Source organism: Acanthochromis polyacanthus, chromosome 17 (genome assembly GCF_021347895.1).
Source record: "Acanthochromis polyacanthus isolate Apoly-LR-REF ecotype Palm Island chromosome 17, KAUST_Apoly_ChrSc, whole genome shotgun sequence".
Classification (NCBI taxonomy): domain Eukaryota; kingdom Metazoa; phylum Chordata; class Actinopteri; family Pomacentridae; genus Acanthochromis; species Acanthochromis polyacanthus.
In genome coordinates this window covers 11,354,664-11,478,240 of record NC_067129.1, presented here as the reverse complement: position 1 = coordinate 11,478,240, position 123,577 = coordinate 11,354,664, and the positions used below count along the sequence as shown (strand labels likewise).

At 40.9% G+C, this 123,577-nt stretch overlaps 5 protein-coding genes and 1 pseudogene across 5 annotated transcripts in view; 3 read left to right on the top strand and 3 right to left on the bottom strand.

Moving 5' to 3' along the window:
* Positions 1 to 6,045: 6,045 nt before the first annotated feature.
* Positions 6,046 to 71,947, bottom strand: LOC110962196 (protocadherin Fat 3). Its single transcript, XM_051937325.1, is given in 52 exon segments — positions 6,046 to 9,434; positions 12,338 to 12,376; positions 12,669 to 12,728; positions 13,422 to 13,520; positions 17,373 to 17,628; positions 19,250 to 19,666; positions 20,800 to 20,956; positions 22,402 to 22,555; positions 22,895 to 23,426; positions 23,600 to 23,757; positions 23,892 to 24,023; positions 24,398 to 24,960; positions 25,063 to 25,340; positions 25,974 to 26,171; positions 26,254 to 26,397; positions 26,599 to 26,736; positions 26,843 to 27,057; positions 27,202 to 27,415; positions 28,555 to 28,733; positions 28,952 to 29,185; positions 29,288 to 29,441; positions 31,173 to 31,369; positions 32,232 to 32,625; positions 32,752 to 32,886; positions 33,435 to 33,887; positions 34,511 to 34,731; positions 35,091 to 35,274; positions 35,357 to 35,464; positions 36,058 to 36,211; positions 36,572 to 36,936; positions 38,564 to 39,094; positions 39,219 to 39,392; positions 41,049 to 41,399; positions 42,492 to 42,758; positions 42,881 to 42,995; positions 43,089 to 43,271; positions 43,379 to 43,500; positions 44,228 to 44,386; positions 44,509 to 44,723; positions 44,893 to 45,103; positions 45,327 to 45,602; positions 46,185 to 46,321; positions 48,659 to 48,730; positions 49,786 to 49,996; positions 51,964 to 52,278; positions 53,467 to 53,528; positions 60,000 to 60,198; positions 61,756 to 61,874; positions 68,202 to 68,403; positions 68,745 to 68,879; positions 68,982 to 71,926; positions 71,929 to 71,947. Coding segments are annotated over 52 exon segments (14,298 nt in total). The 3' UTR covers positions 6,046 to 8,688.
* An 8,455-nt stretch (positions 71,948 to 80,402) lies between these two features.
* On the top strand, positions 80,403 to 83,123 carry chordc1b (cysteine and histidine-rich domain (CHORD) containing 1b). Its single transcript, XM_051937906.1, is given in 7 exon segments — positions 80,403 to 80,432; positions 80,489 to 80,559; positions 80,772 to 80,877; positions 81,012 to 81,131; positions 81,226 to 81,288; positions 81,770 to 81,842; positions 81,845 to 83,123. Coding segments are annotated over 7 exon segments (558 nt in total). The 3' UTR covers positions 81,940 to 83,123.
* A 792-nt stretch (positions 83,124 to 83,915) lies between these two features.
* Positions 83,916 to 84,950, bottom strand: LOC110961803 (tyrosinase-like; annotated as a pseudogene).
* Positions 84,951 to 85,637: 687 nt separating this feature from the next.
* LOC127530495 (tyrosinase-like) lies at positions 85,638 to 89,243 on the bottom strand. Its single transcript, XM_051937324.1, is given in 4 exon segments — positions 85,638 to 85,768; positions 85,771 to 85,842; positions 85,844 to 85,951; positions 88,346 to 89,243. Coding segments are annotated over 4 exon segments (1,062 nt in total). The 5' UTR covers positions 89,168 to 89,243; the 3' UTR covers positions 85,638 to 85,708.
* A 3,272-nt stretch (positions 89,244 to 92,515) lies between these two features.
* grm5a (glutamate receptor, metabotropic 5a) lies at positions 92,516 to 115,867 on the top strand. Its single transcript, XM_022209577.2, has 18 exons — positions 92,516 to 92,733; positions 93,018 to 93,310; positions 93,406 to 93,539; positions 94,598 to 94,859; positions 95,289 to 95,403; positions 98,148 to 98,397; positions 103,723 to 103,958; positions 104,076 to 104,197; positions 104,280 to 104,404; positions 104,497 to 104,665; positions 107,992 to 108,118; positions 108,805 to 108,922; positions 109,074 to 109,260; positions 110,423 to 110,581; positions 110,679 to 110,804; positions 110,969 to 111,151; positions 111,246 to 111,415; positions 112,796 to 115,867. Exons 2-18 carry the CDS (start codon positions 93,110 to 93,112, stop codon positions 113,748 to 113,750), a joined length of 3,639 nt encoding a protein of 1,212 aa, XP_022065269.2. The 5' UTR covers positions 92,516 to 92,733; positions 93,018 to 93,109; the 3' UTR covers positions 113,751 to 115,867.
* Positions 115,868 to 120,854: 4,987 nt separating this feature from the next.
* Positions 120,855 to 123,577, top strand: part of rab38b (RAB38b, member of RAS oncogene family) — a 5,578-nt gene continuing 2,855 nt past the window's right edge. The window contains exon 1 of the mRNA XM_022209588.2: positions 120,855 to 122,354. Within this exon, the coding sequence (XP_022065280.1) occupies positions 122,126 to 122,354 (229 nt within the window). The 5' untranslated portion in view covers positions 120,855 to 122,125. The remainder of the gene's footprint in view (positions 122,355 to 123,577) is intronic.

Sequence of the window (123,577 nt, the reverse complement as noted above, 5' to 3'; positions counted from 1 at the left end):
TGTGATGACCAAGAGACAAGACAGTTCTCGCTGTGAGGTCAGCCAGATAGGCACACTCACACATGTAGAGCACACACTTTGAATGTGGAAGCAAACCCAACAAGCAGGGGCCTGGATGAATGCATAACAATATCACACATCAGGAAAAATCAATGGCCTCGGTGGTACAGAACGCAAAAACATGAATCTGCTAATTGAAAACTGCAAATCCCTGATAATACTTTGCTGACTGTGGTGGACGTGCTTCACGGGCCTCTGAATCTATAGCCAATGTGATTACAGTTTTGCCTGGTTCTGAGGGAACTTTCAATAATCTTAAGCACTTACTTATGGCAGTGAAGCATAATGCTGCGGGAATATAAAAGACGAAATTGGGAAGTGGATGAATAATGTTCTGACACACTGGCCACAGCAGCTGGGTATCAACACCGTCCTCTGCAAGAACCAGTAAAATAACTACTCCATATGGACATGCTGTTTGTGCTGTACTCCACGGGACAACATGGCTTATTAATATTAATAACGCAGTCGTTGTTTGCCAACTTGAGCCATTGTTCCGCAGAGAGTTTTGTTGAAATCACCAGATGGTACCACCAAAACAAATGTCTGGAGAACAGGGTGTAAAGAATACCAAGGGAAAACGAGCCAGACAACACTACTGGCACACACTGTATATCTCTTTGCGAGATGTAACAAGTGTAGCCGTATTTGTATTGCAGGCATGGACACAAACGAAGACATCTAATCTTTTAGAAGCGCCACTGACAAGGAAGATGCTACGATCATTAATTATACCGTTGAAACACAATTATTAGTCAGATATGTTTCTTAGCGGTTGTGTAATGGATGTGTGAGGGGATTCTGGTGAACTAGTGGGCCAATCTTTGCCATCAGCAATTGTATTACATGTGGGGACCACAGACTAGATATGAAAGATACAAGTAGGTGTAGCCTCTGGGTCTGAAAAATGACGCCAACACAGAAGTGATGTAAACTTGCAAATGTATAGAAGAAAAACGAGCCCACTTCCCGTTGGATTTATTACCTCCATAAACATTTTGCCTAATGAATGGTCTCAGTTGTAGTTTTAAAGCTCCTTCAGTGCAGCATTATGTTAATTTAGTAAATGTTGGTGCCATTTAGAGTAAAATAAACAACGAAGCAGGGCATGTTTTCTGTTGGTGCTACCTCTCAGTTAGAGCCATCCTTTGCTCATTATATCTGGTTTCTAAAGAGCAAGATGGCCAAATTCCAAAGTCGAGGCTTCAGAACAAGGTCATTTTATATACAATCTACAGAGGACAGCTAATGTTTATATGCAGAGGGTTATGGTCCCCAAAGGATGAATCTTACTTACTTTGGCGATCCCCTGATACTTTCTGTAGCACCTCCATGAGACTGATGTTTTTGTCTTTTAATAAAACATTTTGACAACTACTGAATAAATGCATTCATTTTATCCCTGTGACCAGCTGTTCCATGGTATTATGTGAGATATTTTGACACGCACATGATGGATGGGTGCAGAATTTTGATGATCCTCAAAAGTTGAATCCTCACTGACTATCACTTAGCTCAAAGAAAAAAAAACTCTGCCAAACTATGTCTTCACATAGCTTCTAGGATGACTGTGGACTCCTTTTGTGTTGCATTGAAGTAACAAGTAATATGTAATGGAGGGTTCAGTATTAGTGCAGCGGCTGTTAGTTTTTTTTTTTTGTTTTTTTTTAAAACAATCTTAATGGTCAGTTATAAGCAGCTTTCAGGTTGCCTGTTTGTTATTCTCCTTCAGACTGATGCTCCTAATGCTTCTTCTTTTTAGCTGACCATTAGAGCACTTTTTGTTTTTTAAAAAGAAGTTACACAATGCATATACCAAAACCTCTTTATTACTAAGTGATCACCATTTATAACTTCTAATTTCCTATTTTTTTTAAATAACATGTATCTTTGCAGATGACATGAAAACCTCCCATCAGCTATAATTACTGAACAAGTACCTGCATATAATAGGTTTTGTTAGAATGTTTGTAGTGCATAAAAACCTTTTTATAAATGGTCTCTGGTTAGAAAGTGGCACCATAATTTGTTATATTGCTTGTGTTGAATGATTGGTGTGAATAATTATTTCATTCACTGTGCAACCTGTGTCTCGGTTCATAATATTTGGTGCAACAGCTCAAAAATACTGTATGACATTTTGTGTTAGTGGGTTCCAAGCCAAGGGACACATGAATAGATTTTGGTGTAATCTGGATTTTGAATTTGTGTCAATAGATTGTCATTTTACAGCCACAACATGGAGACTGGCACTGAGACAAAGACTTAGAGGGAAGAGGTAGATGCTGCTTCTCCCTTCATGGTAGCGATCGTGCTACTGATAGGAATAATGTCCTCAGGTGTAGCAGCAATAGCACTGTTCTTACATAGGAATCATCGGATGAATGTAAAGGTTATTACCATAGGCGTTTTACGCTCGCACCGTTCAACAAGGACCTAATAAAAATCTTACAACTGTAGCAGCTTCAGCAAATCTAGATGCTTATTCTGCCGGTGAGCGTGAAAAAAACCTCTGATGATCAAAGCACAACACAGAGCAGACCTCCTTCTTAACAAAATCAGACCTCAGCAATCTCGAGGGTGACAGCGTACCAATTCCTTAGAGCCAAAGCAGATAACAAGCTGAGCTCTGAGGCCCATGATGCAGCCAAATTTCTCAGCAGCATGTTGATCCATCATTCTGTCTCACCTCTGTTTAAGGCAGCACTTCTTTACAAGATCAGAACAAACCGGGGAGCGTTGTAATAAACTCCAACAGCGTTAACACTGAAGGCCCCCTGTCAAATCAGCATATCGGGGCTCGAGCCAAGACTTATGGAGGGTAAAATAAACACATCCCGGAAAATGGGATTCAACTTCTTTTTTTTCTAGCGCTCTTTGTATAGTTTGCAGAAAGTGGCCATGAGAGAAAAAAAATAACATCCCACCCAAAGAAATGTCCCAAAGTTTGAGGCAATTACTGTATTTTAATGTAGTGTAAATATGACATAATCCGACGGCATTTATGCACTTTCATCACATAAGAAAATCCAATAAAGGACATGAAGTGCACGGTTAACTTCCCTGTCTCACACATAGCAGTTTTGCAGGCATATGCCAGAGGATTGCCTTAGTAATAATCTCTTAAAACAGCAGGGGGAGGGGTGTGATGGGATAGGGCTGGCACACAGCTTCCTCCACACATGGCTGAGGGCAGCTCTCTGATGTGAATTCATATTCTCATGCATGTATACGGACGTCACCTCCTCCCATTCAATTTTCTCCATCCCCTGTTGCCCTAGCAGTGCAGGGCATATTGTGTGATCATACTCATGAGATTAAAGCAGTCATAAATAATACATGTGCCGAGATTGCTTCAGACAACGGCTGCATTTGTAACCATTACGGTCACATGATAGTTTGTGTGCATGCGTGGCGATGTGTGTTTGCGTGCGTGCATGCGTCTGTGTCATCAGAGGCAGATGTTGGGCACATAGATTAGGTCTGGCTGGGTGTGTAATCCTGGTGTTACTGAGAACAGCATGGATTTATAATCACCCACACAGCTACCCCTCAATGAGCAAGAACTGGGGAATGGTAATCTCTCATACTTTTCCCACTTCTCCACTCATCTCTCGCCTTTCTTACATGATCTATCCTTCAATCCCCTCCTCCTTTATGTAACATCCTTTCATCCTTCTGTCCATCCCTTCTTCTTCCCGCTGCATCCGGCCAGATCTGGAGGAAAGTCATTGTAGAAAAATGGAACAGAGAAGACGAAGAAGAAGAAGAAGGAGGAGTAGGAGGGGAAAAAATGGCGGGGGGGTAGAAAGGGGTTTTAAGTGGCTTAGCTGACTCTGTGTTGTAAATGCCAGATGGTCCAATGAAAAGCCAGCAGAGCTAAAGGGACTGGCAGGTCTTCATCAGTTTCCTCTGATGCATGATGAATAAACACAACAGTCACTTTGTTTATTGCTCTGTCTCTCTTTTCCCTCACACACCCTCATATTTGCCTTTGGTTTGACCCAGTGCCTGTCACTAGGACAGCCAGCATGCTTGGAATACGTTAAACAAACAGGACGGTCATCAAAAGAGTTTGCCAGAGAGACTATGTAACTTATTAGGACATGTTGCATAATCCTTGTCAGAATAATTTAATAAGCTCTAAATCTGGATGAATAAATTCCATGGAGTGTTTCCCCTCCCTCTGACCGAACAGCAGGGCCATTTCTACCTGTGGTGTGTTGCTTACATTTTCGTTGTTGATTCTGTGCGAGCCACAGATAGCAGCTGGAGTCAGACGTAATGCAATGCAAAATTTTGCCCAGAAGGGTAATGACTCTTTTTTTTTTTTTTGTAGCGCCCTGTGAAGGCCTTAATGAAGACTGGATCAGCACAAAACAACGCATAAATGAATGCGTGAAATTGAAAGAAAGCTGAAACGCCACCTGCACCCTTTAAAGACCCCTGGCTGCTATCACTTGAGAAATACATAGCATATTATGCTAATTGATTGAATCTAATTTCCTGTGTTGCCTTGTTGTGACAGGCAGGGGTAATAAAAGAAACATAAATTCAGGTGTTGTGATCACATTAGGGAGCAATATAGGGCCGATTATTTTGAGGCAGTTAAAGTTGGTAATAGAAGTTTTAGAGTGTTTCCCGCAGTGACAAGTTTCATCAAGTTTTATGAACATTTTTCACGGTAATGCATAATTTTTTTTTTTTCCTGGGCTGAGAAAAATAGAGATTCATCTCCCTCGAGTTCTGCCTTGTACCTGTTTGAGTCTTTTGTGGTTCACGGTTCCTGCAGGGAGAGAGAACAGAACTGGAACAAGCCAGCCAACATTTAACTATGAGCTATTTCCATCTATTGCACTGACACAAACTGGCATGCACTAAAAGATATATGAAGTGTTTCACTCAAAAATGATATCCGCTGTTCAAAAACTGTAACACTTACTCTGGCAAAATGATTGCTGTCATGGAAATATAGCTTAAGCAGAAGTTGTTGGCTATCTTAAAATGCACATTTTGCAAATAGGCACTTAAACAAAGGACAGATTCTTGAAATGTTTTTAAAGAAAACAATTTTAAGGTAGCTTTTTCTCCATAACCTAAAACCCTGCCATGCATGCTAGCACTAAATCCTGACTTATCTCAATGGATTCACATACTACTCTTACATATTACACGGTTAGGAGTGGGCGAGTGCAAATCCTTATATAGCACTGCATCTTGGAAACATGAACTATTCTGAAGACAGGTGTGTTCTGTCAAGCAGCGCACAGGGAACAATATCATGTAAATATATACGATAAATGCTCACATGTAAAGTACGCACGCAGACGCATACATACTTCCTCGCCTCTTAATTGGCCAAAATGTGTTGTATGTGACAGAGAAAAATAAAACACCAACACAATCAGGGGAATGTCTGGTTGCCATGGGAATGTTTTCTGGCATATAGTCAGTCTGGTGGTGTTTATAGGAGGAGGGTTGGATGATAACAAGGACAAAGTTTGTGTGTCAACTCCACAGGGGGGGAAAGAGGAAATAATCAGAAACCACAAAGGTTCCTCAGTGCATCTCTTTGTTAGTTACAGAATGGGTACAGAGCAGAGCAGAGGCATGGAAGCACGCTGACCACCGTCTGCCTTCAACCTTTTGTCACCAGTCAAGAATTAATGACTGGTCACCTTTTGAGGACGTAGATAAAGCGATTAAGAAATGTCACCTTACCCGCCAGCAGCACATCTCGTAACATGAAGCTTGCTTTATTAATCTGGATCCTGTGCAGATGTGCATGTCCTAATAATTAAATACCGACCGAGGCTCATCGTGCTTCCATGCACGGCTGATGTACAGGATTCCACAAATTTGCGTGCAGACAGCAACGGTATTATCTAATCACAGATGCATGCCTTTAGAGATGCACAGTTGGCATAATTTCACCATGGCGCTGGGTCAGTGTGGAAGTAAACTCAAACTCACAGGGACAAAGAGTAGCACACAATAAGCCGGATACATTTATTCAAGTCAGCAAAGAAATCAGTTCCTGAGGTAAACAAAAAGGGATAATGTGAAGATTATGCTGCAATCTGCTCAACTGTTGACAGTGTAGACAGCCAAAGCAATCTAAGCCATGATCATAACAGCCTTTTCATAAAACCTCAAATGATTTCAAAATAAAAATGCATTGTTTGACTGATCGCACAGTTTATGCAGTCAACATTCCAGAAGGCATTCTTACGCCTTCACGTTTTCCCAGGACATTGATGACTTTAAGCTCTGCTAAATGGATCTGCCAGATTCCACTGGGGAGGGAAAGAAAAACACATAAGAGGCGTGACAAGACTGACTTGATAGGATTAAATATTTTATGGGGATTATTTATCTCACGTAGTCTGGGTTGAGATATAGCTAACCTGCTAGAGCACACCAGGTACATATTCACCCTCAGGACAATTCCCGCTTTCTTTCCAATAAAGCATGAATCTGCTTGATTGGAGCAAATTCTTCAAGTCCTTGTAATGTGCAGCCACTCAAACATCCCCGCGAGTGCAAAATTGTGCTTCAGCACACCATCAACCTGAAATACCGTAAAACCCAGCGGACTTGGAAGGTAGTTTACAAGATGATCCTACAGCAATGCGCGGCAATCAAGTATTAAAACATGACAGCAAAGGTGTCTCGCTTGTTAGCAGAGTTGATTTGGAGCACAACGGTTCTGGGTGTAAAATTTTTGCCTTGGGAAGCTGCTGGTCTGTGTTGAGTTTGCATGGTCTCACAGTATTCCTGTGGGTTTCCTTCGGGTGCCAAGGTTTCCCTGTACGGAGCACAAACATGAAGGCCAGGTGAAGTGGAAACTGTAAAGTGCCCACAGGTGTGAATGTGTTTGTCCACGTGTTAGTCTGACCTGTCTAGGATGTTTCTCTGCTTGTTGCCCGATGCAAGCTGGGACACACTTCAGCAAACCTACTCACAGAGTAGACCTGAATAGGAATGGGCCGAGAGGATGGATGGATGGATGGATGGATGGATGGATGGATGGATGGACACCATATTGTGAAACATGAATGTATTAGCTGACACTAAACCAGGTCATGACCATGTTATGACATTCACTGCAGCTGAAAAACATTCTTGCAACAATAAATTGATCATGGCACAACGGTGCTGTGTGCGCTTGAATTTTCATTACATATTGTTGCATGTGGATCTATTGTATTTACAGTTCATACATCAACTCCAGGAATCCAAAACAGTTTGTTTAGTGTATTTGGTGTGATTTGCTGCATTTCAATGCTTGCATGTGGAGCAGAAAGATGCATATGGTAGGTTTGAGACGAAGGCTGGTTAGTGCAGTTGTTTCCATTTCAAACAGTAGTTCTGATAGCAGACATCTGGCTGGTTCACAATCCCCAATTGTCTTCAGTTGCCATTATGAATACAGTATGTTTATCCCAAAATACTCCTAGTTATCTACCACCTGTTTATTCTGAATGTGTTCCATCGTTGTTTAACATGGAATTTACTTTCATTTGCATTCCCTCTGCTGTGTGTGAACTGTGAGCACAGCAGCATTTACACTGTGTTATCAGTGAGCCAACCATGTGCACATGTCCTGGGTGAGTGATTCTGCATTTCGCGGTCGCATTTCCACACAAATCTCTAAGCCTTTTGGCACATAATGACTGAGAATTTATTTCACATGTTAATACCAGGTGTAAGGTGGGTTTAACTCTGTCCGAAAGCACTGCTAAAAGTTCAGCTTTGGAAATATATACAAAATACATAATGTACATTTGTAGTAATACTACAGTAGATAAGTCCACGTTGTGTTTCATAACTGCAGAGCAAAATCAGATGTCCAAACTCTTGAGTAGAACAAAAAAAATGTATTACCTAAAGTGCCGCATTTAATCATCGTTGCACAAGCCAGATAGCCATAACGTGTGTGTTTTTGAAGAGACTCATATGCAGCCCACACAAATGAATAATGCAATTATTAAATAAATAAATATTGAGTAATTAAATGATTAAGTAAAGATCCCCTGGTATCAGCTTCTGGTAATCTATGTAGCGTGTCTCAGGCTACATCTAGGATGTGGGCGAACAGTTTTCTTCAAAACAACCCTGAGCATGTGTCAGTAAAAATAACAAGTGCTTTAACTATTAAATGGTTCAGTTAACAAAACTGCTGTGTGTGTGCGCCTCCTGTGATCCAAAAGAGCGATGTATATGGAATATATGATAACATATGTACATACATTGGTGTCAGACTTGCTCCTGAATACTGTGCTTCATTAACTCCCAATAACAATCGTAAAAACATTGATTCACAGCCAATCGCGGCTCCCTCTCATGCAAACACAGGTGAAGTTTTCTGGAGAACACATATGCTTCCTCTTATTCCTCCAGCTTTTAAATGAGCCGGGGGATTGGTGCTGGATTAGTGCTTGTTTACTCCAGAATAATAATGTGGGATCATAAAAGTATATATGGTAATATTCTTGTTCAATTATTTTTAGGTGGGGGACCAATGGTGCCATATCATAAATGTCAAGTATAATCACAGGGGATCACTCCCTCTCTGTAATTTATAAAGGATTATTAAATCTATTTGTTATAAACAGTGCTGTGTGCTCATTTAAATCCCTCCCAGCCTGTTGTGGGTTCGGATCCAGTCGAGGCTCTGTTTATTCGTGTGGCTCTCCTGGCTCGGAGCGACACCAAGTTCAGTAGTCTTTCTAGCTCATCCCCGGAGCCTGCCAGGCTGCTGGAGCCAAGCCCACCGCCATCCTCCTGAGATCCCCTCCATTCCCCTGTCTGTAGGTCCCAGGCCCTGAGAGGGGGCAGAAGTTGAGCCGGGTGCAGGTTGAGACCAGGGGGGCTCGATGGGTATCCTTCATAGGCTCGCCGGGTTGGGGGTAGAGTGTCATAAAGGGAGTCTTCGTTTTGCTCTGGATCGCGGCCGGACTCTTGGTACTCCTCATAAACAGGTGAGGAGCTGTCTTCGCAGTTGTCATTGTCGTGGTGTCTGTGCTCCTGGTGGGCCCCCATGTCTCTGCTCCTGACGCCACCTGTGTTCTTCCCTTCTGCTCCCTGCCTTCTCGTTTCTTCAGTGTCTGCGGTTTGCTTTTTCTCCCACTCGCCAGACTGATTCCTCTCCCACTGGAAGGTTCTCCTCCTGGTTTCCTGCCCCAGCTCGCGGCCTCTGTCACCACAGTAGCCCATCACTCTGTAGTCCAGCTGGAGAGAGCGTGTGCTGCCTCCGCGTCTGATGTTCTGCTGGGTGTCACTAAGGTCGTAATGGGATCCTACCTCTGGCAGACGGAGACGGGACGGTGACAACCAGCTCGAAGTCTGACAGGAAGACTCCCAGTGGTATGCTGAAAAGAGAAGACATTTAGAAAGAATGAAAAAAAATATAGATCTTTTTAAACAGTTTGGAAAAGGTTCAGTGGCAAACAGTGTGATTTAATGGAGAGTTAAGAAAGTGATCTGAGTTAACATACAGCGTTAGGAGCCTGAGGGTTTATTCCCTGGACAAACAATTGCTGCTAAATCACTGGAAGTACGTAGTTCTCACTTGAGAGTGTGTTATGTTACAAGCAGCCTCTCTGCATTTCACAGGAAAGCGAGGAAGAAAGAGATTATCTTTCTAATAGGATCAGTCGGCGAAAGGTGTCACATCAATAAATCAACTTCAGTTCTAAAACAACAGTATCATTGCAATCTTATCTGCAGCAGGTAAAGTGAGGTGACACTAGTAAGCATGCTTCTGTGCCTCAGTTACTGCAGGACAGATCTGAAGATTTTCACAATTACTCAAATCCCTCCAGATTCCATCTCTGCCCTTGTAAAGCCACAACAGCTATCTTGAAGCGTAAAACCGCAAACACACGGTGCCAGGATCTGGAATTTACTGCCTCCTATTAAACAAACTCCCTTACCTTAAAATTAAATATGCCGGCCAATTTTCATTCATGAATGGCATGTTTCTAACATGCCAGGTTGTGTTTGTTTTTATGTTTTCTTCTCTTTAGTATTTCCTTTGCTTATTATTTCATCCTTGGATCTGGTTAATTTTTGCAGAAAAGTGCTGCTTGCTTGTAGCGTGCTTGTCTGTGCGTGTGTGTGCTGCTATTTAAGATTTTGTGTCGGATGCAGCAGGAAGCTTGTGAATGGCTTTGTTTCTCACTGTGTCACTACAGGGCTTACTATGTGTTCTGTGAAATTTCTTCCATTTGTTTACGTTGTGTAATTGCTCTATTTCTCATTTATTATTGTGCAAATAAAATCAGTCACCAAGATTTCTATCTATTTTTTTAATAGATATTCCAGTTCATGCTGCTGCTAAATGGACTGACACAGAACTCCCCACTAATCCACAACTACTTCCTACAAACTACCGCATGCAGGTTGTATAATTCATGGTTAGGTTAATGAGCTGTGAGTGAAAAAATATCATATTGATGAAGTGAGAGGAGCCAGAGGGGTCACCCTCTGTGTAGGATGGAGAGTAGACTTCATTAGTGTGCTGGGGAGTGCCAGCTCATAATGTGTGACACATGTGTGGACAGACATATCTAACGTGCCAACAAACCACAAAGCATTTGGGAGTTCTTACAGCCATGTCATGCTGCTGAAACCTCTAATTGAAATATTTCCCACATTAAAGGTTAAGGAGGGGGTGAAATAAATTCATGTTCTTACAATCCACAATGTACTCTTTGATGAACTCTACACAAATCTCATCTTTGCTCTGCAGGTGGAGACTCGCTGTCAATGGAGTGGGAAACAAAACAAATATCTCATGGGACAAGAAACCTTTGGCGATGAAAGTCTGATAAAAAAACAAAAAACAGCTGACAGACACTGCAAGAATGTAGTGAATTATGACAGGGAAGAAAAACATGCCACATAATGGGAGGCTGGCTGAGAGCCATTTAGCACATCACTGAAACATGTAAACAGACAAAAACACCCACAAACAAAATGGATACACATAATGTGCATGTGCACTTGCACATTGTAATTGTGCACACAAAGACAAAATGGAATCTCATGCAACCCCCATTAGTAATATATCAAAATGTCTGGTCCCATTTCAACATAGCAGATACTGTTCAACCCATTATAAATCAGATTTTTTTTGCATTTGTCATGTCATATTTCTTAAGTTATGAATAAACATATGACACTGTCTATAAAAAGTTAAAAAAAAAATTTGGTTGACATTATATCAAAACAAAATGATGAATCCGGTGAGTTATTTGGAACAACCTGCTGGACAACAATTTCAATCATCGTGTAATTCTCTGTCTGAAATAAAGCTTCCCCTGCTCCAGTAAGCTGGCAGTGACAGAAGCGTAAACACAGCCTTGCTCTGGGTAAGTAATGAAGTGCTTTGTAGACCTAGTAAATTACATGCAACTGAGAACAAACAGACTTGGTAACTAGGAGCCAATTAATATTGATTGTAAGAGTGTAGCACAAGCAACACCCGGGGACATGCAGATCTTATAGGATATGTGCAACTGGATCATGATTACCCTGATTTTGTTAAGGAAAACCAAGCATTTGTGGCGATAATGGAAAGTCAGCGGTTGGACTGTAAATGATTCCACATTTAGTGTTTAAAAGAAAGCATTTGAAGCTGCTTTCTCCTCCACTGTTGTGTGCAGATGGGAGTCTTGGCTCAAAGTGGCCCTAAAATCCACCGAGACTCTCTAAAAGGCCGCAGTGAAAGCTTTGCTTTGCTTGGCACGAGGACTGCTGAACCCAATTTAACTGCCACCATAACTCAAATTATTTTATTTACAGTATGGAATAGCTAAGGGATATTTTTGACCGAATGTTGGTACTTTATTGTAGCAAACTGTGGCTTTGACTGGAAATGTGTTGCAAGTAGGTAATCCTTTATTTTAACTGAGCAAAAAACAATATTGAGATGTTTGCTCCCTGAATGTTTTGTGCTTATTGCAAGATTCACAATAGTTCTACCTATCACAGCAGCTCTCAGTTTCGAGTTATTTCCTGTGACCTCCAAGGTCGAAAAACACAATAATATAATAATATATAAACTAAGTCTCCATTTGAGTCTGGATACAAAAAAAAAAAAAAAATAATGGCATAAACAATCCATACGGTATGGGGTCCGATAAAAGTATTCCGAGGAAATACTATAATGCATATAAAAGATTGGGTTTTGGGATCACTGCTTGAGAAACTGAGTCAAAAGGATGGCAAGTTCATACAGTGTTTTTCAGCTGCTTTGCATCTCACTCACCAGGGCTGTTCCGCCGCTGTTCTTTGTCCATGTTTGACACTACAAAGGGAGCGAGAAAGCGAAAGTCAGAGAAAGCCTGAGACAAACAACACAGAAACCAAAGGGGAAAAATTGAAACACGGACAGATCCAGTGTCAGAAACTGACAAAAATATTAGAAATCTAAGCAGAATGCTTTTCTTCTCAATAAGAACGGGGACTGAACAGCAGAGGGATGGCTGCATTCAGTACACTATATTGCATCTTTGTGCTGCAGCACTGAACAAACATGTTGGCGTCAGAAGACAGACACAAAAGAGATGGAGGAGTTTACAAAAGATATTCTTTCATACCTTCACTTTCAATATTATCAACGGCATCATTGACGAGACGTATGACTGTCACTATGGAGGCTGTGCAGAACACACAAAGAGAGAAGAACAAGAGCAGAGACGATGTCAGTGTGTTTATGAATGAGCTAAGGTTTCATGTGCTCGCTGTGACTGAGATGATATGAAGAATGTGTGTGAGCATGTGTGTGCACACGTGCTGAGAACACAAAGGAGACATGTTTAGTCTCACCAGCACATTTCTGTACATGTGGTGTGTGTTTGTGTCTTATAAGGGTGTGAGAGACACATGGGGACTCTTTTTATTTTTTTCCGCTACACTAATTAGACAGGGAAGAATGCATCGACATGGATCCTCTATCTCAGGAACACAACCCTACACACATGCACGAACACATGATCATTAGGGTGTTTGACTTCCTTATACTTAGCTGAGGAAAGATCAATGGTATCGAGTTATCTGGGAAAAGGGCACCCTACAGAATTCTAGAGAAGTCTTTCAAAAAAAAGAGAGACAATTTTCTTCTTTCACACAGGGCCTGTGCATTTGCCCTTGATGTATGGATTTGAATGCATGAAGGTTCCTTCCATGAAACATTTCCGCTGGTCTGTTGTGTACTTGCTTACAGTTAATGCAATATAGTGCCACCATTCAGGGAATTGTATTTACAGCAGCGGTTTCCAGCATTTTGTGCTTGTGAGAGATTAAGGAGTGCAAAATATTGTGGGTTGTTTTTAGTGTTTTGGCAGCCTTACCGTTGTCATCGAAGGACTCAGAAGCGTAGGAACTGAGGGAGTGGTCCTCCGAGGTAGAGTCCGAAAGACAGGCCACATCATCCACCAGCTCTGACACGTCTATAATGCACATACAGAAATATTCACATCAACATACAGCACTCAGAAGGAGAATTGCTAAGCCAATATAAGATTGCCGAGTCTATCTTCATGCTATAATGATACCTATATGTAGATTTCAAGAGGTACCGAATGCTTCACTTCACCTAATTTTTTGAATTTGTGGTCCGAGTTACCAAAATTTTGTGGGGATATTAAAAGCTGCAGTCTTTTTAATACCCTCTTGATTGAAATAGGCACTTGGTTTGGTTAACTCGCACTGCTAAAGCTTCAGGCAAGCTTGTTCAGAATGAAGATATCGTAAAAAAAAGGGGTCACTTCACAACCGGGATAATATGATTACAGTGATCAGATATCCGTCTGTGACTCCATCCATCACTCACTCCCTTCTGACTCACATATATCGCAAACTATTCAAACCTAAAGGCAATTTAAGCTGCAGTATACTTTGAATGAAATTATGTTAAAGGCTGCCTCACTGCTCTGGAAACTGGAGTACAGCACTTTCAACAAATCCCAGTACAGCCACTGCAGCTTCAGGTCGGTTCATTGAATGCCATCTGCACCAGCTGGAGGTATTATGGAGGGTGAAGTCCACAGAGTTGCTTGTGGAACTTCTCAAAACAACAAGTAGATTGGAAAAATGCATCCCAGAGCACATCGAATCGCATTACAAAGTTCATCAGCAGCAGGCGAGGCTGCTGATGAAAGTGGGGCTGTGTGAAGATCCTGACGAGTTAGTTTGGCCCGGCTGTTCACACTGCAGTAATCAAAGCTCCTGTTCTATGCTACAAAAATGATATTCTGTCTGTGCAAACAAATCAGGAAAAAAAATTATATTAGGAAAATTCAACCAGCCCTAACATCTCCAGTTTGACTTGTTCTGCATGTCTGTTGAAGCAGAATTAAAAATAAACAGATTCTTACAAGTCGGTGTGATCCGTGGCACTGTTGTGCTATTTGGAGCAAAGTATTCCTTCAAATCACTTGGAATTGCGTCTTAGTGATTGGTTGTCAAACATCTGCCAGACGGCCAGCGCAGGGTGTCACAATGACTTGAAGACCGTCTGCAACACGATCTGTTAAGCCGACAGACAGGTATACAGCTCTGCCAGGTGCTCTAATCTAGCAGCAATAAAACGCCTGGTTTCACATTATTGTTCAAATTGGGAGAAAGATACAGAGGACCAGCAGAGCAGAAATCATGGCCTCTAAAAAACAATTCTATTTGCAAAATAAAACTGCTTGGAAATAGAAAGTGGCAGCTTTGCTGATGTGATTAAAAGTAACTTGTGAGAAACTTCTGGCAAAAATGAAAAGGCTTTAAGTCGATATGTGGAACAAATAAGAAAAAGAAATGAAAGTGAAAACAGTTTGCTGGTTTTTTTTTCTGCTGAATACACTTTATACCAGTCTTAATGTGTGCAAGTGTGTATCACTGATAGGCATAGAAGGCTTAGGATTCTTTGTCTTGATGAGATATGTCCTCATCTAAATTGTAACTTTGTGAATTTGAGACTATATAAATTCTTGTACAGCAGTTTATATTGAGACACAGTTAATATTAATCTTTTCTTGTCTCTTTTATTTAACAAAGGCATTGAAAAGGATATTAATTTCACTATCAGTGCAAAAACTAGGGTACTGTATTAGCACAGCATCTAAAGCTTTAAAACTACACTCAGCACTATTTTACCGTTTTTTTGAAAATACTCTAAAGCTGTGCTTTTTGTTGTATATTTGGCAAGCAAGCATTCAGGGCCTGGCCCATCTTATAACCAAAACCGCACTCCACAACCATGTCCGTGAGGGCCAGGTTGTCTGGACATCAACTTTAGCTTTCTGAGCCCAAGCTACGTGGTCATGGTCCAAAGCGTATGGAACAAGTGAAATGCTCCTGTGGGAACGTGAGCAGTAAGGCAGCACCATCAATCAAACTAAATAAGAAAGACAGTGCAGCAGCCACCGGTCTAATTCGGGATGCAGGCGAGGGGACACTCAACATAATCAAGTTTTTTTGGAAATAGGAAACATTTTTTACTCTCTCTTTTTCATTTCTTTTCTCCCCTCACACACTCTTGTTCATTATTATGCCAGTGATTACGCTGCCATGTGCCAGTGTTGGCAGCCATGTCTGAAGCTGCAGACCCAGCCTCTCCTGTTATCCATCCGCCAACGCTCAGCCAATCCATATTCTCATTTTGGCCCCAAACTTTTTAAACCCCCCTTCAATTTCCCTATTGTAAGAGACATGAAAAAAAATCCTCATTTTCATTTTCTTTTATCTCTCATTGTGTAATATCTAATACCATCTTACTTGAAAAGTTAAATATTCACATTATAAATTCTGGAATAAGCCTAATTAAACTGAATTAAGTTTTAATGTAACCAATTAACTAGAAGTAGGTTTAGTTTGGCTCCTCTCACTTTTTTCATTAATTTTCTAATTTTCCATTCAGAGCAGTTTACAAGATTTTAATTAAGGAAACTTATTATCCAAAACAACAAACCAAACATGGGCGTGCTGCTAAGCTACAACAGTTTAAACACCATTTTCTTTTTAGCAACCAAAACATCAAATTGCTTTCTGTAATCCTTCCTGTAATTGGTACAGTAAACGTTCACTCAGAGGGCTTACTCCATAAGACATCCTGCCTTTGAAAGTACCGTTGCCAAAAACTGAGCATTATGGCGGCCTGATTCATTCATAGACTATTTTCCAAGTGTTTAATTATTCATCGCATGTTATTTATTCATGACGGAGCAGGTAGTACCAGAAAATGACCAATATGCTCCATTGTTATTTAGTATTTCACGTACTGACTTGTGCCCATGTATTGAAATATTCATCATTTGTGGTTGCTGTGTAAATAAGTAACTATACTGTTTCCAATTGATTAGTTCAACTAGCCATTAATACTGGAGTAATTACCACAATAATCTGTATATTAGTTCGCTATAAGCTTCATCACGTTTTAATTAATGGGTTGTGCTGTAAGTGTGAGTCTCGGGGGCACGTGTGTTTCTTTTTTTCTGCATACACTCAGCAGGGGACCAAAACAATGAAACAGCCCATTTCCCATTCCCACAGGAAAAAATCAATAATTAACAGTCAGGAAGTTCCCACTGGAAGCTGTATTATTAAAACAACAGGTTGAACAGAGAATCGAAGTATCTGACATCTACCATAGCGTTAAAAATGCAGAAATGTGAACTGTCGTCCTGGTGTTGACAGTGTTGGCAACTAAATAATAGACTGAAGTATAATTATCTGAAAATGACATCTTGCTGCTCTCCTTTCGTTTGTTGCCCTCTCAGTTCTCAAAGGGTACATATGAGACAAACTTGGATGGAAAAATGGGAGAAAACTTGGCAGAAAAGTTGACTGTCTTTGTGTGAAAGTGCTCCAGCAACTTTGATTTTCCTTAACTTTTTCAAGCAAAAGTAGGACAAGAACATAGGACATCACTTCCGGCTGATTACCCTGACCATTCAAACAGAAGTGCACAGGAGATGCAAGAGAGTTATCTTGATACAGGAAGACATAATTGCCATTTCAGCAGTGAAACATAAAGTTACATTATCAATTAGTTTCCCCGGGAAGTAAATAGCAAAACTAAAATGAAATGATAGCAAAATAAAAATATTACTTTTTGAGCACTCTTGCTTACTCTGGGCCATTTTCTTTGATGTGCGTGATCAAAAGGCATAGATCACTGTGAAATAAGCTCTCTCAGTGAAGATGGCAGTATGGGTATAACACAATGAGTTCATGGCCTCTTTACTCTGCGGCTTTTTGATCAGGTTAGAAGCTGTGTGTGCATCTGTGCATGCACGCTGTCGCTGTCTTACCCTGTGGACTGTTACCCCTCTGTGTTCTCTCCAGCTCAAAAGCTCTCTGCCCCCACTCCTCCTCTCTCTCATCTCTAACCCTCTCCAGCGCCTTTTCCCTCATTTCTTCGCCTTCCCAGGACACTTTGTGGGCCGGACTGTGCTCTGAGCGACGGGCCGATGCCGAGGGGAGATTGGGTGCTACGCTGCAGACGGCGATGCCCCTCCTGTTGGCCACACCTCGGACGCTGGACAGGTCTGAGATGAAGCTGCTTAACTGGAGAGACAGAAGAAAATATGCAGAAAGTACCTGTAATAGTGTATATTTTAACCAACAATGAAATAATCCTACTAGAGCCTGAGTGATACTTGATTTGTGGGGCCAATGCCATTTATAGGGATCAAAACATTATGAAATTCTTCTACATATATATATATTTATATATGTTGTTCGCTAAATTGAGTCAATGTTTATTAACTTTGCAAACACTGTAGCACCTCATCACTTGACTCCGCACTGCTGTCTGCTCTGTTGCATGTGCTGCAACAGCACAGAGGCTATTGGAAATAATGGAGTCAGGGCTGCTCTGCATAACAAACTATGTGATGACACCATTTCTAAATCACCCAAAGAATCAAGGATCAAAAGTGTTCATATTGTCAATATACCAATACGTCTGAGATCAACCAATATCGGCCGACCAATACATCAATAGGACTCTAAATCCTACAAAATCTATTTTTGTAGTGCTGATGTAACACATTCCTCAGAATTCCACTGTTGCTCAAAAATAATTACTAACCTTTTCAGAGAGCAATACTATTGGTCCTGGTACCATGTTTTTGTATTATAATGAACAATGGCACTGTTTATTTTGAGCTAACCCTACATACATCAATCTGCTGCCATGAATTCTCATTAGCGTACCAAATCGGCCCCTGCAAATGCCTTTTTTGGTTCTGTTTGAGTAATGTTTGTGTAAACCTCCAGTGCCCTGCTGTTGAATTATTTGGCCAGCTTTAAAAATAAAAAATACCACCAAACTCATACTAACATTTGAATTATCTTAGCTGCAGTTACAGCCACAGGTTTTTACAACTGTTCTAAGGGGATACCTTCCTGTTTGTAGAAAAGTCAAACAATCCTCATGAATACTTGGGTAGATTATTGCTTTCGGCTCATTTAACTCGGTGTCCCTCACTTGGACAAGTCGTTTTAATGCGACCACTTGGTGGCGCCAATTTTTCTAATTTTACACATGGGGGATTTAAATGAGAAAATAAATGAGAAAATACTTTATCCTGTAAGCTTTCTGTCCATATAATACCTTGGCTGTTCGACAGTAAATGCTGGAAAATTAATCATCCCACCTTTTCTATTATATCAAAATCCAGTTCACTCTTAGTTCTCGCACGAGAAGTACTTTTTTTTGTATTTGGCTGTGCAGCCCGTGTACCTTTTCTCAGGTACACCATGGTTGTTTGTCCCGTTGCCTATTAGTAAGAATAGGAGTAATAGAGAGAATAAGGTTCTGAATCTTTTTCAGACAATAAAAGGGGTTCAACCAAATTATAAAGGAGATGGAAGAGATACGCTGTTGCAACATAAATATTGACATTATGATATAAATTGATATTATGTGGGATTTTCATTATTGTAGTTTCATAATAAAACTTTCATGTTCATATATTAAAGGCTGCAGGACAGTTTAATAACATGGCAATCATACTATATTCACAGCAATATGGAAATATTGATCTAATTTTTGATTTTTCAGTGTGTCCTAGTTCATGAAATTACTCCCCATCACTAAACCTGCCGGTCCAGTAAGTTGAAGGTCACATTATGACACAGAAGATAGAGTCATTAACATCTGCCCATGAGCACTTCTGCACACCTGACTTCCTTCGCTGGATGTGGTCCTTTCTCCGTCTCCACCCCTCATGCCCTGGTTGCCGAGTCCACCTGGTAGAGGGGAGTGAGCGGTCGGACGCACCATGACCTGGGGAGGGCCTCCAGTCCCGCCTCCCACCTCACCATAGGTGCTTGTGGCTCCTGGTGACCCTGACAGACGCATGGCTTTAAACTCAATCCCTTCGGTGCCCATGCCAGTCTTGTGCAGCATGTAGCTAGCTTCTGTGGAAATTGCTGAGATGCCCATCACGGCCTGAGTGCTGGGGCCAGGGTCAGAGTCCTTCCTGAATTTGATTTTTTTCCTGAAGGCTACGAAGAGTATGAGGAGGAAAACGATGACAAAGGCGAGGACCCCGATGCCAATTATCTCTCCTGGTCCGACGTAAGAAAGAGGCTCAGCCTGGGCAGCATGAAAAGAAAAATCTCAAAAATTATAACAATATTGGACACAACATCTTGTAGTGAAAATACAAGAATTCTATGCATCATCAAGCATAGAAAGTCCAGCTTTAGGGACTTCCTTCCATTCGGATAATGAATGATGGCATATTTCTAACTTGCTGAGAAACTCTACACCTGTTGTTATGGCTAACCTTTTCTAAAAAAAAGTAGTTTATGTCTAAAAAGAATGGATGTCGAGGTACAAATCAATGTTTTCCCCTCGATCTGAAAAGGTTAGGAGAGATTCCTTACAACTGAATCAGACAGACATGTGAGAGTAATAGTAAATATGAGTGTTTGTTGAGGTGCACGGATACTGTGCAGCTGTCTTTTACTTTTAGGAGGATAAGCAGTGCAAATGGACACATTACATGTTGACAAGACAAACAGTGTTAAAAAGTGTTAGAAAAGAAAGCATGGATACATTCGGATGCATTACAGTACAGTACATTTCCACTTTTTATCGACTCACTACTGCAGGATTACAATTATCCCATTTCTGGTCTTGCAGTTCCAATGAAAATGATTAATACCACAGAATATATAATGAATACGCTCCAGTAAGAAAACTTTTACTTTTCTTCAGCACTGTTTCAAGTAATAGATGACTTCAAATGTTTCTAACAACAAACAAACTTAACACATACATTGGTTGTAAAAGCAACCCAATAAATTTTGTCAACCAAGGTTACTTATCTGCGGATTACAGTCTTCTGGGGAATAATGAAAGCACCTTCCTTCTTGCAAAGTGCAACATTAATTGGCTGCACAGTTTCAATATAAGGTATGTAGCGCACAATAAAAGTCAAGAGCGTGACAACTTCAAATGGAAACTGTGATTTACCCATTACCACACTCGCATTCATCTACTGCGGAGACAAAGATACCAAGCTGGTGAATAAGCCTTCCAGGAGGCCGCTGCACACTCAAAATTCTCAACAGCTTCACTGTGTATGCCAAGTCCAATTAGGTGCAGGCTGAATGCAGAAACGACAGTGTGAAAAGCTAGACATTTTTTGATTATACTTGAGTATGTGCTGCAATATATTTACTCCTTCATAATTACATTTTTAAGCTCAGTTCATACTTTACCTGCGTGTCATCATCTGGATCACCAGGAATCTGATCATCACAAAACTGACCCTCGTATCCTTCTGAACAGTTACAGTAGAATGACCCAAAAGTGTTGACACACTCCCCTCCATCTCCACACTCGTCCTGGTCACACTCATTTACATCCTCATCACATCTGTAGAGGCACGGATAAGTAAATTACTATGCATGGGTGCAGTTACGATGATTTATATCAAAACAGAAAAGAATAAAAGATGAAAGCGTGACAGAAAGTTAGAAAGAGAGAAAGAACGTAAATAGTTTGTAGATAATCTTTTCAGAAAGCCTTTCCTTTGCTTAAACCAAATGGGTTATCGTTACAGATGTCCATTTATGTGGCTCTGATTTACAGATGTATGCTCATAATGAGAAAACAGAGGCTCATGCTCTTAGAGACGCAAATTCCAAGCGAAAATCACAAACATAATTTCACTCGACACAGATACTGTACGTGCTCAACTCGGCTTGTCATTTCAAACATGGCGTCCTGCTGTGAGGGGGATCGAAAATACATGCATTTCTCTTTTCAATTATTTTTCTCCTTGATGGGATTTTCGAAACACTTTGCAAGAGTTGGACTGATGGAAGAAGAAAAAGAGTTTCTGCAGGAAGCTTCATTGTGCAGCTGTTCAAAGTTTTGCTTTAAATGATAAAAATGCAGAGAGTCATTAAGTATACGCAGTTTACTCATCAAGGCCTGGATGTGCTGGCCAGTGATATCCTCTCATGAATATTTTACTTAATGAATACTTTATATCCTACTTTAAAAAAGCTGAAATCTGCAAATTGCTTCATATTTGTTATGTTTTTCTGAGTGTATAGCAGAATTTTCTGGAAATTTTCTGACAGAATATGCTTTATTGTTAATTAAATGAAAATATTTCTGTGCGATGTTATTATTTAGCAGCCTGTATGAAAAGAACCGTTTCATAGCCAATTACATTCAACAGCTGTTTCCTTCTAGCAGAACATTGCATTTACTGTGCCTGTGGTTTCAATCTGTGTTTAACACGAACAGACAAAAAAAACCCGTTCATTTTTATCTCATTTTCATTCAGCTAAATGTGATTTCATTCAACTACCCCCAAAACATTTTTTTCCACTCTTTGTCAAAAATATGAAAGGACAGAACAAATTTCTACTTTGAGGTGAAACTGCTCTCTAGTGGCGGCTTCACTGAACAACAACATGTGCAGAGAGGTTATTTTAAAGGCAATTACTGAGCTGTAATTAAGACAGCAGCTAGAGAATGATTATAGGTTTTCAACCAAAATTATGCTGAATTAAATTAGAACCACTAATTTGTCCCTTACAATAACAACTAAAACACCACAGTGGGTACAGCTGTGTTAATGTGAGCTAACGTGTGTGATTAGTCGGAAGCAGATTCTTTCACGTTCCAGTGAAAGAGGAGATGCACGTGTTGGAGTGTCTAAATGATTCGTACCCTCGGTGCCATTGTGCTGATACTGACTAGATAGGACAAACAATTCATCAAAACACAATTCATCCGTTGTTACAGTCAGTAATTAAGGCTTGAAAGTGGGTGTGTATGTGCAATGGTGGGTTGTTTTATCTTACATAAGTCCCACGAGTCCTCGAGGACAGCCACAGAGAAATGCGCTCCCTACAGGCTTGCAGTCTCCACCGTTCTGGCACGGGTTCGGCATGCAGGACGTCAGTTCGATTTCACAGCGAACCCCAGTGAATCCAACACTGCAGCTGCACATGAAGCCTGTCGGACAGAGATTTGAAAAGTTTCACATAATACTCATCATCACGAATATTAATACAAGACAGGAATATTAAATAATGCTAAGAACATGTGATTTCTTTGGTGAGAGACTGAATATTTAAATAAATACAGGGACAGTTTCATGGTTGGTTCTGCACTAACAAGTCAGTAAATTAGAATTAAACAGAAATGCTAATACTTACTCAAGCTACAACAATTAGTTTCATATCACAACAATTGTTTATGCAATTCATTCATACAACTGCACGACTAACACCCACACTCATTCACACAGTCCTCTGCACACACACACACACACACACACACACACACACACACCTCCAGAGGGCAGGCTGCTACAGATGGCTCCATTGAGGCAGGGCTGACTGACGCATGGATCTGGATAAAGCACGCAGCCCAGCTTGACCTCGCTGAGCCCGGCTATCTCAGCGTAACGGCTCCTCTTATTCTGAAGTGGCAGCTCGTTGCCATTCAGCATCAACGAGCCCAAGCAGCCTTGGAAGCCATCCTGGGCTCTTGGAGGGCCCCTCGCTCCACGCTCCCCAAATCCTGCTCCTCCCTGGCTTCTCCCCGGTCCTGGGCTCGGCCTCTCGCCTTGTGTGTTCAGCGGCCTCACTTGGGCCCCGAAGAAAAATGAAGAATCTGAGGCCAGAGGCCAAAGACGAACAGGAGCCCGGGCTGCCCGACGGCGTTCCACATAGCTGTCGTCCAATGACAGGAGAGTATAGTTTCGAGTCAGCTCCAAGGCGACCGCGTGCCAGAGGCCATCATTTATTGGTCTGCCAGAGATGCCCATAATGCCAAGGGTGTTGTCACAGTCCAGCTGGAACCAGAGCCGACCACCTTCAATCTGGTGAAGGAAGGGGAAAACTAATTACATCTTTTAATTTATTGTTTTCAATTTCAATTGACAAACGCTTCACCGTTTTCCTTCCCTGTGCACCTTGCAGGAGTCAAAACTGAACAGCAACTTGCCTATTAATGCATAAACGTGCTATTAATCGCAGTTCATTTCCAATTTACCTTAAGCATGGTACAGGGGTTAACACGTGTGAACATAATGACTCCTCTTCTCTGGAGAGTCCTGATCCTCAGGCCGAGCCTCATCTCGCCACTCTGGCCGCTTTCTGTCACTCTGTACTTGATGTAGCTGTTTCCAGAGAAACTGAGAGAGGTTTGGCCTGCGCGTTCACAGCACACAGAAACAAAGAGCGGGAAGCTTTCATGTGACACCAAAAAAAAAAAAAAAATCTACCAAATATCTGTTGTTATCCACTTCTTTTACATGCACACAAGTGTTCCAATCAAATCCTACCTGCACACTCGTCTAGTCTCTCAGGCTGACACTGGCAGACAGATGGTGCTGTAGGACCAGAACGCACACACTGCATATCTGCTGGACAGGACTGACCTTCACAGAGCTCCACAGGGGTGGGGCATGTCCCTCCTGTTTGGAAAGGGGCAGATACATATATATTAGAAAATTATACCGCCACAATGTCAGAATGTAATCTGTCATCAAATCAAAAAAAGAGAGAATAAAAATACAGAACACAATAGATTTCTTTTATTCTTTAATGTATTTATGAATCCCTGTAATATATGCCTGTCTCGGTTATCTGGTTGTATATAGGTGATATTACACTGCCAACTTTTTCACAGCAAAGTTAGAGATATATTCAAGTACATGAAAACGCAATATCAAAGTCGGAAAGCATCTACATTCAGACACTTCTATTGGCCTATACTGGTAACGTGCGGTAACAAGTCAGTGGAGATGATACCAATGTGAGCTGCTGCGAATATTAGTGCAGTGCTCACCGGGGCAGGTGCAGGTTTCCGTACGGCTGAACTTCAGTGACACCAAGCTGACCCTCTCTGTGCTGTAGGTGACAGGTGAGCCGCCGTCCATCACCAGTAGGATTTCACACACCCGGTCGCCGCAATCCAGCTCCCCAGAGCAAGCGCTGCTCACCACCACCGCCCCAGACAGGACACCTCGAATCTGACCCCGCCCCGCCGCCTCCTCCAGCTTTGCAGACAGCTCCTGTGGGGAGTAGAACCCGCCCACCCGTCCACTGCCCGATGTCTCTGGTCTCTCCACGGCCAGAAGCAAGTCAACGTCTGATGTCCCCGTCACTGGCTGTACGCTGAGGATGTGGAGAGGATCCTGTTGTCCCGGTGACCATTTCCAGCCAGCTATTCCTCGTAAAGTCAGTTTGATCTGATTCAGATAGCGACCAAGTAAATCCTCCGGGGACAGGGAGCTGAAACGTAGCGTGAGGGCGCTACGTAGGAGTAAATCCGTCACCTGTTCGACCTGGACTGATACATCCGCTATCACGGCAAAACGTCCGTCGCTCACTGTAGCATTCATCTGGTATCTGAGAGAGGATGAGAAAATGTGTTGTATGTTTATACCCAAAAGTTTTTTTCCATTTTATTATCATTGTGTGGTTTTTTTTTCCTGTGTTTGTGCTTCGTACCTGCCAGGTTCCAGGCCTGGCAGCGCTACAATGCTGCCATCCTGTCTGTTGATCTTAAACATGCTCTTGGGCTGAGGTTTCTGTGTAAAAGACAGAACGTCATTGGGGTCGCGGTCAGTGGCGTAGATCCGACTGATCGGGCCTCCCTGGAAGGTATCCGTTGCCATGACGATGAAGATTTCCAGCGGGGAGACGGTGGGCTTGTACTGACTGTTCCCGATGACTCTCAGAAATACCCAGGAGGAGGTGGTAAGCCTGGGCTTACCAGAGTCACTTGCCTAAGACACCAAAACAGATTCATAGTGAGAGGTTGAAAAATTGAAAGAAACAGAAAGTTAGTGTTGAAACAGCTCTCCAGAAGACAAATGCATTTACAGTGGTGGGAAAAAGTTTTCGGACACCCTTAAAATTGCACACACTCTCAAATAATATCATGAAATATCTGTGGAAAAATCTTTTTTTGTGTTTCCAAAGGTGTGGCTGCATTAGACAGACAAATATATTTTCTTATTTATTGTTTACTAGAAAAACTTCACAAACTAAATTCTAATAAAATGACCCACTGCTCAAAATTTTTTGTTTTTATGGAACCGATCGATTTTAAGTTTTGAATGGCTTTTTAAGGATTCGTTTAGTATTGTTGCTGTGATTGTACTAAAAGAAACTGCACTTGAAGAGTGCACCTAAGAGTGATTGTTAATGTAATATACATGCAAATGTATATGGTGTCTGAAAACTTTTTTCCATCACTGTATATTAACAAGGCTGCCTTTCTAAACCAAGGAGCAGTGGCAGACTGTGTGAAAAGAGGCCAGACCCCAGTGCTGACTGTGTGTGTACCCATGCTGACAAAGTGGATTTGTCAATCAACCTTTCCTTATTGTACTAGTTAAAAAATACCAATCCCTAACCTGGATTTCAAGAGTGAATTCTCTGGGAGCTTCAGGGCCAAACACACGGCTCGTCCCCAGAGTTCCAGTCTGGTCTAAGGCGAAAAAACTTCCCTCATTTCCTGACACGATGCGGAACTCAAAAGGAGGGCCGTTTCTAGGGGAGTCTTTATCGCTAACCGACAGCTTCAGCAGGGTGGTGCTGGCAGCTTGGTTGAGCTAGAAATATTGAGAGAGAGAAGAGTTGAGGCAGCAAACAAATAAACACATAAATGCAGCGAGCAAACACACACAAACTCACCTGTATTATAGCTGTGGAGTTGGGAGGAGTGAAAACGGGAGGGTTGTCGTTGACGTCGGAGATGTCGATGTTGATAGTGACGGTGGACGACATAGCGGGAGAGCCGCTGTCAAACGCCTGCACCGACAGAGCGTACCTGGATACCTAGATAGAAGAGGATATGAGTGCCATATTTGTATGCATCAGACAATATGACAGGCTCTGTTATGCTTGCATAAAATATGACTTCATTGGGTGCTGACCTTGATGGGACTTGGTATTGTTTTTGTCCTGACTGTGTTCATGAACCAGAAAATTGCAATTGATGGTTTATGAGATTTTGCACTGTAAAAAAATAATCCTTACTAGTTCTCTGTCAAGCCTCTTATTGACTTTGAGCAGTCCTGCAACAGGGTCTATCCAGAACTGGTTGCTGCGGTCACCTTTCAAGATAGAGTAAGTGATTCGCCCATTCACCTGGCTGTCCAGATCTTCTGCTAACACCTAGAAGAAACAGACAGAGTCAAGATGAAATGACAAAAATGAAACCGTATTTTTAGTATAGATAGACCAATATAAAGGTGGTGAAAAAATGTATTCCAAATGTTACCCTTGTAATTGTCTGTCCAACAGAAGCATCCTCGCTGACCAGGACACTGTAGATGTCCTGACTGAAGGTTGGAGCATTGTCGTTGACATCCATGAGTTCAATGGTTACCATGGTAGCAGTGCTAAGAGGAGGGTTCCCGCTATCCCAGGCCTCAACGGTGAGGTAGTAGTCCTTGCAAACCTCAAAGTCCAAATCATCAGCCACTGAAATAGAGCCTTAGCAGAACATATTTGATTTAATTAAATCAGTTTTGTTTAATTTTTGTTTTTTGTAGTGTCTTTTGATTAATGTTTATTACTGATTACTGGTCAGATTTCACAATACCAAGCACTTAATCCTGAAAGTAACATTTTGCTCACCTAGTTTTGTGTCTATGATGAACTTTCCCAACTCGTTGCCCGACCGGATGTTGTAGGTGATCTCCGCGTTGGGTCCGATGTCAGCGCTCGTCGCCAACACACGTATGACCTCGGTTCCCACGGCAACATCCTCGGGGACAGTAACGCCGTAGTCTCTCCTCTGGAAGACTGGGGCATTGTCATTCACATCCAGCACCAAAATGGTCAAATCAACCTGAGGAAGACACGGGAGACTGAAGTGACAAAATACCAATTCATTTGTCTGTGCTGCTCCCAGCCCTGAGAGTTCAGCTGCAGCAACCTAGACAATGGGCTCACAAACATTGACGGGAGATAAGGTAGTAGAGGTTTTACTAATGAGATTGAGGGCTGAGGCAAAAAGCAACCGAAGCTCAAGAGGGAATATCCTGACTGCTAGATAAATGTTGCAAAGTTTTGTGGCATTATAGAATCAGATAAATGATGTTTTCACTCTGTGGAATTTGAGTCTGGTATTAGAATGATCCCAGTTCTACTTTCTGCAAGTGAGAAGACAATAATGCTGCTAGTTTTGCCATATGCACAGCTATTATATTACTACTACAAATACTACAACACCTCCTGAAACAACTACTACAGCATCTTTTGCTGCTATGACAGCTACAACTGCACAATAGCAGACAGTTCCAGCAGCAATGGTCAGTGAACCTCTAAATAAAATAAAAATAACACCTGACCTCACTTTTAGCCGGGGTTTACTTTCAGCCTGCGCTCGTGGCTCATTTTAGCAGCCTCCAAAAAACGTCAGACACAGAAACCCAGTGGGTGTGAGAAAGTCAACACAGTTTCAGCTTTCGTTTTATGATCTGCTCCCCTTCTTCCCTGCACTGCCTCGGTCTCTGTTACTGTCACCTTCCCCATCTTTCCTGTCCCACCCACTGCACAATTTGATGACGATCTATCTTAATTAAAATCTACCCAGTTCTTTATCTCATCTCTTCAGTAAACAACATGTTTTTATTCACTCGCTTTTTTTTTTTTTATTCCTGCCTATGGTCTAAAATACAGATTACCCTTCACCAGATGGCCAGATTCCATGCCCGACTAAACTGCAATTTAATATGACCAACATAAATTCAAATTATTCTGTTTAATTAGTCATTGTGCTAATTGCTTTTTACCGGAAAATCTTGATTATACCCCCAGAAATATACATGTTGTGTAGCCTGCTGTGAATTTCAATATTGTTCACCGGTGTGCAAGTATCTCACATCCCTTCCAAACTGTTAGATTTAGTAGTATACTGAAAGGTATGGCAAAAAAAAAAAAAAAGCACTAAAAATTGAATGTGTGTCACTTGGTTCTCCTACTAACCTGTGAGGACAGCGCTCCCTGCTGCCCAGCTCGGTCAGTAGCCTGGACACGAACACGATAGGAGTCGCGGCTCTCTCTGTCCAGAGATTTCTCTAGAATCACTATCCCAGTTACCGGGTCGATGGAAAAGAAGTCATTGACTGAATTCACCAGAGAGTAGACCACTGTTCGGTTAAGACCTGGACAGAGCAGATTGTACAAACTGTTTGTGATACAAACTATAGCCAATATATTATCAATCTTGGCCCATTCTTTTGCTTGGAGAAGTCAGACGTTTTATTATTTAGTGACACGGTGGCTCGAATCTGCATTTCACAGTATGAGGGGGAACTTTCGGTGCTCATTATCCTTGCTTGACATATTACACAGCCAACGCACGATGACAATAACATCATACCTTCATCGGGGTCGCTGGCTTGCAGTCGGGTAAGCAAAGCCTTGGGGGCGGCATTCTCATACACACTAGCCAGGTAATGAGGGGACGAGAACAAGGGGGCATTGTCATTCACATCCAACACTTTGAGAGAAATGTCAGATCGGCAGAACAGCCCTCCCCCGTCGGTTGCCTGGGCGATGAGTTTGTAGGTAGGTGTCACTTCTCGGTCCATCACGGTAGCTGTGCGCAGCTCACCTTAAGAAATAAATGGAAAGGTGAAGAAAAGCACTTTTAATATGCATGTACTGTTTTCATCAGACAAAAGCTTTACAAAAAATAAATAAAAAATGAATGTACCGGTGTTTGCATCCATATAGAAATCTTCAACCCCAATGCCAAACAGGGAATATTGGATCTCGGCGCTGGAGCCTGAGTCAGCATCTGTAGCACCCACTGTCAGAATGCCCTTGTTAGTGGGGATGTCCTCAGGAAAAGAGGCGCTATACACCGCCTGGCACATCACACAGACAACACATAGTGAATCCACACTTGGAATGAAAAAAATGAACCAAAAAAAAAGCACATCAAAAAAACACATTCAACTGTTAGGCGCTGCATCCATTATCGCTGCTGATAGAACAAAGTCAACACAGCTAAGTGCCCTTTCCAAACCAGCGTGCTCTCCTGCCAATGACTGCCTCTAGAAACGACCCCTGTGACCTCCAAATTTCATCAAGCGCCGACCGACACGATAGGAGAGTCAGTGTACTATGTCTAAGCAAAATGCAGCATATTGCACCCTGCTGCTCTGTTAGATCGGTGCTGCTGATTTTAAATTATTTAGAGCTGGAAAAAATTGCCGATTAAGGGATTCACTGATTAGATTTTGATAACAGATTAACTGACTGGGAAAAAAAAGTTGGTTTAATCCCTAAAACTATTAAGTAAAGCTCATCAAAAAATCACTGACAGTAGTTTTCTAGCTCAAGTTGAAATGCTGCAGCTGCTTTTACAATCAGACGAACTTCTACCACTGTTTATAGCATTATAAAGAAACATGAGAACAATGTGAGAATATTATGCGAACAATAGTTGTAGTACATTGTCCGACTCTCTTTGCCTTTTGATGCATTTGATGTTGCTACAATGCAATGCAAGACAGATCAAGCACTTTGTAGCTGCAGATGTTTGGCTTGCCTGAGAACAGAAAGACTATCAGAGGAGAAAAGGGAGACAAGGAGGTTTTCAAAGAAAATTATTAAGAGTTTTGAAAGAAAATGAAAGTTTTCCAACTAATTATGCGTAACTGAACTGAACCGCAGAATACTACAAAATGGAAGGAGATACTCCCAGAAGGCTTTACAGCCCAATTATGTTTCCATTTCCCAATGATTTTCCTCCCGTAGATCAGATTCTGTATTGGTATTAACTCCAGTTCTTAGGGTGAGTCGTAAAGTTGCACGGTAGGAATTAGCGTAATGATCTAAACTTAATTTGCTTTATAATTGATATCTGTAATTTGTTTGAGTAAATTCAGTAATTTCTCCAATTTAAAGAGCACCTTTCATCAGCTTTTAACTCCGGTTATTTTCAGATTACATCACACTCTCTATAAAAGTGCGATCTAAAAGCCAGTTCATGCATAAGTTACAGCACATCCCCTGAAACATAGTACAAAGACAATGTGTTCAAATTAATTCACACTGAGATTGTAGTCCGATGCACTGTGGAACAAAGAATCAATATTTTAACTGAACAAATCCTCTTCTACCACTGCAGCCTCAGACTTTGCTTTTGCTACCGAGTCATAAATATGCAAATTTTAACATTATTCAATCCAGTAATTCTCGGAGCTGAGTTGCTGCTGAAATTACCCAAAAAGGAAGTTCATCATTGTGGGAAGCGAGGCATCCACTTTGACACTTTGTCAGTCAGAAAATCAACACGTGACTGACTTGTCAGCCATACTGAACAAAAGGAGCAATTAGTCTACAGCCACAAGACTGGAACTTTTGACTATTAATTATTGTGTATGACTGTATTATGACATGATCAAAAGGAATGTATTCTCTAGACTAAAAACTAACTGGAATGCGTTTAACCGGGAGACCCGCAGAGGATGGAGATAATTGAAAAACAAGATGGCACACTAATTCATCTTGTTACATCCCATGGTCTCCTCCGCATGTGTTTGCTTTGCACATTTTCATTTTGCACCTTTCCATTTGTCTTTATCACTGACCTGGTTGCAGATGGGACTGTTGTCATTGGCATCCATTACGGTAACCTCCACGGCGGTGCGAGCCACATACAGCCCATCGCTGGCAGTGATGTTGAGCAGATACCAGTCCTGCTGCTCGCGGTCCAGCAGGCCGCTCACGTAAACCTTCCACTCCCCCTGCACAAGGGCCAGGCCGAACACGCCCCGCGGGTTTCCCCCTGCAGATTACACAGGTGAGAATTTAACACACTAAAAAAAAGCGAAGAAAGGAGTGAAAATGCGTCGCAGCGGAAGTGAGCAAGTTTTTATTTATTCACAAGATGAATAAGCTCATCCGTGCCCCCGATAGACACAAATGATGAAGGTACCCTTTGGAGCGATCAATAACCATCCATCATCGCCGTGTAAAACAGGCCAGTGGAGCAGCAGCCGTGGCCCTCCGAAGCTAAAAAGTTTGACCTTTTATGAGCAACGCTTCCATTAGGCCAATCTGTATTTTTAAATGCCAGAACACGAGGCCAAAACAAATCATCCACAGCCATTATCAGACAGCTCAGTGTGAATCGGAAACATTAAGCTCATCATCAAGGTGAGAGCTGCTGGAGAGGCCACACTTAGTCTCACACTGAAAGAGTGGCCAGACAAAGTCACGGGCAAGTCCATAAAAGACTGCAACTTGTTTTGGATTTTCAAGCTCATATGCATATTGTAATTGCACGGTTTTGTATAATCCCTTTTAAAGCACAATTTCGCCCGCTGTGTTAGATTACAAACAATATAAACTCACCTATTTTTTGCATCATATGTGAGGAATATTTTTTTGTAAAAGTTTTTCTCTTCTTTGCTTGACATGTTTTGAAGCATTATGCACATCATGTAATATTAAAACGAAATAAAAGGTTAATTGTGTTTGACATTTGAGGTAAAATTAATTTAAAAATTGACCTTTAATGTTAGCTACCCCATAAGGCCAATTAATACTTCTCCATGCAACACAACCTCGTCTTGCTGCACGAGGGGCATTTATTGCAGCACAGAATTTGTTGAGCTACACGACGGTAGCGAGCTCGAGGTCCTCACCAGTGATGTAGAAGCTGACAAGGCGGTTTTGATCTGTGCCGTCCAGATCTTTGGTTTTCAGAACAGCCACCACCTCGCCGAGGGGGTCGCTCTCCTTTACGGCTCCTCGGTAGAGCTCCCTCTCGAACCACGGCGGGTTGTCGTTAACGTCTGACACGGTGATGGTTACCACTGTGGTGGAGGAGAGGGACTGCGTCTCGGACAGATCAGAGGCCACGACTTCAAAGCTGTAGCTGGAGCAGGCCTCGTGGTCCATCTGACTCACAGTGGTGATCCAGCCTGTTTTGCTGTCGATGGCGAAGACTGAACTTGTCGTGATGGAGCCGAAGAAGGAGAAAGGTTCTTTGGTTAGATCCAGATTATAGGTGAGCAGAGGCCCGAGGCTGTAGGTTACCTGGATTTTTTAAAAAGGACACATAGAGTAGCTTTGTAAAGAATCTACAATGTCCTGCAATTGAGAAACATACAATAGTTTCAGTAAAATACAAAACATGCTCAGTCAAACTGGGCTGCAACACACTTGTCCATTGGAGCCCCAGTCTGGATCGAGAGCTCGCACTTGGACCACTCTTGTCCCGACCGGCATCCCTTCCATCACTGTTGCCACATAAGTGTTCGTCTCAAACACTGGCTTGTTGTCATTCACATCGAGGATCTACAAGACGACAGATCTTCAGCGATTCAGCTCAATAAAGCAAATCAAACACGAAAAGATAATGTAATAATGAGTACGATTCCCTCGTTGTCTGCGTTTTAATTACTTGGGCGCATAAATTAATGACATTGTTATTCTTTTTGAAATTGTTCTACACATTAAGAAAATCTGCATTAGTGTTTCATAAATCACCACTAAAAAGCAAAATGTGGGAATTAATTACATGTGCATATTCACTGGAGATCGTCCTTGCTCTTGTGTTTTGATTTGATATGCAACATAAAAAGCCGGTTTCAGCCTGTTTTTCCAGTCACACCGCTATACTGAAATGTGTTGCTCTGGAGCTGCGGGCTCCTTCATCATCATTACTACATTCAACACTTGTGATTTATTTTTTCTGACGCTTAAACACACCTCTGTTTTCTCTGTGTTGTTTTTTCCCATTATTTTTCTTTTATTGAACTCAGCAGCTGAAATAAAGATTAAAGCTGACTCACTTGGATTCAACTGAAAACAAGTCAACAAAAAGACTTCACTAAGGCACCCACCTTAACCTCCAGGTCCACAGTGGAGACGGACTCGATCAGGTCTCTTCTTGCTGTCGCCGCCACCTTAAAGCGGAAGTTGCTGACCGCTTCGTAGTCCAGCGGCTTGACCAGACGGATGAGACCTGACTCCCTCTCCACCAGGAAAGTTCCCCCTTTGTTGCTGTCAATTGTTTCTCCGACAACAACAGTGAAGAACCCCGTCTGGCCCGGGCCCATGTACACAGACCCCAGAGCTGTTCCAACCGTCGTGTCCTCGGGGATGGTGAAAGAGTACTGAGGCTGGCTGAACGAGGGAACAAACGCATCAGGAGGGACGACGTGGATGAAAGCGGACACCAGGGAGTGCTTGGCCGGAGAACCGCAGTCTGTGGCTTTGACAAAGAAAGACAGTACAGTGCCCTGGAGGTGGTCGACTGTGCTTTTAGTCATCATCCAACCACTGTCTGCCTCCACCTGAGCAACAGAAAAGCCACAGCATTAAATCAGCTTTAAGGACAAAAGCTTTTAATGTTTTCAGCTTCTGTAAATGAATTTACATCTTTGATTCCGAGCCAACAAGTTCTTGCTGTTTTGAATTCTTAATTTTTTATCAATATGGGGAGAATAAAAGTAGGACTTTATCAGCTTTCTATTCACATACTGAACCGTGGTCAACAATACAATTTGAGCTTCAGCTTCATGTATTTGTATGCTACAACCGTAAGCTTTTAATCCCACAGTGTTTGGTTCCATTGTAAGCAGACAGGTCTTGATTTATTCTTTATTTAATTTTAATTGTATTTCAAAAATCGACCAAAGCATCAAACTTAATGCCAAATCATTTAGATTTGATGAGGAGAAATCTATAATCTACAGTTAACAGATGGCTGTTAATCCTCTAAAATGTGGAGGGGGTGTTGGCTGTTAATATCCCTTAATTGAAAATCAGGGCAGCAGCATAAATATTCTGCTTATGTGAGGTGCAAATCCATTTGTGGAGGTTTACATCTGGTTACAGTTTTATGTCTTTTCATGTATTATGTAGTGATTTTATAACAACATCACATGTTTTATGAGGGGAGAGTTAAAGTACTGACCTCCAGAACATCAACCAGGGACAGGCGTGCCTCGCTGTAAAGGGAGTAGGTGATCCTCCCGTTAGACCCAGCATCGGGGTCAGTGGCCTGGATCTGTGTGACAAGTGAACCTTTGGCAACGTTTGCTTTAATGCTCATCCGGTACTCCACTGCTCTGAATCGAGGGGCGTTGTCGTTCTCATCGGCAAGGACCACTCGCACTGTGCAAAATGATGCCCGCCCTGAAAAATAACGACATAAATGGACACACTGATCAAAGCACACGAGACAAAATTGTCGTTATTTCACAGCTGCATTCGAGGCCAGTCTTTTTGTTTCATAAAACGCAGTGAAGCTGTGATGTGAATAAGCTTAAATATTCATGAGTCTTCACAAGTGTGGGCTCTTATTGTACAAAAACAATCATCTTCTAGGTGACATCTATAGTGCACTTAACCGAAACAGTGCATTATTATTATCTAAGCATTTGCCCTTCTCGGTTTAGAGGTAAAACTTTTTCTTTCTTTTTTTTATATTAGCGGATTTAAACGTCTTTTTTGAATTTCTCGTCAGATTCTCAAGTCAATGTCAAAGATAATACCTCCACCATCCAGCGCCATAACAGTCAGCACCATGTCCTTGTTGAGAGGATTTTCTCTGTCTAATTTCTCCACAGTGGATATGACTCCATCTGCATCAATGGTGAACTGAGATTTCCCCAAGTCATTGATGAAGGAGTAGGTGATCTGGCCATAAAGTCCAGAGTCCTCATCTGTCGCACGAACCTGGAGGTCCACACAGAAATCCAGTTAAAAGAAAAAGTGTTTATTATAAAGCTCTACAATTCCCAACTGAAAGTGAAATTACCTGGATGACCTTTGACCCAGGAGGGGCATTTTCCTGCACCTCAGCCAGGTAGAATCTCTGGCTGAATACTGGGCTGTACAAGTTAGCTCCCAGGACACGCACAATCACCTGTGAATCACAACCTCATAGTCATTCTTTCATCGTCACCCTCATCGTCTGCTGACATTTGGTTGATGGCATCCCAATAAACATCACTGCCTTTGTCAAGCACGGTCAAATCACTGCGGCATGCAGATCAGTAGAACAAGCATCAGGCTTGTTCACAGAAGACGGGAATTAAAGGCCAGCTGCAGACACCAGTGCACCGTGAAAAACTACTGTGGACGTATGCTGCATTTATATCACGTCAGATAAAGAAGCAAAGAAATGTGTTACCATATGTTATTGCTACAAAAATATGGGATATCACATCCAAATAATCTCTAAATGTCCCACTAGTAATTACCCCCAAGAGAAAGATGTGAACATTTTTTCCAGGTGGCAGATCATGGTGATAGTAAATCTGATATGACAAGACATTAACCTAGAACTGAGGAGCGGCAGTTATGGCAGACAGCTGGGAGTGTCTGTAATAAATTTGAAGTGAGGGGTTGCTAAAGAAGGTCACTCGGCTTTCTGTACATAAACACCGCAGAGGGTTTAAAAAAAAGAGCAAATCAGTTGACAGAACTTAAATTGTAACTGCCAAGACACTGTCTCACCTGAGCAGTGTTGGTGAAGACTCCATCTGACACAGACACATTGAGTTGATACGAGAGTTTCATGCCTTGTCTCCTCTTGTTAGACAGACGGAGCACCCCTGTATCTGGCTCCATCATAAAAGTCATTTTCTCATTCCCTGAGAGAATACTGTACCTGAAGGCAAAAAAAGAGTACAATGTTGCTTATGAAGTTTGTTTTTTTTTTTTTTTTGCTCAGATGATGCTGGAAATATAAGTATCTTTGTATCCTGAAAAGTGCTGAGCCTTAACTACTTGAGAGAAAGACAAATAATAAAATGAAATTAAAAGAAAATGATTTTATAACCAAAAACAGGAACAAGATTACCTGGCAGGCACTGTGTTTTTCTGCATGTAATGAACTGAAAAGTTTAGATCAAGATTCAGCTGGGTTCAACAGTGAATCATGTACATAGATTCTAATCTTTACTGTTCCAAAACTTGGCAGAGGGAACACCAGATCCAAAACTTTTTAAAGTCTCTTTTTTTCCCCTACCTCAGTCTTTGAGCATCACAGATGTCAGCATCAGATGCCTGAACACAAGTCACAAAGTGTCCTCGGGGAGCCAATTCGCTGACAAAGGCCTCGTACAGCGCTTGGCTGAAATTAGGTGGATTGTCGTTTGTGTCAGTGACAATAACGGTGACACTAACATCACTGCTAAGGGCAGGGTCTCCACTGTCCGTCGCCCTGACAATGAAGTTGTAGCGCTGGATGAGCTCATAGTCGAGCAGACGTGCGGTGAATATCAGTCCGCTGCTACTATCAATGTGGAAGTAGTCGGTGCTGTTGTAGATGTCAGATAGGATCTGGTAGCTCACCGCAGCGTTCTTTTCTGAGTCCTGGTCCTGAGCAAACACCTACAAGGAGAACAACATTAAAATTTGCACCGCCTCATGCCTTATTCAAGATAAAGTCTGTTTGCTCTACTCTTTACATACTCTAAAGTTACAGCACCAATGCTAAGGTCAAATGAAGAATGTAAAAGTTCGAGGTTTCACTGAGACTCCGTTAGGGTAGAATCACATCTAAAATCACATCAAACAACGTGCCCAACATTCAACATGACCATTTTGTGAAGGTGCTATATTCTTTAAAAAGCTGAGAATTAGATATTAGTTATTGATTAATGAAACATGAAAAAACTAGGTATTGAAAGTGGATGTAGAGGAGGCATGGCTGTTTTTGCTTTTGGTTTGATCAACTGTTATGAGCTGCAATAACAAGAAAACAATTATTAGGATGTAACAGTGAACCAGAAGCCCACATTATGCATATTCATTGTATGACCTACATGGTAGACAATACTGCAATACCCCGAAGCAAAGTATGTCTCTGAACCCTCTGAACCCAAAGCACACTGCTGGGTATGAATGCCATGCTATCTTTTGCTATTTTTTTTTTAAGTAACCGCCTTTATTAGAGTCACAAACTGGAAAACCAGAAACAGTCCTTGGATTTTCACCTTTCTGTTGATCCTACAACCACAACTACCATTCATGAGTAACTACTGGTTCTGTCAGGGAAATTTTTCAAATCTGTGTCTTTGTATCTTCTCAGTCATCCAAGTAATGATAATTCTTAAGAAGATCCAAATCTTAGCTTAAAATTCAGATCTCTCATCATTCTACACGTCTTGCTCAAAAATTCACCAAAAGGAAACTCTTCGCTTTAACCAGATCATGTTAAAAACAGAGAAAATTCTGTGCTATTTGGTGCAGTTGTGAAGCCACTAATGACCAATTATTCATGTGACAAACAGTCATGTGACAAAAATTCTGGGACTTTTTGGCTGGACACAAGTATAAGACCAAATTAAAAAATGTCACTTATGACACTTCAATCATATATAGAATCACTGGAACATCAGTGGGCATTTTTGTCAAAAACAAATTCTCTTGTGTCTCTTTTTAAGGATTTATTTCCTTATAACTGTATAATACTCCCCAGAAGACATTTTTGAATTCTCTCTACTTGTAGTCATGGTTGTACTGTTTCCATAGACGTGCATGAGTTTATCTTGCAGTGAAATATTTGACAAGATGTGACAGAATCAAAACTCCTAGAAACTGCTTGGTGTTCAGAGGGTCAAGGCACAGTGACATGAAAGTAATCCAACGTTCTTAGACTGTTCTTTCATGTTTCTTGGAATATTTATAAATAATATCCAGATAAGGTCATTATCCTAATTTGATTACTGGCTAAAGAAATTGCAATTTAGTCTTGTGATGTTTTGTCCAGAGAGAAATATGTTGCAAATGTGTTCCTCAGTGAAAGGCACTGGTTCATTGTTCTTCAAAGGTCAAGAGCATCCACTGGGAAATTTCTAGGGAAATATCACACTATCCTCTCATACATAAATGATCTGACAATGAATACCCATCCACAATCCCGCTGAAGTGAGTTTTAAGTGTAAACAGTCATTCAGTTAGAGTACACACTGGACTGACTCAGTAAACAAAGACACACACACACACACACACACACCTGTAACACTGTTGTTCCAATCATGGAGTTTTCAGCCAGCACTGCAGAGTATGAAGTGTTGAGGAACAGCGGTGGGTTATCGTTCACATCCAGCATAACAATGTCCACGTCGACCTCTGACTTTGCACCAGTCAGTGTATCTGTAGCCTTCACAGTTAAGCGGTAGTACTGGGTGGTCTCGTAGTCTAACGGGTAAACCACGCTGATGATCCCGGTGTCAAAGCCGATATCAAACTGGAGGAAAGGGTCTCCGTCCGTGATGGTGAAGATGATGCTCTGGCCCTCAGGAGTGCTGGCGTTTATACACAGGACAGACGTGGAGACAGCCACGTCCTCTCTGACAGTTACACCGTAGAAGGGCTTGTCAAACACCGGCATGGCTTTATTTACTACAGTCACAGGCAGCTCCACCTCGCTGGACAGAGTGGGGTAGCCACCGTCAGAGGCCACAATGACCACCTTGTACTCTGCGTTGGATAAATCTGCCTCGAAGGCTCGTTTTAAGGTCAGCTCTCCTGTCACAGGGTTCACCTGCATAGTATAAATAAATTCTGTTTTGAGCAATGGAATGTACAAACCCATGCCTTGTCAAAATTGCTACAATATGTAGCCTCCCACATGAAATTAAGAAAACACAAATCAAAGCAGCTCTCACTTGAAAGTTCCTGTGCTCCTCCTTAAGGCTGTAAGTCACATCTCCATTCATACCAAAGTCTTGGTCAGTGGCTGACACCCTGAAAATAGCTGATCCTGGCTCTGCTTCCACCTGGACTACAGCATAGTAGGGCAGGTTTACAAACTCTGGAGTGTTGTCATTCACATCCTCCACCTAAAGGAAGGCAAGGATATGAAAATATATACAGGGGTTTTAGTAAGGTGACAGTGAAAAAAGTGACGATTGTGGGACGAAGGGTTTAATGTTGTCATGGTCTGGTTATAATTTGAAAAGATCCCTGTAGTTTTCCTTCCTCCCTTTGTGTGTTTCCCTCCTTTTCTGACTGCCCTGATTAGTTTAACCCGGTTCTTGTGAATCACTTGTGTCTTGTCTCCTCATTAGTTCCCTGTGTATATATAGTCCTGTGTCTTCCTTTGTTCTTTGTTCTTCCTATTTAGTCTCCTGCTGCAACCCTGCTTTTTCCTGCTTCGACACCTGCCTGTTTGCTACCCTCCTGTTCACCCACCTTGTGTTTGCCTGCCTAGATTTGCACCTTGTGTGCCTCATGCTGGTTTGTATATTGGAAATTTAGTATTTTGTTTTTTGAGTTTTATTTGCTTGGAATTAGTGTGTTTAGATTTCACTTGGACTGTTAGTTTGGCTCTATCCTTGAATCACCAGCCACATTTGTTTGATTCATCACCTGCCCCTTAAGTTACTTTTTTCTGTGACTACAACCTGTCTGCCTTGTGCCTGCACTCGAGTTCTGTTCCTGATATTCCAGTGACAAATGTAAAGTAGGAGGATTAGTACACTAAACAATGTTGTGCGGGCAACTGTATAAGTCATACCACATGATTATGGCAAACAGTAATACAGTAACTGCCCTAAGACTCAAGGTAAAGCATCGGCCTTCACTACTCAGACTCAAGTGATGCTAAACTGGGGCATAAACCTGCCATTTCTGCCGTGCATTTCCCACAGCTTTCTCCTAACCTTTCCCTATCTGCATACTTCACTATGTACCTTCACTATATGTCCAAGCAGCCACCTACATACTGAAAATGACAAGATTTGCCAAAAATCTGTATATGGTAATAAGTCTGCCCTGCTTGTTCTTTTGTTTTTGTTTGTTTGTTTGTTTTTGTGAATACCAATTAGAGGGCTCGCCTCCCTGGATGCGAATATCCCACTAAAATTATATGAAGGGTCACGGTTGCTAGCTCCTGAGCTACGGATGCAATTGTGATTAGTTTAAAAAAAAACAACAAAGAAGCGAAGGATGGATAACAAAGTGCAGTCAGACCATTCTCCAATCCTGACACAGCATTGAGGAGAAGGGTCTGGCAATGCGAGACTAGATCCTCACTAACCTCTAAACCATTCAATTTTCCAACACTAATTTGTCTTTGGGAAGTTTATTACATAAAAAGCATATTCTTTATCCAACATTTCACTGAACCCACAGCACATCATACATTTGAAACATTCAAAACCAGCTGACCAGGTTTCTTAGAGCTGCTACTCTATATAAACTCAACCATCAAACTAAAAAGAAAAGACAAGGCCTAACTGAGGTCTGGACAACTTAAGCTCTTAAAAGTCTAAAATGTCAAATCCAAAGACACCCAATTTGAGTCTGATTGTATAAAGGTGTAAGGGAGTGAATAAGCAGAGTCACTGAGAAAAATAAACCTTATATGTAATTCAAAGCTCTCTTGACAGACTAAATAGAAAATACGTGAGCGGCAAGGAGACCTGAGTAGAGGAAGGAAAGCACAAGCAACAAAAAAACAAAGTCTTGCACACACACATGACTTCCACACCCACCTGTACTTGCACAGTCGCCCTGGCCACTCTCAGTATCTCGTCTTCTCTGCTGACCTCCACCACCAGCTCGTAACTCTTCCTCTCCTCTCGGTCAAAAGGCACACCGGTGGTGAGCACCACTCCACAGGTGGGCCGAATGGTGAAGCGCCCTCCGGGGTTCAAGAGGGTGTACTTGAGTGGCTCGTTGAGGCGGTGGCCAACTGTGTTCACTACAGTCACTACAGTGATGTTGGGGATGTTTTCTGGGATGGAGGCGGAGTAGATCGGGTAGGTGAAGAGAAGGCCACTGTCTATAGCCTCTCGGACAAGCACAGTGACTGATGCCATGCTGGAAAAACGTCCATCCCATACCTTAAACAAATACATATTATGCTTGTATTATAATATTCATGATGGAGGACTCAGAAATTACCAATATAGAGAATGTAATACTTGATTTTGAATGTGTATACTGTCAAACCTCAAAAGAATGTCGTCAAATCAATATGGGTTTTGCTCATTCCTAGTTAATTGAACTTATATATAATTGTCTTTTTTAATTATCTTCTGACCACTTTAGAAACTAAAAACATGAGCTCTTCTATTTTGCCATTTTGACCTAAAATGATGAACTGAAAGCACAAAGAGCTGAGAGTTCGCTCGACTGATGAAATAAAGATTAAAAGAAACAAAATAAACACATAAGCAAACTTCCCAGGAGGTTTAAAGACTTCTGTTGTTTGTGATTTAAGAAAACAGGCATGGTAGAAATTTGCTGTGTGTCTTTAATACATGCTAAATTAGGTTATGGTTGTTTCTTTTCATAAAACCGTTCCAACCATGAAAAGGTTAGTAGTGAATTCAGTCCCTACTCTCACTGACTTATCATTTATCTCACTATAACCAGGAGCAACCTCACAGGTTCTCTTTGTACTTACTCCTACTAAAAAAAGGCTTCAACTGCTGAGGCTGCAAGGTCTGCATGTTAAACGAGTAAGAGCATCTTTAAACTCGGAAAATGTAAAAAGCAAGCAAGTCAGCCTGTAATTGTTTTCTGAAGTTCAGTCAGCTTAACTCAGCCAGTTCTACACTTTCAAAGCTCGTAAGATGACTTTGAACTAATTAATCAACCTCAGTGCCGTTAACGCGCATTTTACGGCAGCAGGGGAGGTTATGTTTCAAAGCTGAATGACCTTAAAATGATTTACAGTGTATTTAACAAGACTATGCAGGAACTGGCCTCTTTGTTGCTTAATCAAAAACAGTAAAACAACTCCAAAGCGTGGAGACCTGGGACAGAAAATTCTGCATCATTAAATAACAAGTGACCCAGTGCTTGGACCTCTCTGTGAAAGTCATTGTCTTGTAAGTCAGACTAAGTCAGCAGCATGCTGATTATCTAAGATAGCAGCAGGTCACATACAAGTGCTAATGATATGTCCACTGATAAAACTGATCACTTACCTTCACATTAAAGCGATAACGATCTTTATTGAGGTTCTGATTTAGGACAGTCACAACTCCGGTGTAGCGCTCCACAGCAAAATACTCCACATTGCTGTCCACCAGAGAGTAAACTAGCTGGGGTGTGACAGACTTGAGGTCAGAGGTCATGTCAGGGTCAAAAGCCTCAACCTTAAGGACCTCAACTCCTAAGTATGTAGGCAGGAGGAGGACCGTCTCATAAGTGTCCTGGAAGAACTTTGGGGGTGAATCATTGATGTTCATTACCTACAACAGGGTTTACACAAAGTGAAAATCATGTCAGCAATTGCTATAGTAACATATGAATCAAACTGAGTCAAGAATGATTTATGAGGCAGTGAAAGCTGATTCATATGTCATTTCCTTACCTTTATGATCACTTCCGCTGGGCTTTCAGCGCTCCGAGAAGGCTGACCGCTATCTCTGACATGAACCCGAAAGAGGAACTCAGAGAAAGTTTCATAGTCCAGGCTGGCAATCGTTCTAAAATTCCCAAACCATTCAAACAAAGTTATTATAAGGCGCTCTGTAATGTTTCATAAGCAGGTGAATCAGATCAACAGTGACGCCACCTACCGAATTGATCCAGTCCCAGAGTCCACGCTGAAAAACATGCGAGCGGTCTCGTCTATGATCTGGAACACTAACAGGGCGTTGTGATTGCGGTCTTTATCGGTCGCCTGGATGACTAAAGGGTTACCATCCTCTCCCAGGACCACACTGTTGACCGGAGCAGCCTCACTGACTGCACCCACATACCTGACAGAAAAAGAGACCGCTGTAAAACTTTCCTAAAGATAGGGTGGAAGCTGCATGTCAACGGCAAAGCTCTCCTCTTTTGTACGTCAAATGACGACCACTGATACCTGAGTTGTTGGAATACAGGTGGGCTATCATTGACATCCCCAACTTGGATGATGACAGTGGTGCTGGCTTCCATTCCAGCCATGCTCAGGGCACGCACCATCACAAAATAGATTGTTGTCTTCTGTCAAAACATAGCAATCCAATGAGTGCAAGTGTTGTTTCAAATATCCACCAGGTCAAACAATTTAGGGAAAACATCTGATTGTAATGTTTCTGACAGACATTCACTGTGTAATAGGTTTAAAACATGTGATGGAGTCTTACAACATGAGATCATTGTTTAAACCCTGGGACATATCAATTAATTGTTCAGCGCCACACTACTCTGCACATTTTAAGCATGAATAGTTATGTGAAGACGCTTTCAAGAATTATAAAAAATAAAATGCATGAACAAACTTAATTTTAACGTAAGAACAGGAAGATAAAATCTAATCAACATTTAGTGTGACCACCCTTTGACTTTAAAGCAGCATCAAAATTCCAAGACACACTTGCACAAAGTTTTTCAAGGTACTTGGCAGGTTGGTGGTTCCAAGAATCTTGGAGAAGTTGCCCCAGTTCCTCTGTGGATTCAGGCTGTCTCAGTTACCAAACATAATCACTAACTCTGTGCTGTTCAGATCAGGGCTCTGGGGGGAGCATACCATCTGTTGCAGGACTGCTTGTTCCTCTTGTCACTAAATAGATGACTCTGATTGTATGTTTGGATGTTGTCAAAGTACAGAATGTGTCAGGGACAGAACAAAGGCTTCCCTGATGGTAACGTCTGGTGGGAAAAAACTTAACATCTAAAGTCCCTGATTTTTTTTGAAGGAAAATAATGAAGCAAAAGATTTACAACAAACCTCAAAGTCAAGCATTCTGCGTGTAGTGATAACACCAGTATGATGGTTGATAACGAAGCACTGCTCCTCGTTGCCCCTGGTGATGTCATAAATGAGCGCAGAGCGGCTGAGGGCGCTAACGGTGGTCACATATGTTCCAATTTTGCTGTTCTCCATTATCTGTAAAAACGGACAAACAAGATTTTAGTCACTATAGTGATGTATATGCTCAGTTTTCCAGCCATCTCCCCAGCTCTCTCTCCCATGCATCCCTTCTTCAAGTCAGGCATGTCTCTCTTTACCTCAGTCTGATACTCCTTCTGAGTGAATTTGGGTTTGGAGAAGTCGGACAGCATCAAAGAAATGCGAACTGTAGCTGTGGCCATTAATGGAGGAAATCCGCTATCGGTGACGCGTACAGTGAGGGTGTAAAAGCCCACAGAGGTGAGGTCCAAGTCCTTGGCAATGAATATAAGGCCTGTGGCATTATCAATGCCAAACACACCATTAGAGTTACCTGAAAGTAGCAGAAAGGTTATAGACACCATTACTGTTAAATGCAGAAAAACTGAATTTCAATTCCAATTTCTTATTCACGAAAAGGGCACAGTTTACTCACATCATTTAAATAAAGCCAGAAAAGAAACATAAAAATGGTAATAATTTTCTTTTAGATGGCACCACACCTGCTTCCGTACTATAGGTGAGTTGCCCATTAATCCCATTGTCTTTGTCTAGGGCCGTCACCTGCAGTACAGAAGTGCCTGCAGGAGAATTCTCATAGGCTACTGCATCGTACACGGTGCTGGTGAAGTAGGGGATGTTATCATTGGAGTCCTCCACCGCCACCAGGATACGAGCCAGGTCACGGTTAAATGGAAACTCCTGATCCTTGACCTGCAGCAGTATCGGGTGACGTGAGAGATGAATATGGATAGAGTTGTAGGAGGTGATAAATTAATGAAATCAGCTAAAATTAAGTAAGGCAGGTACAGTTGCCAAGAGGAGCATCATTTAGCAGAAAGCGCGGGGACACGCATATGCAGGCTCACACTACCAGCCAAGCGCGCACACACACACACACAGTGGAAACTCATGCCCTCCATGTCTCCTTTCTCACCATAACAGTGAGGATGTGCTGCGTTCTGGCCTCGTAGTCCAGCCTGTCTGCAGTGTAGACCATTCCAGTACCGGGGTTGACCCTGAACAGCCTCATGCTGGCTGGATCTACACTGCCGTAGATGGAGAAGCTCAAACGTGCACGCTCGTCCACGTCCGACGCTCTGACCCGCAGCAGCTCCATGTCGGCTGGTACATCCTCGGAGACACTGACATCATAGGCTGACTGGGAGAAAACTGGAGGGTTGTCATTGCTGTCTTGTATTCGGATGAACACCTGAGCGACAAAGAGACAGACGAGGAAATTTGCAAAGTCAGCAAATTAAGTACAGACGAGAATTGTGCTCAATATATTATCCACAGAGAGAGGAGCATGGTGTAGAATTAGCCTCGGCGACAGATAATACTTGATGTAGGGCAATGCTCCCTGCTGAATTTTTCATTTGCACGATATCATCGAAAAACAATTTCCAAACAACATTTTATTATTTCTCTAAGCTAGACTGTGTGTTGTCCAAAGGGGTTGTGGGCACTTTTTTTTGTCTTATACAAACACTTGACCTTTATTTCCCAGAGTAATCCCATTAATCCACTGATATCAAGGATTTCCCTTGCAAAAGAAGACCTAGCAGGCCAGCCAAGACAACAGCAGCACAGGGGAATGTCAAAGACGGAGCGACAAAAAGCACATTTCACAGTCAGCAAGAGATAATTTCAGAAAAAGGGGAGTGCAAGCGCAGGAAGGGAAGCTGAGAGTAAACAGCTCCCCTAGGAAAGAGGTAACAATAATTTAATTCGATGTGGGTCTGCAGTGTGTAAGAGGCAGTGCCAGTGCATAACAAATCAAAACTCTGTGTACCTGCGCTGTGGCAAAGTTGGTCCCATCTGTCACCTGTATCGTCATGTTGAACACAGACTGCACCTCTGCATCCAGGGGCTTGGCCACGACTAGAGTCCCCACTCCCACTTGAAGGTCAAACTGCATGTCAAAGCTCCCTGGAATCACACACATACAATTACACACCAAGTGTCTGTCATTTAGTATTCACTTTGCGTGCTAAACTCAGGTGCTCTAAGTTATTACTGTGTAATTGTTTTGGCCAGGTGCCTTCGTCTGGAGCTGGAGGGTCTGTGAAATAAAATGAACTGAAATGCAATGCGATGTAGCAGTGAACCCACTTGGCAGCCTGAGAGCTGTTAACAGCCACACAAACATCTGTCTTATCACTCCAAAACACAACCCATCTCAGAGATCAAAAACCTGCAGCCGGGTGTTTTCCACGGGCGGTGAGTGTACAGTTTAGAGGCTTAATGTTTGATTAAAGTGAGGGAGAGGATTGATACGTGTTAGGTATTCAGTACCACCCTTCGTCTCATTCCAGCTTCTCTCTCGAGATATCTGGGAGCTTGAGCTCCCCTCAGCATATGAATACTGATTGGGCATTTTTCACAGAACCACTGATGCGTGTTGAGTGGGAGCAAACCACGGGGACTCACACTTTTTTTTTTTCGTTGTTTTCTTTTTTCTAGAGGAGAGGCTGGTCAATTTTATACCACGAGGGGACAATCTCACAGCATTAAGAGAAACAAAAGTCACAGTACGGAGTCTAAAAAAGTATTCTGTTTCTCTCTTGGATAGGTGCGTCTAAGGGAGTCTTCATAGTGTTTGGTAGCATCTATAATTTACAACTGATACAAAATCTGAACAGGTAATTAAAATGTACTGCAGATGCATGTATGCACATAAACATTCTGTTAATGAGCCAATTTTCTTTCAACCTGTTCAATTCATATTTCTTAATTAAGTTACTTTAGCTGGAGTTAAGACACTGGCCTTGTACGCGGAGATTTTTCTGTAACATATCCCACTGGTATGCACACATGAATGAATATGGACAAAAAAGCATGAACATCTCCAAAAATCATTGAATATTTAAATATATCTCTACAAGGAGTGAGAGAAACTTACAACTCCTTTTTACTGTACATCAGCAAATCAGACTAATGCATTTTCCCCCCTTACTGTGAGAGTATGCCACTCTCCATGCATTGACTGAACACCCAAAAACTCATTTTTGCGTATAAAAATTACACGTTAAGTTGTTTGGCTTGACCAGAAAGCAACTCTGAAGAATGATACAGAAAGCGTCAATCAAGTTGACAGGATTAGTTCTTTGGGTTTCTTACGTAGGAAACCCTGACTGTCTGAATCCATGTTTTTGAGACCTTCATCCATACACTGCAGTTTCAAAAGCTTAGTGATGTTGCTGATTGCCTGTTTTGCTCATGATATGCCTCACAGCATATAAAAATACATTATATATTAATGTTAACAGGATTAAAAACTTTACATTCACATACATTCCCAACATTTTAGACCACATGTGGCAATAATGCCAAACTATTTAGCTTGAAATGGGGAATGTCATCACAGATGTTTTTTTATTATTTATTTATTTGCATATCCAGCAGGTATGGAGCAGCAGTACAACCCGTTTGGATGTGGATTTGGACTTGTGGCCACCTGTAAATGTAAGTGCAATATACACACTTTAAACTCAGGTGTTGGTCTCTACCAACCCCTGGGGGAAATGTCTGCCTCTTTAGTTGTTAGTTGTTCCACTCTCTACATTTTTTCTCATGATTTTTATTGTGGTTTTTGTTTTTGATTTGTTTTGTTTAAATGGCTAAGAACAAATTCAAGAGAGCAGTGAGAGTGATCCAAAATAGTGATGTTGTGAGTTGGACAGCTTAAACAGCCCAGCGCCATAAAGATCCATAAAGTTGAGGATGGACTGCAAATTGGAGTCATGATTCTATTCAGGTTCATCACTGCAGTTAAAGTGATGTCTCTCAGTGTGTTTGCCATTTGAAGCATTGTTATTGCACAAAATAGCAATTATGGCCACTTTCAGGTTTATCGGGAAATGCAGAAAGAAAATAAGGCGGACTCAAATTCAATCGAGAGTGTCATTGTCGCTTTAACATCACAGCATGAGCAGGTACTCCATAAAAATACACTTTCATTTGGAGAAGTCTCATGGAAGTGGGAGCATTACCGTTAGAGGCAGACTGTATCACAACTATCCACATTTACTTTCCCAAGTAGCAGCATTGTAGCTGAACTAATGGCATAAACCTGTCCTGCCTGGGCAGAGATAACAAACCACAGCTGTTTGTGTGGAGCTGTGTGAGAATCCTTTTTCCAACTCCGATCAATAAATACTGCTTTTGGCTAAACAAGGTCATGGTACTATGTGCAATATTTCCTGACTTTTCAGAATTCCTTCAAAACCTAGGGCTTTTTGTGGAGGAAATTAACTCTGACCAGACCTGTGTCAAGTGAGCAGTTCTTTCCACAAGCATTCTGCGGAATGTAGAACGTTTCTCTGGCAAGTCGTCCTCCTTAAAAGTGAGAGAGAGGGGAAAAAGCAAAAAAGGGGTTATCAATATTTATGAAGTCAAGATATTCTTGTGATCAAAGGTCTGAATCATCTATATACAGCACTGCAAATCTGACCTCTTGATACTTTTTACGTTTGTCTGTCATTAAGTAATGTAAATGGACTTTTCAGCAGAATTCTCCAGAGTGGGTGAGGGGCCTGTGAGTCCAGATTTCGAAGTTTGAAAGTCAAGATAATCATCCATATGTGAAATATTAATGGCCATATCCTGTACAATTACGCCACCAGTATCAACAGTAAGAGTGGAGCAGGGCAAAACCCACCACATTTGATTTTCTATATCCTTCCCTATGACACGTGCGACTAAAGAAGAATAATCGGCTAATAATCAGTTAATTTTCCTGTTAACATCTTGACAAAGGTGTTTTTCAGAACTGTTTAGGAACAATCAATAATGAGCTCATCACTTTCTCAGGTAGAGCTCCCCAGTTTTAAACAGGCAGACAGGTATATGCTCCTGATTTATTGTTTTCACCAGAGGGAGAGCAGCAAGACATTTTAATGGTTCATTGTTCACCCTTTGCCAGCTTGCATTTGACAAAGTACACCATGAAGAAGTGAACTGTTTGTATAGATTTCATTATTCGACTATGTCTTAATATGCAACTGATAGAGATTGGCTCACTTCTAGTGTGCTGGTTCCGGTTTATCTTGGACAAGTCTGATGCAAAAAGCCAAGCAATCATTCTTTTAACAGAATAAAAGTCTGATCATGCTGATGGATAAATCTGTTCAATGCAATTGCTCAATCAATTCAAAGTAAACTGATCATCTGGTATATTCACAACTGTTCAGAAGTCTGGTTAATTTAAAAAAACAAAACAAATTTGTATTCCTAACTACCAAAACAATTCAAATATGAGCAATAGCACGCATAATTGTGTTAATTTTTGCTATTGTGATCACAACATTTTTACAGTTTTTAAAGGTATAAGAAAATTCTGAATATGCATTGAATATTTGGTTTGGTTTAGCATCGCGCATTCATTTTCTTACCGATGATATTGAACCACACAGGTGTGCTCGACTGGCTGACGGCCACCACTCCCACCGGCTGAGCCACAGCCGCCGTTTCCGTAACAGAGAAGTTGTAGTACCTCTGGGTGAACTGCAGGGGCAGCGATGAGATGACAGGCTTGCGAATCCACTCTACGTGGAGTTTGACGGTGGACCACAATGCAGGCTCACCGCTGTCTTCTGCTTTTATCTAAGAGGGACAAAAAAAAAAACAATACTTAGAGATGATATTCAGCGTACAGGTCCAGGAGCACAAGGCGGTAGATTTTACAAGTGGAGGAAGAAGATTTACCGTTCCCCGGGCTGGTGTTAGTATGTATGTATTCAAGCCAAGCAAACATTGTGAGTAGATTAGAATTCTGGCCTCTTCACTTGTGACTGTCAAAACTACGCTGATGATTTATACTCATCTCCTCTACACTGACGCTGTACCTACAGTACATTGACTACACCTACACTTCAGCAGCAACATCCCATCCATAAATAATATGTCGTTCACCTCAAAATTTGACCTCTATATTTCCAGTTTAATGCCATCAGTGGTGGAAGGACTGTACTTGGGTGGAAGATTTTAATGCTACTTTCTACTTCCACCACACCACATTTTAGATTAAAGTATTGCACTTTTTATTCTTCTACATTCATAGAATAGCTTTAGTGATTTGTAAGGTGAAGATTTAAGACAATGGTTAATTTACAAAGCTTTTAAAAGACAACGTATATTCAAAGATCAAACCATTTTTGGCTTCGGGCGTCTTCTAAACAGCCTTGTGTAGTCCAGGTCACATTTCAGATGTATGAATTGTTAACAGCTCCAGCAAGAATTGATTTTTCCCTTTGAACTTTTTACATGCTTTCATTTTATTACATGTTCAAATGACTCACTGTCTCACCCAAAATGAAAAAATAAAAATAGAGCATCATCTTCTTTACTTCTTTTCTCTCCCATTAATCATCTGACAAGCCCTCAGATTTAGCTGCTGTCAATGGATATATGAAAGTGTATAGAAAGTAGTTAAAACTAGCTTCACCTCCTGCAATTACAGCAAGAACATACTGCTTCAGTACATTCACTTGATTCCTTAATTACATTTCGCTGTTAATGCTCTTACTTGAGCAGGATTTTTCATGCAGGACTTTCACTTGTGAGGGAGCATTTTTACACCGTTGTATTGCCGCTTAACGAAAGGATCTGAATGCTTCTCCCACCACTGAATGTGATGAATGTCCCTGCCTGATTTCAAATAGCTTTCACACTCTCAATAGGAATACAATTGATCAAAATAAATGAACTAAACTGATGGAGGAACCTATATAAGAGGTAATTGTAAAATATGGCTTTAAGTGGTGCTCACTGAAGACATGACCTCTCAGTCAAATACATTATTTGCTTAGAGAACAGCATTAAAGTGACACAGTTGGAGGGGAGAAGACTGATGTGTTCACTCTCCACAATTCAACTACGAGCTCTTTTCCTCCGAAAAGTGCATAATGGTAATGACATGAGCACGAAGAAGGCACTGTTAGTATAAAGAATTTTCCAATCAAATAAAGACAAAAAGCAGCAATTTATACTTAAGACAAAACCTGAACAGGATGAAAGGTTCCATTTCACGGCAGAATATCAAAGACGCACTGAGCCACCTGATGCACACAAACACAACTGTGCTGCTACTCCCACCTTGGCACGGCTGATATCAAAGACGCACCATGCCACCTGATGCACACAAACACAACTGTGCCACTGCTCCCACCTTGGCACGGCTGAAATCATTGGCCCCGGGAAAAAGTGCAAGCTCAAATACCTGGGTTTGTGCCTGATGAAAAATGGCATTGTGACTGCGTTTGTTCCTGCCAACTTTGCATGAAATCGGAGCCAAATAAACTAACTGACCCCCAACCGGCTATGACTTTTTTTGAAAGAAAATGAATTGAAAAAGCAGCAATCAAGAAGTGGGAGGAGACAAGAGCACCGTGTCAGAAAGAGATCGCAGTGCTCCCAAGTAAGACCATCTGCAGTCGGTAATTCAGACTTTTGATTTACTTTCATGTTTGCCATGATGCTAATGAGTGAGTCAGGTTCAGAGCAAACAGTAATCAGAAATCAGGGCCCTTTATAACAACAAGGATCATGTTTTAAACATAAATTAAACTCACAGTGAGGATGTCATAGCTGCCCGCAGTGGCCATCTTCTTTGATGACACCATAGCAGTCCTGGGATCAATACTGAACTTTTCATCCTCATTACCATCAATAATGCTGTAGGTTATATTGCCATTGGCTCCAGAGTCACGGTCATAGGCAAAGACTCGGTAGACAGGCTCACTGCGTTTGTTCCGGTCTCGTTCGGGCAGGCTGATGCGGTAGGTGACCTCTGGGAAGGTTGGTGGGTTGTCGTTCTCATCCTCGATGTGAACTATGACCCACACAGTGGATTGGCGGGTGGTCACGGGGCCATCTATTACTGTCACCTAAAGAAAAACGTGCAAACACATGAGCGAACACACAAAAAAAGCACAGAGGAGTTGGTCATAAAGATGCAATATTGTCTATTGAAGAATATTTATTTGGATTCCCATTAGTCACTACATAGACAGCATCCCTCTAAGTTAAACATGACATCACAATGTAAAACATCATTGGGGAGAAATATGTTTTGTCACATGTGGGATGTTGTTCCATACATTTATTGACATCTTAAATCTTGCTCACACTATGCGGCTGCCAGTGTGAAGTGGAGGGCCACGTGGGGCTGAGCTCACGGGAAATCTCTTTGTATTATTGATCCCCTGGAGGCAGAGGTCTGATCACTGATCAATTGGATCAGATAAGGGTGAACACCATTGCTGCTAGCCTGACTGCTCACTAGACTATTAATTACAGGCAGGCAGCACAGGCTGGCGGGCGGACCAGTGGGTGGCATGCATGGACTGGCATTCCTCTTGAAATCACAGGACAGGACGATGTAACAACAAAGACCTCTCTAGCCCCAGTGTTAAACTTCTTTTCAAAGTGAACAATCCAGGCTTCTTTGTTGCTTTCATTTCGCAATGTGTTGTCATAAGATGAGTTCTTATTGAGGACAGGAGCTAAACAAAGCACTACAACTGCAGACAAGTCAACTGGCAGCGCAGACGTATAATACAATACATAATAAAAACTCCAAGCTGCAATGCTGTGGGTCAACTGCAGGTTATTTCATTCCATTTTGTGGAAGGGCATAGTGCTTGTAGATTCAACAGCATTTAATAAGTCGGAAGAAAAGTCTGGGGAAAGAGAAGTTTGCTCATGTCTCTAAAGTCAAGAATCTCTGATTATCAGGTTCATCTGCATGCAGAGCAGCAGGAGCAACAGAAATGGTAATCACAGAGCTATCTGTATGCCCAGTGTCTGCACTTATCAAATGCTGAGCAGACCAACTCCTCTCCTCCCTGTTCCCGTCTTGAGTGGAGAAGATAACCAATGATGAATGATTACATTTAGAAAATCCCAAACCTGGGCCCCAAAACTACAGCCATTCATCACAGTTTATGGAGCCTTGAGGGCCTGGCAGGGTTGTCCTCCAAACTGTCTTTGTTAATAGTGGGCTGTGGCAGGTGGCAGGGCTGGATAAATAATTATACTATGAACCTATGAAGAGTGTTCAGGTTTTACTGTACCTCTAAAAAGTGCTCTGCCTGTTGTTCTCTGTCCAGTTTCCTTGCAGTGGTCGTGATCAGACCTAAAAAAAAAAATCAGAAGAGAAACTTTAGATACCGTTTCTGAAGTAAAATAAATTTGCATTTAGATTAACCTCAATAATGAGCAAGTGTGTGCACTTGTACACTGACATCTAAACATTTTGCTCCAGAAACTATAGCCTGCAGCGCCTGGCAGAGGCAATCACATTTGGCACATGTTCATATGGTACTGCACGGCTGAGGGTCATTCGGTTGGCCAGCGAGCCACTGGGACAGAGAGAAAGGAGTGAGGCCACTGATAATAGCTTTGATCGAGCCAGATTGTTTAGTTGGTGGTGAGAAGGTCTGACAAACTCGAGCGGGCTGCAGTGGAAATCAGAGGCAACGACAGCTCCATTTTCTGCTGTCATTTTTTGTTCTCCGCTTGGATTTCAGTGTTTTCTTATTTTGTCATTTTCTAGCTGGCTCGCTATCATCGTACAACTACAAAGGCCCTCCTCTCCCCCGCACACAGTCATGTTTCCTTCACTTCACTTCACTTCACAGGATATTACACTGACTTACATTCGTTTCTCAAGGATTTACGTCAACTCTATCCCTTTTTAGCCTATACACTAACATCACCTCAAACCAAGTAGTGACCCTAAAATTTGCTGATATACACTAACAGGATTTGAATTTTGTCTCCACAAAGTAACTGTGTAAACAGATTTATGCAACTGCAAGGTTTATTCATAAAACAAAACAAAAGCTCCCCAGCCATTTTTCTCACTGGCCACAAAAAAAGAAGAAAAAATGCATTCATCCAAAAGCAAATACAGCCCTTTACAATCCGGTGAATCGACTTTTGTTTTTCAGAGTAAATGAATGTTGCTGATCACAATCCTTGTAGTCTGTTCAACATCTCGTAACAGCACCCGAATTCGATTGGACACATTTGTCTTGGCCTCAATCTATCCCAACAAGTACACAGAAAAAAACGCAAACTCACTACTGAAATGCTATTATTTTGTTATTGTTGAGCAAAAAGAATTTGTTGTAGCATGCTTATGTATATTCACAGCAGAAACTCAGTCAACATCAAATGACATACATATATAATGAAACACCTGTCAATAACGCATTTTTACTTTTTCATAGATTTATTATAGATGTTCTGGAAATACGACAAAATCAGCCAGGTAAAAAATACACATACAGCAACTTGAATCAGTTTTTGGAGATGTAGACAGTTGTACTGATCAAATTTTCTTAGTGGAATGGTCTCGTGCCTTCTTGTGAGTGACTGATTTACTACAGCTTCTGACTTCTCTGAGCCTATTTAAATCAGACCCTGTGATGCACTCATCAGACTCAGCCACAAATGCTACTGTGGTACAACATGAGGAGCTCAGTAAAGATCTAAAAAAGCAAATTATTGACTTGAGCCATTTCAAAGCAGCAACAGATCCCAAAATCACGTATAAATATCTTCGAGGGAGCGAAAGTGAAGCTTTTTGCCCCAAGAGCACCAAACTAACCATCAAGCATGGTAGTGGTAGTATTACATTCTGGGACTATTTGCTGCCAGTGGAACAGGTGCTTTACATGAAGTAAATTGAATAATTAAGAAGGAAGTTAACCCCGAAATTCTTTAAGAAAACCTAAAATCACCAGTCATAAGGTTGGGTCTTGGATGCAGTTGGAAATTCTGACATGACAATGACCCAAAACAAATTAAAAGTGGTAAAGAAAAGGCTAAATCGGGCTAAAATGAATGTTTTAGACTGGATTCCCCAAAGTCCTGACTTAAGGCCCATTGAGAACCTGTGGACTGTGATAAAGAAACAAGGCTTTGTCAGTAAGCCAACAAATGAAGTTGAATTGCACCAATTCTTTCAAGATTAGTGGTCAAAGAAGCTTGTGAACGGCTACCAAAAGTGCGTAGTTGAGGTGAAAATAGTCAAGAGACGTTTAACCAGATATTAGCATTGCTGTATGTATATTTTTGATACAGCAGATTTTGTTGTATTTCCAAAAGAGCTTTAATAAATCTGACAAAATTTAAATACATGACTGCCTCTTGACTGTTTCAATGATTCCATCATAGAAAATTCAGACTTACAGAAGTCATTAGAAACTCAAGACTGCCATGGTATACATGACCATAGATTTTTCATAGTGCTCTGTAGTTTCCATGTGGAATGATAACAGTAAAGGTGCTTGAATGGTGATAATGTGTTTGTGCCAGTGCAATGAGGCGTTGCAGTAACGAGGGATTATTTAAGATGCTTAAAACACTGTGCAGTCAACAGTCAGTGGGTAAACTGAAATTATGATGTGCACGCACGCACGCATGCACACACACACACACGCACACACACACACACACGCACACTGACACACTCCCGCGCCTGCCCATATCGCAGTGTCACCTTGAGCTTGTTACGCAGGCTAACTTCAATTAAACAAATTAGGAGTAAATCTAGAGCAGCGGTCGCAAGCTGTAGGAGAGAGACTGGAGGGGGGGAGGGGGGAGGCTTGTTCAGCAGAACACAGTGCGAGTGAGATAAAAATCAATGATGTACAGCTTGCAGCACATCTGCACTTGGACAGTATTCCATGTTAATGTGACATGAGAAAAAATAATTCAGCAGTCCCCTCCCACACTTTCAGTCAGACACAAAATTTATGTCAGGGTCCAGTGGCCATGTCTGAAATCATTACAGCTCATACCCTTCCTCATTAACTGACCACCATATCATGCCTTAGGAAGAAAGGGCCCACTTAAGAGGTTTGTTATCTGTAGGTATTGATCTGGGTACTCACTGAGAACTCATGCGATAATGTGGCAATCACTACTGAGTACCCATGGGTTGGAACGTCAGCACGTTGACAGCAAGTGGGTGTGATCCTGTCACAAGACAGTCTCTAGTACATTTTCTAGTTGAGCAATATTAAAAATACAAACTTGAGACATCAAAATCTGTACTGACACTGCATTGTAATGGACTAAAAGGAGATTTTTCATCAAAAGTGTCCTGGTACAGCAAAACCACTTTAATCCAACATAGAGCTGGAAAAACATAAAAGGTCACACGGCCACCATGACTCCATGACGGCGCTCTGCAAACATGCATGCTTTTACAAGAAGCCGCTCCATCTAACACCCTGTGTCAACACTTATCTGCTCTGTTTTCCTCCCCAAAGGAGGTAGGCTTCACTCACACATCCCGAGACCAGCAGACAGCACTGTAAGCTGTCACAGCACATTTACACACTTTGCACTCATTCAAAGTTGTGCTTCAAAACATTTTGGGAATTGTTGCGCTACCTCAAACCCATCAAATTGACATTTCCAGAGTGAACTTGAAAAATGCATCACTTTGAACCACCCCGAACCCAGTTTTGAAAAACAATTTGAAACTTCATGAAGAAATTTCACAGCAGTTCAGGTCAGAGTGTTCCTGGCAAACGCTTTATGAAAACAAATCAGTCAGCTGGGTTTTGTTTATTCATCTACCCAATAAAATTCCCTTTGCGGATGGAAAGTTTTGAACTGAGTAAACAGTCAGAAGTGATTTCTACTGAACACATATCATGCATGTCTTATTACCACACTAACAGACTGACACTGTCAGTCACAATACAATGGAAATTATGGTAAAGGTGCATTCAAATTCATACGTTGGGACTTATAAAACTACACAGTAAAGCATATCCAAATGAGACACAAACCTCATGTTATTTATTGGATTCAGTAAGCTGGTAGAATCTGGAGTTTTTCCTCTGAGAGAAAAGATGGTTTGAAACAGTAAAAACCAATTACTCAGTATTGTTGTAAAGTTCATTTATCACAGTGTGAAAAATACTGTCATCAATATGAGTTCCCTTGTATAAAATTAATGACTAGCAGATAACAAAATGTCGTGGGTCTTTTACTGAGACAGACAGCAGGGCTCAGATGGCTAAAAACTCTCCCCTGTGGCACACATACAGATACCATGGAAATAAAATCCCCCTACTCACACACATACACAGACTCACACACACAAAGGCAAAATTATTTTCACACAGCTGTGTGCTCTGGCTGTGGCGTCACCCTCATCGACTCATTGCAACTGAAATGCCCTTTCTAACACAATGCTGTAACCAACTGATCAATTTGTTTAATTGCCACACCGTCTCTTTCTCTCGCACACACAGACATATTATTCATAGCTACACCTGCTGGATGTGTGTTCTGATCTGCTGAAAAACAAATGTTTTTCCACCTGCATTAAAAGCACGAGCGTTAGACGGATGCATCAACACAGGCACTACTGCAGATAAGATGTGATATGAGTGAGAAATCATGTGTGACGGGTACAGTTACATATTAATGAATGTGTGAGGATCAGCATGCCTCTGTCAGGGATCAATATTAGCTTTCTCACCCTGGTTCAGCCCATCCGCTTCCCTACATAGTGTCAATATTAGAACCATAATGCACAAAAGCATATTCAAACAGGCGCAGTGGATGATAAAGGGAAATACCCCTTTGATTTACAAACAGAGTGAACATGCAACAGCATACCATTAGGGCATTCCTTCTACCTTAAGCAGACATGTTGTGTGTTACATGCAGACCATCAGTTTTTGATTATTATTTCTCTGAGAATACTGGCTTCCTGTAACAGCGGGAGTGTTCATATTTGCCTTTTGCTGTTTATTGAAATACTCATGATTTAATCTAGGGCACAGATAGCAAAGACTTCACAATGTTTTTTTCCTCTGGATCTGAATAAAACATGTCACCTCTTCAATAATTCTTTAATGTAATCTTCAAGCAGAGTTTGTATCGAGAATGCATGGGGACATCCCCAGACTTCAGACTTGGCAGCAAACAACTGAAACACAAGAGAAATGTTTTTTTTTTTTTTTGTTGCTTCAACAATGTTTGGATCCTGCATGAATACGACGACAATTCTTCCAATTTTCAAATGTGGCCATTTTCTCAGCATGGCTTGATTACTAATTAAAAAATAGACATCATTTTTGTAGTACATTAAGATTGTTAAAAAGGATGGGATCAAGACAGACTTCGAAAAGGATCCTATGTTTTTACACAAAGTTCCAGAGTTTGAAATGATATTCAGGCATAATGCCGTGAGATGATATTCAGTTCACAGACTGCTGTTGTAAATCATGTTTTGTGAGCCTGTTAAAAAAATGTATGAGAAATTCAAATGCATGAAAGTCTGAAAAAAAGATTCTGCGGGTATATAAAATTCACAGATGCACAGAAAAACATTAAGAAAAAGTCTGAAAAGGAGACAGGAAACGGACTTTAAAGTTCCAACATTGCGTCTGAAATTTAAAGGGGAACTTCTCTGATTTTACACACCAGAATCTTATTTACAGGTCTTCAAGCGCATATGTGGAAGAAAAAAATAGATATATAAAGCCTTTTGTGGCTTCAGAGGAGCTGTGTGAAATTTGATAAATTGCCTGAAGCAATTATCTTTTAAGGCAGCGTCAGTTGGGGCTCAGGATGAAGTATGAGAATGACAAAATCCGGGGGTGGTGAGGAGTTTCAAAGAAGAGAGCTTACCAGACCTCTGTGGCTCACTTCTCATCTTTGATTGAGGCTAGCAGCTCAAAGCTTTATTAGCTGCTACCGGCATAGCACACCTCTGAACAAACATTAAGTTGTGCTGAATGGCAAGTTTTGACAAGAAAAAAGAATTCATAGACTAAAAGAAAAAAAATCTGTTTTTGCTGTATCTATTTTAATCCGCTTTTTCAAACTGTCCATCGTGAGTCAGACGTTGTTATGGGAGTGCAAAGCCAAATTGCTGGAGCTCGCTTTAAAAATTCACTCAGAATTTCTAATCCAATTTTTGAAAGCCAGTCCAACAAGATAAAGAAAAAAAAACTAGACTAATACATAAATAAAAAAAACGCAGTTAGGTTCCATTTGCAGAAAATGGTGAGTTTTTCTGCAACGTAAACATAAAAGTAAAAAATAGCCACTGGATCAAAGACAGCATCATTTTTCACAAATGTTCAAAAATTTAAATTTTTCATGCTGTAATTCTGAACAACACACAACCACAGGCTGTCCCAGCATCAACTCACAAACTCAGACTGTTGAAGATCCTGTTTTGATCCAACATGCAGCATTAAACCCTGATGGTGGTTGTTAGTATCGATAGAAAAACCTAATTCAAATACAAGGTAGTAATCCTCACACCTTTCTCCAGCTTCAGCCTTGGTTTTTATTTCATACGTTTGTCTGACTTTCTGAGAAAAGCATGTTTCTACTCAAGAAATTATGCTGTACATATTATAAAATGTAGTAAAATACACTATTTGAGGTCCTAAAAAACTTCTTTGACTGCTGTAAAATTCCACAAAGGATGAGCAGCTCATCAGTGTCCCAGATTATTTGTATAATATATCTTCTAGTTATTCCATTAGCCCACCACATGCTATCAGTTATGCTACCAGTGGGTTTTAATTGTTAAAACTCTCATTTCTGTGAGTCTCACCTGTTTTTGGGTTGATGGTGAAGAAATTCTGCGGGTTGCCAGCACTAATGCGATAGCTCAGACGAGTAGACGTGGCAGTGAGGTCAGGGTCCTGAGCCTGGATTCGGATGACTGACACGTCCTTTGGAGAGTTCTCCATGATTACTGGGTGGTAGATAGGATCAGAGGTGAGGGGAGCATTATCGTTCACATCTTCTACCTGAGAAAGAAAGAGGCGAGACAATAAAAGAAGTGAGACAGACAGAGGGAGAGACGGAGAAAAGGCAAGAGCTGGATAAGGGACTTGATACACATTGTTGTTCATATCTATTTTAACTCTCAGCTATATCTGAGCTGAATCTGAATTGGCAATAGGTGTGCTGATAAAACAAAACCCAGCAAAATGGGAACGTAGCGGGAATATTTTGTTGTCGTGAGGCAACTCTATCTGCAGATTTTAGTATCTTCGGTAATCGATAGAGACTAGGTGTGGGTTGATCTGTTATCAATCACAAAATGGAAATTTATTTACGAGGAAATGTCATAGATGTCACACTGTAAATGAACTGCGAATTAATTTCCTTTCTCACACCATAAATCTCCAATATTTATGGCAAACAGAGCGTTGATTGAGCATTCGCTGGGAGGCACACAGAGCCAAGACGTTTCAGCCGGTGAATGAGAAGCACCTGCGCCTGATTAATCTCTCCCACTTTTGTCTGTGATGAAGAGGCCAGGAGTGAAGCAATCACAGCACCACACGTGAATATCCTGAAGCCAGAAAAGGCTGCTTGTTTCTTTTTTCTCTTTTTCTTTTTCCTCCCACTGCTGAACTCTTCCCCAAAGGGAGAGCAATGGTCTAGCACTGATGTGTGTATTTCAGTGTTTAGACAGTGGATTATTTAGTGCCAAATAAAACGGAAGAAGCTGAAACGGAGAATTCCCGTTGAGTGCATCTGTTGCCTACACACTGAGCACAATTACCGTTTTGGAGTGTAACACAGGTAGTGTTTGGTGCCAGATTGTTACTTGGGATGCAATGATCCATAAGAATGAATGAAAACATCAAATTAGCCTGTAGTTACATGTTGACAAGCTGTGAGCATTTATCAGTGATAGATACAAGCAAAGACGATGAACTGTTTCATACAATGTCATCATTCTTATAAAAGCAGCACATCTGAAAGCAAAAAAAGCAAATACAGTCACAAATATACAGTAAAAGCCAAGAAGACATAAAACTGAAGCTTTTTCAATAAAAATGTGGACATGGAGGGAATAAATGTGACATTAAGTTGGGAATACTCCACCAAACTAAGTAACAAACAATCCCACTGAGTCAACAGAAGCTCCTTTGCAGCGCACGATGGCTCAGAAGCTGATGCTCAAACCATTTGGTGTGAGCAGGTACGCAAAGGTTATTCAACAATTCAACATAGAGTCGCTGGTTTCAGTCTAAATACTGCTACTATGATTTGGACCCATTCACTTGTGTCAAATTCTCTGCCTGTAATTTACCCGTTGACAAAAAAGACTGTATCTAAATTTTATTAAGCATGACTTTGATCAAGCATGACGTTGTTGTATTAATTAAACTCCCACTGATGAGTTTCTATTAAAAACAACACCAACCAGAAGCGCACATGCTTGAACACTGCAAACCGCGACTGGGGAAATTTCATGCTTATGCCTCTAGTTCTATCTGCAAAAATGAAGACATTTTCTCTTTATGAGACCACTTATGCATGCACAGTGTAATGTGAACATTGGCAGCTACCTGGATGAAGACTTCAATAGAAGCTGACAGGGGTGCAACCCCTCTATCTGTGGCATAGACACTAAGCCAGTAGGAATCTTTGGTCTCACAGTCCAGGATACCAGCAGTGTAAATCACCCCTGTAGAAGAACAGAAAAAAGATTAATGCAGTCGCTACTTGGGAGTGAAAATACATATCTCTTAGGTAGGTGTGTGTGTGTGTGTGTGTGTGTGTGTGTGTGTGTGTGTGTGTGTGTGTGTGTGTGTGTGTGTGTGTGTGTGTGTGTGTGTGTGTGTGTGTGTGTGTGTGTGTGAGATGGGGCAGAGGTGTTATCAGTAGAATATATCCTTAAAGGGTCTCATGAGGAAAGGCTTGAATGCTAAGTTTCTAAAGGCAGAGACACAAATTTAGACTAAACTTTGTGTCCTGGCTTCAGTGACATTCACAGGCATTAGTGGTGCCGCTGTAGTCACCTTCAATGTTTCAGCTTCTCTACAGCTAATCACAGCTGACCAAACTGCTCCCACTGCTATTTGCTTAGTGCTAAATGTACCCTGAACTGCCCTACGCCAATAACGACACACACACACACATGCACACACAGACACCAGAACGCTCACACACACTGACTGGCGTGTGCTTCGTGGCCTTAAGGAAGATGAGTAGCTGACAGCTTTGGTGACCTCTTGAGGGACAAAGAGAACGTTCACAATGGCTGACACATGGGTGCCCAATTTTATTTCTTTTATTTTTTCTCCAAATCAGTCATGCAGGACAGTCTGTGTAAACACTGAAAAAATGACACAAACACTCACGCATCAGTTCACAGTCCAGGTTTTAGAGTTCATTTGTGCCATGTCTATACATTGCCAAGAGGAGTGAAGTACAGCTGTGCGAGGCCAGGGGTGTCGCACAGTTTATTGACACAAGCGAATCTAGAGTTAAAACCAAACACGCCAATGTATATATGATATCATTTCTTTACAGAGAAACTAACACAAGTCATCTAGGAATAAATACTCTGAACTGATCATAACAGACAAGCAGTTGATGCGTTTCAGCTCAATGCACACAAACTTTCATCAGATCTCCAGTTTCCTGTTAAATCAGGGTGCTTTTAGGAGACAGCTATTCCCAGAATCATATGAATCTGTTATTTTAACTCTACTGAAGAAAAGCAGTGAGAGATAAGACAAAGTGTTCGTCAAAGTTTGCAGAGTCTGTACTGAGCATCTGTGCTTAGGTTCGCTTATAATTAACCCCAACCAGATTCGAGACGGCGCTCAGACTGGACAGGGAATATTTACTTTGCTTCTTTTAATGTTAACTAAACATTGCTATCAGACTTTTTTCATTATTAAAAAAGCATTGCAATCTCGTTAGTGCCTTTGCAGAGACAATGTGTTAGAATTATTATTAAAAGTAGCGGCAGCAGAGTAGGACTGCAGATTATTACAAAAACATTATTTTCATTTTCATTATTTTTTATTGTTTCATTCTCTGCAGGACATCAGGAAATGTTGGAAGATCAGTATAAATGACCTCTTCAAATGTCTTGTTTTGTCTAATGCCCTAGGATATTTAGTTTTCTTTTACTGAGGATGTAAGAAACCAGAAAATATTCACATTTAAGAAGCTGGAATCGGAGAATTTAGATTTTTTTCTTTACAAAAATCATGTGATTTGTTGTCAGAAAAGCTACAGAATTTAATAGTTGACAACCAATTCACTGATCAGTTAAGAGTTGTATTTAGTGTTTGTTGGGCGGCTTGTGGTTACAGAATATCCTGCTGCAAATTAACTCTACAACATCAAACATGCTGCACCGGAAAAATAAATGTTGTGTTACTAATAGGCAAAGTCGTAACAACAGTGTTTGGATGCACTTGAAGTAAGAGCATCAAGGCAAAACATTTTAACAATAGCTGTGTTTCTCTGGACAGGTGGTGCAAAAACAAAACTAAATCATTCATCCTTAAATTCAACCACAACTAGCAAATAAAGGCTAATATCTGGAACTACAGGATGCACAACGGGCTGAGACTGTTGAGTCAAGACACCACATCCCTGGGGTAAACATGCTCAATACCACTCTTGATTCATGATTCTATGCTCAGCCAACCTATTAACAACACTGGGTTTTTTTTTTAGCAAGATATGATCCAAGCAGAATAAGTTCAGAGAAAATCCTCTGAGCAAAAAACTTGTGATCAGGATTGACGTCAATACTGCTTTTTGAATAGGTAAAAATAAAAGATATATCTCTATACAAATGACTGTCACGCAGCAGATGTCTCGTGTTGCCTAACTCGGCCTTCCATTCAGCCACAAGCTCAGGTACACGCATACAAATCGGCAACTAGAGGTGTGGTGATAACACCAGCCAGCGATTGTGTATGTGTGAGATTATGACTAAGCAGCTGCCCACGGCACGCACAATGCATAGTAAAAGTGTTTGCTGAAACACATCCTTGCCCTGTCGTCCTTGACCATGTCCTTTTCAAACCACATCTCATCTCTGTCAGAGCTGCTCGACAGAGAGACAAGGAAAACAGAGCTGGCTGTTTCAAAAGCTCTTTGAACTTTAAGACCGACAGGCACTATTCAGTGAATTCAATATAAATCTGACTTGACAGCATCCATTCTCACCATAAATAACACACTTCAAAGAGTGAACACAACGAAATTGAAGGGTCGCAGCACATTTTATAATCTAGAAATTCACAGTATGGCTGGGTTTACGTCCATCCGTCATGTCTATTCAACTTCCCCATTCTGGAGAGACAAGTTGTATGATCCCACTATCTAATCAGCGCTACTGTATCGAATAATCAGTCCCAGGGTTGATGACAAAGTATCGTTTTCTCTTGAGACACAATTGAATAGCTCTGTGCTTGCCATGAAATAAGACATCAAAAAACATAGCCTATTAAATTTTCTGGGAAAAAAAAAAGAAAAAGCAGAACAACTGCTTTTTAAAACTGTACGCCTGTAAGTTAAAGAATGCTTTATCCTGACTGTGACAAATCCTGGAGCTTGCGAGCCCACTAATAGAGGAGCAGTGGCTTCTGACAGCTGTCCAATGAGAAATTGCAGGGCTTGCTTTCCCTCTAACCAATGACAAGAATACCAATTTTTTTGTTCAAAGTGCAAGAGAGGTAAGGATGTAAGCCAGAGAAGATCCTACTTCTTTTTTGATAAATAGCCCCTGTACTTTCCACCCACATATGACTGAGTCATCTTAAACATCTAAATATCAAAAGGGAGGGGAGGGAAGAAAGGGGGCATTCATGAACAGCAGATTTGACAGACAGTGGGGGTGTCAAGGGCTACACATGATACATCAAAGGGCTAATTTACAAAGGGGGTAGATAGTGCATAAGTTAGGATAGGCTAAACAAAATGGATTTCTCATTCTTTCTCTCTGTCTCTTTCACTTTTTCTCACTGTCTGTCTCACTCGCTCTTCACATACTTAGTTTTGGCACTAAGAGCCACGGATTGACAAGCAGCCAGAGTAGAGCTACTCAACGTGGCAGCTAAATGCATGGTGGGAGGACAGAGCAGTGCTACTCTGTCCACGCCTGACAACATGGACTTGCACTCTACAAGATATAGTAAAACACTTGATACGCCAAAACTTGCCATGTTCTTACTCTATCTTCGGATCCGATTCAGGAACGGCATTGGTGTTTAACGTGAAAGTTAAAAACGCTCCAAAAACAGCATTTATATACAGTGTGTGTGTATATATAATATATAAAGGCCCGAAAGGAAGAAAGCAGTATTTTCTTCTGACACTTTTTATGTACTCCAGACTCCCCTGCATCCTCTTCCTTCCTCTCTTCGCTTCACTTCCACTCCCCTCTCCCTTCACTTTCTGCTCTAACAAGCAGTCTGATTTCCCCTGGAAAATCTGCACTCAATAAACGTTCTCACTGGCTCTGATGCTCCTTACTGAGGTTTTAATACAGAAGTGAATAATACCACAAAACACTATTACAGAAGACCGCAGGGATCTGTCCACATACTGTAACACTGCTTTGTCTGTGAGTACAGTATATACAGCCTGTAAATGAGAGTGTATTTATATCTGTACTGTATAGATGCGCATATGTGTATAGATATAGACAGGCAAGTTGAGGGAAAGATCTGTCTGTCAGTCAATCTGCTTCCCTCTCAACTACAGTCAATACTAATTAGCCTAGTTAAAGGTCAATACAGGCCTCCAGTGCAAGTAATTTACAGTATCAACCAATTCAACAAGAGGTGAAGAGAAAGGCCAGAAGAGAAACGCTGTCAGTTGTTCCACATAATGAGAGCAAAAATGAACTCTAGTAGCTAAAATTAGCTACTGCTACTTATTTATAGACACTGGTCACTATCCTACTAAATTCAAGAGAAAACTGATCAGTTTACCAGTTGCCAAACTGCAGCGACATATTGTTGTACTTGCAAATTGCAAATTCAAAAATATTAGGAGTTATATGCACATATTTTGAAGTGAATGTTACTGGATTATACATTTTAAGTAAAGCTTTTTTCATGTTTAGTCACAAGTTAGGTTCTTTTCTCTGCCTATTTGTTACAATGCTCGATTTCATTATTATAATTTATTCCTGCTGTATAGTATTGCTACTTTGCCAGCACTAAATTAGATAGCGACAAATAGACTTTCCTCAAAAATGGAAATTTTAATTTGAGTGACAACATAGTTACTTTAAAAAAAATATGTGGATTAATGCTATAAATTTTTTTATTTCATAAGTCAAATGAAAATGTGGGTTGCACTAAATGCAATATAAAAACAGTGATGACTAGAAACGCCACAGCCAAAGACAATAATTTTGTCCAGTATGAAGAAAAAAGACAAAAAAATAATAAAATCCTACTCTCTGGTAACCAGTTAATAAAACAGAAATGAAATTGACTGCATCGGTAATTTCAACAGTCAGTACAGACTGGAGGAAATATCGATAAAATAGTCACAAAATATCATAGAAAGCCCTGAATAAGTCATAACTAGTGCATCACACTGCAATGAGGTGGTCTAGTTGGCTAGATTTCAGCAGAGACTTGGAGACTGTCAGCTGGCAGAACAGTGACATACCAGAGACTATTTCCTTTTAAAAAATAAATAGTGACTTCTGCCTTGAGCCCAAAAAAATTCCCACAATTCTCATCCTTGCTTGCTTATGCACAATGCAGGACCTGACAGTGGTAAGACTTACCATTGGTGTTTTATAATAAGTACTATTCATTGTGGAGTACCGTGTAGGGAAGAGAGAATGAGCGTTTCAGCACCTCGGAGAGAGACACACACAGTATTTCTCTCGGTGTTCGGTTTGAAAGTTTCAGCATCACAGACAGAGACAGCCTGCAACGAGCCTTGATGGGAAAGCAAGAGTTCTCACTCACACCCATTTCAGTTCCCATGGAAATTTCATTGACAGCGAGGCTATAAATGGGTGGGTCTCCTATGCTATCATAAACTAATATCTCTGTGCCCGCAGGACTCCCATGTTCCAGATGGAAACACAGCAATATTTTAACTATGTGCTTATGTTAATATATTACAGGTTTTGTAATTTTGGGAGACTTCTGTTAGGTTGATCTACATGTGATGCACATTTGTTAGCAATATCTTTTGAGTATTTTCAGATTACTTGAATGAAATATGTCAGAAAATCTTCAGTTTGTATCTAATTTAATTAGTCTCTAACTTGCTAATAATATTCATGGTTAGCCTTTCATCCTCTACATGACCCAGTAGGGGATAACATGAACTGTCCTATTTTCATATTGAGTATTTGATTCATTTTATCTCTGGGTAAGTGAGTCACAGCTTCTTGTTTGGATCAACATGTTTTCAGCTGTAGTTTCCCACTACAGGGCAGTTGTAGACTGCATGTTTATTTTGGGTCAGTCCTGCTTAAATAAGTCACAGTGATTCCTCCATACTAGGAAAGGACGGGGCTGCTGTGAGGGGGAGCCTTGATCAATGTTATCTACACCGCACTGGATCAGTTGTACTGAGCGGCCTGAGGCCCAGCCAGTGAAGCTGCCATGCTGCCCTCATTACAGTAATGATCTCCCAGTACACAGCTCCCACGTGAGGCCCCATCAACACAGTGACTGTGACTGCACCTCACACTCTCTTCACCTCTCTCCCTCTAATACCCATATTCACATTCGCTCAGCCACGCTGTCAACTGGTGATGCTTTCCACGTAGCACTTGCAATGCAAAACCACATTGAGACAGCGGCACAAACAAAACAAAACCCAGAGCTGGCTAACATGTGCATATATGTAAAAGTCATCTTCAATGTCACATGAAATAGCAAAATTTCCTACAATATGCAGTAATTGGCTACTCAGCATGTCATTAATATTCGAAGTGTGGAGCTGCACATTATTGGATTTTCACTTTACATAAAGAGGCTTCAAAATTGATCTTGTGTCACACCTGTGTCTTCGTCAATGGTGAAAGTGCCCAGTCCGCTGCCTCCTCGGACAGAGTACCTCAACATGCCATCTCGTCCCTTGTCGTCATCCTTAGCGCTGACTGTCAGGACACTTGTTCCTACACGAGAGTTCTCCTTCACTGAGCCTCTCACAGCAAAGTCGGGGAAGTAGGGTGCATACAAATTCTCATTGACATCCACCACCTGAAGAAATGCAACAGACTCACTTTAATTTAGACAGAAACATGGTGTGACGGTGCATGTAGTATCTGTAGTCTGTGATTATCATCAGCAGCCATGTAAGTCCACATGATTAAAATGCTTTCATGGCTATGCAAATACATCTGGACTTTATATTTCATTGTTGGCTGATACAAATACTGCCACTGATGTAATCCTATCTGTACAATTACAATAAGGGGATAAATATTAATAATTGTAAGCATGAAAGGAACCAACAAAGCTATCATTAGTAATTAATAATTGAAGATATTGATCATTAGAAATAATTTACATGAAAGTTTGTGTCTTTGTGTATTACATACCTCTACTTCCACAAATGTTTGACTATACAGCCTGGGTACTCCTCTGTCCTCAGCAAGTAACGTCAGGTTGAAAAATGGCTGTTTCTCAAAGTCCAGCTCCCTCCTAATTCTCAATGCTCCACTCACTGCATCAATCTGTACAAAGCAGCACATCAGAAACAATCATCACAAACTGTCAGGAAAAAGAGGATGAAAACATTCACGAGTACAGACAGTACAAACAGTGACATCACCTACTTCAAATGTGCCATTGAAGTCATGAACCAAAGAGTATCTGACTTGTCCACCAAGTCCGATGTCTGGGTCCTGAGCCTGCACCCATGTAATCACAGCTCCTGGTGGGATGTCTTCTAGCACTCGAGCACTATAGCTGCCTGGGATGAAAGCTGGAGAACAATCATTGACATCCTCCAATATTATCCTCAGAGTGGTCACTGATGATCTCCGAGTGCCTCTTTCAGCCTTGTCTCTCACTTCAATCTTCAATGTGAACATCGGGGATGTTTCTCTGTCCAGGTGGCTCGCAACAAACACGCTTCCAGTTTCACTGTCTATGCCAAACTGAGGGATGCTGGTTATCATTACGTAGGACAGCTGTCCATTCTGCCCCATGTCTCTGTCAAATGCAGTGATGGTAATAACTTCCATACCAATGGCTGAGTTTTCTGAAACAAGGGCGGAGAAGCTGTCCTGATAAAACTGGGGGTCGTTGTCATTTGCATCCTCGATGATCAAAGTCAGTAGTCTCCAACTGGACATCTGAGGAATGCCCTGATCGTAGATAGTGATATTTAGGAAGTAACGATCCACTCGCTCACGGTCAAGTGGCTGCAGGACGGTTATCAGTCCACTGTCCATGTTGATATTGAAGCAGTTGTCTTTGTTACCATCAGAAATAGAAAACAGAACACGACCATTGAAGCCCGTGTCACCGTCTCGAGCTCGCACCTGAAAAACACTGGCACCAACATCAAGGTCTTCTCTCACTAGAATACTTGTAGGCAAGGCCTCAAATTGTGGAGCCTGCTTGTTCATAGAGAAAAGGTCTGAGTAACTCTCATCCAGTCTTGATCTAGCCATAGCAGACGCTTTGGACACCATTTTTTCTGCCAATAACTGTGCTACCCTGGTCTCCTTGCAGGTAAACCCCCTGTTTGGTATTCTACCCCTCACCACTGAAACATTCACAAATGTAGGGTCTGAGAACATCTCTCCATCTGTTGCAACTATTTTCAGGTTAAATATCCCGTTTTTTAAATTATCCGCTGCTAATGACTGTTTCAGTGACAAAGCCCCAGATTCTTGATCTAAGTTAAAATAGTCTAACTCATTTCCAGATAATATTTTATACTGCACCATTCCTAGCTCATCCATGTCTATAGCTGACAAGGTAACAATAGTCTGGTTGACAGGGAAATCACGGCTTATCATCCCTCTGCAAGAAACCTTCTCAAAAAGAGGCCGGTTGTCATTGATATTTATCACACGGATAGTGATATTAACCTCACTCTCCCTTCTGTAGGGCGAACCCCAATCAGATGCTCGCACTGCAAAAGTATAGATATCATCTGATGACTCAAAATCCACATCGCTTGTGATCCTCACTTCCCCTGTGTCCTGGTCTATAGCAAATGGAAGAGACTGCTCACCGCTGATTGTGTGAGTTACATACCCATTCTCTCCTTTATCCTCATCCACAGCAGAAACTATGAGAACAACAGTACCTACAGGCAAACTCTCATTGATTGCAATATTATAGGATGGCCTGTTGAACACTGGAGAGTTGTCATTAGCATCCGCTATGGTAATTTGGACCTGTGCTTGCTGCTGACTGATAATATCTATTACCTCCATCACCATGAAATTCTGTGATATCCTTGTCAGCTGCCTTGTGGTCATAATAACTCCAGTCAAAGGGTTTATATCAAAGTACATTGGATCTGAGAGGCTGCTGAAGCTGTAATTGACACTCAGTGGAGCTGGGGAGATTTTCACCACCTCTACAATTGTGCCTGGGGGAGCAATTTCACTCAGCTTGACTACATAAACATCTTTCTCAAAATTGGCCAACACAGGGTCTGGCTTTGTAACTAACAGCTGAACAACTTGAGTATTAGAAAACTTAGGAGGTATACCTCTGTCTTTAGCCTGGAATGTTAAATTGCAACCATAGGGGAATGTATACCAGTTGGGCAAATCTGTTGTTTTAACCCTGTACTCATTCCCAATAGGTGACCGATCAACCATAAACTGTTCATAGGGGTCACCCTCAATGATGGACACCCACTCTATGTCCCCAGATAACCCCTCATCTTTGTCCTCCACAGTCAATATGACAAAAACTGGGTCTATGTCATCCCACGATGGAATAACAGCGACTGCACTGAGAACAGGAGCAAATTCATTAACCCGCTCCACACTCAGGATGAGCCTGGCGGTGCTGCTGATACCATTGTTTCCGTAGAGTTTCATCCCTCTGTCGACAACCTGCACCTCCAGCTCAAATCGGTCCTGTTTGTCCATCCTGGGTTGACCCGTCAGAGTGATGACCCCGCTGGTCGGATGTACAGCGAAGAGTTCTGTTCTGTTCTTGAAGAAGTAGTAGAACTCGCCATTGGAGCCCACATCAGCATCTGTGGCTGTCACTCGTCCTATACTGGCACCAAATGGGGCATTTTCAGACACAACAAACGAATAGGAGGTTGGGGAAAAGAGAGGTCGGAGGTCATTTGTGTCCAAGACCTTGATATAAACAGTGGTTAAGGCCTCTAGACCTCCTTGGGCAGATGCCTTAACCGTCAGAGTGTAATTGTCCTGTACTTCCCGGTTCAGTATGGCACCACTGCCCCCATTGGTGCATATGCGGAGGAAACAGAAGTCACCCATTACATACTCCTCCGCCTGGAAGATGACTTCACTGTCTCCAGACACAATGGAATATTTAATGTCTAAAGACCGCGGTGGCCCGAGAACAATGCCCATTTTGACCTCACTTCTGATATAGGTTCTTGCAGCAGAGTTCTCGAAGATGGAGGCATTATAAGCAGGCTGGGTGAAGAGCAGCTGGCCCTGTCCTGTCCAAACTTCTGGCAAGAATTGGACATCGGTTGAGGGGAAGAAGAGGAAGAAGAGGAGGAAAATAAAACGGAAAAGACGAGAGAAGCAGGGTAGAGGAAGCATTTTCCCCACCGATTAGGCTTCATCACTATTCCATCATCCAGTCACCCTATTTTTGAAGAGAATAACAGAGAAGAGAGACCAGGTTTTAGTTGGTGATTGTTATACATGTACTGTGCATTCTGAAAATTTGATAGAAAACTCTGAGACTAAAGTTACAAAGACACTGGAGGGGTACTGATTATCACTACTGGGATGTGATAGCATATTCTATGATGCGCTAACATTTTGTATTCAAACACCAGAATACTGCACCCGAAAGGCTCTGAAGGAAGACATGACATGTCTTTAAATGATCCACATCAAAACACAGCACACTTGCACAGCAAGTCTCAGTGAAACGTATCATGTCATCCAAAAAAATGAACAAGGATCAGCAACAATCACTGTTAGTATAATGGCAGATTAAAAGGCACAAGACAATAACTACAGACTATCAGGGCTGTGATATCCACAGAAAAGAAAATATAAGTAAACACGGTCTGAATGACAAAATTGTGCAGAAATTATACCTTTTTTTAGAAAATTAGTTGCACAGACACTTTTTAATGCAGCCTTTAGAAAATAAATAAATCATTAAGTAGCGTTAGGTTAATTTAATTATTGTAAGAGAGGAGTATGAAATAAAAAAAGAAAGATTTTCCTTTACAAATGCTGTTAAATACTGGACGAGCTACTACATGCATCCCATGCATTACACACCAGCTTTTTCGAGATCATGATTCAACCCAATGAGCAACTAAAATAAGTTCTAATAATGAATTTCAGCCCACTTACACTGTATCGGTTATATGCATCAACAACAACAACAAAAAAGGCTGTCAGAATTCAACGACTCACATCAACAGAGACACTGTCCCGGGAGATTTGGGGACTTACCGTCTCATGTGCACATCCAGTGAAGCTCGACGCCGTGCAAAAATCCACAGAATTGATCAATCTGTAGTTTTGTAGCTACAGTCCGTCGCTCACATCGCACAGATTTGCACAGACTTCACTCACACACGGCAAAGTGTCCTACCTTTAGATGAAACAGATGTAATCAGTGAAAGTAAATCCTCTTCCATGCTCTCTCCAACAATGAGCCAAAAACGCGCAAAACAGTCGATGGCGATAGAGAATTCATTGGAACATATCCCGACAGGCAGTTGTCTACTAGACTGCAGCCATCCTCGTAAAACTAAATAGCTATTGCCCCAGTTTCATGCACCTGACTAGTGTAACCCCTGCGTGCAGAGATGCTGCCCCGGCTTAATCTGCTAAAATTAACACTAAAACTGACGTTACAGCAGTTAGCTGTTCGTTTGCTGGAGGGTTCAGAGAAATATGGCACAAAGAACATCGCTTAACGCAAGTTTAGAAGCGGCCAGCATCAGTTGTCGCTTGTGCGGGACCACAGTGCGCTCGCAGGATGGAGGAGGCGAGCAGGCTCCGATCTTTGCCGAGTGGAGCCGACAACATCCGGAAGTGTGAGCAGTGTAATGTACAGCACTTTAAGAACGACTGCGGCTCTCTGTCTGCCTCTCTCTCTCTCTTCTCTCCCAGACGCGAGCCTTTTAGTGGTTAGTTAGAAACCCGGTCACCTTTTAAATTGCTCTACCTTCCAGCATGTCTGTTTGTGTTATAATAAGGGATGCGGACAGCGATTTGATCCAGAAAATAACCCGGACGGTGAGTAGTGTCTCAGTTAACTATCACTGTGCCTTGTACGTTACCACACCATGAGCAAGCTAACCTCTGATCATCTGGAATTTCTACAGCGGGCAGGCCTGCCGGGCCAATGTAGCTAATCTGGTGTTAGCTTTCTGATCCCAACACGGGAATAAGTTGATTTATTAACACCAATGTAGCCGTTAACTCAGGTAGCTAACAGCACGTGGGCCTTCTGTGAGTTATCACGATGTTGTTAGCATGTTGTGCTTAGCCGGCTAGAGGGTAACGTTAGACTTTCAGAGCCATTGTTGTGGGTACGGCACACAGTAAGCGGTTTAAAGTTTTCAGAAACACGCAATTACGGCACGTAACTCACAAAATACAGTCTTACATACGTTGCCACAGTAAACAGTGAAGTCACTTTTTCCCCATGGAAACTTAGCAAAGTTCAGTTAAAGATTAGCCAGTCAGCGGTGGTGTTTAGCTTCTATAATGCAATAACGTCGTGTTTGTGTTTTATATTTATAACGTTGTGTTTGTTTTTACATTATGACGTTAAACAACCGGACTAGATGTTGGTGGTGAAATATTCATTCATATTTTAAGCAGCTTTTGAAGCTGTCTGAAGCTAGCTACTTTCATAGGAGTTGCCCAGTAAGTTCCTCATGCCATACAAGTACCTCTCATATAATAGAATGGAGTGAAAAAGGTTCAATATTTTCATCAGACACTGCCCATAGTAAAAATATATACTCTACTCCAGTACACGTACACATAAATTGAAATACTTCAAGCTTTTATTTGTTTTAACTTTGATGCTAACCACAGGACATACATAAGTTTTTTTCACTTTAAGCAATGTCTGATGAAAAATTTTGAACCTTTTCTACCTAATTCTAATTATATGAGATGCACTTGTAGATTCAAAGTCCAGAGATATAAGTATTGCAAGACTGTAAAGCTGAACAGTGAGACTTGCAGGGAGTTATTGAATACCAAAATCAACACTACAGTGTGCATACACAAAAATGATTAAACCTAAGCTATTATTTCATAAGTGTGATGGCAACACATGAGCATTTCAGTTTTTTACTGCATTGTCCTTGTTTGCAACACGTTTCGGTATTTTCTTGTGTTTTCATCACATTAGTTCATTTCTGTGTTTTCCAACTCTGCAGTGTTTGTTTTCCTAAATGAAAAGGCGTAGTAGGTATGGTATTTTGCAGTCTTGTAGTCGTTTTTGACAGAGTGTCTGCCCTTCAGCATTTGGAGATGCAGAACAGGTAGGGGGCACAGAAAGAAGTAAGATCAGCAGTCCTTCTTCTTACAACCAGGAAGGTCTCATGCCTGAGGAAAAGGCAAAGTAGTACAGTGTTTTGAGTCCACACTGTGTCTCCCAGCAGTTACACATTGATCTGTGAAAGTGAGAACAGCCTCCCAATAACCAGGAGTTCATTTACGTATCAGGAATTTTAACAAATGTAAACACGTAGACGTTCATATCCTCTCAACTTGGCCTGCATGATATCAGAAAGATACTGACATTGTTATTAGGTTTTTGTAATATATATTGCAATCTGAAAAAAAAATATGGATATTCACCAGATAAATTAATGTATTTTGACAAGAATCATTTATTCTAAAGGATATGGATGATTTTGTACGGGTTTGCATCTGCATAGGAAAAAATACATTAAAAAGCAGGAAAATGCCATTTTGATCCTTTCTCAATTGCTGTAATACAGCCAAAGGCATCCAAAGAAGTGTTTTGTTTTTTTTTTTTGCTTTGGATGGCATTCAGATATGCTATTCCACTTGTCATAGAGAGTTTGTTCTGCTGATTAAATGCTCAAACAAATGAGTTGTGTTACCTCATGTGGTGGCAGCAATTCCTAGACGTTGCTGACAGAGTACCATTTTTTGGTCCGTATCATGTCTATAGCCAAAATATTTCCATACAACTGCCAGATCATCCTTTTCAATGTGTCTCGCCCTTTTTCCATGTGCAGATGTGAAGCCTGCATGTCAACAAAACTCTGTGTATTTTAAAGTATTAAAAAACATCCATGTATCCAAGAACTCATGAATCACTTTTAAGTACTATCTTCTCTTTTGCACACTGATCATGAAAAAACTGAGAACCGTGGGGAGTTCTCTTTCTGTATTGAGCAGCCTAAATAGTTGTAATATGATGCGTTTGAGTGAATTTGCCTTTTTGAGCATTCAAGCACCACAGTGTCGATGCAGAAATGATACATTGCGTAGCCTCATCTCAAACACAGTGGCCAAATCCTTAATGTTGATGTGCCGATGATGCCATGAAACATTTGCATCAGAAAATAGTTTATTTACAGTGACTATCGTTCTGGTTTTATATGCTGGATTTTTATTAAGTCCTCACACATTTAGAGCAACGTCACACCTGATGTTATCCTTTTGTTTTTCTCTTCATAAATGCCCATGTGCAGTAACCCATCAAAACCCCAATAAAGAATTGTGTAAATTAAATATCACTGTCAGGATAATTTCCTTGTAGATCTTGAGTTTCTTATTTAATATTGTAATTATAAGTTTGTTCATGAGGCCTATTGTTTATATAAAGCAACTCATTAATATAATCAAACTTTGAAGGTGCTGTTGTAGTCTTCAGCTCCCACAACAGAACCTCAATTAGTCTCTTATTTCCTTTCTCTAGAATTGTCCTCCTCTGTCTTCAAGTTAATTCAGCGTTGTGTAGTGTCAGATGCTCGATGCAGGACTCAAGTCTATTTCCATTTTAATAGGATGCCCTTTTTCATAACAGTAGACCATATGAGGCATTATCATTACTTTTTAGAGGCCTCCAAGACGTGGTATCTATGGCAGTATCATGGGGGAGGAACAGCGCTGGCTGTACTGAAAGCAAAAATCCTAGATTTATGGTGTCCACTGGCCATTTTTTTTATTAATTCCACAGTGATTTGTTTTTAGGGCCAGCTCTATAAAGAGGACAATTAAAAAGACAACGCAGAAGGAGAATCTCAAAGTTTTTCCCGACTTTGTGGTAGTTCCTTGTAGTAACTTCAATCAGTTGTTTGGCTTCTGTGTTGCTTGTATTAATTTTGCTTCCTTTTCTGAAACTGTTTTTTCACCAAAATGTGTTCTTTGGAAGAAATGACAGTTGTATAAGAGAACTGTACTGTTTCTTCACAAGGACAAATTTGAAGAATTCTGTGTAGTAATGAAAATTCTAGTCTATTTTTCTTCATTAAAAGGATTTAGTGCTTAATAATTAGAAAAAGGAATATGATAATTTTTTACTAAAAGCTCACGCTCTTTTCTAGCTTTATCGACAATTATGTTTCAATATCACTATTTTACAATTTCCATTCGTGCATTCATGTCAGGTCATAACTTTAAGTCTTGTCAGAAGGCGTTATATGAAAATGTGTCAGACCTGACCCCAAACAGCCATCACGTGATTCTAGATGGAATAGCGTTACCTGCTGAGTGCACATTACCAAATAAGTCAAACGTTTCCTCTTCCATTTCTAAAATGACATCAAAGTATTTGGAGTTCCGTCTGACTGCAAGCACCTCATTCTGCACAAGTAATTCTGACAGATAACGTGTGAAATCAACATTTGACGCTGTTTGACCGGAGTCTTTTTAGAGGTGTACAACACATGGAAGGAGGAATAGTGCAGACGAGGCGTCACGATGCTGTATCGCTTTTTCCAAGAAAGGGATAGTGCTTGATCAGAACGGGTAATGTGACTTCAGATTTCTTAGTTTGGTTGATTTTTATGCGGCCACAAACTTATTTTATAACAGTTCTCAGCACTCCGGAAACATACGGTACGGTTGCCCACAGTGGGCATTTCGGATGAACTTGTAAACAGACAGTGTTCCCATGTACCGTGCATATTTTTCCTTGAGGTTAATCAAAGATGTGTTTTGCTTTCACAGATGGCTGCACCTATCATCCAGGGGTCCAGTGTTTCCACGATGCCCTGAAGGTAGAAGCCTAAAAAAATGCACAGCAAGTTCATGTCCTGTTATCTGTTCAGAGTAACGTCTTATATCTTCCTTCAGGGATGGTCCTGCTGCAAGAGAAGAACTACTGACTTCCAGACTTCCCTCAGCATTGTTGTGAGTCTTTCTATTTTCATTTATTTTTCTCTCCTCTCCATGGCCGTGTCTCCATTGTCTATTGTTTTATAGGTATTGACTGCCACCTTTACTGCGGCCATATTGTCCTGTGCAGCTTGTGAGTCCAACGCAGTGATTTTCCTCCTCACAGGGTTGTACAAAAGGTCCCCACAACAAAGAGAAGCCCCTGAGCCGGTGAAGCCAGACGTGACATCATCGCGGAGAAAGAAAGACTTAGATGACCAAAAACCAAAGTTTAACGAAGTACATCATCTCTGCACCGAAACCTCAGGAGCGATACGCAGACCGAGGTTGGTTTCCACCATAGGTTTTATAATTTAAATTCAATCCGCAAATATCCAAGCTCCTTTTTTCTGTGTTTGCCTTTTTAAGTGTAGCAGAACGATTTTGAGATACAAAATATTTATTTACATGTTTGTACGCCAAAGCTTTAAATTAACAGCATTTTTATGTTTCATTTAAAGGAAAACATTTTTGGAAAAGGCAAAAAAAAAAAAACTTTTTTTTTTTTTTCCATCCAGTGCATCAACAGGATTTCCAATTTAATATTCTAGCCCCTTAAACTTCAGTGTACCGCCGGCGGTACACTACTAATTTGCATAGGAATTTCAGAATGTCGACGGCTGCAACGCGATTATATAAACATTATACGCCGATGGAAGCTTAGATTCTCATGGAATCCGCCGGTATAAACCCACTTTCAGATGTGATTACCACAGCGGGTGAGAAAACACATTTGTCCGACAAAAACGAATATTCATCCATCCGTTCTCTATACACGGCTTCAACGTACACAGCGCGACTCACATTTCCGGGTTCATTATTACACACAGAAAGAAAGATTCTACAAAAACGGCCATAATCCAACCTTTTACATCCAGACGACACAAGCCAGTAAACTATTTTGTCCAAAACATGTCCTGAAGTCGGTATAAATATCCCCGAATCGGTCGTTTTCAAGGAAATGCACCTCGCGATGCGCGTCCAGTATTCCCCGTATTTTTCGTAATTTTTTTTATTTAAAAAAATTTTTTTTTGTACTGAAACGGCTGGAATTGACTGCAGCTTAAAGGGTTAATAGTATATGCTTTAATCCTCATGGACAACAGTGTGTTAGAAGTTTTCTGGATTAGTATCGAACATATTAAAGGTTAGTAACAGTGTCAGAGGTATTAAATCAGCCTGAAATTGCACTGAACATCCATGGGGATAGTACGAGGTGTTCTCTAGCCTTTAACCTGGGTGCTTCCCACCAGAGTTCAAAGAAAGTCGACAGGCAACTGATGAGGCGATTACGACTGAATAGTAAAGTCCTTTCAAGTAGAAGTATTGGTCTTTGGCAGGCTTTGCACAAGAGACCTCATTTTAAAGTGTTGCTGCAGTGTTGTATTTCTGTCTAGAAGTAAAAAATCATTATAGCCCTCCAAATAGTTTCAACAAATGAAAAAAGGTCTCTTCTTTGTCTTCCTCTTTATTGTACTTTCATTCCTGATATATTTGCTGTTGTTACAGTGCTGATGAGCCAATGGTGAGAGTGCAACATAAAGTCTCTGCCTCCCTGAGCAGGGCTCTGGAAAACTGAAACTATCTGAAATGCTGCAGAGAAGAAAGGTGAGAGGACAACTTCATCTTCTGCCTCACTCTTGCATGTTTCATTTTTTTCCCCCATCAACTTCATCTGAGAAACCATCCATGCCACTGCTTTTATTATAGTAGACACGAAGGTCATGTTGAAGTAGAACTTAATGGATGGCCGCAGGGGAATTTCCATCACCTGTGTCATTCACATCATGCCATTCGAGTTAAAGGGAAGGAAGAGAGCAGCACGTCGTAACTGTCAATGCATTTTTCAATGAATTCTCTTCATGCGGTGTCCACTCTTCTCTCTTTTTCTGTCTTTTTTAGAGGAGATAGTGACGAGATTAAATTGGAACATCTTGTAAAAACGGAGGCTGTACAAAGTAAGTGAATTTTGTTACTGTACTATGGGGAGTATTCTGGAATTATTAATTGGTGTTGAAATGACTAAATATCTGTATTTTTGTCCATCCCTTTGTTGAGCTTTTAGCAACAGTTCCATTCTTATTTTTGGATTTCGAAGCCACATTTGATTCATATATGTAAAAAAAGTCAAATAAAATCAACAGCACATGTAAACAGCATCCCAAAAGAACTCAACACTCTGGGTGAGGAAATACTGAACTTCTCCTCCACATTTTATCTAGACCAATGTAAAGCTAAGTTGTTGTTTTTTTTGCTCAAGTTAATCTAGCCTGTCAGAGCAGAAACACTAAGATTAGAACACAAATTGTGTGGGAAATTCACACTGACATGTCTGGTAGAAGCTTAGAGTGGGACTTTAATGATTTACATAATTGTACTTCAACTGATTTGATTGAAAGCCATAAGACATTCTTGTAAGTGCTGCCTGGTTTTAGTTTAATCAGTTGGGTTCTTGGTACGAGCTGAAGTGCTACTTACTTGCCCTCTGTAATTGCAGTAATATTCAAAAATGTGCCGTAGATTTCCGATAGCAGTAGATGTTAGAAGATTCTTATGCATCACATGATCTACAAGAAGACAACGCTGCCAGATAAATCACTTCTAATATCTAATTAGGAACTTATGACTATTAATGAAGAGTTTCAGTAGCTGAAGAAAAGCTAATTGAGATGTATGTCCCATTTATTCTTCTTTGCATATTTGGTAACAAAAGCCATCTGCTTCTGTCTTTTGAACCACCCTTTTGTTGTTTTCTTCAGAGTTTTGATGGACCTGCAAGTGATTCTGATGTGTGCTTATACCACTCTGGATTTCCCATCTTCCATGAAGGGTTAGTATTTCTGATCATTTCTGATTCAAACTCTAACGTGCATACCTGTCAACACACTAGACACTGTGGTGGAAGCTGCGAAGGAAGCATGAAGAGCGGCATTATTATTTGTCTTTTATTCTTCCTGTTAGTCTTGTTTACCGGTGCTTTTGAGTGACACGTTATTGACTGATAAAAATCCGCCGGGTGTTATGTCTTCCCTGCATCTAAAGGATGAAATACTGGAGCTGCTGTAAGAGGAAAACCTCAGATTTTAACACCTTCCTCTCTCAAGAGGGCTGTACCAAGGGAACACATTTATGGAGGAAAAAAGATGCGGTACGTGCACCGGTTTGACAGCAAGTGATCATTCATGTGTGCAAGTCTGTGTGAAAGCGCCTCAGCTGTGACTCCATCTAGTGGTGTCTAGTGAGCTCTTTGCTCAATTTTCAACTCTGGAAATCTCCTTGCAGGGTAAGAAAGTTGTACCGTGTCGGTTTGACTGGCACCAGACCGGGACGCAGGTCATCATTTCTATCTACGCCAAAAATGCCGTCCCAGAGCTGAGCTACGTGGACGCAAACAGCACCACGGTGAGGGGTGCTACCGTGTAGATTTCTGTCCACATCTAAACTGCTTGTTTTTGTATTTTGTTCTTTTCAATCAAATTTCACTTTTCTGCTTTAGCTCAACATCCACATCATATTTGAAGGAGAGAAGGAGTTTGAGCAGAAAATCAGCTTGTGGGGAGTAGTGCAGTGTTGCTTTATTTGATATATATGTGTCTTCATGAATTAATTTGTATTTTTTTATGTTACTGATCTTCACTACAATCCTTTGCAGTTATGATTTAAATATCAGCAATTGTTTTCTCTTCCTTAATATAAGATCAGATATGATTTTGAAGTGCTCATACGTCACTCTTGTTTGCCAACCAAGCTTAGCTGTGGTTCACCTCACAACAAATGCACTCTCTCTACTGCCTGGGATAAGTTCTCGTCTCGTGTGACACCACATCTGATCTGAATAAATAAAATCTATGTAATAAAACATAGCCCTGCCTAGGAACTTTATCTGGCTGGACAGGATAGTTTTGTGAAAATACACCCAAATACACGTCCAGTTATTTTTTTATGACCGCACACATTTTGGCTTTGAAAATAAGATTTTTTGTGATGTGGAGTTCTTGGCCACGTTTGTTAAGCCACTCTACTCCTGCCTCTCCTTGTAGGTGATCGATGTCAGTAAAAGTGTAGTAAACATGATGGCAGCCAAGATCGAGGTGGCCATGAAGAAGTCTGAGCGATGTCCTGGGCTCGTCTGGACCTTCCTCCCCCCGTCCCCCCGCCCAAGGAGAGCGAGAAGAAAAAAGACGCCGATAGCGAGGAAGAAGATGAATGATAAGGATTTAATATAAAGACACAGTGTGTATTTTTAGCTGAATCAAAGGCCACCAGCCACACAGTCCATTCTTTACCTCTTTTAAAGAATTGCCTCTTTTGCTGTTATGGAACTTTGGCCTTTACTTCTCGACACTGCAGTGTTTGCCCTGTCATTCTTTGTGATCAGAGTGCTTAATTTTGCCCATTCTTCTCACTTTTGGATCTTGATTTGTCATCTCGCTTGTTGGAATTCTAAAGAATCTTCAAGTGTTCTTTCCAACATTTCTTCACAGTTATAAAAGGAGGGACACATTGTTTTTAGTAGACTTTCAAGTCAAATCAGATGACAGCTAAACTGTTTTATTGCACTGAATTCCCCTGGAAAAATAACAAGAATCGGGTGTGACCACGCTTTATCTCACACCTGTGTACACTGCTCACATCAAGTCATCATAATGGATCACTGTTGTCACCGTCATTCATCTTTTTTTTTTTTTTGTTGCAATATTTGGCTGACATGATTCCATCTGTACATTTCCATGTTTCATACTTGACCCATTTGAAATTGTCGGGGTTTTTTTTTCATTCCGTCCTTTGGTCTCATAAATTGTGTAAATTGTTGCATTGTTGTGTCCAACAGCATCACATCAGATTAAATACTGTCTTTATAGATATATTTCCATGCCAGTGTGATGAAGAAGCTGCTGTGTGGCATTTGAATCGGAAATTCACATCAATAAATTATCCCTACTCGTGTAATATTGAATTTATTCTGAATAAATGAGAAATAAAATAGTTCCTTGGGACTCTGAAATCAAATATTTCGCAGATGTGCTCCAACTATCCCAACTTTCTCACCGTTAAACTGTACATTTACTCAAACACCCCTTTTTTTTACACCAGTATACTTCATGTATATTTGTACACATTCTGCTTTCAAATACTGTATTTATCTCCTTATTTCTTGTCAAAACAGCAGTGCGTGGTTTTTAATGAGAATGTACTGTAATATCTGAGAATGCCAACTGAATACAAAGTATTTTAAGCAAAGTACTGTATTATAATGTTATGCTAGACAGCATGTGTCAAGGCTTAGAACTGTATAAAATATATTTGGCTGAATGAGACATGGCGAAAGAGTAAAACTATTAGGGAGGCAATTTATCTACCAAAAAATAAACTTTTGTGTTGAAATTTTAAAAACTGGGGTGATATGTGTTGTGTGTGTGTGACGGTGTTTATCTGCAGTGAATTTGAACACAGACATATGCAGAACAGGATTCTTTTTTTAATGTCAGACTCCTCCAACCACTGGGACCTTGTGAAATGAAACACTTTCTCATGAATTAGAGTAGATGCGACCTTTCAAGTGAAGATTTGAACTAAGTCAACTTTGGGGATTGCAATGGCTTTTACAAATGTCAGAATTTTTCCTCTATTACACAGCTCCAAGGTTAGAATATTGAACCAAGTCCTGATTCCGTTGGCGTGTCAGATCGTGACTTCCAAACACAGGCATCATCACTTGTTGTTTTTGTTTGTTTGTTTAAAGCACGTCTCACATCACAAACGTGAATCAATTGAAATGTTAATCAAATGCGGTTCAGTTAACTCCCACATAAATAAAATCAAACAAAGTCCCTGAAGGCTTCTGCAGTTTATCTGAACAGCTTTTTTAAACTCTTGGATACATTCGTGTAGCATTTCTTTGTCTAAAGGTTTGCATGTGTGACTGACGCAACACACTGCGAAACCCGATTTTCAATAGTAATGAGCTAAAACCGCGTTAACCCTGATGAATAAATGTGAAAAGTCATCATGGATCATTTCCATAAACAGAACCAGGAACTACACTCAGCATGTCTGAAATGATCTGATGGGTAGAATTGACAAGTTACAAGTTGTGGGTGGAACATGTTCAAAGTGTAACGTCTCAAAATCCATTTTAAAGTTGCCGCATGCAATTATTTTTTTTACACTTTTATACAGTTAAATACATTTACTCAACATATCATTCACAGTACTTTGATATTAAACCTCATAGACAGGTGGGCCCTGCACACTGTGTACCTTCACATAGTTGTTTGGTAGTTACGCTGCTTGGTTTCCACGCTTTCATTGCTCAAGATAAGTGGCTGTCTTCTGGGAGAGCAAATGCATTTTTCCAACCTCTCCCTTGCAGCCAAGAGGGTCTTCTGTATCGCCGCTTTGCTGCTAGGACGGCAGCGGCAAGGACAATTGTCACAATTCCCCCAAAAACCCCTGCAAGTAGCAGCCAGGGCCACACATCCCGCAGCTCCTCCAGGTAAGGGTGCATTGATTCTGCCAGTCTCTGACCTGCAAACAAATGAAGAAGTTACCTGTGAGTTCCAGATAAAACAAGAGTAGTAAATGGAACTAAATCTGTGCAGGGACAGTTCTAATCCTTTTTACGGTCAGGAAATATCATTTTGCTTAATAGATTCAACAGGTGGATTTTCATGAGGAAAAGACATTAGCGATTAGGCAATGGAGGGAAGTAAGTGATCTCCTCAAGGGCAAATGATAATGAAAATAGAAAGACTCCATTAAGAAGGGAACTTACTGGCATCTAGCAGGTGGGAGTACTCATATCCAGATCCTTGCTGGAAATGAAGTATTCTCTGTTCCTGTGGAGGGGCAGGAATGGCACCATGTGGTATTCACTGTTATGCCCTATAGGAGCATTAGACTCTGGGTACTGGATGGAGACGGTGTGTGCCTCCTGAGCCACTGTTCATAAATACTTTCACAGAGAAGGAAAGCAAATACAGTACAACTGTTGAGTGAAGGTGTATATAGATGTGCATTTAATTTATAAGTGCATGTCTGAGTGTGTCCTCACCTGTCAACAAAAGCATGGTGAAGAAGAAATATGGGTCATTTGCAGAGCCTGCACCGAGACATGGATCCATTCATGAACACGTGCAGAGCAGCGTGCATGCCCAAACGGGAACTGCTCCCTAACCCGGTTTGAGGGTCCCAAATCCTGCAATATGAAAAATGCCTCATCAGAACTTAAGAAATAAGGCGCTTGTAGTGGTTTGGGTGCACAAAAGCTTTTTCTTGCAAAAATTGACATTGTAAGACAAAATGACAGCATTTAAAAAAAAAAAAAAAAAAAGCAAGACCAGATACCCTATATCTCATTGACAATACGAAAGAAAAAGTCATTTGCCAATGGTTTGGGCATTTTTACTGCACAGAAATGTGTTCAATGGAAAAGCATCATATCTTTCAGCAAGATGTTCATGACAATGGCAATCTCCATAAGGTCTCCAACAGTGGAAATTTTTCTTCACTGGAAGAATATGAATATGGTCAGAGTCAGTACAGGTATCCTAGGAAACGGTCACAGGCCTCTAAGACTATGTTTGAAATGGCTTTATATTTGGACAGCTCTGTGTTGATTTTCATCCTTCTATAAATAGAAAATTGCTGTTTAGTTACGTGTCATTTAGCTTGTGCTGAATTTTTAATGCATACCCAGACAGCAATTATGCATTTGCAAGAGCAAAATGAGATTTGCACAATATTAGTTTTGAGAAAATGATTCATTGTTTGTCTGTTTCACAAATGTAACTTTCTCTGCATACTTAAAACAGCAATTTAAAGCTCACTAATTTAAGTTTCAAAAACTGTTAACATAAAGAGCAACCTACACATCCTGCACATTATGGGGTAGAGACAGACAGAGCAGCTTTTTAACACCGTGAGAGTGAAGAGCAGCAGTGCGGTGTGGGAATCACAGTGTGTTTGCGTTTGTGTGCCTATGTGGCCGGGCTTATCTGACCTTCCAGAGTGTTCCTGAAGCTCATGTTGGCAGTGGCGGCTCCATTGCTCCGGTGTCATAGTTGGTCAAACTCAGAGTGAAATCCACCTCTGCTGAAGTTGGTAATCGTTCAAACCAGGTTACGATCGTGGTTTCCAGGGTTACGACGCACCGGGCCTTCGTCAGTGGAGTCACACAGCACACCTCTGATGTTGTAGTTTTCAGGCTGGGAGCACAGAACCTGTAGACGGAGAGAGATCAAGTCATATGTGGCACACATGAGCATGAAAGTGACAGCATAAATCCCAGCAGTAAAGAAAACTGGTCGCTTCCAGAGAAAGGCTGGCAGCGAACCCACCCTGGTAACAAACTGTTTGTGCCTCTGCCCTCAGGAAGGAGGTACAAGTCTACGAGAACTCGAACCATCAGACTGAAGGACAGCTTCTTCCCTAGAACCATAACTCTGTGAAACCTCACACACTCACTTTAAAAGCTTGAGACAAGATGGAACTGAAACTGCATCTTTGCACTGCTGCACTTTAATCAGTCTGTTGCATACACACGTGGACGAAATTGTTGGTACCCCTCAGTTAAAGAAGGAAAAACCCACAATTCTCACTGAAATCACTTGAAACTCACAAAAGTAACAATAAATAAAAATTTATTGAAAATTAAATAATCAAAATCAGCCATCACTTTTGAATTGTTGATTAACATAATTATTTTAAAAAAACAAACTAATGAAATAGGGCTGGACAAAAATGATGGTACCCATAACTTAATATTTTGTTGCACAACCTTTTGAGGCAATCACTGCAATTAAACGATTTCTGTATTTGTCAATGAGCGTTCTGCAGCTGTCAACAGGTATTTTGGCCCACTCCTCATGAGCAAACGGCTCCAGTTGTCTCAGGTTTGATGGGTGTCTTCTCCAAATGGCATGTTTCAGCTCCTTCCACATATGTTCAATGGGATTCAGATCTGGGCTCATAGAAGGCCACTTTAGAATAGTCCAACGCTTTTCTCTCAGCCATTCTTGGGTGTTTTTGGCTGTGTGTTTTGGATCGTTGTCCTGTTGGAAGACCCATGACCTGCGACTGAGACCAAGCTTTCTGACACTAGGCAGCACATTTCTCTCCAGAATGCCTTGATAGTCTTCAGATTTCATCGTACCTTGCACACTTTCAAGACACCCTGTGCCAGATGCAGCAAAGCAGCCCCAAAACATTACTGAGCCTCCTCCATGTTTCACCGTAGGGACAGTGTTCTTTTCTTCGTATGCTTGGTTTTTGAGTCTGTGAACATAGAGTTGATGTGCCTTACCAAAAGCTCCAGTTTGGTCTCATCTGTCCAAAGGACATTCTCCCAGAAGCTTTGTGGCTTGTCAACATGCATTTTTGCAAATTCCAGTCTGGCTTTTTTATGAGTTTTTTCAGCAGTGGCGTCCTCCTTGGTCGTCTCCCATGAAGTCCACTTTGGCTCAAACAACGACGAATGGTGCGATCTGACACTGATGTACCTTGGCCTTGGAGTTCACCTTTAATTTCTTTGGAGGTTGCTCTGGGCTCTTTGGATACAATTCGAACGATTCGTCTCTTCAATTTGTCATCAATTTTCCTCTTGCGGCCACGTCCAGGGAGGTTGGCTACTGTCCCGTGGGTCTTGAACTTCTGAATAATATGAGCCACTGTTGTCACAGGAACTTCAAGCTGTTTAGAGATGGTCTTATAGCCTTTACCTTTAAGATGTTTGTCTATCATTTTTTTTCGGATGTCCTGGGACAATTCTCTCCTTCGCTTTCTGTTGTCCATGTTCAGTGTGGTACACACCTTTTCACCAAACAGCAGGGTGACTACTTGTCTCCCTTTAAATAGGCAGACTGACTGATTATGAGTTTGGAAACACCTGTGATGTCAATTAAATGACACACCTGAGTTAATCATGTCACTCTGGTCAAATAGTTTTCAATCTTTTATAGAGGTACCATCATTTTTGTCCAGGCCTGTTTCATTAGTTTGTTTTTTTAAATAATTATGTTAATCAACAATTCAAAAGTAATGGCTGTTTTTGATTATTTAATTTTCAATAAATTTTTATTTATTGTTACTTTTGTGAGTTTCAAGTGATTTCAGTGAGAATTGTGGGTTTTTCCTTCTTTAACTGAGGGGTACCAACAATTTTGTCTACGTGTGTATTTTCTTACTTTTAATGTATTTTACTATTTTTAATGGACTGTATATTTTGTAGTCCACATCTTTCAATGTTGACAAAAATAAATTTGTGACTGGTGAAAACTAATTGCACGATGACAATATGATTCTTGAAGTATCTACTGTCATCTTGATCAGATATTTTCACTTAATATGCAAATGTACTTACACTATTCATTCATTCATTCATTCATTTAGAATCAGGATCTACAGGTGATGATTTGAAACCACATGTATTCAAACAGCTTTGTGATCTCAATCTGTAAAGGTCATAGGTCACATTTCAAGACTATCCTTCCATATTTTAAGTGAAAAGTAATCTTACTCATAAATAGATAATAGGTTTAGCCACTATAAAGAAGAAGAAAGGATGAAAAGCAGTAAAGAAAATGAGAGACCCAAGGGTGCTCCTTGTGTTTGTTTACCCTCCAGGAGGAGAAGACCGAGCCGGGACTCAGAAGTGAGGGATCCTGCGGGTTTCTGCCACCCATCAGGTCGTCCGTGCACACATCACAGGCCTGGGCATCCCTCCAGTCCCAGTAGGGGATGGTGAAGCTCATGTCCCCGGTCAGCTTCCTGATCTCATGCTCCCAGTGCAGCAGGTACACTCGGTGCCAGGGGAGGAACGCGGGCGCCCAGTGCGCAAAGTCCACATCGGTCCACACGTTCCCCGGTCCTCCAAGCAGCGCGTTACGAGACACGTAGTAATGCATCCACACAAACACATCATACAAGGACACATCTGCAAACATCGGGTTCGTGCCGTTCCCCATCTCACTGTAGGTCCCCGTGGCCACGACGTAGTCCCTGCTGATGGTCTGCTTGGCCAAGTTCAGGTAGGAAACCAGTCTGATTCTCTCGGATCGGGACAGGTGGAAGATGTTCCTCCTCAGAGACTCTCTCCTCTCGTTACAGTTCTGCCCAAAGTAGCCAAACTGACAGTCGGCACAGTTGAACCCCATGAAGTTTCCTGCGCACTGGCACGTCCGGTTGTAGAACACCAGGGGCCACCTCTCTCTGTCATCCAGGCCGGAGAAGGGGTACTGCGCTCCGTCGGGCCGATCCGAGACCTCCACATCAGCGCAGAAGCCGCGGCCTGATCTGGCTCCGCAGGCCGAGCCGTCTCCTTCCCAAGGCGGGCAGCATTCCTTGGTGCGCAGGGCCTCCTGGGTTGAGCACAGCCGGGGAAACTGCTGATGGCTGGGTACAAAACAAAAGAAGAAACCAAATATTACCAGTGGCCACATCACAGCGAGGTTTTACTGCAGCCACCGTGAAATGAACCAAAAACGCACAAAGTGGGAAAGTACAAGTGACGAAATCTCAGCTGAAAATTTATTCACACACACACACACACCCAATCCCCCCACCTCCCTAAGTTGTGGCAGTCACATGCTGCATAACCTCCGACTTAAGCTCACTTGATGAAGTGGGGGGGCAATTACCCTGAAAGAATAGCCCGCATTCCAAGAATGCAGCCAGACTCCTTATAGGAAAAAAAACAAAAACAAAAATACTTAAGATGTATTTATGAAATAGGATTGGTAGCATTTGTGAAGCTTAATGGGGCTCTGAAATTTGAATATAGACATGTCCACCCTATAATCATGTCATATTAGAACCAAAAACCATGACACAGTAACATATGTCACATTTCCTTCAGGTATTAGAATTAAGGGTCACAATGTACTGCGGATAAAGCCCATATTGTATAAATTTCACAGTGATTTCCAAGTAATGAGCAAAGAACTCATGATCTCTCTCCACGCATAAAGACAAAGAAAGTAAAAAAAAGTGTTTTTCTTGCCATTATGGTACGAAAATCACTGTGACGGTACTGGGACCACAGAGAGAAAGAGACATGAATCTGGAAAAGAAAGATTAATTTATATGAATAGCTCATTTGCAAAAACAGGTGACTCTGTTTTCGGAAAACTCTTTTTTTATTGTTTACTTGAGATAATAATATTAATAACACTAATAATTTATTTTTTCTCTATTTTGTCATGTATTTTTCTACTGAGTCAAATCCACTCAACTGCAGTTTGGTTGATATTATCTCAAGTAAACAATAAAAAAAAAGTTTTCTGAAAATTTATCAAAACTGAGTTATCTGTTTTTGCAAATGAACTCTTCATATGTAGGTCTATGTGACGAACACATACATAGGTATACCACCAGTCAAAGGTTTGGACACACATTCTCATTCAATGGTTTTTATTTTTTGTATTATTTTGTAGATTGTAGATTAGTACTGAAGATTTACAATTTTCTGTTTATAACATAATGCCATATGTGTTTTTTTAATAGTTTTAATTAATTAACCTACAATGTACAAAATAATTAAATAAAAGCCATTGCACGACAAAGTGTGGCCAAACGTTTGACTTGTAGTGTTTCCTTGTGACCCTTGGCTCTCGAGCTTAAATCACTACTGGCCTCATACAAATTAACAGTTCAGTTTCAAGTTATTAACATTCTAACAAAATATAATCATAACAAAAAAATCTATATCTAGTGTCAGAATTCAGAGATTTTCAATTTATTTAATTAAAATGTGCTGGAAACACTTTTGTAAACATATAATACTAAAATCTCTAGTTTGATGTTTGGTAAATTGTTGCAAAATATTCTTCTGAAAAACCACAACTGCAGATTTGTGGTCATATGACACGAAATATCATCAGCAAATGTTATCTCCTACACTAAAAAGCACAGCAGACACTTGAAACAATCAGATTACTGAGGACCTGCTGATGAATGAGGCTTTGCTTTAGGCAACGCTTTCTTATGGTTTCTCACAAGAAAGCCTTGTCTTTTCGTCATTCACACTACTGCTCTCTCACATGGCTCTCTTCACTCAAGAGAGCAGCCAGTGGGCACCCTGACCTTTTGTGAATGTCTACATGTGATCTTCACGGGGCAGGAACATTTCCCAGTAGTTTCAAAAACTGTTAACAACATAAAGAATGCACACATCCGGTACATTATGGGGTAGGAAATGTTTCCCCACCAGAGGGAGCCATTCAGCTTTTACAGATTTTGTAAGGCTCACTGGGCCTGTTTTCTGTCTCTGTCTCCCCAGGCAACTCACAAACTGTAATTTTGCATTTCGAAATTCACTCATCTGGCACCTAATAATAAGTCTCCTCATACAAAAATCTTCACATCAGACTACCATTTTCCAAATATAGGCTGATCTAAAAAGATCTTTGTCGTTGCATAATCATCACCCTGTACAAGCTGCCACATATAAGTCCTCATTCTGCGTGCATTGATTTTATTTTGTTGTGAACGAGATCAGCTGCAAATTGTGGAATGGGAACAAATCTCTGCTAAAAACTAAAATGGAAATGGGTTATTGTGACTTCCTCCGATGTCATGGATGGGTGTATTTTCTGGTTTCTTTAAGATTCCTCTCTAGGTTAAATCATGATGCCACACTTGATCAACTGAACCAAACCGCTGATGTGCCAACTACATTTCTTAAGCTGATCATCTACATATTAAACATAATGTTATCAAATCAATAGACTACATATTTCATTCGCTGTTGTCTTCAAACTGTAACAACATGATTTTGTGATTTTTCTCTCCTTCCATTGCCGATGAAGCTAATCATCACAAAGCAAAGCCTTCTAATTTAACAACATTTGGGGTTTAAATGGCCTTGACAGCTCCTCTTACACAACAAGCGCAAACTAATTTGTTTCTCGCCTTTTTTATAATTTATCTTTCTCGGATCACTTCTCACTTTCACCTGAGCAACTTGCACTAAACAGCACTGTTTTGCATGGTAACACTGAATGTTTTTAGATGATTCAAGGATTGGCTCTTTTACAATCTCGAAAGAGATGCACTGAAGCAGAGGAGAGACGTGCACGTTTATATTAGACAAATCAGACCTCAAATTATGTTGGGAGTCATTCTGACCTAAGGCAAGAGAAAGAGAGAGAAAAAGAGGAAGAGTTGCAGCTGAGGTACATGAAATTTTGCTGCTTTTCTGTAGAGGATGCAATCTTTTTCAGTCTTTCAGCCCAACCATGTCTCCTTGAGCACACAAATTTAATGAAAAGCATCAAGCTGGGTAGGTATAAAGGTTTTTTTTTCTTTCCTTTTCTTTTTTAAGATGTCAAACTGCGAATGAAGGTCAAATCGACCTGATGTACGGGAGGGTCAGAGCAGTCATACCAAACTAAAAAAAAAAGGGACTCCTGACTGTTTTGTCTTTTTTTTTTTTTTTTTACAGAAGTGGGGTTTTTTTTGTTCAACAGATGCATTAAAAAGTGGATGTTAAATGTTTACATTTCAAATGGGAATCAGTATTTTCTCAGAAATCCTTAGAAGGAAATTGAAGATTGATGAATTACAGGCTTTAAATCCTAGTTCAAGGTGATTAATAATAATAATAATAATAACTGTGAACACTTTGAATTTGAATCCTAATCACTTATTTCTTATTGATTACCAGCACATTCACGCCTTTCTCTCGGCTCTCGGAGCTTTCCACAGTTCCACCCATTTAGCTACTGATGATGCTCCATGCTTTCCACTGTTTTGGAGGAGGAGGATGAAGAGGAGGAGGAGGAGGAGGAGGAAGAGCAGAAGGAGGGGGGACCTGTCGTGTGCGTCAGTAAGTCAAACATGTTCCAATAACGGGCTGTATTATCTGCTGCTATTTGCAGTTTGCTGTAGCCAGGCGCCAGACTAGAGCTGGAGAAGGAGAGAAAAAAAAGCGCTTTTCTTATTACTCCTCGGCGATGGAAACGATCTCGAAAGGATTGACACCTGCATGGCAGCTGGCCGAACAAAGGTAGGCTAAAGTTGTCTTTTAGTTTGCCTGCAGGGAGCGCGCACTAATGAATTAAGTCTTAAATACAGGAGAGATTAGAGGTGCTTTGCGCTTCACTGGACCACCTGCCTGAATGTCAGTTTTGCCTCAGTTGAACGATGCATTGATAATTTTAGTAACCACAGACAGCAACTCGATTGTATGGTAGAAAGTGCAAGTTTTAAATGAAAAACACACAAATATAGTCCTCCCTTTGTCTTTCTTGCACTCTTTATTTAACTACTTGTCCTCATCCATTTCTTTAGGAGTCTAACCCCTGCCCTTGGCACTACACTAAACACCATGCCAAAGACAACACACTGAACTGATCTGAACCTCAGCTCCAAGAGGATCCAGGATGGCAGGAGGTGTAAGAAAGATGGAAAGAAGGCTGAGGTTGTATTTGAGGCTGTTAGCATTGGCTTTGTTACTGGGATGCTTGGAAGACCAGGTTGGGGTCAACGCCCAGAACAATGAGAGAAGGGTGTTGGCACATATTCCTGGTGATATCATCATAGGAGCTCTGTTCTCTGTCCACCACCAACCGCCTGCAGACAAGGTGCACGTTGCATGTGTTTACAATGTGATATAATCCGTATACACATATGGAATGAATGTTAGTAATAATTCAGATTTGTGTTACATTTTGTTCAGGTGCATGAGCGAAAATGTGGCGCAGTGCGTGAGCAGTATGGGATCCAGAGAGTGGAGGCCATGATGCACACTCTGGATCGCATTAATGCAGACCCCACCATCCTTCCGAATATCACCCTGGGCTGCGAGATCAGGTCGGTTGTTGGTGATCTTTACTCTTATGCAGTGAGTGGATCATATGTCTACAAAATGAAGTATTTTGATTTAAATAAGAGCCACACCTTCTCAAAGTGGCTGGTGTAAAGATTATGTCACTTATTGTGGTATATTACCTACGCATTTGGCATTTAACTGCCTTTTTTTAAATACTAAGGGCACCAGATACGCATTAATCTTTTTTTTTTAAATCTGCTTTTCAAAACAGATACTTACAATTTAAAAACAACTCACTTGGGTAAAGTCCAGTGTATCTTCATCTCAGTATATTTGCATTCAATGCCCAATAATTCAAGGGAGACAAAGCGTTTCACTAGGTTATAAAACTGGAAGACAGCAATGATTGCAGACATTTGTATTATTTTTAAATCAAACAACAGGAATGTAAGGAAATCCAAACTCCACTAAAGTATTTTTTTTAAAATTTGGGTCCAGCATTCTAAAAGACAAGGTTTTTAAGTTTGACCGAAATAAGGGACAAAAAGATATAGATCTGGATGCGTCAACTTTATTAGGGTCACTTTATAAATGTAGAGGGTCTGGAAGGAAATAGGAAAAAAAGTTCATGCAATCTTGGAGAGATAACTTTGAGGGGAGACAGGGGGAGACAGGTGAAATGAGAGAAGAGTTCACCTCTGAGGGGACAACAGATGGTGGAAAGAGTTGGTTGCTGCCCTGGTTGCTCTTCTATATAATAGCCGTGAAGCGATCTTTAATGAGCACAACTATGTGGTTAAAAATAAGTAGCAAAATCTATAGTCTGTTGTTTCATGCTAGACATTCTGAAGGAAGTGAAAAACAAGAGAACACCACCAAGGGAAATACAAAGAGTGAAATTGGTGGTAAAAGCCTTTGGGAGACACTAGCAGGATTTGTTTGATTCGGACTGCAGAAATTTGTTTTGGCAGGACTTTAGATTGCGGACAGTCACAGGGTTTATCAAAAAGCATGAAGCACATCTGTGCTCCCATCACCTTGTATCCTTGTAATTGCTGCCAAAACACTGTAGTTGCGAAGTCTATCTTTTCTCCACCAGGGACTCATGCTGGCACTCTGCGGTGGCACTGGAACAGAGTATAGAGTTCATTAGGGACACGCTGGTGTCCAATGAAGAGGAGGAGAGCCAAGGCAGATGTAATGCAGAAGCAGGAAGCTTACTTCTTCAGGGGAAGAAGCCCATAGTGGGACTGATCGGACCAGGATCCAGCTCTGTGGCCATACAAGTGCAAAATCTCCTTCAGCTCTTCAACATCCCACAGATTGCATACTCAGCCACCAGCATGGATCTCAGTGACAAGGTAAGATTAGCTTACAAGAGAAACAAAGTCTTAGATATCTTCAAACTTCAAATCTTCAAATTAAGATATGAGGTTGCTTGATTGGAAACAAACATGGCAGAGTAAAAAAAAAAGTATTTACGTAACGTTTGCTTTAAGTTCCGTTGCATTCAGACTTCTAATTATACTATCCTGCACCAATAGTGCATAAAAATTCTGAAATTTATATAAAAATTAATGATATCCGAAGCAAATACAGCTCTAAAATATTACAGCTCACTTAGAATTACCGTTTCCTCGTTATGAATATCAGTTGGAAGTCAGTGCACAGTGATGGAGTCTGTTTTAGGGGTTGAATGGATGAATGTGCAAACCTGTAGACAGGCTGTCACATGCAATCATGCCAAGTGTTCAGACAGACTTGTAAAACATGTAAATCCGTTTCAACAGAGCCTGTATAAATATTTCATGAGAGTGGTACCATCAGATATGCAACAGGCCAGAGCTATGGTGGACATTGTCAAGAGATACAACTGGAGCTACGTGTCTGCAATACACACTGAGGGTAAGACTGTGTATCTGTATGTGTGTGTGTGTGTGTGTTATTGTTGTAAATTTTTATTTGTTTTGGTTTCTTGTTCTGTCTTTCTCCCTCACCTCTTCATCTACTAGTCATATTTGCACATGGATTAAGCAGCATATTTCTATATAGTTTCCGGTAATCCTTTACGTCTGAAGTGGAGAAACACATGCATCCTCATTATTGTGAGGATTGTCTGACTCATTTCTTAGTTTCAGTTCTTAGTTTTAATAAAAGAAATTGGGAGCGTTACACTTTTACTTACTGCCAACAAATCAGAGGCAGCTTAGCTGAATCACACACATTCACCGGCCTGTTTGTTGGGTCCAACTGTGAAATCTAATTCAATCTAATACAACTGCCCTGCCATAAATTTTACTTTTTACGAAACTTTGACATTTTCGTCTTTTGTGAATGTTGTCAAAAAGGTGATGATTTTGCTTTATGTTTATTATCCAGGCCATGGTGGTCTGCACTACTGGACTGCATTACATTAAAGGTGTTGGTAATAGTTTGTCTCCCTCATGTATATTAATAGGGTGGACAGTATATTAGGAATTCTTGAATGTAATGCAGTCCAGTACACTACCACCATCATAACCCACGATGACCTCCAACAGTCAACATAAAGCACCTTTTTGACAACACCAACAAAAACTAAAATAGGGGAAGCATCATAAAAGCAGAATATATGGATTGGACTGCATTAGATTTCACAGGGGTACCTAATAAAGTGGTAGGCGGCGTATATCATTTTGAGCCTCTGCAGTTTTTCCTTCTACTTTCTGATTATTGAAGTCACTCCGTTGTAAAACTTCAGTGAAGGCCATCACGGCGACAGCACAAGTCTTAAATTGAAGATTTAAGCTCTTATTATATATTCTTGGTGATTCTGTTCATCATTAACAAAGCTTCCAAAGGAACATCTGCCATGAGCTTTAAATTTTATTCCGTTTTTTTTACCCCTCCTTTGTGGACAATGTGACTCAAGACTGCAATACAGAAATACACAACTGCTTGATTTTATATTAATATTAACCGACAAGGTTATCACAACTTCAAAGGATCCAGTCTCCGAATAACTTACCCTACATATTCAGAGCAAAAAATATATTGCCAATGCATCATTGTCAATATCCTATACTGTGCTCACAAAGCTGCTGCTTCTTTTTTAACCTCTCAGTGGCTCAAGGCCATATTTTTATGACATAAATCCAAATCTCTTGATGAGAATAAGAGCTAAATCTTGACTGGATTGTTCCAGTTTTTTTTCCCCATAAAAATACAAAGCCGTGATGGAGGAGGATTCAAAACAAGGTCTGTTGCATCACAAATGTTCTTTTCGAGGATAAAAACTAATGCAATAGGAAGCATCTAGTAGGAAATGCCTTTTGTTTTAATGTTTATGGTGCGTCCATTCTTTCTAATGTTTTTTAATGTTTTTAACTGCGTTCTACTAGTTTGTTTTTTTATGTTTTTAACTGCATTCTATTAGTTTAAATTCCAATGCAACGTCTTTGATTTGAAAGGCATGAATTGAATAATTTCTGAAGATTTATATAAATTAATGAAAAAATCCAATAAGCAGTGGCATTTGGTCAAAAGGATTTCACATGTGTCATTATATAATATAATTACAGACACGCTCAAATTGCTTAATAGCAATTATCTACTGTGAAGTAGTTTCAAGGCAGCTAGACAAAGAATTCAACAAATTAATAAATCAATTTAAATTAATTCAATAAATTTTGAATTAATTTAAAAAGATTTTGTCTCTGGGTTTAGATATCATGTTCATTGTTTGCACTATTATCACAAGTAATTGTCAAATTCAGGTGAGTCTGGCTTGTTGCCATTCATGGCTTTTACATAAACGAATGACAAGCTTTGTCACCCAGTAAATGACATCAAATTGTGTGGAAAGTTGTGGAAAACAGTGTCCTGTTTAGCCTATAGTCTGTTACGTTTTCATTTGAAACTAATAAAATGCATTAATTGTTACAATGCTAGAACCATAAAAGGTTTTAATGCCCCCCCATAAAGTTAAAAAGAAAGGGAAAATTTATTAAAGAAGAAAAAATAATTGTTATGTCAACAGGAATTGCTGCAACGCCAGCAACAGAGAGTTGAATCAAGGTGAAATCTTAGTTAAAAAATGAAAGACTATCTTACCACTGATGGAGGCGTGCCACATATGTGAGTAAAACTCACGTGTAGTAATGAGAAAAGATGCCTCAAACAGTGTCATAGCCAGAGTGGGAGTACATTTTCAAAGCAACAGAAACTAGGTGACCTCATTTTTAGTAAAAACAGCAAAGTCTAACCCCCGACAGTTCCTATAATAGGGACAAAAATACTAAATTCTCAGTTGCTGGTCTAGCATTACACTAGTGTGTTTGTTTGTTTACGCTCTATGCGTGCACACATCTGTGTGTGAATCAGCACATAAGAGCGTATGTGCTGAAGAGTGTGAGGAGCAGCACAATGAAAAATGGCTCCACAGCGATGCGAGCGAAGTATATACTTAACAGGCAAGTGGTGGATTTTAAATTATCATGCAAGAGCGGAGTATCCAAAGGGCTTTGTTCAAGGGTCCTGGTGAGTCAAAGGATTTTGTCACAGTAATTTGCTCAGTTTGTTAGCTTTAATTAGGTAGCAGACCCCAGGATTTGTGCGTGCAGTGCTGGGTGTAAATGAACACAATTCCATTCATGTGGTTCCCTCCGTAGGTAATTATGGTGAGAGCGGTATGGAGGCATTTAAAGACATGGCGGCAAAGGAGGGGATCTGCATCGCCCACTCTGATAAGATATACAGCAACGCAGGGGAACAGAACTTTGACAAGCTGCTGCAGAAACTACGAGGCCATCTGCCCAAAGCCAGGGTGGTGGCCTGCTTCTGCGAGGGCATGACAGTCCGAGGCATACTGATGGCCATGAGACGACAGCGCCTGGTGGGAGAGTTTGTGCTCGTGGGAAGGTGAGTTGTAAATTCTGATGTGTCCAGATTTTTGACTACATTTCTTACCTGTGGACTTCTTGTTGTTTTTTTTTTAGCGGTAGTGACTGACGTGTTAAATTTCTTCGTCTTATGCATCACTTTCCAATCCAAACTTTCTTCAGATGTTCACCATCATCAGACAAGATGCATCTGTGGTCACTGGGACCATCTTTTTCCTGTCATCATCATCATTATCATTATCATCTTCGTGATCTTTATTATCATCTTCATGGTGGCCACGACCTTCAAGGTATTTTTCAAACTTTTTTTTTGTTGCATTGATATGACAGTGACACTATTCAATAGACTTTAAAGCAACAATCAAAATGTACATCTTTATTATCTTCAATAAATCAGTTCTACTTGATACTAAGCATTTTTTAATCCGTATTGATCCAGTCTAAATGATCCAAATAGAGAAATACAGTATCCGATCCATAAATTATCATTGAATAGTATCACATTAAGCAGCTCTTCACTGCATAAACTTGGAAGAAAAAATCCAAACAATGACCTTACTGGATGTAATTCCACTCCATAGAACAATGGAAGTTTTGTAATCACTGAATATATGGTGACTTTTTCGTGTGAATGACAATATTAGAGTGACAGTGTGTGACTACTACTCAATAAGGCCATTTAGAGCCTCAAAAAATGTTGCTTGTTGTCTTCTCCCAGTTTAATTCATCAGCGCCCAGCCTTTCACAGCAGCTTTCATTGCTGCTCAGATGTAACTACCCATATGTTGATACTTTTTGCCTCTCTGAATAGACCCCTGAATGACATTTTATTAGGGGCGGTTTTTGCATTTCAAATGTGCACAATAATTCCAGCTGTCCCTAAATGGCCCACATGTTCCTGTGGTGAAAAACAACCTTTTGTTCTTGTCGCTGTCAGAACAGCAAACAACAAGAAAGCATGGTGTAGTTGGCAGCCGCACAAATCTGTTATTCTATTTATTATTTAAAGAAGAGCGTCTAAATAGTCAGACGAACAGATAGAGCATTTGGTTGTTTTCCAGTATGATTAAATGTGCTGCATCCAAATCCTCTCTTAAAAACATAACATTGTGGGAGATAAATGTGTAAAAAATGACACTTTCTGAAATGTCCTTTATAAAAATAATACCCCTTAAAATTGCATATTAAGCATGGTTCTTTCTGTGGATTATTTCAGTAGAGAAACTGTTAAAGATTAGGCAAACGGCATGGGAAAGAAAGTATCCAATTAACATCGCAAGGGGAAAAACAAGCAAGGAAAGTGGGGGTTGATTTAGCAGGAGGTTTCGCTCGCTCCGAGAATAACATGTTTTATTTTAAGGTTTAGCTCTCTGGCTCACTCTCGTCCCTGGTGTTCTATAAATGCCTTTCCTCATTAGGAGCCACATATGTAGGCTGTCGCTCAAATCTGATGGCAGGAAACATAAAATAACCTTGAACTACATATCGCATAACACCATGCTCTCTCATCTATATTATCTCACAGAGCTTCCAGCGAATCGCAGTGGTGTTGTCTGCTCATTATCAAAGATTGGGTTTAATTTGCTTGTTTGTTCTTTCTGATCTGGGGGTAATTAGGTCTAGGATTGTACTGTTGAGGTGGCAGATTCACCTCCATCTCATTTGATGTACATACGTTTATGTGATCATACATTAGCATTCATTACCGTGTCTGTTTTCACAGTGCTGTCTGTCTTGAATGACAGGTTTTTAACCTCACTTTGTTAGTTTTACCACCTTTCCCATTTTTCAACGTAATTACCTGCAGGAACAGTCATTTTCATGTCAGCTTGAAATATTTGTCACCACGTTTGTGTAGTGAGTAGTAGCTACATGCGAGCTAAGGGAGAAACTGGAGGAGTAGATGATTTTAAACGATTTTTTTGTTTGTTTGTGTGTTTGCTGTGTTGCCAGCACGGCTGAAATCTATTTTAAACTGTTGAATCCAAACCACAGTCAACCTTGTTTCTATAGAAATAGGTGGATAAATAAAAGCTCTTGTATATATCATAAGGAAATTTAGAAATTAACAAGCTTCTATTGGATTACTCCTTTAAATAGGGCAAAAGCTACACAAATTCAGTCCCTCTCTATTTTTAGCCATATTTGTCACATGGCTCTAGAAATGGCAATCACAGAGATCTGTCACTGTGGACCAAACTGAAAAATCTCAACATCTAATGGATGGAATGCCATAAAATAATGTTCAGACATTAAGACTCCCATTGACTATAGTGATCCCGTGTCTGTTCCTCGAGCGCCACCACCAATGAAGTGCCTTCACATCTGTCAGATGGATTGCAAGTCAAACTTACATTATGGCATTCCCTTTATACAAGTGCTCCAAATAGCCTCTTGACATTGCTAGTGTTAGTAGAACAACCTGATCCCTCACTGGCTTCCCACCTGCAAATACTGCTGTTTGGTAGTGTTCACTGGCGCACATGATGGAAACACCACAACGGAGGTTGCCTAGGTCGTGGGAGAGTATTTTTTATTGATACTATTTTTTGGCAGTGTGTGCGTGTGTTTTTCCTTGTGTCTTGTTAGGCTTTCGTTTTAGAATTGCACGTGTTTCTGGCCTCAACTTTGTATCACTGCAGTGTTCAGAATATATCTGGCTATAAAAGTGAACCAGTATTGTGCTGTATAAAGGTGAAATAAAAAAGAGCACAATGTGTGTGTGTGTGTGTGTGTATGTGTGTGTGTGTGTGTGAGATAGAGAGAGAGAGAGAGAGAGCGAGCACACGCATATGCACATTTGTGTGTCTTCAGGTTTGTAGGTGGTGTAGCAACATGCTGCACACAGCATATTGCCCTCCCAGGTCGATGTGTGGGTTTCAGAGCTCTCGTTCAAGAGTGATTCAAACTATCCAGAGTCAAAGCCCTCCATGCTTTTCATTTCCATTCCTGCCTTTTTTTTATGCCAGTGTACCATTTCTGTGCTCGCTTCTCTAAGGATGTGTTATGAAATGATCTCCTACCTCACCCAGAGAACCAGGCATCATAAAAAAAATAAAAAAATAAATATACACCCACACTAGTGTTGTATAACTCCAGCTCAGTTAGCGAAGTTTTCAGAGATGACTTCTTTGGCTTTTTTTTTTTTTGTCAGTTAGACGGAGAGGAGTGCATTTCTTTGTGTCAGTGAGGTGTGTGTTCCTTTTTTACATGTATGCACGCATGTGGAGGTGTAATCAACCTCTCGACTTTGTTGATTGTAGAGAAGCATCCAGAGGGAGCGATAATAATAGAAGGATGAGATAGCTTATTGAGTCCAAGCCCACAGTGTTTTTGAATAAACAGGATATCAGATGTGTCTGTAGACACTGTAGTCTGGTGGTGTTTGTCTGGTGTTTGAGCTTTATTCAGCATTAGGTATCTTTTGTAATTACAGTCAGAAGGCGTTTTAACAGACAGAAGGAAACACTAATTATTAATTCATGTAACATTTCCAAGTTCTAAATCAATATATGCACTGACTGTCAGTATTAAAACATTAACAGATTGGGCACAGCATGTTTCTGCAATGCAGGGCTTCTATTGATGCTGACATATCTGCTCATAAATTGAATCAATCATTGTGCTCTTCTTTTCATGTCTGTCAGTGGAGAACAGATAATCAGCCTACAGAGATCTGATTAATAAGCATTCACACACAAACTTGGCAAAAAAAAAATAGATAAAATAAGACCACGAAAGCAGACATGCAAATGACCGCATACAACATAAAAAACATGCTGGAAATAAATGGCATACTATGTCCTTCTCTCCCAACTAACCAAGTCCTCTTAGCATTATGAAGTTATCTTTGCTACACAATTAAATAACATTACAAAGAAGCATATTAAAAAATAAAAGTCAGTTTCACTTCACAATTCTTCAACTTAAACGCACGAGCAAATACTCTTAGTTACCCAGTGAGTCTTGTCTTGGCACATCTGAGTCACCATGGTAAATATTTTATTCTCATTTCTATTCAGTCATTAGGCTCAATTTGTGAGGCACCACCTGTCTCTATCAGGCTGTGCAACTGTTGTCCAAAATACTATTGCAAGCACCAACTACAGCTTTTCAGAGCAGGCCGCATTAAACATTCACTGCTATCTTGGAATGAGTGTTATTTTTCTTCATAAAACCACTCGCACTGCATACATTTGGCAGTTTTACCCTGTATTTAGTTAAAACGTTCTGGAATATTTTTCCTCAAAGTGTTTTTTTTTCTTTTTTTTTGGCGACTAATGCTGGGCTTTACTTGGCATTGAACAATTTTGGTAAAAAATATTTCATTGCAATTTTTCTGACATATATTGGTGTAACTTTTACAAGTAATGCTTAATATTAGCTTTGATTTTTAACATTCACTTGGTTCAAAACGTGATCAGGCATTACCACATGCTATCAAAAGCGTGACTGTCACACAAGGAGGACGGCATAAATTTGTAAAACTGTTGGCGTTGCAGCTTAAACTCTCAGTCAGAAGCTCTGCAAAACGTGGATTCTAATCCATTTTAATCCTTTGTAATTTGCTTTGTTCAAAATCACAATATCGATTTGAAATCAATTAATATTTCACCTTAGTTTTACTATAACATTTGCTCCCAGGACTGCTAACTTGGTCTATTTCAAGATGCCAGCCAGCCTTTTATCCTCTTGAAAGCACTTTAACTTTGATGAGAAAAGAGGTTTCAAAAAGATAACACGAACCACTTTAGGTGTAATTGTGGACTTAGTTCAATTCTAATACAACCCCAGAGCATCAGCACTGGACTCTGCACCGCTGATATTCATGCAACATTTCTAGGCTCACTTATCTGTGTTAACATCCTGCAGTCTGCTAAAGAAGCTCATCACTACCTTACCTGCTGGAGCTGACTGAATATTTTAAAGTTCTTTAGTTCTAAATATGAGAACATTTATTTAAAGAGCAATCTTCCTGATAATTTATAGTTTTTGCCGTTTTTTTTCACGTATTTTGTCGGCATTAAGTGTCAGGTTTACCAGCTTTTCCATAACTCTTGCTGAGGCAACATTACTGTCAAAACAGTCAAATTCTGACATGGGTTGCAATATTTAGCAGTTGCTACCAAAATGCTAAAATTAGTACACAATGTGCCATAAAAACGGAAAAATTTCCGCCTGCGAGTAAGAGAGATGTTCCTTACACATATGCATACACATACCTCAACATACTTTGGAAATAAAATGCTGATTCAGACAACAGCTTTAGAGCAAACACACAAATTGATAGGTCAACAACAAGTCTGACTTATTCCTGCTGTACCTTTCTCTACCTCCTGTCCAGTGACGGCTGGGCTGACAGGTATGATGTGACCAACGGCTACCAGAGGGAAGCAGCAGGTGGAATCACAATAAAGCTGAAGTCGGCCTATGTGACCTGGTTTGATGATTATTACCTGAACCTGAAGCCTGACGCCAACCTGAGAAACCCCTGGTTCCCCGAGTTCTGGCAGCACCGCTTCCAGTGCCGGCTGAGGGGACATCCACAGGACAGCGCCACGTACAACCGCACCTGCACCTGTTAGTACAACACTGAGATCATTGTCAATACACTTTGACACTAGTCTGTGATCACATCCTTAAAGCAGATTTAAATAATTGTGGTTCTCCTAATGAGCAAGTTTCTGTTCTCCACAGGGAGAGAGTCTCTGCGCCATCAATACGCCCAAGACACCAAAATGGGCTTTGTCATAAATGCCATTTACTCCATGGCTTATGGGCTACATGCCATGCAGGAAGCCCTCTGTCCAGGATATAAGGTTTGATGATGTGAACAGTGTGCACATTCTGAATACTTTAACGTTGAAGATGACAGTGTTAACAGTGTTTGCTTTTCCCCAGGGTTTGTGTGAGTCCATGCGGCCCATCGACGGCCGCCAGCTACTGGAGTTCCTGATGAGAACCAACTTTACTGGTGTATCTGGAGAGGTCATCCACTTTGACCAGAATGGAGACTCACCTGGAAGGTAAGGATTATTACGGGGAAGAAAGAAAGGAAGGAGGGACAGAAGTGGAGATCAATTTTAAACACGTGCATGTGCTGTATTATGTGCCTCAGGTATGAAATCATGAACTTCAAGCACATAGGCGAGGATGAATATGCGTACATCCATGTGGGAAGCTGGGATCAAACTGGCCTAAAGATGAACGATGAGGAAATTTGGAGTAACGACAGCGACATCATCCAGTCAGTCTGTTCTGAGCCCTGCAAGAAGGCACAAATCAAGGTACGATCCAACACATGAGTTTTTGATTATTTAGGAATGTTAGGCCTTTATATAAACTAGCTAGATTGAGTGTGTAACAGTGGTTGTGATGCACCTACCCTTTTATTTACATATGGGAGCAGAGTATATATCAATCTCTCCAGAAAATAAATAATTAAGGTCTATAGTCTACACCAAACGGAGTTAAATATTCTGAAAATTCAGCTTTGCTAATATTTGCAACTGTTTTTATCATGACGATCTCTAAAAAGCCCAGCTACATACATTCCTACTTCACTATAAACCAGAGAACTTGTCAGAGTCTTTTTTTGAACAGGGCTGTCAAGCACGACCCACACAGCAACCATGAATTGATCCCACCGGTTTACAATCTTCAAAAACCAGCCCAATCACATCCTCGACTACGCCACCAGGGATTCAGCACAGCTCTTTGTTCAGACTGCACTCATCTCCCATCTGGGTTTCTAACTCCCTCCAGCCTATCCACACTGCAGTCTCCCTTGTTCTGCATCATCCCAAAGTCTAAAACCTCTGCCAAACAGTCAACTCTGACACCTTATAATGTGGCACCTTGTAGGGAATTCAAAGCTTGACTCTTATGCATGGTTTTGAGAATATCTGCAAGTTTATTCATCGCAGCCCACGTTCTGAGCTGTGGCTCTCTCTGAACTACTCTGACCTTGTCAGTGCCTCCACTCTGTTCTCTTTAACTCTCCATGAGAACACATAGGACTCACTCCCTGCTACCTACAGCGTCGTATTGACAATGTATTCCTTTGAAACAAGTACCCCATTTATCCTTGAGCAGCTCTTGTTTCTGCTCTCTTCACCTGAACCCATTTTCGCCCATCCATGAAGCCCATCCTAGATTACTGTGACAGAGTTTCTATGCAGACTAGAAACAGTGGGGGAGGAAATATCCAGATCCTTTACAGAAGTAAAAGTAGCAATACATATATAATGCAAAAGTATTCCATTACAAGAAAAGTCCTGCATTCAAGACTGTGCTTAAATGAATGTATGAGAAAGATGAACATAGCAACCAGTCCTGAAAAGTGAAGCCAACGTGGAAGCGTCAATAACCTGCAATACCACTACTGCTACCAGGGGCTGGCTCCAAAAAGCCCTCACACCAAAGACACCAGTTCTAAACCCAAAATTAGAGATCACTAAACAAAACAAGAAAAGCACTCGGAGTGCAGTACTCTGCCAAGACTGCTCAGTTGTATGATTTCCGATGGATAAGCCCCTATTAGTCTGCAGTGGTTGATTTTTAGTAGGATCGCAATCATGTGATCGTCAGCAGGCAGCTGACGTAGCGTTCATTTGTTGTCATGGTTACAGTGATGCCGTGCTGCTATCTCACAATGATACAGAAATCTTTAACAAATCTATGGATTCAGACTATAAGCTGCATCACTGCCAAAATCTAATGAGGTTCTGACTTTCCCTAAAAATTTCATCCAGATCCATTAGTCTGTTTTTGAGTAGTGCTGTGCACAGACAGATTCACAGAAGGACAAATGTACGCCGATCGTCACATAACTCCCCTGCGTTCCTTGGCGGAGTAACAAATAAAAAAAGAAACTATTCTACAGGCCAAGATACTTTTTCTGTTGGTCTCCTTGGCCAAATCAAGAAATCTGGTGGTCCATCTGAAAGTAAATCCATAATAAAATTCATATAAGGCATCAACGTTTTGTGACCAGAGTAACTGACTGCTTGATTGAAAGTCTGGTCTGGAATGATTAACAGGTCGTATGGCAGTCATGACGCTCATTCACCGTGAACTCGAGTCTCATCCTTAGATTTATTTTGGATGTAACTGTTTGTTTTTTGTTTTTTATTATACAGTCAGTTTCAAGTGTTCATTGAGGCTTATATTGACATGTTTAACATTTATCACGTATGCATTAATAGCTACATTTTAATGTTGTAGTTGGTCAAGAAGGAGATGATTCCAGCCACTTTACTGAGTAGTTTAATTTTCAGTATAACAACATATAATCTACGGTTAAAGCTGCTGTCCGGAGTTTCCGTTTGTTTTCAATTTATGTATCATTTTTTAACAAAGCTTAAATGTGTTAGTCTAGTTTGATACTATAATATAAAGTTAGTATAACGCGATATGAAAATTTATTCCTGAGCTCCGCCTTCCTCTCATAGACCCCCATGTTATTCCAAAAAGTGCCGGTCGCTGCCAACCAATCAAGTTCGAGCTTCAGCTTTGTCATGCTGTCAATCAATGGTTACGCGCACAGCAAGCAAGCCCATGCAGAGGTGGGCGAGCTACGCACTACGCAACCGCGCGCACATTTGTTTTGCTTGTGGAGGAGAGAGCATCAGGGCCCAGCAACTTCCAGAAAAGTTACCAATCCCACGGCTTGTCAGGCCAAGAGACTGCAGGACGTTTTTTGGCTCGGGGTGCTCGCGTCGCTCCCCGACCACGGCCTCCATAGCCCGCCTGTCGGCTTCGTTTAGATGCCCGACCTCTGGAGGAAGATGTTGGGGCGTCTGGGACATACTCTTTGTCAGAGGAGTCATGCAATTCTGAACTCTAGATAGAAATAAATAAACAATGTAACACATATACACGCGTAAATGCACTAAGTTTGATAAACAACGTCATCGAGAGGGATACACGAGTGTAATCACATATTGAAACTTTACTCGTCCGTCCTAGCAGATTCATGTTATTTTGGTATTAGGACAAGTTAGACTCAATTCTCAATTCTAACGTAATTCCTTTATTATTTACTAAATGTAGAAGAGGGGAAAACAGCAAAACAGGCGAGATGCTGCAGCACTCCGGGCACTCCTCTCATGTACTGCGCGCGTGCACAAATAAAGGGGCAAAATCAGAGGGAGGGAGGGTGGGACCACCAGTGTTTTGGGAGACGCTGCGATTCAAACTCCGGACAGCAGCTTTAAGCTCATTAGAGGTTTTAAAATCTGAATTGTTATCTTTTATCAGTATCTGTGAAATAAACGCAGTGAGCAGAAGTAGACAGTAATATAAAATTAACACTCAGGTCAACTTCAAGTACCTCAGAATTGTATATAAGTACTTGTAATGTGATTAACCACCGGCCCAGTTCACATTGTACATGCTCTACTTCTACACGGATCTCCTAGTTGCTAGACAAAAAGATCTTTGTCAATAATGACTTTTTTGTTAATAATGAGACTCGATTTTTTTCTTCTTCCGATCCCCTGCTGAACAATCACAGAGTCAGAGTGCAAGATTAGCTACAGAAAAGTGTCATTGGAGCTTTGAGACCTTCCCGCCCTTTCATACCGCTGTGTGTGTGTGCGCATGTCTCCAGGTGATCCGTAAAGGAGAGGTGAGCTGCTGCTGGACCTGCACTCCCTGCAAGGAGAATGAGTTTGTGTTTGACGAGTACACTTGTCAGGCCTGCACCCTGGGCTCCTGGCCGACAGATGACCTCACTGGTACACACACTTTGTTTGTGTCTCTGTTACTCATGAATACATGATTTCCAAACAGGCCAGAAGAGCCATCAAAATCTGGGTCACACACTGATGGTGAAGCCACAAATCCCCCCTTACATCTTACACACCACACACACACACACACACACACACACACACACAGTACAAACTGGCAGACACTCTGTACTGAGACACACTACTGCACAGAAACCAACATAAATAAACACAGCAAGAGATTTTATATCCCTGCCAGAGTAAAGGATTAGGCTGAGGCCAGAATTCTTCACTCCAAAGTCTAGAAAAACTGTTTGAAATCCTGTTTCTGCTGTTTTGTAAACACTTATTGTCTCCTACAGTATTTCAGTTTCTCATTAGTTTGAAAAAACACATCAATTGCATGGATCCTGCATTTTTTCCCTTACAGATCCCTTTAACGTCACATCAAATTTGTCCTTCTTCTCATGGCCCCACTGATCTCCTGGGCTGTAGATTTAACCCATAACGAATAAATTGTGGATGTTCACAGATAACAATGCAACGCAAATGACTATCTGTTGCTATCTTTTGCTATATGCATTCACTTTAAGCATCCAAATAGCCATCCTTTGTCTTATACTCTTCCAGACGAATCAAAATGTGCCTTCCTGTCGTGTTTTCTCACCATCAATGATCTCCCTGTCCTTCAGGTTGTGAGCCAATCCCAGTGCAGTATGTGCGTTGGGGGGACCCAGAGCCAATCGCTGCAGTCGTCTTCGCCTGTCTGGGCCTCATGGCTACTCTTTTTGTTACTTCTGTCTTTATCAAGTAATTATAGCCTGCAAGAGCCCTACACACAAGTGAAAAATCACATTATTTGTTACTGATTGGTAGAAATACATGCTTCTGTTACATGCACATTGTTTGCTAGGGGTAGCTTGTTGTGTCTGACACTGCGTTTTTATTGCTTCATCCATAGGTTTTGGGACACTCCTGTGGTCAAATCATCCAGTCGTGAGCTCTGCTACATAATCCTGGCTGGAATATGTCTGGGCTACCTGTGCACTTTCAGCCTTATCGCCAAGCCACACATTGTTTACTGCTACCTCCAGCGGCTGGGAATCGGCCTGTCCCCTGCCATGAGCTATTCTGCTCTGGTCACTAAGGTACTTTGTTTTTTGTTTAATTACCTCAAGGTGGAGGAACAAAAATGGACAATTCAAGTCATATAGGTTGGTGTTGATTTCACAACCTATGAAACTTTGTGAGTTCAGGCCTATGGTTCATCGTTCATCAGCTCAGATAAACCGTGGCATCAGTATTCCACACTGGTTGATTGGCTTGGAGATTCAAAATTGCTAAAGGCTTGACATACTTCAGTGTGAAACAGAATGTTAACATCAAGATGCACTTAAAGAGAGATAAAGAGGAGTCTGAGTGCAAAAATATAAGCATCCAATATTCATTATGCTATGTACTGCAATGGTTTTACGTACTTTGTTGTTGAGATTCTTACGCAGTACATCGCACAGTGCCATAAGGGAGGCATCAGTCTGGTCCCAAAGTCAATCTGCCGTATGACAACCGCAAACATACAGTCAGAGTCATGAAGAGCTGTCAGTCTGGGATTACATGAAGCAACAGAAGCAGTCTAAATCCACAGCTAAACACAAGCGCTCAAAAAGTGGTCTCACCAAATTTGATTTAGGATTTTCTAGTTACTGTATTTTATATAAACTTCATTGATACTCAAAAACTATTAATAATATTATTTTTGAAAGCAGACTCACTCTACTTTTACTGCCAAAAACTTGCTCTATACTGTAGCCTTTGGCATGGAAAAGAGCAGCTCAACTGCAAACAAGCATCGTTGCTGTTATAATGTGAGTCACCCTTGTATACATGTTGCACAGCGGACTAAACTGCTTAAAATCGGGCATTTTTTTGCGGTGTGGGATGATCTCTGAGTGGCGGATGATTAATTTAAAAGGCTTTAACACTTTGACATAGCAAGGGAGTATTTGATTTCATGGTACCTTCTGTAATTTCACCTTTGTATAACCAGTTTTCATCAGGCATTGTAGCACTATGTTTTTGAGGTTATCAGCATATATATAAAGACAAATGAGGATGCATGTTGGAGGAGAAGAGAAAACAAAAATGATAGCTGATGGTAAGGGAGGCAAGGTAAGTAGAGGAGTGTGTGGGCTGAGGTTGATGTTTAAGATATTGGCCAAGAGGATTATTGTCATGAATCAGTGCAAGACGTTTCATCTACAGTCAGTTTAATTGAAGCCAGCATAACCATTTGATCTATTTTTGAACTAGACCAACCGTATAGCACGGATCCTGGCAGGCAGCAAGAAGAAGATCTGCACCAAGAAGCCGCGCTTTATGTCCGCCTGCGCACAATTGGTCATCGCCTTCCTACTCATACTGCTGCAGCTGGGAATTATTGTGGCACTTCTTATCATAGAGCCACCACAGGTATGTGTGTCTGTGTGTGTGTGTTTTATAATGTGGAGGATGATCATTTACATTTATCTATACAACAAGATCGACCTTTGCCCTTCTCTCCTCTTAGGTGATCTATGATTACCCCAGTATCCGGGAAGTACACTTGATTTGCAATCTGACCACTCTGGGGGTGGTGGCACCACTGGGCTACAATGGCCTGCTTATCCTCAGCTGCACCTTCTACGCCTTCAAGGTACTTCAGAATAACATTAGTTAATAATACAGGGCTGTTAATGTACTTTCTGAAGTAAGCATATAATACAATACTGTTTTATGTACTTTCTAGTTTATATGTTCTTGTCTTATCCATGCATTCTCCTCTTTCAACTTACATTGGTTCTGCTGCTCTTCCTACAGACCCGTAATGTACCTGCAAATTTTAATGAGGCCAAGTACATTGCCTTTACCATGTACACCACCTGTATCATCTGGTTGGCCTTTGTTCCTATTTACTTTGGCTCCAACTACAAGATCATAACCATGTGCTTCAGTGTCAGCCTCAGTGCCACAGTGGCTCTCTGCTGCATGTTCGTCCCCAAGGTAAGGAGCAAACAGACTTGAAATAATGAGAAAAATAAATCTTGTTTGGTATTATCTTTGCATCTTTATGTCTGGTGCTCATTTTCATCGCCAGGTGTACATCATGCTTGCCAAGCCTGAGAAAAATGTCCGCAGCGCTTTCACCACGTCCACGGTTGTGCGCATGCATGTCGGCGACGCGAAGAAAGCAGCCAAGACCGGCAAATCCTCGAGCAGCATGGCCAACTTGTTTCGACGCCGAGGCTCTGGACAGGACAACATAAGGTATATAGGGAACCAAAGTGGGCATTAAGCTACATAAAACACTGAAATCGTCTAGTTCTCATTATGCTGATATAGAAAAATAGTTGCACAATTTCAAGCATGTCACGCACCCACATTTTCAAACTGCTTTCCTGAACATTTAAAGTAGAGTCAACAGAGTAATTAAGCTGCCATATTGTCAGCTTAAAGATGTCAAGGTTCTTTTTTTCTCTGCCATCGCTGCATAAAAACTTGACAGAAGAGTGTTTAATGCAGACAAAACCTATCAACATATGCATTCACCCACTCAGGCTTGAGGCGCTATTCAAATCTTATTTACTTTCAACAAGTAATATTATATTTTTTATCTTTCAGCATATTCATCTAGCTAGAAGGAAAGGTTCTCTTTCTTGTGTCCAATTTGGTCTTCAGATTGTGCTGATATTTCCCCAGATAAGGCCTGTACTTGCACTATTAAACACTTGCAAAAGTCTGAAATCACAAAGAAAATTCAGACATTTTTTTTCATAGAGGCTGCACGCTCCTCTAAGGAGTTTCTTTTGTAATTCTTTAAAGTAAGAAAGGACAGAAGTCCAGTGAGAAGAAGCTATAAAAGAAGAGCTGCAGGCATCGAAGACTTAACAGTGTGACTACTTGCAGAGTTTTTGTTAATCTAAATCGCTCTTTTTACAGCCACAGTCTTTAGCTGTTTACTTGTCCATGTGCAGACAAAAAAGTTCTGTTGAAATATCCATGAACAAAACAATGCCTGTTTCTACTAAAACTGTCTAGATCGAGCTGAATCCTTTTGCAACAGGCTGAACATGAAGCCAAGAAAAACTGTTCCCAGAGCTGAGAAAAGGCTACCTCATTTGGGTTACATACTCCCAAAGGATGCCTACTGCCTTTAAGGATTTCTCTTTCTAGGGAAGATAAAAGAACACAGAGGGAGACTTAGTACTACAGAGAGAGCAGAAGAGAGAATATAAGATAGCAGAAATACTGACAGAAAGAAAGAGATCATGAACCTCACTGTAGACGGTAGATTTTCAGTTTTACCTTGATTTGATGATAATAAGGAGGTTTATATGTACAGGTTCACATATAATAATATAGCTCTGGAGAAGATTTGCAGCATAGATGTTAAGTATAAAATTTGTTACTTTACTACCTCAGAATTATTGCCAGGATTACTACTTACTTTTCTATTATTAGCGTACTTAAAAGAAGGAAAAAAATCAGTAATATATCATAATTATATCTAACTGCTTTTCTATTAGGCACTGCATTTATCTCATTTTGTGTAGTTTTGTTTTCCGAGCAATGTCTAGCACAAGAATTTTCTTCAGAATTAGTAAAGTTTATCTTATCTTGTCTTATCTTGTCTTATCTCTTTTTCAGTTCCAATGGGAAGTCAGTGACGTGGACACAGAATGAACGCAGCTACAGACCAAACCTGTGGAAGAGGATGTCGTTCCACGTCAAGAAGAAGGACCCAGTCGAGGTGAATCAGACAGCCATCATCAAGCCCTTCTCTAAAGGAGGAGACACACCTGCAGACAGCGGTGTCAAAGAGCAGTTTGAAGAGCCACAAGTTTCTCCGTCTTTCACCTGCTCGCCCTCCCAGTCACCTCTGCCCACCATCAGCCAGCATGCAGCAAAGGCCAGGAGCCTCCAGGGAGAAGAGGATGGCGAGGACACACAAGTTCTACCCACCTATGTACCCGAGCACCCTGCTGGGGTCAGAAAAAGAGGCGGGGACTCCAACCAGGGTGTTGGTATGGTGGATGGTGGGGACATCAGCATCATAGGCGTGGGTGACATCGGCATAGGGATGATTGGCGGCCAGGCTCAGGGCACCACCATCATGGACCAAATTAGTTGTGTGGTCAACCGTTTCACCGCCAACATCAGTGAGCTCAACACCATGATGCTGCCAGGTGGAGCCACTGTCAGCGCCACCTCCACCACCGCCCTGCCTGCTGCTGCTGCTGCTGCTGCTGCTGCTGCTGCTGCTGCTGCTGCAGACAGCACCCCCTGTCCACCTCAGTACCTCACATCCAGGAGCAGACAGGCTGCCTCCACTGTCACCACGTATGCCGAGGTGACGGCCGTCTCCAATTTCTGCGAGAATCGACCGGCTGGCAAGATTTATGAGCACCTGGCCGGGACTTGCGTGAGCGGCAGACGAGCCAAAGATATGGAGGAGCTGATGGCTCTGACGCCTCCCTCCCCTTTTAGAGACTCGTCTTTGAGCTCCGACGGCAGCTCACCCCCCACCCTGTCCCCGGGCTCGGAGGCTGAATATGACCACCTGCTGCTGAGACACTACAGCCAGAGCTCCTCCTCCCTTTAAACCTGCTCTATTTACATTTTTTCCTCCATTTATTATCTTTTTGGAGTATTTTGAACTCCATAAGACAGAGATTCAGACTGGACCAAACGCTTTGATGCCTTTCTATATGTGGATATTATGAATGTTTAAGCAGTTTTTGAAAAAAAAAAAACATATGTAAATGAAACTGAATGCGCCCACACATGCCCTCACTGACAGGGCTGAGATAAGAATACCAATAAGAGGATTTGTTATGCGAGTGGCAGGATTGCAAATACTAAATGCTGACATAAAGCTGAGCACTGTCACTGCTTTTGTCATCAGCTGAGTGGAAACTGAAACACTCAGACGGGCATTTTACAGACATTCTAATGCGTTTCTGACACATTTCAAACTCAGTTTCAAATTCCAAAGAAAACACAGATAAGCTCAGAAGAAAACTGATTTCCAAAACACTACATTTTTATGTCATGATAAAATCATTATTAATCAAAAGTGAAAAAATTTACCAAATCATTTTTGTTCAGTGTTTCTTTGGATTTGCCAACATAGTAGAAGAATCTCAATATTGCATTCAATTCTATGGGATCTAGTGCAGGTATTAGAAACCAGTAATTTCAGTCGTATATTTTTCATTATCTATTATCATAAACATAGAGGTCATAACTTGTTTTGTATTGCCTGCTGTTGACTTTCTGTACATGAGGTGATGTTTTTGTTACTGACAAACTGCCCTTTCGTGTAATATTTTGAGACTCAGCTGGATGCGGATTTTATCAGCGTAGAAGCATTCGTCCAGAAGAAAACAGCTCAGAGAAGTTTGCCTGAAATCAAAAGGTCAGACATGACACATTTTTCTCGCCCTCAGATTTTGTTGTCAGCTCTGGCATGAGAGAGCATTTTGTATCCTGATGGTGAAGGAAAACAGATGCTGCAAATCAGGAATCAGGTTTTTTTTTCTGTGCGGGGGAGTTCTCACTGACCTTCCTTTTTCTCAGAAAAAGCACGTTGTGATAATGAAACTCCTCCTATCCTGCGAGGACAGGGACTCTTTACTTCTCAAGGGAATGTAAGACATTGTCTCAGTGGACACATTCATCAGGTGTCTAACCCACAAAGAGCTTATGGACTACTTGGATGTCTTCTTTAGGACTCTTTTATCTCGGTGTCACTAAGTTGAATGTACGATAAGTTATCATTTGTAGTGGACCAAAATTATCTTCCACCTCAGGATGTGTCTGAACCAAAATACCTTCTTGACTTCAATTCTTATCCGCTGAATGACAAATATCACGTGTTGGCTCAAAATGTAAAGTTTGCATGATGTCAAGATTCGTTTGCACTTTCTAAGTTCTGTTTGTATAGAATTACTTTTTAATATCGTACTGTCAAACTACTATAATTCATAGATACAGTAGCAAAGTAATAATACTATTAGTGATATTGTTTCTTGGTTAGTTTTAGGACGAGAGACGCAACCTGAAAGTCTGCCATATTTTTTAGACGTCGATTGCGAAACAGCTTGTTTCCTGCCTTGCTTTTTTACCTACATATGTGCCAATGTCTCCCTGCAGTAAATTACATTGTGTTTCTATAAACTGGGTCACATTGAGAGTCTTACTGCAAGCCTATTTAGATTTCTTATGCCTGAACATTTTGATTCAATAGATGCTGTTTTTTATTCATTTTTGTATCTGCATTTTGGCCTCTCCAGGGATGTAGATGAATGATAGTATGGATTCACAGGATTGCAGCTTTTTCAGCTTCAACTAAAATGCATCTGATGATATGCTTGTGGTAGCTCATCTTTTTTCTTTTTTGAGTCTGGCTTCACTCCCTCCTTTCTCTGTTATGTTTACACAGGCAGGAATGTGTTTGTTTTGTTTTGAAATGTACAGTATTTTTTTTTTTTTTTTTTTTACAAATTTTCAATGTAAAAATCATCATGGAGATTTATCATATTTGCATGCAGGCTTGTGGCAACTCTGATTTTGTAGGTGCATATTATGCTTTATGCCAGTAACTCACTAATATAACTTAGCGAATGTTTGTCTTTATATCTTCATCTTCTTTTTCAAATAGACTGAATTTACAACTTGTGCTGCATTAAAAGTTTCCATGCGAAATTCAATACACGAGCGCTGGCTCTTGCGCGGTGTTATTTTTACACGTTTTTAGGCCCTGTTACTTGTGGACCTTTTCTAAATAAGAATATAATTATGTCAATTCACTGTGTGATAATTAATAAACCTAATGGGAAATAGGGTTTCTAGGGCACTCTGTATTAAATAACATGTGGTATAATTTTATATTCCACAAATTGTAGTCCAAAATTGTGCAGTGAAATTGATATTCACAAGGTAGTACATTTATTCATAGATTAGATAGAGTAATAGGCTTTGATGAGTCCTGTGAGAGAGCACGACCTCAGTGGAGCAACTCATTGTTTATCCTTGACATGTGATGGTGTTACATGACTTAAATTGAGAGAATAGAATATTAGAAACACCCCTCAGGAGGTTATTCAACGCTGCTGCAGCTTCAAAATGTGTCAGCTAAATGTAAATTCTTCTTGACACATCACCATAGATTACATAATAACTTAATTACATGCTTTTCCCCCTGCAACTGGAGGCATCCGATGATTTCTCTCACTCCTCCATACCAGCGGTGGCCTGAAGGCATGGGGGGATTGAATTTGCAGTGACATATGTGCAATATAATCTCAGTCTTATTCAATGCACTTGGCATACATACAGTACCTGTGTCATGCAAATAACAATAAGCTAACCCATTTAGCATCACTGCCTCTATTTTTTATGTCTTCCGTGAGCATCCCTAGAATACATCATAGCTCTTGTTGATTCTTGCAGAGAATAAGTGCAGTTTACAGCTGCCCAAATAGCAAAATATGTAAATATGCAAATAATGTGCAACCAAACACACATATAAAAAGAAGACACTTTTTTTCTCTTTTCATCTGTCTGTTTCAGTGAATGCATGACTATTCTTCAATCCAGTTGGGAGGTGTGGCACCAGGGTGGAGGTTTCTTGAAACTAAAGGCAGGACCTTTTTTCTGTAACATAGACTATCAGTCCATGTTCAGGATTTCTGATTTAAAAGTTGTCTCCTGATATCTCACAAAGTTCAAAACTAGCATTCATGCCTTCAGTATGTGTTTTGATAAAAGATATGGCTAAAAGTCATGTTAAAGTTACTATTAATCAAAATGAATTGCCGTATTTTCAAGATTCACAAATTTTTATTTGTCACAAGCCAGGCCCAGGGTGGCTAATCGGGAGGAGGGCCGCGAGGGCCGGTGTTCAGTCATGGCACTGGGTTGATCATTCTGCTGCTGCCGCTGTTCCTGGGCCGCCTCCACTGGCAGCTCTTTTTTTTTTTTTTTTTGCAGACACACCGTGACGTAACACGTCCGTGCACGCGGTCAGAGGTGTTTGACAGATGAAAACGGGAAGAGCAAGGATGGTGTCGAGAAGAGGAAAGCTCTGTAAACAGACGAAGCCGAATGTGCAGAAATTGGAAACTTTTTCACTAAAGCTTGCGGTTTGAAATGACAAATGAGGATGAGGAAACGTATACGGACTTTGTTGAACTTTGCAAACCACCGTTCAAGTTTATTATCAAATCAATTAATTGTGTGTCATTGTGGCATAACACATAACATTATATAATTTAAACAACAGTATGATGTGACCACATAACTGGGAAACTTTGTCCTGTAGCCCCTCAGAGTCAGAAGAAAGATCCAGCACCAAGCAGCAGCCAAGAGCCAAAAGTCCAGAGTGGGAGGTAGGATTGTTCACTGAGTGAATATTATTAGAATGAATATAATGAGAGTCTGGTGTAGACCTGCTCTATATGAGAAGAGCCCTGAGATGCGAGTTGATTCAGCTCTACATTCATGAAACTGACCTGATGGCTTTGTAAAAAGTGGAGATTTGTGCTGAGAATTTTGACCATTTTAAAAATCTGATTTAGTGTCAGAGGCAGAGCCAATAGTGATGAGGGGATTACTGCTGTCAGTATGGAAGGAACAGGTGAGCTGTTGGAACAGAGTGAACAAGCAAGCATTAGTTCCAATACTTACTATGCCATAACGATAGTAGTGACCCATTTTATTTTTTATCATAAAAGATAGTAAATACACAAAGGCCACAACTGAAAGGAAATAGGATGAGATAAAAACATTTACTTTCATGACTGATGTTGTCCAGTTTTAATAAAGTTCATGCTACTTTTATAAAATTATGAAAGTGAATAAATTGTATTTCTGTGATCTGTTTGATTTCTGTCTTTTCTCCTGTCATCCAGATGTTTAGAGGGAGCTGATGCCACATCTGGTCCAGCTGATGGAAGGTCTTGAAGTTCTCTGACTGTCCTCGACTGAATATGGTCCTGTCACTGGATTTAAGGTTCAGATTCTCAGTAACAAACTCCACCAATGAGCCAACAGTGAAGCTTTAGGTTTATTAAATGTTGCTATGAAGCATGAAGACTAAACTCTCCACAAGGACCCAAAATAAGTTGGACTTCTACATGAGAGCTTTAGTTATTCTTCATTTACGTCCTGAAAAGATTGGTCAATAAAAAAGACCAAAACTAATATTTTCAGCTGAACTAAAGACAGACTTTGTGATTTTTCTGCTCACATGTTGTGTTGCTGTAAACTTACTCTTTCAAATAAATAGCCGTCTAACCCCCTGGAAACCAGTGTTTGTCCTGTTTTTGTGTCGCTCCTCGGCGACCCTAGACAGCCGGTCGTAATGTTTTTTGAGCAACACACCATACTATGATGTTTTTAGAGTGATGGTTCTACTGTGGAACCAATTTGACATGTTCAGGTGTTCTTTGTATGAAAACTCGGAAATTTCAGGTATTAGAAGATGGTTTTCAACTTTCTTTGTTAACTTTCTGCTTCAACTTTAAACTAAATTTCCTTCACTAAGCCAGCCCTCTGGACTTCCAGCAAGCTGTGTTCCTATTGGCTGTCCAGGTGGCTGCTTGGTGTTATCAGGAACACCTGAGCAGCTCGGTGTCTCCCTGCTTTATGTCTGCAGTCAAACATTTCCTCTGCTTCTCTTCACTGAACCGGGTTTGGCTCTGTTGCTTTAGTTTGTTATTTAGGCGTTGGCTTGCTGCTTCCAGCAGTAAAATCCTCTTTAATGTGTTTCTTGGTGTGTTTTAGGGCTTTGTACTGGATAGTTGTCTTGGGAAATGTGGTTCTTTAGCCAGAGTTGGCACATGGTGCTAATGTGTGCAGTGATTAGTGGATTTGGTGCAGCTGAGTTGTGTCTTTATCTTGGCTGTAGTGAGTCTTTAGAGGTTTTTGGTCAGACACATTCTGTGTTCTTGTTTGTAAACCAACGTTGGTTGTCCAGAAGGTAAGAGTTCCTGTCCTGATTCTCTGTTTAAAGAGCTTCTCTGGTAGGCTGCAGGAGACTTTAGTGTTTGGGTTGTGCTAGTTTGGTTTTTGTACGGTTTCATTTGGACGACTATCTTGAGGCCCCTCCATGTGGTTTAATGAGGTTTTCTGTAACAGTTCTACAAAGCAACCTGCAGCAGAAGAGAGTTTTTAGGAAGTTCTGAAGACCAGACTTTGGAGAGCACAAACATTTGTCAGCAGTTTGAGCAGGAGAAGGTGAGCTTCAGAGTAGAAATGAGAAGGAAACCTTCTTGACCCGTGTGGTGAGGTCCTGTACCAAGAGTATGAGCAGGTTGTGAAGAGTCTGTAGTTCCTTGGTCTGAAAGCACCAGAAAAGTCAACACATTAAAGGAGAAAATGGGAGATATTGTTGGCTCTTCTGTTGCTCTGCAGTTTCCTCAGATTGAATATCAAGTTTCTATTTTAAATTATTTTAGGGCTGCAACTAATGACGTGTCGACTAATCGTCTGAGCATGGTGCGTCATCAAAAGCGGAAGTGAGCGCGCAATGCTACAGAAATCACCATCCGACCGGAGCGCGGAACATGGACGGACATCGGCGCTGACATCCGTGATCTATCGTAAACACGGATGTCACTGTTTAGATACAGCTGTATAATAAACGCTGACATCCGTGTTTACGATAGATCGCGGATGTCCGCACTGAATCATGCATACAAGATGCAGCGCCGATGTCCGTCCGTGTTCCACGCTCCGGTCGGATGGTGATTTCTGTTGTATTGCGCGCTCACTTCCGCTTTTGATGACGCATCATGCTCAGACGATTAGTCGACACGTCATTAGTTGCAGCCCTAAACTGTAGTGTTCATCATTACTTTGGACATATTCTGGGAGGTTATTTTTTTGAATCTACACTGCAAGAATACGTACTACAACATGTGAGTCAGTCATTAAACAATGTTAACGACTAGAGAGTAGATTTACTGTTTTCTCCCGTTTAACTCAGCAGATATTCAGGACTACTGACAACACAGAACCTTAACCTGACTGTTTTAATCACATTTAGGTTTTCTAAATGTTATATTAATGTGAACCAGCGTCTCCACTGATAGTTTTATTAACTAAATGTACCACATTACAGTAACACAACACACTTGGCTATTCACATGAAACACAATGCAAACATCGTTAGCTTAATGCTATGTTAGCTTTAATCAGGCTACGACTGAGCAGCTAGCTCGATTAGCATTGCTAACATTAAAGCTAATATTACTGGATGCTAACTTTCTTCTCTGGTCAACACACACTGAAATAAACTCCAACATCTGGAGTGCACGGCAAACATATCTGACACTACAGCTGCATATAAAGTGCGTTAAAAGCGGCACCGATAAGAAAAACACTTACCGAAAAATCAGAGTCCTTTCAGTGTTTGCTGGTAGAATCAGCTGAAGGTAGAAAATTGGTTACAACAAGCCAACAGGCAGAAAAACTGGTTGTGGAAGAGAGGTGTTGCTGCTCCACCGATAAATAAACCAACAGTTATATCAGACTTAATCCAAACGAGTAGAACAGAGTCTCGGCTGTCTCCTCATAGGACCTGTCAAATATTCCAGATGGACTGTCAATTAAGTAGCCCCGCCCCCTGGCTTCGCAGAACTTTAACGCTCTCTAAAAAAAATTCAATATTGATTTATTTTAAGATCGGGCACCTGATCTCTCATTTTGACCATGAAAACTAACGAAAAAAAATAGCTATATACAGTCTATGCACCGTACTCTGGCTCCACGCTTGCTGATGACCACTTCCGGTCTCAGAAAATGAAAAAAACGGACCTTTTTTCGTTTCTGCCTCTTACTGATTTTATTTTCTTTTTATTCTAAATATAAAATGAAAATCAAAACATTTTTAAAATTTCATTAGCAAGTTATGTTATACTGTGAATAAACTTGCAGACAACAGTGCAATAATTATTCTTTATTCATGAGGATATATCTGTGAACACTAATTTGCTTGATATTTGATATTACAAAAAAGGACATTGTGGTGTTGTAAAAAACAGTGTTGGAGAGTAACCCTTTAACGGATCTCATATTTGTGAAATTTAAGTTGTGATGGAACTGTTTCCTTGCAGAGGAAAAAGAGATTATAGTGTTATTAGAAAGTGCAACACATTTTATTTTATTTTTTATGTTTTAAATGTAATATTTTTAATTCTTCTTTAATTTCATTTTTAAGGTTTGGATATCCTTGAACAATTATTTGAACAGAATATAGATTCTGATATTGTTGTAAAGAATAATGTTGGAGATGTGCACTCATGTTGGAATAAATCCACATTGTGAAGCAACCCTTACATGCACTGAATTGGAAAAATTTTAGAAAAACACACTGAATTACAAGACAAGGCTAGAATTACATGATTTTAATAGAAATAGGTCGTGATCTAAAATGGGCCAGTCTGAGGCATGAAAGTCCAGGGCTGAAAATGAGTCCCACTCCGGCCCTGTCACAAGCTCATACCGGACAGTGAAATGTAAAGTGACTGTTCCACAAAGCTGTGCCATACAAGACACGATTTAAAAAAACAAACAAAAAAAAACACGTTTTTAAAAATCCTGAAAAATACACAGAACAGTCACAAATAATGAGAAGTAAAGACACTGAAACCTATAATTTATAAATATTCAGTGAGATCAGTATCTGATGAAAAGATGTGACAGTTCCACAGCACACAAATGGTTAAACCGAAGCAGCAGTTCTTCTCAGCAGAGACTCACGCTGCTACCCGTGCGCACTTCGTCAGGTCTCCCCAGGGTGCCGAGGCGAGGTCACAAGTTTCCAAGCACGGCCCCTGAGTAGTCACACTCTTCCCCCTACAGGGCGGTTCCACAACCCGCAGAGAGGGAGACGAACTGGATCAGAGCAGCGAAGTCTCAGAGCGTAACTTACCGTGTCAGAGTTTACTGAAAGCTGCTCCAACAGGTGGGATGACCAACTATCCGACGCACTCCAACGGTATGCAGAGTCTCCGGAAGGAGCACCTGTACAAGGTGCTGGTGATTGGAGACCTGGGGGTGGGGAAGACCTCCATCATCAGGCGCTACGTCCATCAGACCTACTCCACCAACTACCGAGCCACAATCGGGGTGGACTTCGCCTTGAAAGTGTTGAACTGGGACTCTGAGACTGTCCGGCTTCAGCTGTGGGACATTGCAGGTGAGGAAATGAAGAAGTTAAACTGTAGTACTATTTGCTAGGTGCAAAAATATAATCTCCTTCTAACTACAGAGCTGACAGTAGGTCAAAGTGACTTTAAAACTGCAGAGAGGGTGCAATGGATCTGTATTACGCACCGTTTCCTGCTTCAATTTTGCGTATTTTTCCTGTTAAAATGTGCAAAAACTTAAGAAACCCTCTAAAAATGCACAAAAGAAAAAAGTTTCAATATTTAGCAATCTTGCCTCAGTTCCTGAAAATTTGATAGTATGGGTAGATAGTATTTATCTTCAACCTGACAGTTAGGCATGACTGTTGTAAAATTACGAAACATTCACAACCTAAGTTTGCACCGTCACTGTGGTAAGCTGGTATTACACACAAACAGTATATTCTGTAACACACATGTGAACACCACACACACACACACACACACACACACACACACACAAAATGCTTATAGAAGACCAACAAACAGTTGCAGTCATTCTTTTAAGGTATGATGCTGTATCATGTGATTAGGGCCCATGTGAGGACGATTTAAAGACCAGTCACAGGAGTGTCATTGTAGCTCAAATAAAATAAAAAAAACACACACACACAAAACATCCTTACTCAGCCACCCACACACACACATGCAGGCTAATGTTTAAGCAAATAATTTAGGTCCATTAGATCCACTTACTGGTGACAGCTATTTTTTTTCTACCTGCTTGAAATAAGGTTAGGCTTGTAATTTATGAACTGGATTTTACTTGTGGACTTTGAAGTCATGTCAAGCTGTAAATTGCGCCACCACCATATTGAATGACAGTGCGTCAAGTGACGTGTGGCGCATGTGTCTGTCTGAGTCTGCTGTCACATCGCTTGCATATGAGCCTTCCTTATTAGTGATGAAAATCACTCATTCATCCTCTCGCATGAAAGGAGGAAGCTGTCAATCCCCGGCCAGTCAGCTTTTCCATTTCCTCTTCTTTGCGATGCAAATAGAAGCATTTTGTCCTTGTCAGAATACTTGCAGCAAAGCCAAATGTGCCCTGTTCTTCATTAATATTCATCAACCATGTAAACTTTTCTGCTGAGAAGTATGCACAGCAAGCAGGATGCACACACTCACATGCTCAGTTCAGGACCAACAAGTAGTCACATTAGACAACACACACCCCGAGGGAATGTCCTGTTGACAGCAAACCTGCTCCTCAAGCACCTCATTTCCATTTCCG

What these genes read in the sequence shown, in the direction of transcription:
- grm5a (XM_022209577.2), top strand. Translation starts at nt 93,110, where the DNA reads ATGGCAGGAGGTGTAAGAAAGATGGAAAGAAGGCTGAGGTTGTATTTG. An exon ending in ACCCTGGGCTGCGAGATCAG is followed by an intron (nt 93,540 to 94,597) that starts GTCGGTTGTTGG and finishes TTTCTCCACCAG; the next exon opens with GGACTCATGCTGGCACTCTG. An exon ending in GTACAACCGCACCTGCACCT is followed by an intron (nt 103,959 to 104,075) that starts GTTAGTACAACA and finishes TGTTCTCCACAG; the next exon opens with GGAGAGAGTCTCTGCGCCAT.